The sequence below is a fragment of the Typopeltis vanoorti genome, chromosome 14 (assembly GCF_054136105.1).
Source record: "Typopeltis vanoorti isolate ZY-2024b chromosome 14, IOZ_Tvanoo_1.0, whole genome shotgun sequence".
NCBI classification, from domain to species: domain Eukaryota; kingdom Metazoa; phylum Arthropoda; class Arachnida; order Uropygi; family Thelyphonidae; genus Typopeltis; species Typopeltis vanoorti.
Window position 1 is genome coordinate 7,305,253 of NC_143562.1, and position 144,179 is coordinate 7,449,431.

General features: G+C 37.3%; 1 protein-coding gene across 1 annotated transcript; it reads left to right on the forward strand.

Annotated features, from left to right (window-relative positions):
* Positions 1–16,204: 16,204 nt before the first annotated feature.
* LOC150099150 (uncharacterized) lies at positions 16,205–103,462 on the forward strand. The gene is given in 5 exon segments (XM_090404270.1): positions 16,205–16,259; positions 52,210–52,868; positions 52,870–53,201; positions 82,232–82,368; positions 102,276–103,462. Coding segments are annotated over 4 exon segments (2,019 nt in total). The 5' UTR covers positions 16,205–16,259; positions 52,210–52,325; the 3' UTR covers positions 103,283–103,462.
* The last annotated feature ends 40,717 nt before the right edge of the window (positions 103,463–144,179 follow it).

Consider the following 144,179-nt stretch of genomic DNA (forward strand, 5'->3'; position numbering starts at 1 on the left):
TAATAATAATAATAATAATAATAATAATAATAGTAATAATTTTTTTTATTTTTTATCTTATTTTATTTATTTTTTTATTATTTTTTGTATAATAATATAATAATAATAATTTAATAATAATAATAATAATCCCATAATGCCTTTATTCTCTCCAAACGAAAGAGAAGCCAATTCAACGTGAACTAACTTTGAAGAATAACAGGTATCTTACTCCCATCCTTAGGCAATTACAGTTGAGCTAACCCAAGAATATTAGTTTTCGGCTGATATCCTGAGATGACAACTCACACGTTTCCATCATTAGAAGCCGCTTACCCATACCAGAGATTGACTAACTCGGGAACCTTTCGGAGAAGGATTAATAAAAATTCCATCTAATCGAATTAGAATCGAACGTAGAAGAGATTTCCTTCATGGGTCCTCGCATTATGGAAGCATACGCCATTACCACAGGGTTAAACAGGTTTATGTATATAATTACACACAGACATAAACAAGGAGTGGAATCCACTCTGGATGAAGGTTTATGTACGAGGTTCGTATGTGGTTTGGTAAATGATAAATTTCTTTACTCATCTTGAGAATAGTTTAAAAAACGTTCTGCGTTAAATTCTCCAACAGGGTATGTGAATTTCAAGCCTTAACTTATCCATGTAAAACTAATGTATTACACTCTAATAGTAAAGTATTGTTAGTGTAAAGAAACTTTCTCTATTGTGCTGTGTTATGCAATATGAGCAAAATAGCATATTCGGCTTACACGACAGAAGAAATATGAAAGAGAGCATGCTATAGAGAACCGGCTGAAGAGAATGATGAGATAATAGAGGTAGAGCCAACTGAACTGATAACATATAAGGAGAACTATCATTTCCCCTTCCTTTGCATACATACCATGTACTAAAAACAGGGGGCGGGGATGAATTACTGGCTATTGAAGTTCAAATAGTGGATAATAGGCTACTATTGCACATAATGCATAACTGTTTTAGGCAAAATAAAATAGCACATATTTTAATCTTTCATAGCACGAGGATTTGAGGATTGGTTAATAAACACTGGTTTTGTCATGTGATCACCTGATGCATTACTACAAAACAGTAGAGTAATTCTATCTTTGGAAACTTTGAATCCAGGAGCTGATCTTTCATTTTTCGAAATATAGGTGCGTTTCTGCACTTTTTTCCAATATAACCCGAATTCATCCGCATTGAACACCTGATCCGCACTATAAATATTTATAAACTTTGAGAGTTTTTTGTTTAATAAGATTTCCATCCATAGGAATTTTCTTTTGAGGTGCAATCTTCTACCGAAATCATTAGAGATTTCTCCATTTTTCCATTAGAATATCGCGTACACGAGCAACGCGCTTTGCACTTATCGTTGACCCAGCAATAAACACTTTCTCGGATTTTATGTTCATTTTGTTTGATTGTTCCGTTGGAATTGTTGATTTATTTAAATTCAAAGTCCCTGCAAAAACTTCTGGTTTTTCTCTATTTTTCAACCGATCCAAGAGTTTGAATATTTTTCTTCGAGAGAAATAAATTTTGTTCTCAATGTTTGTTTTTCCATTTCGTTGCAGTTTGTGGCCATTACTAGAAAAATACTTTTTTACACAAAAAAGCAGGCATTACATATTGTATGTAACTCACATACAATATGTATGTGAGTTACATACAATATGTAATGCCTGCTTTTTTGTGTAAATAAAGAAAATAAAGTGCTCAGCTTGAGATGAACACACTTATGATTTTTAATGCACTTTCCTGGCAGAAACGAGGACAATTTTCAACAATAAACGTTTTATACGGTAAACAATTAAGGTCAGGGGCACGCCAAAGGTATTTGCCGCTAGGGTGAAAACTTTTATCGGTCGCCCCTAATACTGCATTGTGTAATCCTAATTAGATATTAGCTACATAAAATGTCGCCCTATCAATGTTGCCGCCCGGGTGTAACTTGCACTCTCGGGTTGGCCCGGCCTTGATTGAGGTACATGCGTGCTAAAGGGTATTTCCCCTACCAATTTATATATATTTTAAATGGATTATATTGTTAAAGAAACATATTAAATATGAGATATTAAACTCAGTTCTTTATTCTGTTTGGATGATGTGTCCTTGATGTGTCCTCTTGAATAAATCTTTTGTGAGTCTTAAAGGGGTTTTGGTAGAACTATATAACTGGTCTGACAAACTGTGATATAAAATTGAGTATTTAAATTAGTAAAAAGTATAAAGAGTTTGAGAAGGGGAAAATAAAACATCAATGCATCCGTATTCTCCACAGTTCACTATGGAGAATTTACTATTCTCCATGGTGAACCTATAAAATCACAATACACGTTTAATGGCATATTTCAATAAGGATGATTTCATAATAAACATGGAAGGTGAGGATCCCTCGAGGAAAAAAATAAAAATCCGCTAACGCTTTTTTATCCCCGTATAGGGAGTAGGCGAGGCGGTTATAGCCCTATTTAACTTTTTGGAGACTGAATGGGCAGTTCAATCTCCACTGGTATACCCAATCAGAGATAGCTGGCCCAAGACTATCACTATTTAAGCGTCACAGTGAAGATAATGGCTCAATAAGTGCCATCATCTAGTGTTCCCTAACCCTAACACAATATATTTAATGTCTGAAATAGTGTGGGCTCTACGGTTGATTTTCTTGAGTTTAAGGGACGAAACACTCCAGTTTCCGGGAGAAAAATCCCGCTTTCCTGTGCCAGAGATCGACTAACTCAGGAAGCGGTCGAAAAGGCTTAGAAAAATTTCCTTTAGTTGCCGACTGGACTCGAAATGAATTCTTCCTTCGTGCGGCCAAGCGCAGTGGTATGCAAACGCCACGTCCACTGAGCTACACAGGCTGAATACATTTATACGGAATAAGAGAAAAATCGGCGAAAACAGAAAACTACCAGTACAAAAGACTGTATAAATCGTTACTTTATTTTTATTATTATGCAGTATCTCCATGGAGTCCAGAGACTCATCGTAGGCAACTCAACCTAACTGCTATACATCAATCCTATCATATACCTCCCCTTAAAATCATTCATTATCAGGGCTCTCACAATTAATACTGGCAAGTGATTTCACACTACATGCAAAAAGTCCTGCCCGCACATCTCTGCTGACCACACTCGAACAAATTATATCGATGGCCCATAGTAGTTCTCCATTTCTCATATATCGAAAATTGTTCTTTGCATCAATTTTGTAAAAAACTCCTTCAATTTAATATCTTAAACATTTCTCGCCTATCAACTGAACTTTGTAACTCACAAACCACCTTCAACCTGCCTTCACTGGTAACATTCCACAGACCTGTCACCAGCGTAGTTACTTATTTCTCAATCTTCTCTACCACCTTTGTCCCCAAGCAACTCACGTTGACCAAATCTGTGCACAGTAGTCAATATGTAGCAGAATCATAGCCGCATAAAGAGGGATAATAACTTCCCTATCTTTACTTGGTAACGTGTAATTTAACATCCAAATAATCTTTTCAGTCATTTTACCAACGTTTTAATATTATTATTATTATTATTACATAACACCTGCAGAGAGTCCAAAGACTCATCGAGGGAAGGTACCTACTCTAGAACTCTCCGTCTCCACCAATCCATCCACCGCAACTACCTTCATCATCTACACCAATGCCATCTACCGCAGACCACAACCACCAATAGTATTTTCACAAACAAACATCCATGCCATAGTCGTGATTCAAACTCGCAGCTATTCGGCTGGAGAGCGAATACGCTAACCACTCGGCCAACCTGGCCGGCAATATGTCTTCTAAACTTCATTTCACTCTCTGTCATTATCCCACAAGTCCCTAGTTTCATCAATTTCCTGCAATCCAGTACCACCAATATGATACACTGTATGCCATCTTTTCAACTCGAAGTATATAACCTTACATTTTTCAACACGAAAGTGACAATCATTAGCCTTTGTCCATAACGCCAATTTATTTAAATTATCCTGCAACTACATCTGGATATGTACATCACCTTCATCTACTATTGATCTCCCTAACTTAATTTTACATCATCAGCAAATAACTGCATATCCCCTGTTCAATCTTTCCCAACTTCACTGATATACAAATTAAAGAGCAGCGACTTTAATACAGAACGCTGAGGTACTCCACTGGTCACCTTCATTTCTCCTAGATTCCACTCCATCATATACTACTCTCTGGTGTCAGTCACCCTCTATTCATGCTAGTGGCTTCATATCCATTCCTATTTGCTTCAACGTTTGTGATAGATTTCCATGTATTCTGTCAAACGCCTTTGCAAAGTCCATAATTATCACGGTGCAACCATTACCTTTATCCAATTCTGCTGTCATTTTATTACAAAATGTGAATAAATTACTAAGATAGGAGCAAATTTTTACAAAACCATGCTGCCCACTATACAGTTTCGCATAATACCCACTCAATGTTGGATTTTACATTTAACCAACTTTTCGAATACCTTAACAACCACTCATGGTATATTAATTGGTCTGTAGTTTGCTACCCCTGTCTTTGAGCCACCTTTATGCAATGGAACCTCTTTCCACTCCCATGAACCTTGCTAGAGCTGAGATTTAGATGGACCAACTTCATCAGAAGCAATGCCAATTCCCTTGAACATTCATACAGTACATGAGCCGACATGCTATCCAGTCCTACTTCTATGTTCACTCATATTCTTCAATATACTGAACACCTCTTCATTTACCTCAATTTTGAAATGTCTCTGTCACATCAGCAACTTCAGTCTCCATTTGCAAAATGATCACCTAGCAAATCAACTTTTTTTTTCTCTGTCACGTTCGTCTTTAAACCATAACCATTGTTTAAAGTCATCCTTCCATAGTGATTTTCCCTCTTACTTACCACATAACGAAAATACTCTTGTGTTTACTTTCGTCTGCTTAGTAAATTCTCACTGGTAATCTGATTTCCCCTTTCTTACTATTCAACCTTGTTGCTTGAACTTTGTGCTGTTTATGAGTATGCTGATCACCTTTTTTATGTTTCCTTCACGATGTGTTTTGCAGCTCTTGCTTTATATCCCTACTCATCCAATTAATTCCAACTTGGTTTATCTTCCTGGGTATGCAGACTGATATTGTTACTCCCAAGCAATTTCTGACCACTTGCCATGCACTACTGAAATTCTTTCCTTGTAGCTTCTCAAGCTGGCACTGTTCCAAGACGATCCTGAGTCTTTCATAATCACTAGCCTTATAGTTAAACATAAAGCATTTCTTGACTTAGAACCAGAGACGGCTCAAAGGAAAACTGAAAAAATGAAACTTTGTTTGTGTTTATAAACAATAACAATGCTCACAACATTATATAAATGCAATACAAAGTTTTAAAAGTCGTAACATAAAACAGCTTATGTTTCGACATTGATTGAATTGTTAATAATTGGAATTTTTCGATTAACATTTTAGATAACGTAACAAATGCACTGCGATCTAAAGCAGTGTCGGAATATCACGTTCGGCCAGTTGCAGCTAGACTCGCCGATATATCGTTTGTAGTTTTCACTGCACGTAACAAGTGAATCCGATACTGCCCTCCGACCAGTGCCGCTAAAGATAAATAATATGCTTGCGCGTTCTTTCTTGCGCGATATTTCTGTGAGATACGAAACTTTTATTATTGGTGCATGTTCTTGGTGAGGGTGATATATTTTTGGTAAATCTTATTTTATTCTGTTAAAATACATCTGTGGGATTGAATGGTATACCAGCTCGAGTCTTAGGTGAAGCAACAAAGGAATTGTCAGTTCCCTTGACCATATTGTTTAATTTAAGTCTCAGCTCTGGGTTGTCCCGAGGGGAAAATAGTTCTATTGCATAAAGGAGGTTCCAAGACTGCTGTTGCAAATTATCGATCAGCAGCATATCAGGAATCGTTGTCAAGATATTGGGGATATTAGTCAAGAGCAAAATACAGGAATGGATAGATGAAAATGGGATACTGTATGGAGGACAGCATAGCTTTGTGAAAGGTAGATCATGCCTCAGTTTTATGATCACGTTTTATGATACAGTAACGTTGAACTGGATAAGGGTAATGGGTTTACAGTGATATTGCTGGACTTTGCTAAGGCCTTTGACAGGATACTACATGGAATTCTAATCAGTAAACTGCAGCACATGGGAATGGATATAGGGTTGGTGAGATGGATAGGTGGGTTGTTGATGGAAAGATATCAGAGAGTAGTTTATTCAGGAGTGTAGTCCAAAACAGGCCTGTTACTAGTGAGGAGCCACAGGGTTTTAATGGTTCTTGGACCATTGCTATTTAATTTGTTCATTAATGATATAGGCAAGGATCTGAGAGGAACTGTTCATTTGTTTGCTGATGATGCTAAATTGGGTAGAGCAATAGTGATTACACATGATGTCATAATTGATTTGGTTAGATTGGCAGTCTGTGCTAATGAGAATTGGTGTCACTTTAATGTGGCAAAGTGTAAGGTTATGCATTTTGGAGTGAAAAGATTAGCAGCAGTATATCACATTGGTGGAATTGTACTCCAAGAGGTTGACAAAGCCAGGGATTTGGATGTGTTGGTGGATAGGGAGTTAAAGTTTAGGGGGCACATAGCAAAAGTGGCTAAATCAGCTCATCAAATCACTTGGTTACTGAAGAATACTTTGAGGAGCAAAGACAAGCAAGTTATTGTTCCTCTGTATCAAGCATTGATAAGACCCCAACTAGACTACTGTGCCCAGATCTGGGCCCCTGCGTTTCTTCTTAATGGGATGGTGGTAAAACGGATCCATAGGCGAGTGATGGAGATGATAGCTGGTCTAGGGAATGAACCTTATGAGAACAGATTGAAGATCTGTGGGTTTCAGAAATTGGTTGACAGGCGGAAAAGGAGTGATATGATTGAGACATTTAAATTACTGAAAGGTTTTTTACAAGATTAATTAAGAGGAAATTTTTCAGAATAGGTCTGGTGATTGGAGAACTAGGGGCCATCCATGGAAACTGGAAAAGTGTGTGGTTAGCAAGGGTGTTAGAACTAGGTTTTTTACTTGGAGAGTGGTGAATGAGTGCAATAAGCTGCCATAGTTTGTTTCGTGTGCGATGACTGTAAATGAATTCAAAGTAACGTATGATAGATACTGTGCGAATGCCAAATAGCTGTTCTTGATATGACGTTTAGGGCCTCTCTCGATGAGTCTAAGGACTCCTTGGAGTTGCCCATAATAATAATAATAAAATCAAAAATCAAATAAATCAGCTAGTGCCTTTTATTCCCTTATAGGAGTTAGTCGATCTCTGGCACAGGCAAGCGGGTTTTTCCTCCCGGAAACTCGGGTTTTTCGTCCCGTAAACTCAAGAAAATCGACCGTAGTACCCACATTATTTCAGACAGTGACATATCTTGTTACGGTTAGGTACCAAGAGATGGCAGCACTTGTTAGCCAGCATCTTCATCGGTGGCTGCTGTAATTAGTGATAGTGACATGGGACAGCTATCTCTGATTGGCTACTGGTGGAGATTGAACTGCCCACTCAGTCTCCAAAAGCTAGATAGGGTATAAAGGCCTCGCCTTCTCCCTATTAGGGAATAAAAGGCGTAAAAGGCGTTAGGGAGTAGGCGAGGGCTTTATACACTATCTAGCTTTTGGAGACTGAGTGGGCAGTTCAAACTTCACTGCTAGCCAATCAGAGATAGCTGGCCCATGTCTGTCACTAATTACAGCAGCCACCGATGAAGATGCTGGCTAACAAGTGCTGCCATCTCTTGGTACCTAACCGTAACAAGATATGTTACTGTCTGAAATAATGTGGGTACTACAGTCGGTTTTCTTGAGTTTACTATTTGAAAATCCGAGTTTCCAGGAGGGAAAAACCCACTTGTCAGTGCCAGAGATCTGCTAACTCGGGAACGGGTCGAAGAAAGGCTTAGAAAAAGTTCCTCCAGTTGGTGACTAGACTTGAACTTAAGTCTAACTTCCAGCGACCAAGCGCAGAGGATGGAAGAGCCACTTCCACTAAGCTACACATAATTATTTATTTATTATAGATAAAATGCTGAATTAATGCGAGCATCACTGCTGAAAATATGAAAAGAATTACATTTTCTCAATTATCGTTACATGAAAAATTATCGTTACACGAAACAAATGCACTGTGATCTTAAGCGGTGTCAGAATTATTGCGTTCGATCAATTGTAGCTAGACTCGTCGATATTCGTTTGCACTTGCCACTGTTCGGACCAAGTGAATCCGACACTGCTCGTTGAGCAGTGTCGCTACAAATCAAATGTATGCTTGTGTGCGTTATTTCTGTAAGATACGAAACTTTTATTATTTGTGTGTTATCCTTTAGCAACTGTATAAATCCCACTTTAATCTGTCACCCAAATTAAAGTCTCCCATAATAATTGTTCTGCTTACACTCTTGCTAATCTCCCAATATATGGCATCCTCATCTTCCTATGTATCCCCTGGTGTATAGTAGCATCCAACAGTATATTTTGTCCTATTAGCCTCTATCTCACACCAGACAGTCTGAAATGAACCATCTCCCTCTGACCTAAAATCATACTGGCTGAGGCGGGTGAAATAGTGAGTCCAAATTGCACTTCTCATCCGTGTTATTCAATAGGTGTTACAGAATCGTATCCAGATTTAGCTGGACATTTATAGGCATGGCTGGCTGGGGTGGGTTACCTTTTTATTTTGCACCAGTAATACCCCACCTCCTGTCCTATTCCCATTCCCCTATCCTCTCTGAAAATGCAATATCATTTACATTCTATCCCTGTAAATATCATTTTTCTGTCAAGCAGGTCTCACTAATTCTTATAATTTTGGGGTAAGTACAGCTGACTAATTCCAGAAATTCTTCTCCCTTATTCTTGTTACTTTTTGCTTTTGTGTGCATTTCAACACCCCTTTGTACCCACATTGAGCTTATGTAATGTCATTTCCAACTCATTCGAATCGAAAACATGTGAAATTGCATTCAGCATTGAATAATCATTTCTGTACAAATGCTCATATATCACAGGGGTGTCTAGGCATGCTTGATTGCTTCCTCTTCAGCATCCATAGTTTTCTGTTTCTGTACTCCCAAATTTCACTAAACAACATTTTCTCCAAACATATAATTGCAAAACTATTTAAATATAATCCGTCATGCATGTGTATATTGGTTAGAGATAAAATGGGTGTTCAAAGACAGAATAGAGAAATGCTCTAGGGAAAATTAGAGGAGAAGAGAGAGATGACATTAATAACAGACCCATATTGAAGAATGTGAATGCAAAACTAATTTAAGATTATATGGTCATTTAAATGCGATTGAAAGATGTGAAAAAAAAACGTTTAGAACTAAATGAAAGAAAAGAATGTGGGGGGAAAGTGATGTACTTAGGGACTTTAAAAGATAGGTCATATAAAGAGTGATGAAATCACCGATTTGAAAAATAATACATCAATTTCGAACAGAGTTGTTAATGAAAAACTACTCATGAAACAATTAGCCATGGCTTAATGCTGAAACATCCCATATTATGATGATGATTCACAAAATTATACGATTGCACTGACTGTGAGTTTAGTAGGTATATTAGAGTTGTGCTTGTACAGCTATATGCTGATATAGTTGTTCCTGTCTGGCATTATTTCTGGAACTATAATACAGTATTAGACCACCAGACGAGAAATAGTGTTCGGTTCTATTTTAGTCACTGGCTAAGAAGTTTTTTCCATTTTTTATTTTGGTTCCCCTTTGTTTTGGTCGATAGCCTGTGTAGCTCACTGAATGTGCCATTTGCATACCACAGCGCTTGACTGCACGAAGGAAGACTTTGTTTCGAATCTAGTCGTCGACTAGAGGAAATTTTTCTTAGCCTTTTTTTCGACCGGTTCCCGAGTTAGTCGATGTCTGGCACAGGCTAGTGGGTTTTTCTCCCGGAAACTCGGGTTTTTCTCCCTGTAAACTCAAGAAAATCGACCGAAGAACCCACATTTTTTCAGACATTAAATATGTTGTGTTAGGGTTAGGGACCACGAGATGGCGATACTTGTTGAGCCGTCTCTCTTCACTGCATGCTGCTTAATTAATGATAATAGCCTTGGGCCAACTATCTCTGATTGGCTGCCAGTGGCGATTGAACTGCCTACTCAGTCTCCAAAAGTTAAATAGGGCTAAACGGTTTCGCTTACTCCCTATATACAGGAATAAAAAAGCGTTAGCTGATTTTTTTTTTTTTATTTTGTTTTGTCGATCTCTAATACAAGTGAGTAAGATTTTTCCACTGGAAATGCAGAGGTTTAACGAGAGTTGAAAAACAGACAGTAGAATTCACACTATTTAGAACAAATACTAGTGTTAGGTTTAAAATCAAGAGGTGCCAACATTTCTCTGCCACACTCCCTTTCCTGAATACCTTGAAAATCACAGATAGACATGAACACGGAAATTGGATATAGCTAAGGATGGAGGTTTCCTGAATACTCATTTCGAAAACGTTAATCAGGACTAAAATAGCCTGTATACTCTCTTTGCGGGTATAAAATGCAGGCAGATAAATTTTTAAGAACTTTGTAATTGAAATGTTAAGGAAAATAAATAAGCAAATAATAGAAAGGGGGATGGTAAATCCCTTTATGTTTTTATAGCCGGGTACGACTCAGAGACCTCAAAAAAGGTTGAAACCGGTCTGGGTAGTGACCTCTTCTCATAATGTAAAACAATATATATACATCTCTTAGGAGCTGGGTTTTACATTATGAGAGAATATTAAAGTTAGTGAAGGAGCTTACTCCACCTTTGCATGGAGTTGCCCTGGTGTTGTACTACCCAAGTGATCATTTACACTTGGGCTCACCGATAGTTTTTTCGGCATGAAACTCTATGGATTTCGATCCGACTTTCGTACCAGGCTATAAAAACATAAAGGGATTTACCATCCCCTTTCTATTAACATATTCGCCGGTAAAATAGCTTTTCGGTTTATTAAATTAGTAAATAAGCAGAAAATTTACTCTTGATGCCAAACGCGATACTGAATCATAGTGGTCATTCCCTATTCTACAATAGACCTTAAATATTCGCTATTTTTTATATATGTGAGTAATTCAGTCGGTTTCAACGATTCCGTTTGGTTGAAAAAACCTGGATTCGAATCTCATCGAGAATGGGAAGAACCTTTACGGGAGCATTTCTTTTGAAAGTGAATCAAGCGCTTTCATAGGTTTTTTTCATTCGGATTTTTAATTTTTAAAAGTAAACAAACCAGCGAAAAGAATATGCGTAATATATAAATGTAGGACACTATGGAAATAAGGAAAAATCGCTATATTCTGTCGGATCTGGTTTCGAAAGCCAGATCTGCATGATTTAGTGTGCCTATTTTATAAATGAATCTTCTGGATGAATAATGTTCACGCTGAATAAACAAACGATATAAACATCTAACCCTTTTTTCCCCTAAGGGGATAGATGGAGGGCCTTTTAATTTTAAATAGATTTGTCTGGCAGAAAGCCTTGATGATTTACTCTCTCTACACCAACATTTTTTGAAGTGAACAGAGTATGGAAGACAACTTTCCTTCATCTCGTAACCCTGAACCTTAACCTGTATATATTATTGTGTGGAACAGTATGAGTATTCCCCTGTATGTTAGATATCATTTAAAATAATTTTGTATCTTGTGCCATTAGCTGCAGTGGTGTAGCTAGAGCCTTTGCCGCCAGGGTCGATCCCTGAGTTTGCCTCCCCTCTGAATATACATCGAAAATACTACAAAAAGTGAAAATAACGTATAGGGAAATAAATTAAAACACTGTTTATTTTTGAAGTAAAACTTTAATTTCAACATTCTAAATTGTTATTTTTCTTGCTTTTCTGTTAGCAAAATCGTCGACGACTTGGCGAAGTCCATTTCATAATAATGTAGGTAATTCTTAATCAATTTTATTTAGAAAAACTCCTCTCACAACTAGCAACATTTACAAGAAATGTGAGGAAAATTTGGAGGAGTATTGCAATATTTGGAACTCGGTTCTCGAGACTGTATTTTAGAATTAACTACAAAAGTTCCAAAAGGTTCAAAGTGCCGCCCGAGGCGGATCGTCCCCAGTGCTCCTTCCTAGCTACGCCTCTGATTACCTGTATATTGCAGAATTCGTATACAGTATTACAGTATTATAGTAACATTACAATATACAGTATAAGAATCTAAGTACTATAATAAATGAATAAGATCTCCTCATCTGCTCTAATTCCATGAGACAAAAGGTCCTCTGTGTGTGTGTGTGTGTGTGTGTGTGTGTGTGTGTGTGTGTGTGTGTGTGTGTGTGTGTGTGTGTGTGTGTGTGTGTGTGTGTGTGTGTGTGTGTGTGTGTGTGTGTGTGTGCGTGTGCGTGCGTGCGTGCGTGCGTGTGTGTGCGTGCGTGCGGCGTGCTATAGAAGTGTTTTTTTTTTCTTCATGTATGCCTATCGCATCTTTCCTTAAATTCATGAAGCACGCATTGTAACCGATAAGTGATGCTTACATCGCATTGTTTAAATGGCCACATTTACTCCAGTTTTCAGGATGGAAAGTGTTTGAAGGGAATAGGAACCCATCTCCTTAAGCAGGAAAGAGCGCAAGTATGGCAATGGGTCTCTGTATTTATATGATCTACTCAATACATGATGACTTAGTCTTTCACTTTTATCCAGTAAGATGTGAAATCACAGGTCCATCTAATTTGTGGTCAACATCCCTAATACAAATATTGAGCTATTGAACCTCCTTTTCACTTTCCCCAGGAGTGTAGTTTGGAGCCATTGTTGTTTAATTTGTTTGTGAATGACATTGAAAAGGCTCGAATGTTGATATACAGTTGTTTGCAGATAATGCAAAGTTGGGTAGACCTATGTACAGTAGAATGGATGTCGTAGCCTTGAAAGAGGAATTGAATAGACTGGATGAATGGGTACGTGAGTAGGGTTACCAGTTAAAGGTTTTAAAATTTGATAGACAAAGATGGAATGCTGACTATGAGATTGGTGGGAGATATCTTGGAAGAGATGAAAGATCTTGTGGTGGGTGGTGAATAGGCTTCTAGGATGAAGGATAAAGAGGTACTGAAGAGGTTTAGGAGACGGTTGACTGTTTCTGGTTTCTGGAGTATGAGGAAAGCTTGATAGAACACCAATTGCAGAGCCTAGGGGATAGAAGGAGGAGGGAAGACATGATCGAGACATATGTATTCTTAAGGGATAATTACCTGATTACTGTGAAAGAGATTTTTCATAGAATGACTGGAGACAGAAGGAGAACAAGATGCCATCTCTGGAAGGTGTATAAGGAGGAGAGAGCACAGGTTTCAGAAGTAGATTTTTTGAGTAGAGAGTGGTGAGTGATTGGAATGCATTGCCTGTTGAGTGCTTATAGTGAATGTGCATGCCACGATATTTGGGTGTAAGAATGTCCCCCCCCCCCCCACTGCGATGAGTCTCTTGAGTCCATGCAGGTCTGATGATGATGATAATCATTTTTCCGGTCAGAAAGTGTGTACGCAGTAATCACGAATTTATTATTATGGGAATATTATATGAAAGAGATGGAAAACTGACAATGTCTAACGACCAAGTAGAAGAAATAAATTGAGATCCATTCAGGCTTTTCATCTATAAGATTTTAAAAAATACATTAAATAAATCTTCCATCACCTGTTATTCCCCTAATAGAGTAGTCAACGTAAGTGTTTTTCACAAGTGTTATATATATTTTATTTGTATATTATATGTACACACACTACCCCACTTTTTCTTTTCTTCATTCTTTACTATATTTGAGGAAATAATATTGTTGACCCTTATTTTCTTCAATAGTGATTTTGGCAGTTAAAGAAATCGCTTGAACGAAGTGGAGATATTAGTGAGCTAGATGAGTCGTTTCTTGCTGCTGCTGCTAGTAACAGAAATAGACTTACACGATGGGATGATAAGAGATATAAATGAATAAAATAATAACAGCATTCTCAGAAAATGCGAATTTAATATGGCTGATCTGCGTCCTGGAAAATGAGTTAATTGATAAGTTTTAATATGGGAATACCATGAGCAGACATATATATACAAAATTAATAACGGAAAAACTCACGTCGGATCACCTCGTACATTAGATCCTACCGGGAGTCAATTGATGAGACTTAATTCTCTTATAGATAATGTATCTACATGGGATGAAGATGAAACGAAAAAACTTAAAACCTTCTTTGGTCGTCCACCTAGATTGTATGGTCTTCCGTTGAGGCCAGTTGTAGATTGTATAGGTTGTCCCACTTACAAAATTTCAAGCTTTTTTTTTTTATCAAATTTGCTCACTTCTTCAACTAGAACTGATACTTATATAAAAATATATTGGATTTCAAAAATAAAATTTCAGATCTTCATTTGGACGCTTGGGATATGATGATCAGTTTAGATGCTGTTACTTTATTTACAAATGTTCCTTTATCTGAAAGCATTGAATTACTGCAACAGGAATTTCCTTCAGACATTTACAATGTCTGAAGGAATTTCTTCCACATCTTAATTAATTCAGAAAAATAACCAGAATGATTTTGTAAAACGTTCTGGTTATTTTTCCTTTAAAATGAGCTGTATCAGCAAATTGAAGAAACAGCAATGGGTAATCCTCTTTCTCCTGTATCACCAACTTCTTTATGGAACATTTTGAACAACGTATCTTTGACAACATTTCTCCTAGACCTACTCATTAGTTCAGATATGTCGATGACATTTTTGCTATATAGAATGGCTCTTCTGATGAACTTCAACAGTTTCTCATTAATAGAAATACAATTTTATTAATACAGACCAGTATTTTACAATAAACATTTATTAAAACCTACCAGTTTCGCCAGTGTTTTACAATAAACATTTTAATAAATGTTTATTGTAAAATACTGGTCTGTATTAATAGAATTGTATTTCTATTATAAAAACGACCAAAAATGTATACTTTAAATAGTTTCTCATTAAGTTAAACGCACTTCATCCAAGGATCCAGTTTACCCTAGAAGTAGAATCAAATAAACAGTGAGCCTTTTTCAGATCTTTTAATTCTTCACCAACCAGATGGTAACGTACATTTCTCAGTCTATAGAAAGAAGACTGATACTGGCCATCATATCTATGCTGAATCTCATCACCATCCCATTAAAAAGGCTCTAACTATTAAAACACTAGTTCATTGGGCCCACTCCTTTTGTTCTTCAGACGATCTATTACAGAAAGAACTGCGACGTATTATTTCTTCTTTTCTATCTAATGGATATAAGAATTCCTTCATCAAAAGAGCTTTGAGTAGTTTTAATATGTCTTCCTCTTCAAATATAGAAAAAATAACGTGCATTACTATCCCTTATGTACAAGGCATTAGCGAACGTGTAGCAAAAGTTTTAAAACCACTGAATATCTTTGTTGTCTTTTGCCCGTTTAGAAAAATCTCCACCTTTCTCACTTCTCCTAAGGACAGACTTCCACATCTTAATTAACCAGGTGCCTACCAGATTCCATGCTCTTGTGGATTATCTTATTTCGGACAAACAGGAAGATCTGCCTCTATTCGGCTAGAAGAACACCAATCGTATATTGAATACTTTAATCCTGAAAGTCTGGGCTTACAGAACATGCCATCATCACTAGACATACAGCTCATTGGAAGAAGACAAGAGTCCTTCACAAACGTCGGTTCCTCATGGAACGCCTTTATAAAGAAACATGTGAAACTTTACTTCACTCTCCTAACTTAAACAGATCCGAATGTTTACGTCTATCCCAGTGTTTCTCAACGTGGGGTCTACGCCCCACAGGGTGCAATTTGAATATTTTGAGGGACAATTAGAAAATGTACATGTACATATTTATACATATTTATATTATACTTTTTCAGAACTTGGTTGACTATTATGCTAGGGGGGGAATCAAAATCTTTGAGACGTTGAGGTGAGGCATGATCCAAAAAACGTTGAGAAACACTGGTCTATCCCCTCTATGGGAAATAATACTTTATACATCAGCTAATCTTTCCTAACTTTTTTTTTTTTTTTTAGTTAGGAAATTTATTGACCTTTTTAGTTATCTTATATTAGCTACTTAGGAGGCGCTTTTCGAAATTGCCTGTTATTGTAGCTTAACATGTACAGATGATGCTTGTGATACTCAGGCGAAAATCATAGTAATAAATAATATTTTTACGTGAGTTTTTCCGTTATTAATTTTCTATTTATTTGCTATAATTTATATTTTGTGATATGCTCTACTATAGCGATGGTTGACTGTATACCAAGATTCCGAATAATAAATCAAGTAGGGGTTAAATGGATGAATAACACTATTAAGTTTGAGCTGCAAAAAAAGAAACAATTGTGGAGGGAATTTAAGGAGAAAGGTGACCAGCAGGCGCAGGAACAGTATAAAGCTCAGGCCAGGATGGTAATAAGGGTGGTAAGAAAAGCGAAAGCGGATTACGAAAGAAAATTGGCCATGCAGGCTAAAGAGAATCCCAAACAGTTTTTTCAATATGTTGCAAGTAAAAGGAAAAATGTTCATGGTAGAACGATCTTAAAAAACGCTGAGGGTAGGGAGGGCACCGAATCAGTCGATATATGGAATTACTGAGCGAACACTTTGCAAGAGTATATCATCCAGGTGGTGACATTGCAGGAATGGAAGAACCAACAGCTTATACTGGAATTGTGATGAAAGAAGTAGAGGTAACTAGTCTATTACAGAACCTCAATGTCAATACATCTGTGGGATTGGATGGTATACCAGCTCGTGTCGTACGTGAAGCGGCTAAAGAATTGTCAGTGCCCTTGACCATTTTGTTTAATTTGAGCCTTGGGTTGGGGTCAGTACCAATTGGGTGGAAAGAGGGGAAAATAGTTCCGCTACATAAAGGTGGTTCCAAGGCTACCGTTGAAAATTACTGGCCAATCAGCATAACAGGAATCATTATAACGGTCTAGGAGAAAATAGTCAAGAGGAAAATACAAGATTGGATAGAAGAAAATGGGATACTGTATCGGGGACCATGGTTTTGTGAAGGGTAGGTCATGCCTCAGTAACTTACTCACGTATTATAACACAGTGACGGCTGAACTGGATAAGGGTAATGGGTTTACGGTGATTCTACTGGACCTTGCCAAGGCCTTTGACAGGATTCCACATGGAATTCTAATCAGTAAATTGCAGCATATGGGGATGGATATAGGGTTGGTGAGATGGATAGGAGGGTGGTTGACAGAGAGATATCCGAGAGTGGTTTATTCAGGAGTAGAATCCACAAGACGGCCTGTGACTAGTGGTGTGCCACAAGGATCTGTTCTTGGACCACTGCGGTTTAATTTGTTCATTAATGATATAGGAAAGGATCTGAGAGGAACAGGTCATTTGTTTGCGGATGATGCAAAGTTGGGTAGGACAATAGTGAATGCAGATGACATCAAAATTTTGCAAGATGATTTGATGGATTGGAGGTCTGGGCTAAGGTGAATGGATGTCAATTTAATGTGGCAAAATGCAAGGTTATGCATTTTGGGGTGAAAAGATTAGCAGCAGATTACTACATTGGTGGAACTGTACTCCAGGAAATTTATGAGGCAGAGATTTTGGAGTGTTGGTGGATAAGGAGTTGAAGTTTAGGGGGCACATTGCAAAAGTGGCCAAATCAGCTCATCAAATCACTTGGTTGCTGAAGAATACGTTGACAAGCAGAGACAAGCAGGTTATTGATCCTCTGTATCGAGCCTTGATAAGACCTCATCTCGACTACTGTGCCCAGATTTGGTCACCTAGGTTTCTTCTTGATGGGGAGGAGGTGGAGAGGATCCAGAGGTGAGTGACCAAGATGATAGCAGGTCTGTGGAATGAACCTTATGAGAACAGGTTGAGGATTTGTGGGTTGCAAAAATTGGTTGATAGGCGGAGGAGGAGACATTCAAATTACTGAAGGGTTTCTATAAAATTAATTCAGAAGATATTTTTGAGAACAGGGCTGGTTGTGGGACGACTAGGGGACATCCATGGAAACTGGGCAACAGTGTGGTTAGTGAAGGTGTTAGAGTTGGGTTCTTTACTTGTAGAGTGGTGAATGAGTGGAATGGGCTCCCACACTCTGTGGTGGATGCTGTGACAGTGAATGAGTTTAAGGCGAGGTATGATAGATACTGTATGAATGTAGAATAGCTGTGATGAATATGATTTGGGGCCTCCCTCGATGAGTCTAATGACTCCCTGGAGTTGCCCATAATAATAATAATAATATGCTGTTTTTTCAAAGATAATCAATATTTACTTTCATCCGATGACATGCGAAAGCCGTAACCGTCTTCATTCGCTAAGCATATATGCGATCCCACAATTTTTTTCTCTGAAGCGGTGTAGTATTCAATAGCAGTGCTACTCAGCATTCATTGAACTTCTACCTGGTTAATTCTTGTTGTTTCAGAGACATATGTACATTTATCGGCGCAGCTCGTTACTAGTTTTTAGTGTGCTATCATCAGGGATTATTATTATTATTTCGGTCAACTCCAAAGAGTCGACAGACTCATCGAGGGAGGCCCTAACATCGTGTCAAGAACAACTATTCGACATTCACACAGTATCTGTCATACCTCGCCTTCAAATCGTTCACGGCCATAGCACCCACAACAGATTCTGGCAGCTTATTCCACTCATTTACCACTCTCCAAGTAAAAAAGCTAGCTCTAACACCCTTGTTAACCACATTCTTGCCCAGCTTCCATGTATGGCCCCTAGTCCTCCCACCACCAGTCCTATTCTCAAAAATATCTTCTGGATTGATCTTATAGAAATCCTTCAGTAATTTGAATGTCTCAATCATATCACTCCTTTTCTGCCTATCAATCAATTTTTGCAACACACAAATCTTCAATCTGTTCTCATAAGGTTCATTCCACAGACCTGCCACCATCTTGGTCACTCGTCTCTGGATCCTCTCCACATCCTCCCCATCAAGTAGAAACCCTGGCACCCATATCTGGGCACAGTAGTCCAGATGGGGTTTCATCAGAGCTGAATATAGAGGAACAATAACTTGTCTCTGCTGGTTAAAGTATTTTTCAGTAACCAAGTGATTTGATGAGCTGATTTAGCCACTTTTGCAATTTGCCCCCTAAACTTCAACTCTCTATCCACCAACATCCTAAATCCCTGGCCTCATCAATCTCCTGGAGCACTGTTCCACCAATGTGATATACTGCTGCTAATCTTTTCACTCCAAAATGCATAACCTTACACTTTGCCACATTAAATTGACATCCATTTTCCCTAGCCCAGTCCTCCAAACTATCCAAATATTCCTGCAAAATTTTGACATCCTGTGCACTCACAATTGCTCTACCTACCCAACTTTGCATCATCAGCAAACAAGTGAACACTTCCTCTGAAATCCCTTCCTATATCGTTAATGAACAAATTGAAAAGTAGTGGTCCAAGAACAGAGCCCTGCGGCACACCACTAGTCACAAGCCGTCTTTTGGACTCCACTCCTGAATAAACCACTCTCTGGTATCTCTCCATCAACCACCCTCCTATCCATCTCACCAATCCTATATCCATCCCCATCTGCTCCAGTTTACTGATTAGAGGTCCATATGGCATCCTGTCAAAGGCCTTGGCAAGGTCCAGTAGAATCGCTGTAAACCCATTACCCTTATCCAGTTCAGCCGTCACTATGTTATAAAACGTGAGCAAGTTACTGAGGCATGATCTACCCTTCACAAAACCATGTTGTCCCCCCATACAGTATCTCATTTTCATCTATCCAATGCTGTATTCTTCTCTTGACTAGTTTCTCAAAGCCCTTGACAATGATTCCTGATGTGCTAATCAGTCATTAATTTACAGCAGTAGTCTTCGAACCTTCTTTATGCAGTGGATCTATTTTCCCCTCTTTCCATCCCTTTGGGACTAACCCAGATCCGAGACTCAGATTAAACAAAATGGTCAGGGGTACTGACAATTCTTTAGCGACTTCACGTACGACATGAGCTGGTGTACCATTCAATCCCACAGATGTATTGACATTGAGGTTTTGCAATAGACTACTCACCTCCACCTCATTCACCACAATTCCCATATAATCTATTGCAGAAATGAAGATTAATATAATCATTCATTTCTACAGTGTCACCACTTGAATGATATACTCTTGCAAAGTGCTCGCTCAGTAATTCAACTATATCAACTGATTCGGTTATCTCCCTACCATTGGCATTCTTTAAAATTATTCTACCATATACATTTTTTCTTTTATTTGCAACATATCGAAAAAACTGTTTACAATTGTCTTTAGCCTGCATGGCCAATGTTCTTTCTTAATCCTTTTTTGCTTTTCTTACCACACTCATTACTCTTCTGGCCTGGGCTTTATACTGTTCATGTGCCTGTCGATCACCTTTCTCCTTAAATTCCCTCTATAGTTGTTTCTTTTTTTTTGCAACTCAAGCTTAATAGTGTCATTCATCCATTTAACTCCTACTTGATTTATTATTCAGACTCTAGGTATACAGTCAGCCATTGCTTCAGGCAAACACTTCTTAACTGCTTCCCATGCATTGTCAACTTCTAGCCCTTGCAGTTGTACATGCCATGGCACTGTACCAATCAATCTCCTAAGCTTGTCATACTTACCAGCCCGATAATTCCACATGTACCCTGCCTTAATTGTAAATTCCACACCTTTAGCCACCTCCCAAGTCAAGACCCCATGATCACTCTCACCAATTGGTGGCAACATGGTCATATTCGTTACAGCCAAATTCTCAGATGCAGTTACCAGGTCAAGCACTCTCTGACGCCTAGTATTTTCCATTACATGCTGTCACAGATAGTTATCCCATAATAACCGCATAAAATCCAATTCCTTCCTCCCATGTGTCCTCTCCTCCTTCCAATCAATGTTACCATAGTTGAAATCTCCCATAATAATTACCCTCCTTCCACTCATTTCTTCTATTTGCTTATGCATACTATCTCCACCATCTATTCCATCACCTGGTCTATAGCAGCACCCAACTATGTATTTTGTTCTGCTAGTTTCAATCTCACACCAAATAGCCTAAAATATGCTCTTTTCTCTTTCCTGCAGTTCCACTTTTATTCTACTTGGCTGTTGCTCATCTGCTATCATCAATAACATACCTCCCCCCATTTTATTCTCCCTGTCTCTCCTGAACACACCATACCCCTCACATTCAATCCCACTAGCTGTGTCATCTTCTGTCAGCCATGTTTCACTAATCCCAATAACCTGTGGTCTAGAAGTGCCAACCAAGGCCAAAAATTCTTCCCTCTTGTTCCTAATACTTCTGGCATTTGTATACATGAATTTCAGAAGCCGATTTGTCCCATCCCTATTTTGATGCCTTATACTAACTATCCCATTCTGATTCGTGGTCTTTCCTACTCGCTTGGGCATATTACACACATTCACACACTCAACTGTCTCCCTAAAATCTGCATATCTCTTCCCCCCCCCCTTTAATAACTCTAGTTTCCCTGGTTCTGTACATTCACTTCCACTACATTCGACAGCACCTTTTCAAGTCTCCGTACACCAAATCCATTCAAATGTAAACCATCCATTTTATATAACTCCTTTTGCCCATCAAACTCATTCCACACATCCACAAATTCCACACCACTCGTGAAACATAATTCACGCATAAAGTCATTGGCAATTATGGCTCTCCTTCAATACTCTTTACTGTCATACCACGGAAACAGACTCACCATCCTAACTCTCTCACTCTTTTCTTTTGCTGCCTCAAGCAATTCCTTCACATCCTCACTCAGCCTTTTTGTTTCCTTTCAAATCATATGTGCCCACAACCACTATTAATTCCTTCACCCGCTGTTTTTATATTCTAATTGACTCGATGCCTGGTGGTCTGTTTAAATACTTACTGGTAGTCAGCCATATAAACACCATACTAATCATTGCTATTATGTGTGTGTGCAGAAAAGTTCTGTCTCAAATGATTTTTTTGAGACAGAACTTTTCAAAAATTTTTTAAAATTTGTGTGTACGCACACACGGCGCTCCAGAAATCAACACGTCACACTCAAATGAATTTTCAGCCTAGTTTTAAATACATTAAAAATATTTAAATTGAGGGGATATTTAATCCTACATTATTTCAAAGCCAAATAAGAAACTCTGAGATAGAAATCAAAGAGTTTTATGCCGAATATAGCAAGTAAAATCACCGAAGTGAAGCCTTTTGACTCTTTATTTCATTAATTACATTATAAATATATTATTTTCTTTGTGTAATTTACACATTTTTTTTTTTTATATATTTTAAAACAACTCACTCACTGTCAAATTATTTGATCAGGTGCAGTTGCCAATGAATTTTTCAAAGAAACTTTATTTCCAACCAGAAGATAGCAACCTTCTATAATTAACAAGGAATCAACTTATTAAATGAAGAATGTGCTAATAAAAATAAAAGTAATAAAAAGAAATAAAGCATATAAAGAATTTACTGCAAGAACAGCTAGGACTCAAGACAAAAATATAAACAGCTGAGATGAGAAGCAGATAAAATCTATTATGGAAGAAAAGACATGCCTTTAATGAAGTGATGTACACAATAGATCAAAGGGCAATCTTAGACAAGGTTATAATTCATTTAAGCAAATTTAAAGAGGAAAGAAGCTGGGATTAGATATATGCAGAGATGGACAAGGAAACATGTTAACAAACAAAGTAAAAAACGGATGGAGAGAATATTTCCATGAATTGCTGAATAAAAAATGTTAGCTCTGCAACACAAAATCATTTTCTTGAATGGTAGTTGGAGAAGGTGATTCTGTAGAGCTACCATCAAGGCAAGAGCTTAATGATATATTCATTCAGGGACGAAAAATCCCCAGGAATAGACCAAATCCCTGTAGAGTTACTAAAAACAGCAGGAAAGAAAGTAGAAGACAAAATATTTGAATTTATTTTAACTATATTGAAGAAAGGAAAATGCCAGAGCAGTGGAGAAAGAGCCTGATCTGTGTGATACATAAGAAGAATTATAAAACAGTTTGTGGAAATTACAGAGGTAGTTTTCCTTCATCAAAAGATGTAGGAAAACTACATCTTTTGATGAAGTTTTGATGAAACTTTGAGTAGCTTCTGTTATGTACAGCATATAAAATATTTATATCTATTTTGAAGAACAGATTAGTTTAACCCATTTATGGAAAAGATAACTGTTTACTACCAAGGAGGTTTCAGAAAAGGCAAATCCACAATTGATCAGATACATCTAGTTAAATATAATACAGAGAAATTTTGGGAATTTGATATAAATATTCATCAGATTTTTGTTGATTTCCAACAAGGGTTTCATTGAGAGAGGAAAATTATGATTTTATGATACACTTTGGAATAGCAGATAAGCTAGTAAGACTTACAAAGTTAATAATGGAAAATTCAGGAGCACAAGTTAAAATACAAAATGATTTCACACAACCCTTTTCAGTAACTCAAGGATTAAAACAAGGTGATGGTCTAGCTTCAGTACTTTTTAACTTAGTTTTGGAATATTATTTGATTGTTGCCAGTATATACTAAAACCACTGATAAACAAATCAATGCAAATTGTAGCTTATGTATGAATGATATTAACATCATGTCAAGAACTAAATATAAAGCAAAAGGAGCATATTTGGAACTAGAAAAATCAGCATAAGAGATATGAGTAAAATTAATTAACACAAACCAAAATAATGATTAATACCAAGCAGAATCAGTTAATTGATACAAATATGAAAATTGGAAACCTTGAAATTCAAAAAAGTGGAACAATTTAAGTGTTTAGAAGTCATGATCACTAACCATCCAAATGAGATGGTGGAAGTGCAGAATTGATCGTGCCTCAATTGAATAGAGAAAGAGAGAGAGAATCAGGCAAGGTGTGTATCTATTATCTCATGTATACTCGGTTTAAAAGATATTCATTGGAAGACTGAAGTAAAATATATATAGATAGAGATAGAGGGTGAATAGAATCAAATACTTGGTGGGATGTTATTATAGACCTGGTAATGTGGATGGTGGTGATAGTCAAATGTAGTCAAATAAGCCAAGCAAATAAGAAAAGGGTGATCATTATGGATGATTTTAATTATGGCAATATAGACTGGAATGAAGAGATAGCAACCGGAAGTAAAGAAAATGAGTTTCTTGAGTTTTTGAGGGATAACTACCTCAGACAGTATGTAACAGAGGGCACACGAGGATTAAGGGTCTTGGATTTGGTCATCTCATCGGAGGATGTAATTATAAATGAGGTGTCAAATCATCCACCAATTGGTGAAATTGACCATGAGGTGATTACCTGGGTGGTTGCCAGCAGTGCAAGGACCCCTGTGAAAAAAGGGTATATGTGGAACTACAAGGGGGGGGGGATTATGAAGAGCTCAGGAGACAGCTTGCAGGTGTAGCATGGAATGAGGAGTTAGCTGGAAAAGAGATCAATGCAGCTTGGGGGATTTTCAAAAACTATTTAGTAGATGCAATGTCTAAATGTGTACCATGGGTGAGAAGGTTAAATAAGGTAGGTGTGAGATGGATGAATAAAGAGATTAAGCATGCGATACAGAGAAAAAGGGCATTGTGGAGGCAGCATAAGAGAAGTGGAAGTAACCAATTTCATGAGGTCTACAAAGACCAGGCAAGGAGGGTGACTTGGTTGGTGAGAGTAGCTAAAGAGAGATATGAACAGCAGTTAGCTAATGAAGCCAAAAAGAATCCTAGGGAGTTCTTTCGATATGTAGCCAGCAAAAGAAAGAATGATTATGGAAGGATGACATTGATTGGAGGAAATGGTATAAAAAAGCTGGTGCAGAATGTGTGGTGGAGATACTTAATGAGCAGTTCATAAAGATCTTTCAATCTTGTCAATGTGACTTCATGGAGAGATTAAGAGCAGTTGATGATAGGGAGGAGAGACTGACTATAAGTGAGCAAGAGGTGTTTGGGGAGTTGAGTAAACTAGATGTAAATAAGGCTGTGTGACTTGATAATATATCACTGCGTATTCTGAAGGAATGTGCCAGAGAGTTGACACCTGCCTTGACATATTTTTTTAATACGAATCTTGCACTTGGTCAAGTTCCTAAGGAGTGGAAGGAGGGCAAGATTGTGCCACTTCATAAAGGAGGTGATCGAACTCAAGCATCAAACTATAGGCCTATCTCTGTGTCAGGTGTTGTGGTTAAGTTGTTGGAGAAGCTTGTGAGAACTAGGATCCAGAGTTGGGTTGACAACAATGGTATAATCTTTGATGGACAGCATGGATTTGCTAAAGGGAGGTCATGTTTTAGTAATCTACTTACTTATTACAATAAAGTGACTGCTTCCTTGGACAGAGGAAAAGGATACACAGTAACATACTTCGATTTCGCAAAGGCTTTTGATAGAGTACCTCATGATAGGTTGACAGTCAAACTAGAGCAGATGGGGTTGGATATTAGATTGGTGCATTGGATTGGAGACTGGCTATCTGATAGGTATCAACAAGTTGTGTATGGGGGAGTGATATCCAAGAAAAGGAAAGTCACTAGTGGAGTGCCTCAGGGGTCTGTTTTAGGTCCATTTCTGTTTAACTTGTATGTTAATGGTATAGGTGAAGATTTTGATTGAAATATTCAGTTGTTTGCAGATGCAAAGTTGGGACGAACCATAAAGAGTAGTGAAGATGTTGTGGCCTTACAGGAAGACTTGAATAGATTGAGTGATTGGGCCTGGAAATGGGGATGCGAGTTTAATGTTGCAAAATGTAAGGTTTTAAAATTTGGAAAACAAAGATGGGATGTAGAATTTATGCTTGGTGAGAATATATTGTTGGAGGTAGAGGAAATAAGAGATCTGGGGGTGATAGTGGATAAGGATCTAAAATTTAGGGAACACATCACCAAAATTGTGAAGTCAACACAAAGGCTTCTGGGAATGATGCAGAGGACACTGACGTGTAGAAGTAGGGAGATTCTTGTTCCATTGTATAAGGCTTTGATTAGGCCACACATGGACTATTGTGCCCAGGTTTGGTCACCTGGTTTTCAGAAGGATGAAGAGATGTTGGAAAGGGTCCAAAGGCGACTGACTAAGGTAGTTTCTGGTCTCTGGAATGTCGGGTATGAGGAAAGATTGAAAAGATGTAATTTGCAGAGTCTAGTGGAGAGAAGGAAGAAGGGAGATATGATAGAGACCTACAAGTTGGTAAGGGGTTGTTATAGGATCAATGGTGGAAAAGTTCTACAGAGAATAGTGGGAGATCAGGGGAGAAACAGAGGTCATCCCTGGAAACTGTATAAGGAGGGTGTGAGTAGGGGAATGTGAGAGGCAGGTTTTTTTCGTGCAGAGTTGTGAGTGATTGGAATGCCTTGCCTGAGAGTGTGGTGTCTGCAAGGAGTTTGAATGTGTTTAAGACACGGTATGATGAGATAAAAGGACCTCCTAGATGAGTCTTTGACTCCATGAGGTCTTGTTTAATAATAAGATAAATTGATAGTTTGTCCAGTTGTTACCTGTGGATGCAAAACCTGGATATTTACGTCAAGCTGAATTCAATTTCAGCTTTTGAAAGGAAAATCCTTAGAAAAATATTTGGCCCAGTGAATAATAATTGTCTCTGGAGTATCAGAAAAATATCTGACTTCATGGAGGTCAGAATAATATAAACCCACAATCAAGTTCAAAAAGTTGCAGTGGGCAGGGTATGTTTTTCATATGGAAAATGATAGTATTTCTAAAAAGCCAATAAGTAGTAAAATACTTGGTATTAAAGTAAAAAGACCAAAAGAAAAACTTGGACAGATATTTATTCAAGACAGCAACATCATATTACAATGTACAAATTGGAGAAGTAAAGTTTTGGACAGTCAGGATTGGAAAAAACTAATACAGGAGATCAGTTCGATTTTGGCTATAGAGCCATAATAAGAACTTATTAAATTAATTTAGTAAAATATCAAAATGACATGTCAGTTAATGCTGATGTTAATAAACAAGAATTAGTTAAGGAGAAGTAAAGTTTTGGACAGTCAGGATTGGAATAAACTAATACAGGAGATCAGCTCGATTTTGGCTTATAGAGCCATAATAAGAACTTATTAAATTAATTTAGCAAAGTATCAAAATGACATGTCAGTTAATGTTGATGTTAATAAACAAGAATTAGTTAAGGAAATCACAGACTCCAGCAGAGTGAGTATTCTTCTAAATACTCATACTGATATTTCAAATGAGATACATAGATAAAAATCGGAAACAGAGGCATTTATTATTGCAATCCCTCTGCAAAGCTCAACAGCTGCAAGGTACTTTGATACGTTAGAGAACAAAATGAATAAGTTATTCTCTTGTAATTGATTAATAGGCATTGGAACAGATGAGGAGGTAACATGTTGGGAAAAAATTAATGCACTAGTAGAAAAATTGAAGAGAGATGTGCCAGATCTTATATCAGCACATTATATTGCTCATAATTTGATTGGTTCTTTTCAGTTGTATTAAAGATGTTCCTTTTGTTGCTGAAATTGAAACGCTAGTAAAAAAAAATTTAATCTTTAATCAGAATTAAAAAAAACTAAAAGAATTGGGAAAAGTAGCAGCAATGCTACAAACAAGCCTGATGTTCAGTTATATACCCGCATTCAATAAAATGGGTGTCTAATAAATTTAGGAGGAAATAGGTAATGTAAAAAGGGATGATGCTGCAACATCCAAAGGCTTGTTAAAGAAAATTAACACATACAATGCATGTAAACAACTGTTCAAATGTTGAACAAAAAAAATCTAATAGATGAAAGAACAATGTTTTGATAAACATATTTAATTAAATTGAATCCAAAATTGTTAAAGCTGTCTCAAATTTACTGGACCTGAAGATTTCGAAAATGTTGAGAAAGAGAAAATTTTGGGATTCCTTTCCTTTGGGTAAATTTTGGCAAATGTTTTGATGATAATGAAGAAACAGCTTTGGAAAATTTGGTGAAGAGTAGTAACGAGTTCAAAGTTGTGGGGAAGCATTTAAACATACAAGACCTTTCTTAAAGAACAATGAATAATAACAGATATTTATTTCTCTCTAAACTGCTTGAAATTGTAGTCATTATACCAGCAAGTGCATTGCCATATGAAGGCTGTTTCAGTCAAATGAATCTAATAAAAGTGAAGTTGAGGTCATCCGTGAATCTAACCCTGGAATGATTTATTGATCATACATATGAATGGCTGCTCGCTTCAGGACTTTATTCAAGAAAAGACATGCTGGAGGTCATATGAAGCCTTTATGTAAATAGACAGTGTTTCTGGCATAGATTTCAAACCCATGTTTAAAGAAAAGGATATTTCTGTATAATTATGTGTAATGTGTACTAAGAATTAAATAATGTATTCAGTTATTTTGTCATCATAACATTTCGTTTTTAAAACATGAGTTATAACAATTTATATATATATATATATATATACAGTAAAACCCCCGAAGTTACGTGGTAGGTGGGACCAACAAAAAGCACTTAAGTCGAATTCACATAACTCGGGGTATAATTTTGCATGTAATTTATATATACAAACATACAATTGGGACCAAAGGTTTACAAATACGCCTATATTTTTTAAGAACTATAATCATAATTGTAGTTTTTCGTAGATAAAAAAAAGAAAGTTATTTCGATGTCGATGGTTTCATAAAATCTAATAGATTCGTCTGACAGCATAATGTCTTTTTCTTGTCATGCAAAATTTCTTCATAACAAGCTAATGATTTTTTTATTCCTTGCCTTGTGGCTACAATTTGTTCCTCGTTAGAATCTATGTCCTCCAAAATCTGTAAACCTTTCTTTTATGATTGTTCTTACTGTGGATTCCTGTAGATCGAAATTCTTTGCTAGCTCACAAATTTTCATTCCACCTTCAAAATCCTTAATAATGTTGAGTTTTGTTTCCAAAGTCAATGTTTTTCTTTTCTTGCTAGTTGTAGAAGAATCGAACTTGCTTCTTTTGGATGATATTATTATTTTTTATGTGATAAAATTTTTATCAAGAACATAACATTAAACAATCGCAAGGTTTGTAGACTATAAAAATCGTGTATGAATGGAGACTGCACGAAACACTTCAGTGCTTGTTCACAGCATGTGCGACACTGGTGAATGCGGTTGGCACCTGAAAGATACGACTAGTGGTGAAGCGGAACGGGAATACGTACATATAACAAACCACATAACTCCGGATTCGCATAAGTCGTGGGTGACTGTATATATATATATATATATATATATATATATATATACAAAGTACACTGATGTCTTGTTAACTACATTTTTTTTTTGTTACTAGTAGATTTAAGTTATTTACTCTCCTCCAGCCCTACCAAGCTAGAAGAGAAGCAGAGATATTTGCTATAAGTAGCAGTGTAAAACATCTCCTAATCAGGGTTCCCCTGACAATCCTCTCGACACACCCAACACCCTAGAACTTTTCTTAACAAGTTCTACTTTCAGATAATCTGTTGAGATTACTTTTTCTTATGGTAATTCAGATCACAATCTCATCCAAGTTTCATCTCTTGTGGCTCATCCTCCTCTCAGCCATTCACATTCTTACATTGCAGCGCTGCCGAGTGGGAAAATCTCTGTGTCTTTTTATTCCTCCTTTCCATGGCCTGACTACTGTTTTCATTCTTCAGATCCAGATTCTTGTTGTGATTTAATGATAGAAATGTAGGAATGGTAGTTTTCATTCTTCGCGTTGTTAAAAATTTGCACCCTATATCCATTACCAAAAAAATTATGCCAGTGCGAGCCAAGAGGAGTAAACTGCTTATTTGAAGTGACTTGAATCAAGAACCCCAGCTTCACTCACAGCCTTACACTGAAGATCAAAATGCTTGCAAATGCATCATTTAAAAAAAAAAAAAAAAAAAAAGATTTTGATAGGTCCCAGTTTAGAAAACTCACTACCTGTGCTAATGGGAGTTGTTATCTTGTCCCTTGTAGAAGCAGTTAGGTGTAACGTTTGTCCATTTTCCACCTCTTTCTCATCCCAATGGTGGTATTGCAATATCACCAAAGATGAGGATGAACTCCTGGATAATTCTTCTCATGTCTTCTACATGGAAGACATCAGAAGAATCAAGAACCACCTGGATACCATAAAGGCTTTTGTTCCAGATTGTGTTTAAGAGTTGCGATCCTGAACTAACACATGTTCTTTATCATCTATATACTGCTTTAAAAGAAGTCAACAGACGCGCCATGTGCAAGGTGCATCATATCATGTAATGAGTCACATGTTTGTAGTCAGTATAAATTGGAAAAATATGATGCTCCCAAGTCAGTGCAACTGTGTCCAGGTGAAATGGCCACAAGAAGGAAACAGAAGGAGGCATTATGATAGGATGCCATGTCGCAGGCCTATCTGTTTGGCAAATTGTTGACAACAAATTGTGCCATCCCAGGTCAATCAGTAATACCATACTGAGATGGAAGAACAGAGTTAATTTTAAGTGCTATCCACAGTGAATGACCCACCACAATCACTTGCTATGAAGAATAATATTTAAAACAACCAGCAATCGTGGGTTCACACATTGAATGTGGAGTTCAGGGTATTGATTGGAACATGAATCTTCACTAAACACTCGGAACTCAGGCTCACAACACGGGTTTCCATGGTAGGACCAAAATATGCAAGCAGCACATTACCTGAACCAATATGCAGTGTAGTCTTCAGTGGTGTAAAGCACATGTACAGTGGGATCTTGAAGCTTGGAAAGAAGCTGTGTTATAGAGCAACGATCACACCACACCCTCTACTGAGCAGATGGTTGGGTTTTGGTGTGGCCCCAGACCTCTGTTTGTGGTGCAACGAACACTGAAATCTCAGAGGTATCTGAATTGTTCTGGACAATGCAATGCTTTGTACTTTGTGGCATTTCTACAGAACTGGCCATTATCTCTTTGAGGATACACTCTATCATAAGGCTGCTGCTGTAACTGCATGGTTTGCGGATATCAACGTTACCACACTTGACTGGCTTCCACAGATCAGAGCCCTGATCTCAACCCTACTGAACATATGTGGAATGAACTGGATTATTGGGTGAGGTCAAGGGATGTCTGCCTTACTACAATCCAGGACCTTATTACATACCTACATGAAGAATGGTCCAAAATTCCCACTGATTGTTATTGTACACTTGTGGAAAGTATGCCCCATAGGATTGCTGTAGTCATTGCAATGAAAAGCGATTCTGCATCTTGTTAAGATGGGCACATGGCTGTATGTTTCTCACACCTCTGGTGTCCATTGACTTCTTTCCAAGTAGTGTACATTATATCATACTCAGCTGGCATCCATCCTACAGCATGGAAGCAAGCCCACATATAGCCAATTCCTAAAAACAAAAAAGTAATGCATGTACCATCCAACTATAGACCTGTTGCTCGCATCTCAGTATTGTCCAAAGTAATTAGAGAAGGTCATCAACAGTCAATGAATGTCACCAATCAAAATCCACCTCAAATCTCCAGGCCTATGTTAACCACAACTGGGCACATGCCATGGAAAAGTTTGGAGAAATGTGCTATTGCACTTGAAATTTCAAAGGCATTTGATAGGGTTTGGCATTGAAAATTTCTCAGCAAATGACTATCCAATGATCTGCTTCTCTGTAATTGGATTGCCAGTTATCCCTCTCGTTCTTCACTACTTGTTCCGATGTTCCTTAGGGTGCTGTTATTTCACCAATCCTTTTCCTTATATCAGTGATCTTCTCTAACTGACCACAATTCCTATTCACAGCTTTGTTGATCATAGTGCTCTCCACTCGTCCTACTCATGTGCTAAACCTGGCAATGCTCGAACATCCTGAGCTTGAAGATCATCTCTTATATAAGTACACCAAACATACAGATCTTCCTACCATCCTGCAATGGTACAACAGTAATCTTATCTAATCTTAATTGTTTTTAAAACACAGTTTTTTTCTGTTCATTTATTCTCCACTTACTCTTAGTCTTTCCTGTTATAATCACATCACTTCAACTTCCAGAAAACTTCCTGTAACTGACCGCTGGCATACTTTTCGCTCAAGATATTACTTCTCATCTGTCCAGTTGCTTGTTCTATATAAATTTCAAATCTGCCCAACCTTGGATTACTGCTCTCTTGCATTTGGGGTGGTGCACTTAAGACTTCTCAAAAAATTCTTAATGCAGTCCAGAAATCAGCATTTAACTTGATTGATACCCCTCACTCACAGACTCTTGTCAGCTAGTGTATTGTAGATTATCAATTTCTGCATTGTCTCTTCTGCAGATATTTCCATAGTTCAGCAGAATTAGTGTCTATTATGCTCCCACTTGTGCTAAACCTATAGGAATACAAGCAGGATATGCTTAACAACACCCTTTTACAGCTGAACTGCAGCCTCACCAAACCTGTTACTTCCCGGTCGTTTTTCATTCCATCTGTGTCAGTTCTGTGGAATAACCTTCTCCATGAAGCATTTCACAAGGACTACAACCTCCAGTTCTTTATTATTATTACGGGTATATCCATGGAGTCAGCAGACTCATCGCGGGAGGTCCAAACTAGCAAAACAATATCTGTCGTATCTCTTCTTGAATTCATTTACAGACGAAGAGCTCACAACTAAGTCAGGCAATGAATTTCAATCATTCACCACCCTCCAGGCAAAAAACCTTGTTCTGACACCTTTGTTAACCACACTCTTCTTTAATTTCCAGAGATGACCTCTTGTTCTTCCATCACTATCACACAGTTGAAACATTTCCCCCGCATCAATCCTATAAAAACCTTTCAGTAATTTAAATGTGTCTATCATATTCCCTCTTCTTCACGTATCAACCAATCTCTGCAATCCACAAGCTCTCAATCTATCAATGTAGGGAGCATTTTTTACATCACTCACCAACTTGGTCACTCTTCTCTGAACCCTCTCCACAGCCTCCTCATCTCCAAGGAATCCAGGTGACCAAACCTGAGCACAGTAATCCAAATGTGGAAGTATCAACGCTTTATAAAGGGGAATAAAAACCTCTTTATCTATGGATGTCAGTGTGTTCCTCAACAACCAAGTAATCCTATGTGCAATCTTGGACACCCTTAGTAATGTGTCCTCTGAACTTCATCTCCCTATCTACCAACACCCCTAAGTCCCTATCCTCATCAATCTCTTGGAGTACCTTTCCATCAATGTAGTACACAGCTGGTAATCTTTTAATCCCAAAATGCATGACTTTACACTTTTCCACATTGAACTGACATCCATTATCTTTTGTCCATTTTACCAGCTTATTTAAATCATCCTGCAAACTTTCGACATCAGCTTGATTTTTTATTGCGCTACCCAACTTTGCATCATCAGCAAACTGAATATCTCCCTTTAAGCCATTTCCTATATCATTTGTATACAAATTAAACAACCATGGCCCAAGCACAGAGCCCTGAGGCACACCACTGATCACCTGCCTCATTCTGGACTCGGCTCCTCCATACACCACCTTATGGTATCTCTCCCTGAGCCATTCTCCTATCCATATCACCAAATTAGTATCCATTCCCATCTGCTCCAATTTGCATAACAGTGTTCTATGGGGTATCCTGTCAAAAGCTTTAGCAAAATCCAGAAGTACCACTGTGTAGCCAGTTCCTTTGTCCAACTCAGATGTCATTCTATTATGAAAAGTTAATAGATTGCTAAGGCAGGATCTACCTGATATTCTTCAAGAAGAATATCAGTAGATTACTTTCCTCTTGACCCCAGCCCACAGACTGTTTTGCTGTAGGCCTTATGGCCTATCATGTATAGGAATGATATTTAAAAAAAAAAAAAATTATACATTTGATGTGAAGGATTTACTTGGTTATATGACATAATTAAAATAAATCTAATTATTAGAAGCTAAGAGATACCAAAATAGAAAAAAACACTGTTTATTATTTCAGCACACAACTTGTTTCATCTTTTTAGTAGACTTCATCAGATGCATAACAGGAAAAGAGAAATTTAAAAAAAAAAATATATATATATATGTATATAAATACACACACACACACATTACGAGGGAGTAACAGCTGTAAATTAACTGGTAAATGTATTGCTAACATTTAAAGGCATCGATGCCATGATATTGTTGGGCACATAGGCATGATCTCATGATCCTAAGCTGGATAGCTGAAGAACAAAATGTTAGTTATGTTTATAGCTGTTACTGTATGTATATTCTTGTAATGTATGTTTTTTGTATTTCTCTTTTCATGTTATGCACCTGATGAAGTCTTCTAAGAAGATGAAACTAGTTGTGCCCTCAAATAATAGTATTTTTCTATTTTGGTATCTTTCGGCTTCTAGTCATTAAATTTATTGAATTTTGAGAGAGGGAAAGAGAGAGAGAGATGATGAGGAAAACCCCATGAGAATAGGTAAAAGGAAAAATCATGTGAAATATAAGTCATTAAACAGGTTTTATTGGATTGACGTGACTTTTCAATACATGGCAGGAAGTGAGAGAACAAGAGTGACCTGTAGGAATTATGTGAGATTGTAGTTAGCAAGTGTGTTGGAAGTAGCTTTTCTTTTTGCTTGGAGGGTGGTGAATGAGTGTAATGGGTTGCTGGAGGTAGCTATGAGTGCTTCATTTGTGAATGGGTTCAAAAAGATGTATGATAATATTGTGTGAATAATGGTTAGTTCAGGCCTCCTGCAATGTGTCAGGCACATGGTAAGAGATTAAAAAAACTAAACATTATTTTCTCAGGCTGAGAAAATAATGTTTCTGCAAAAGTCGAATAGAGAACATGTTATCAATATCATAACCCTGCATTAGTAAGGTGGGGTGTCACAGACCCCAAAAATTTTAAATTGACTATAACTGTGACACCCCACCTTACTAATGCTGGGCTAAACAGCTGTTAGGCTTAAGAGCAGCTAGGGCATTTTTTTCTGAAATACTCCATGTAGAAATTAGCAATAGAGAAAGATGATGAAAGAGGAAGCCATCAGCTGTACCTTTTGTATATTTCATTCTTCCAATGTGAAGTGTAACTTTCATGGTGATAAAAGTTTTATGATCCCGATTAGGAGGAGGAGGATATTTTAATTAATATTTCTTCTCTTCCGTCTAAGACGGGTTGAGTCTTCTCTTGAGCAGGATCTTCCAGTCTTCTCTATTCCTTGCTGTTCAAAAAAATTCCTTATATGTTCTGCATCCAGAGATGTTCTTTATTAATTTCAGCTAGGTAATTCTTGGTCTTCTTTTTTCAGTTGGAAAAGTATTGATTAGGACATTAGGAAGTCTGTCTGCGTCCATGCGTACAGTGTGTCCAAACCATCTCAGTTGTTGTTTTCTAATTTTTTCTATTATTGTTTTTTTATACAATAGTTCTTGTCTGACTGTGATGTTTGTTTTCTTTTCTATCCAACTTGTTCTATTTATTTTTCTTAAGCATTTCATTTCGAATGCCAGCAGTTTTTTCTCCTCTCTTTTTTTAACTGTCCACGCTTCTGCTCCATAGATGACTGTTGGTATAATTATTGCTTCATATAATTTAATTTTGGCTTGCTTAGATATCTTGTTTGTTTTCCAGATTTTCGGTAATTTTCCAATGGTAGTCCATCCTATCGCTATTCTGTGTTTGATTGTTTTGAGTTCATCTATTGTTTCTGTTAGTTTTGATCCAAGGTATATGAAGTTGTCTACTTGTTCTATTTGTTCTCCGTTTAGGGTGGCTGAGATGGTGGTTCTGTTCATCCCCCTATTTTCATCACTTTTGTCTTTTGTATATTTATTGTCATGTCATATGTTTTACAGGTTTCGTTTAGCTTGTTGATCAACTTTTGTAGTTCATTTGGGGTTCTTGCAAGAAGGACAAGATCATCTGCATATTTGATATTATTTATGTTTAAACCATTGACTCCAGGCTCATTGTCTATTATTATTATTATTATTATTATTATTGTTCCGGGAAACTCCAAGGAGTCGACAGACTCATCAAGGGAGGCCCTAACATCATGTCAAGAACAACTATTCAACATTCACACAGTATCTATCATACCTTGCCTTGAACTCATTCACGGTCGTAGCACCCACAACAGACTCTGAAAGCTTATTCCACTTATTTACCACTCTCCAAGTAAAGAACCTAGCTCTAACACCCTTGTCAACCACGCTCTTGCCCAGCTTCCATGCATGGCCCCTAGTCCTCCCACCACCAGTCATATTTTCAAAAATATCTTCTGGATCAATCTTATAAAAACCCTTCAGTAATTTGAATGTCTCAATCATATCACCCCTCCTTCGCCTATCGTCCAATTTCTGCAACCCACAAATCTTCAACCTATTCTCATAAGGTTCATTCCACAGACCTGCTATCATCTTGGTCACTCGTCTCTGGACCCTCTCCACTTCCTCCCCATCACGTAGAAACCCTGGTGCCCATAACTGGGCACAGAAGTCCAGATGGGGTTCTTATCAAGGCTCGATACAGAGGAACAACAACTTGTTCGTCTCTGCATGTTAAAGTATTTTTCAGAAGCCAAGTGATTTGGTGAGCTGTTCTAGTTACTTTTGCAATGTGCCCCCTAAACTTCAACTCCCTATCCACCAACACTCCCAAATCCCTGGCCTCATCAATCTCCTGGAGTATGGTTCCACCAATGCGATATACTGCTGCTATTCTTTTCACCCCAAAGTGCATAACCTTACACTTTGCCACATTAAATTGACATCCATTTTTCCTAGCCCAGTCCTCCAAACTATCCAAATCATCCTGTAAAATTTTGACATCCTGTGCACTCACAATTGCTCTACCCAACTTTGCATCATCAGCAAACAAGTGAACACTTCCTCTCAGATCCTTTCCAATATCATTGATGAACAAATTGAAAAGCAGTGGTCCAAGAACAGAGCCCTGTGGCACTCCACTAGTCACAAGACGTCTTTTAGACTCCACTCCTGAATAAACCACTCTTTGATATCTCTCCTTCAACCACCCTCCTGTCCATCTCACCAACCCTATATCTATACCCATCTGCTCCAGTTTACTGATTAGGGTTCCATGTGGTATCCTATCAAAGGCCTTGGCAAGGTCCAGTAGTATCACTGTAAACTCATTACCCCTATCCAGTTCAGCCGTCACTGTGTTATAAACGTGAGCAAGTTACTGAGGCATGATCTACCCTTCACAAAACCATGTTGTCCCCCATACAATATCCCATTTTCATCTATCCAATCCTGTATTCTTTTCTTGACTAATTTCTCTAAGACCTTGACAATGATTCCTGATATGCTAATCGGTCGGTAATTTACAACAGCAGTCTTGGAACCACCTTTATGCAGTGGAACTATTTTCCCCTCTTTCCACCCGCTTGGGACTAACCCAGACCCGAGACTCAAATTAAACAAAATGGTCAAGGGTACTGACAATTCTTTAGCTGCTTCTCGTATAACACGAGCTGGTATACCATCCAAACCCACAGATGTATTGACATTGAGGTTATGCAATAGACTACTCACCTCCACTTCATTAACCACAATTCCCGTATAATCTACTGGTTTATTCGTTTCTGCAATGTCACCACCCGGATGATATACTCTTGCAAAGTGCTCACTCAGTAACTCAACTATCTCAACTGATTCACTTACCTCCCTACCATCGGCATTCTTTAAAATCAATCTGCCATGTACATTTTTCATTTTACTTGCTTGCTATCTAAAAAACTGTTTAGGATTCTCTTTAGCCTACATGGCCAATGTTCTTTCATAATCCGTTTTTGCTTTTCTTACAACACTCGTCACCCTTCTGGCCTGCGCTTTATACCGTTCATGTGCCTGCCGGTCACCCTTCTCCTTAAATTCCCTCCATAGTTGTTTCTTTTTTTGCAGCTCAAGCTTAATGGTGTTATTCATCCATTTAACCCCTACTTGATTTATCATTCGGACTCTTGGTATACAGTCAGCCATTGCTTCATGCAAGCACTTCTTAACTACCTCCCATGCACTATCAACTTCTAGTCCTTGCAGTTGTACATGCCATGGCACTGAACCAATCAAACTCCTAAGCTTGTCATACTTTCCAGCCCGATAATTCCACATGTACCCTCTCTTAATTGAAAATTCTACACCTTTAGCCACCTCCCAAGTTAAGACCCTATGATCACTCTCACCGATTGGTGGCAATGTGGTCATATTTGTTACAGCCAAATCCTAAGATGTAATTACTAGTTCAAGCACTCTCTGACCCCTAGTATTTTCGATTACATGCTGTCGCAGATAGTTATCCCTTAATAACTGCATAAAATCCAGTTCCTTCCGTGTGTCCTCTCCTCACTCCAATCAATGCGACCATAGTTGAAATCTCCCATAATAATCACCCTCCTTCCACCCATTTCTTCTGTTTGCTTGTGCATAATGTCACCACCATCTTTTCCATCACCTGGAAAAGATGGTGGTGACATTATGCACAAGTGACATTATGGAAAAGATGGTCCTCTATAGCAGCACCCAATTGTATATTTAGTTCTGCTAGCCACAATCTCACACCAAATGGCCTCAAATGTGCTCTTTTCTCTATCCTGCAATTCAACTTCTATTCTCCTTGGCTGGAGCTCATCAGCTATCATCAACAATACTCCTCCCCCCATTTTATTCTCTCTGTCATTCCTGAACACACTATACCCATCACATTCAATCCCACTAGTTATATCATCTACAGTCAGCCATGTTTCACTAATACCTATAACCTGTGGTCTGGAAGTGCCAACCATGGCCAAAAACTCTTCCTTCTTGTTCCTAATACTCCTAGTATTAGTGTACATGAATTTAAGACCCCCATTAGCCCCAACCCTACCTTGATGCCTTATATTAACTATCCCACTCAGATTTGTTGTCCTTATTTGCTCTGGCATATTATATTCATTCTTACATTCAACTGCCTCCATAAGGACTGTATATCTACCCCCCCCCCTTAACAAATCTAGTTTCCCTGAATTTGCACATCCACTACATTCAGCAACAGTTTCTCAAGTCTTCTTACACCGTAACCATTCAAATGCAAGCCATCCATCTTATATAGATCCTTTCGCCCATCAAACTCACTCCACACATCCACAAATTCCACACCACTCGTCATACATAACCCACGCATAAAGTCATTCGCAATTATGGCCCTCCTTTTAAACATTTCACTGTCATACCGTGGTAAAAGACTAATCATTCTAACTCTCTCACTCTTTTCTTTTGCTACCTCAAACAATTCATTCAGGTCTACTATCGTTTCCATTTTATCTCCTTTCAAATCATTCGTACCTGCCACAACAATCATTTCTTTCACCCTTTCCTTTTGCTCTCTAATAGACTCAGTTACGTCCTTTATGGTCGCACCAGGTTGGTACGATTTTGTCAAATCCTCTACTAACACACCTCGTACTAACGAGTCTCCATACAGCACTCTATCCTTTATTTTGTTCATGTTCACATTCATACGTCTATTTTTCCTGTCATACCTTTTATTATTGGTTGGTTCATTCAGTCTACTTTTGTTCATGCACTCTAGCTGCTGTTTTGCTCTTTCTATCGCACTATTCAACAACGCGATCTCACTCAATGCATCTATCTCATCTTTTTTATTCTCTGAGAAACCATTTATACTATCATTCACACTTTCTACATTCACACTCTCACAATTTTCATGTACAACCTTGCTGTTTCTTGTCATATCCCTATTTCCTTCATTCTGAAGGTTGACAAAAATATCACACTCACGATCCGAAATACACTTCAATTCCTCATTCTCCCTACATTTTCTACACACATTCAATCCTTTATTATCATCTAACCACACTCCGACCCCACTCCGCAAAGCGTACATTTCACAGCTAGTACACTGACTCATTTCTTTTATACTACCGTTCTTTGATAAGGATGGCGAACCATCATTACTGGCCGCCATTTTCCTTCGCACAGGTGCCATACTTATTTGCAACGTGTTTTGTCAAATTGTACGTTATAACACACCAAAAACAGACGCACTAAAATACGCAAGGCAAACAAAACAAAACTACACAATATTAAGTAATTTGTATCGATAACTGAAAATGATACTTATCTTATCTGGAGCTTGCACGAACACTACACATTACGAATTCATCTAGCGGCGACTTCCCGACATAGATTATGTTATAAAACACTTTAGTACACTAACCACGCTAATAAAGCTCCAATAATATACCAAAATTACACACTTAAGTCCATTAAATTGAATCCAAAACATCAATAAATCAACAAAAATCACAAATCTCTCAGGAGCTCTCCGATAGCACGTCCGTTCACCAGCTAGCCTCGACACCCATTTGACAATTTGACGTTTTTGAGTGCCTTCTTTACAACTTCGTCTAGATATATGTTGAATAGGCATGGGGATAATGGGCATCCTTGCATTACTCCTTTTTGGATCTCTATGGGTTCTGTTGTGAGTGTGTCCTTTTTAATTATTGCATTTGTCTTAGAGTAATATTTTATCAGAAACTGTATTATATATTTGTCTATTGCTTTTTCTACTAGAATTTTAAGAAAGAAACATCGACTTTAAACAAGCTTTCGATAATATCAACTCTGTTGATATTATCGAAAGCTTGTTTAAAGTCCACAAAACAACAATATAGTTCTTTATGCTCTTCCCTGCTGAGCTCTGCTAGTTGGTGCAATGTGAAAATTTGGTCTATTGTTGAATAGTTTCCTCAGAAACCAGCTTGTTCTATGCCTATCATTTCTTCATAGGTGTTTTTTAATCTATTTTGTATAATTCTTATGAATATTTTATAGGAGTGAGGGAGTAAATTGATTGGTCTGTAATTTCTGCATTCTCTTTTGTCTCCTTTCTTGTATATTGGGATGATCTTTCTAGTTCTCCAGTCATCTGGGATCTCTCCTGTTTGTAGTATTTTATTGAATAGGGCTTTAAATATTCTATTGATATATGACCACAGTTCAGTAGGGATAGTATCAATGCCTGGTGCTTTATTGTTTTTCATCTGTTTTATTGCGTATCTAACTTCTTCTTGTAAAATTTTTGGGTGATCATTATTTTCTTCTATTGTTGGTATTGTAGTTTTGTTTCCTTGGTGGAAGATAGTCTTAAAATGGTTTGACTAGATTTTTCTTATATATTCAATATTCCCGGTTTCAGTCATCTTGTTGTTTATCATTGTTACTGCTTTTGCTCAGAATTCCTTTGTAATTTCTCTTACAGTATCATGGAAGACTTTTAGGTTGTTTTGTTGGTATGCTATTGTCATATCATAATATTGTCAGGAAGAGAAATATCTGGTGTTCCAGAATGTCAGGCAGTGATGTAAAACTTGTTCAGAATATTTGCAGTGTCTTATCTAATGTTACAGTTCCAACAAAATGCTTTATCTTCTCAAATGCCAGTCCACTCAGTATACAGATTAATAATGCTATTATTACTCCCCATATTCAGGGCACCTCTGAAAAATTAGCGAAAATTTTAAAGAAATACAATCTCCATACAGTTTCCACATTCTTCAACCTTGCTACACTTATCTCTCATTCTAAAGAACAGCTCTTTTCCCTTGCAGTTCTTTGTACTGCAAGTTCGTCTGTTATAGACTGGAAGATCTGTCAATATCCATCTGGAAGAACACAAAAAAATAATTTTACTTCCACATCTGTGGGCAATTACATTTTGTAGACCATGCCATGGACACTGTTCACAGATCAAATGGAAATAATCAAAATATTCTTCATCATATCAAGTATAATGACTTATTTTGGAATTTGCAGCAACTTTTAAAAATCAAGCTAATAAACATTGATGTATGAAATTCACTGATATATGGAAAACTAATTTTAATGACTAGGCTCCAAGTGTAATTATTTGCATTTCCTTTGTGTTGTCTGTCAATATTATATTGTTGTTGTTGTTAGTTAACCTTGAGGGGGGGGTATACAGTTAAGTGTATATCATTACTAATCTCATATCAGCAATTTGCCTCTATAGTAGTTTGTTACTTGTCAACATCCCTAACTTCCACAATTGTGGAAGTTAGGCAAAGTGGTTCCTTTGCATAAGGGTGGCTCTAAAACTGCAGTATTGAATTACAGACCAATCACCATCTCAGGAGTAGTGGTAAAAGTATTGGAAAAGTTGGTTAAAGACAAAATTCAAGAATGGGTGGATCAGGATATGATACTCTATAGAGGCCAACATGGTTTTGTTAAAGGTAGATCCTGCCTTAGCAATCTATTAACTATCCATAATAGAATAACATCAGAGTTGGACAAAGGAACTGGCTACACAGTGGTACTTCTGGATTTTGCTAAGGCTTTTGACAGGATACCCCATAGAACACTGTTACGCAAATTGGAGCAGATGGGAATGGATATTAAATTGGTGATATGGATAGGAGAATGGCTCAGGGAGAGATACCATAAGGTGGTGTATGGAGGAGCCGAGTCCAGAATGAGGCAGGTGACCAGTGGTGTGCCTCAGGGCTCTGTGCTTGGGCCAATGTTGTTTAATTTGTATATAAATGATATAGGAAACGGCTTAAAGGGAGATATTCAGTTGTTTGCTGATGATGCAAAGTTGTGTAGTGCAATAAAAAATCAAGCTGATGTTGAAAGTTTGCAGGAGGATTTAAATAAGCTGGTAAAATGGGCAAAAGAAAATGGATGTCAGTTCAATGTGGAAAAGTGTAAAGTCCTGCATTTTGGGATTAAAAGATTACCAGCTGTGTACTACATAGATGGAAAGGTACTCCAAGAGATTGATGAGGCTAGGGACTTAGGGGTATTGGTAGATAAGGAGATGAAGTTCAGAGGACACATTGCTAAGGTGTCCAAGATTGCACATAGGATTACTTGGTTGTTGAGGAACACACTGACATCCAGAGATAAAGAGGTTATTATTCCCCTTTATAAAGCATTGATACTTCCACATTTGGATTACTGTGCTCAGGTCTGGTCACCTGGATTCCTTGGAGATGAGGAGGCTGTGGAGAGGGTTCAGAGAAGAGTGACCAAGTTGGTGAGTGATATAAAAAATGCTCCCTACATTGATAGATTGAGAGCTTGTGGATTGCAGAGATTGGTTGATAGGCGAAGAAGAGGGGATATGATAGAAACATTCAAATTACTAAAAGGTTTTTATAGGATTGATGCAGGGGAAATGTTTCAGCTGTGTGATAGTGATGGAAGAACAAGAGGTCATCTCTGGAAATTAAAGAAGAGTGTGGTTAACAAAGGTGTCAGAACAAGGTTTTTTGCCTGGAGGGTGGTGAATGAGTGGAATTCATTGCCTGACTTTGTTGTGAGCTCTTCATCTGTAAATGAATTCAAGAAGAGATATGACAGATATTGTTTTGCTAGTTTGGGTCTCCCGCGATGAGTCTACTGACTCCATGGAGATACCCGTAATAATAATAATAATCCCACAGTATTGTCATCTTCCTAGATCTCGGTCTTTCTGTAGATATTTTTCCTGCCATGTTGGTATCAGGTACTTCTTTTTCTGTCTTTCCTTTCCCATTCTGTTCAAGTGACCATACAACCATAAGATGGTTGCCTCCATAGCGTAATTGGACGAACAGCGGAATTGTGGCCTTCGATTGGAAAAGACCTGGGTTCGATTCTCGTTGTTAAGACGGGAATCTTTATAGGGCTTTTTCAATTGAAGGTGAGTTAGTCGATCTTATACGGAGGTAGCAGGGTTTTTTTCTCCTGGAAACTCGTGTTTTTCATCCTGTGTACAGACAACTTGGCCTTCAGAACACACTCAATTTACAGACAAAAAATACTGTTCTTGGCGATGATGGGCAGTAGATGGCATTGATGATGGTAGTGTGGTATTAGGAGAATTAAATAGTAGAGGAGAGGATGAGCTGTATTCAGCGAAGTAGAGTAGAGTGTGTTCCTGTGATGAGTCCTTGGACTCTATGAAGATGTCATCTAATAATAATAATAATAATAAGATTAGCAATCATAATATGTTCTACTCACCCATCACTCCCTATGAAATATCTGCTCCTCACTCACTTCTTTCTTGCCCCTTTACACTGCTTCCAAGTAGGGTCACTTGTTTTTCCCTTCTTCCCCTTCACTTTTTTTATAATTGCTGGATTAATCTGGTAAAATCCACTCAAATGTCTCTATATGACCTATTTTCCTCCACCAAACTGCAATCTACATCCCTTTTCCTGAATCTCTCTCTCTCTCTCTCTCTGCATAACTAACATTGCATCCTGGCTGGCCGAGCGGTTAGCTATTCCACGCTCCAGTCAAGACGCTGTGGGTTCATATCCTGCCGTGGGCATGGATGTTGACATCCGTGCCCATGGATGATGATGGTCGGCAGTAGATGACATTAGTGTAGTTGTGATCAATTGGTGGATTGTGAGTGGTGGAAGCAGAGCTGTAGAGTAGATTCCCTCCCTCGATGAGTCTCATGACTTCCTAGAGGTGACAAATAATAACAATAATAATAATTACAGTCTTGATGCTACTTTTGTCATTTGTCTCTGAATCCTCTGTAGTGCTTCCACATCACAGTGAAAACTAGGTAATGTGAGCTTAATGTTCCATGTGTGTGTGTGGTCTGACAGCTACCTTATATGGTGGCACCACAACCTCCTCATCCCTACTTGTCAATGTTCTGTGATTCATTTGGCTCCCTGCCTACCAGATTTATTCTGTTTTCTATTTCCATATTTAATTTACCATCTTCACCAGAAAATTGTTTGTAAATATCTGAAACGTTTTACTTGTTCTGTAGGTTTCCCATTTAGGATGCAGCCAATGCTTTTCATGTTTTAGCCTATTTTCATAGTCCTTGTCTTTTTAATTCTGATTTTCATGCCAAATTTGTTACTGAATTTATTCAGTTTAGTTCAAGAATCTTTAAATCTAGACCACATATTGTTCTGTTTAATGTCATTTAGACCATATAAACATGGTGTTTTTAACAGTTTTCTGTTGGTACCTTATTATGTACTATTTCCTGATTTACAAAACTTAAATACCAATCCTTATTATATTGCTGTGATTTCTGCCCATGAATGGTTGTAAACCAGTAGTACAAGGGTTGTTTGGAAAGTTTGGTAAAAAAATAAATTAAACACATTTTTTTGGAAAAAATCACCTTTATTTCTCAACATAGTCTCCATCGAGGTCTACATATTTGGTCCAGCGAATTTCCAATTTATTTATCCCATCTAAAAGGTAGGACTTGTCAAATTGTGCAAAATAGTTATTGACAGCCTTGATGATATCCTCGTTCAAAGAAAATTTTTTCCCACTAAGCCAAATTTTTAAGTTTGGGAAAAAGAAGTAGTCACCGGGGCCAAATACGGTGGATATGGAACCAATTTGAATCAATTCATGCAATTTTTCCATTGCCATGCTCGTGTGGGATGGTGCATTGTCTTGTCACCATCACCTTCCCAGCTGACAAAACAGTCTTTGCTTTTTTCAGTGCTCTTTCACCAGGCATTGCCCATTGTTTTTGATGCTACTTGGAGTCAGGTGTGTAGTGGTGGATCCAAGTTTTGTCTACAGTCATAAATCAACACAAAATATCCTGGAAATTGCAATAAAACATCACCAAACACTGTACTGAAATGTCTTTTCACATGCGTTTTTGATCGACAGTCAACAATTGCAGCACTCATTTCACACGCACTGCTTTTAATGTGTGCAATTTTTTGTGCGGGATATTATACAACCATTCAGTCGAGATGCCTACAATATCGGCAATCTCATGCACTTTTACTTGGCAGGCTTCTCTAACGATACCATGGATTTTGTCAATCATTTCCTTCTTAGTGGCTGCATTCGGGCATCCAGAGCGTGCTTCATCTTCAATGGACTTATGATCACGTTTAAACTCATTTATCCAAAAATAAATAGTCCTGTTGTAGAGACCCCATGAATTGCATCTAACTCGGCTTTGATCTGCACGGTCATCCACTTCGTCAAATAAAAGTTTTTAGAATTGCACGAAATTCGATTTTCTCCATTTTTATGAAAAATGCAAACACTGTGGCTAAATGCATCACATGTGGCTAAACGTTTGCCAGGGGTCATGAAAAAGATGATACGTGCTGACACTGGTATGAACGAACGAATTGTGTCACCGTCTATTGGAATATACCAAACTTTTCAAACAACCCTCATATGTTCACACTGTGAGTGCCCTAATGAATTTTGTTTGTTTATTCTATATTTTTGGTTAAATTTATATATATTTATGTATTTTTTATTCATTTTTTACATGGTCTAGATCAGTGGTCGCCAAAGTCGTCGAAATTGACCCCCAGGGGTCAATATAACATTGTTAGGGGTCGATTTTCTATCGATTGGGATTCGATAGAAAAATATAAGACATCACTGAACGGATAATATTTAATTCGGTTAACTTGGATTACCTCCATCCTGAACAACAACGCAATTGTAAGATTCAGCAAGGTCATGAAAATAGTTATGGAGGCCAATCATGTAGGCCAAAATGACGTATTTATAGTTCGCCCACCGATTTGAGGTCCCTCGACACTTCTGCGCATCTCAGAAAAAGAAGAATCCATTCCGATAATAGGGTAATCAGTCCGTATAGTGGGATGAGTTGTTTATTATTACCGGTCAGAAAATTAACTTTTATGATTATTGTAGTTAACTGTGTTGCTTGTATAACAGTTGGAAAATTTTACCTATAAAGCACATGATTTCGCGTGTTGGCGACCAATTCGGATGTCCTTCATTTCTTTCTCCCCTTCAGCATGAATCGACTATTCTTGGAAAGACGCGAAGCAGGGACCTGGAAACGGTGGCCGAACTATACCAATAAACTGATGTCGGTGGTTCCAGCCAGGCAGCGTGGCGAGAGAGAGATAGCAACATGTGTGTGGTTGCTTATTTACTTATACTTGCACGTATTCGATCCCATTTCTCATTTTTGAGCATCGACATACAAGTGAGCGTTAATGTTCTAAAATTTATCAACATACATATTATAATTCAATCGTTATTCATTCACGAACTAAACTTCTCTATGTTGAAGAGTTGAGCAGGGCTGTAGTTTTGTACATCCTATATATACCTATAGGAAGATTGTATTATTGTTATTTTGTTATCTAAATTAAATTTTATATTTTATATATTATTTCTCTCTCCTATCAAATATGTAATGTTAAGAAAGACGTCGAAAACAAAACATATCCCTTTGACGTTAAGCCAGTATAATAGTATATACTATATTACACATACAAGAAACACTGTAACTATAAAATAAACATTCTAAAAACTCACATAAGCATCTTTTCTGCTTGTCCTATTATAATTACGTAATGGTAAAATAGAGGGGGTGATAAAAAGTGAAGAAACTCTTGAAGGGGTCGACAGTCAAAGAAGTTTGGCAACCCCTGGTCTAGATGCTGTAAAGTGAACATCTGTTCCTTACAATGCTTGTACTCAGCTAATTCTTTCACAGATGCCTCTTCTACTGTTTTTTAGCCTCTTCTCAAATATGCTTCATGAATCTTACCCAGTGTTAAGTCTTGAATGAAGAGATTTCAATGTGAAATATCTCATTCAGGATTTCACAAGCATCAAAACACTGAGAGAAATACTTGTATATAAGTAGAGATGTTAATTTCTTTAAAATTTTAAATGAACGCTCTTAATATTGGACTATTCTATGTAAGAAAATATTACCTGTTCTTATAAATTTAACAATGGAAGAAGATTTGATGAGAATTATGTTAGTATGTAAAAGTGAGTTCAAAGTTCGCAAACGAGATACTCGGATTAGTAACATGCCCCATGACAGTCATGTAGCGAGGAGTAAGTTGCGTGCAGGAGTTTCCCAGGAGACACGAGGAGAAGGACCGGAACCGTGTGCAAAGGAGTAGTGCCGAGCAGAAAGGTATGATATAAAAAGCTTGACACCACTAGCTTGCTGGCTCTCATAGGCTTTTTGGCTTTTTTTCTTCTCTCTCAACTTTGGCACACGTCACTCGAAGGGCCAAGCTTGAGTAATTCCCTGAGATGAGTACGTGAGAGCGGCCAACAGAATGGTGTCTAGTCACAGTTACGTGGCCGAGTAGCGAGCCAAGTGCAGGTATTTCATCAGTAAAGCGGGAGAATCAATGCAAGATGATCGTCATGATAGACCACGTGGACCAACTTAAGCAGAGCTGTTCTCGTATACATCGGAGAGGATAATTCATGATTGTGAGTTAAAGGCTGGCCCTTCGAATAAACAGCTGTGAAGAAGAAGAGGGAATGATCTGGAAAGAATTGTAAGGATCGAGAGATAGGCCCAATGAAGTCCGAAGGTCCCAGTAATGTACGAATCTTTTAGTTTCCTTTGTGTGTATAAAAGAACTTTGTGTGTAATAATGTGCAAAATTATTCATTAGTGGGACCTATATAAGATATGAAACAGGACCTTAGAGCTTAGCCTCATACCAGAATGTTTTATCTCTGAGAGTGAATTCTGATATAGTGTGGTATTAATTTGTATGTAGTATCTTATAGCTTAGTAATGCTTGAAGTTTGATAAGTTACGCTTTGATAGAAATTGTAGATCCGATTGTTGGAGATCAGTGAATTGATTCATATTTAATATTGTCTCGTGGTAGAATATTCAACTAGGAATACTGAAGTTATGTATAGTTAAGTCTGTTAACTTAGAAGAAAGATTTACTTTAGTTATATGAAGTCTTGTAAATTTGTATTATGATAGTTTAATGAATAAACCCTTTTTCTTTCACCTAACAAATTGCCTGATAAATGAATCCATTGCACCACTCATCAAGTAGAACCTGAGCAGAACTAGTTAATTGGGGAAGACCACGACTGCAATGAGAATTTAAAATAAGGGATTTAGTTAACTTGGTAACTGTTATTATATAGATTGTATAACCGTGTGTCGCTGTGAGAGTTCACTACTTGATTAAGAAGCTTTTTCTAATCTAAGTGTTCTGGATGACGCATCATTAACAAAGAAATTTTCCAGGACCCAATGAGGAGATAGCTCCAGATTTTCAAATAAAGGAATTGGCTCAATCCAGGGGAAGTTTCTTTATTTATCGAATCGAATTCGCACATGAAAGCAATCTAAGTGACAGCCACAGAATTGATAGGTAGTTTGAGTATCGATAGGACATATAAAGAGGAATCAAAAAGAATCCCCTACCTAAATAATGACATCTTAGATCATAACAAAAAAAAAACAGGAAACAACATATATAACACCAGAACACTACTCAATAGGGAAATACTTCAAATTCTTACTTGTTTTATTTCCCTTTTTTATACATGTGTATTAATGAGAGCTTTGCTCCATTTATCCAGAATTTAATTTTCTGACAATATCTTCTGCTTACTTTTCCACATTTCAAATTTCTGATGGCTTTTTCTACTTAAAATATTGGTGTGTAGTCTTGACTCTATTCCTCTCAAATTTTTAGCACTGTTCTGTTACTACTTGTTGAAACAAGTAGTAACATAAGTCTTTTAAAGTAATTACTCCAACATAGATACTGAAGATAAAGACATCTGAAATGTCTTTATCTTCAGTATCTATGTTTGTCTTTATCATCTCTGATTCCTTTTAGACTCCTCAATTTATAATATCCTCTTATAATAGCTTTTTTAATATCCTCCAGATATTTTCCCATCTCCTTGATGCTTATCTTGTATATGCTTACTTTGACTTGTTTATAGCTACTTGTATTCATTGCTTCACTTTGTTGGATTTTACTCTGTATCCTATCACAGGACTTGCTAACTTGCTTTCGAGTTGATATGCTTTCTTTTCTAGGACTGCCTTTATAATTTCTTGGTTTCACCACAGAGTTCTGATTTTTCTATCCTTGCATACAACTTTACCACTCTTATTGGCTGAATCAATGGTTTCATCAGTTTTCCACCTAATCTCCAAGGTTTGATTCTTGATTTCAAAATTTCATTTTTTCTTGAATAATATTTGTATATTTGCCTGCAATACAACTGCTGCTGAATTGATCTGTTTAAATATTTTGTGCATATTTTTTTCCTTTTCAATATGAAAAGAAAATTTTCACAGACAGCCAATTTAACCGGTCTTTGGCATGGAGTGTATGGTTTTTCTTTCCAGTTTATCTGTTTTTTTTTCGTCCTGCAAGCAGGTGAACCAGCCTTGAGAACCCAGCACTTCTACAGACATAGGATACACCTGAAAGCATAGGGCTAACCACTTTATCCTCGTGTATGGTTGCGGTTAAATGAATACAAAATCTTCAACACTGCAAGGTAAAAGAGGGAAAAGGAAGAAGATATGAAATTTGTTTTTATCATTCTTAAAACTAAATGGTGATCGCTTCCCATCTCAAATCCTCTAAACAGTAAGTCTCACTGACTATTATTTCTTCTGTCTTCTTGTACATCTTTGTTTCAACATGCCATTAAGAATAATTAGTTGCTGTCCTGAAAGAAATCTAGTAGGTACTTTTAGCTTTGTATATTTTCTCAAAATATTCCCCCCAAAAAATTTATTTTTTTCTGGTATTCATTTTGTATTCTACTGTTTGGATCTCTAATAAGGATCTCATTGCCTTCCCTAATGACTGAAATATCCCTGGTTCTGTCTTCAAACTTTCTATGAGACTACCATAGGCACAAATAAATCTTATTGTCCAATTTCCCCATTTTGTTGATATACATCATTGCTTGTAATTGCTTACTATTCTGTGTTGGTGTTTAGTGATGAATGCTATAACCACTCGTCTCCCTAATCAGTGTTGCCTGAATGTAACCTCTTGTAGTTGTTATTTAGAATAATTTCGCCTGTTTTTTTTCCTCTTCTTTGTTTTGATAATACCAGTTATAGCTGTGGTGTTTCTCTAATTTTCCTGCCAGTTATTTTTTGTTGATGCTTATGTTGATAGTGCCTGATATTTCAGGTCTGATATCGATATTTAATGAACTCCCTAATTTAATATACTCTAAATTATCATAAGTTATCAAAATGACATCTCAGTGGTTGCTTAACAAAATATTTGTAAAAAAGTCCCACCAAAAGGTCACCCAACACCTCATTTTACTGGTTCCTTATTTCTGCTCTAATTCTTTGAACTCATAAGCTATATTAAAAGCTGTTCCAGATAATGACAATACTTTGCTCTCTCTTCATTGATAATGAATGATCTGCGTTTATTGAACTGTCTGACAATTTCTTTTGTAATGCTGGTTCTGAATAATATGTACTTATTTTAGTATAATACAAATTACGATAGTACCAATCTTTTCATTTTTAATTATAGTACCATCTGATTGGTACTATCATGATTTGCTATCGATATTCAAAATGTTTTGTAAAAAAAAACAAAAAAACAACAACAGATAATATTGCACTGTTTGTATTCAATGGATATGATTAACTGCGAGTTCTTTCTTTGCTTCACAAATTAACACATCACATGTAATATAATCTGTTGTCTACTAAGTACACATATGATCTGATATAATTTTTCATATATGTATATGTATATATATATGTTAAAGATACCAAGCTATTTTAAACCTGGTTTAATCCATTTCCCAAGTAAGCAAACAGACAAAGTCAAGTTTGCGCCTGCAAGTAGTGCAAGTCTCAGTGACCCCACATGTACTGCAAGTCTAGATGACACGCAAGTAGTGCAAGACTTGCACTACCAGTCTCGGTGACCCCACATGTACTGCAAGTCTAGGTGACACGCAAGTAGTGCAAGTCTTGCACTACTTGCGTGTCACCTAGACTTGCAGTACATGTGGGGTCACCGAGACTTGCACTACTTGCAGGCACAAACTTGACTTTGTCTGTTTGCTTACTTGGGAAATGGATTAAACCAGGTTTAAAATAGCTTGGTATCTTTAACGTATATTATACCCAAGGTAAAAAACTTTCTACATATATATATATATATATATATATATATATATATATATACACACACATACACACACACATTTAAACTTCAGTAATTTTCAGTAGTTTATATAAATTTATTTTTAGAATATTAAATTGTTTTTATTTTTTTTATGCTAGATTCAAATTCATTGATACAGCAAGGTGGATTTATTCTATTCGACAGTAATCTAGTTTCATCTATACTACCCAATGATTTTTTTTGTGTGATTTTCTACATAAAGTGGATAAATAATATGGAGATATCTTTAGTAAGTGACATACTTAACCAAGCTGGCGACACAGAATTCACATGTGAAACGTTTAGAATTGAGGATTTTGAATTACAAAAGGAAGATATCTTAGTTCTGCCTAATAAGAAAACTTTTCCATGTAGCATTTGCGGTATATCATTTGCACAGTATAATCATCTTAAGGAACACATGAAAGTTCATACTAATGAAAGACCGTTTATGTGCGATACATGTGGTAAATTATTTTCACAGGCTCATCATCTGAAAGAACATATTAAAGTCCACACTAATGAGAAGCCTTTTACATGTGAGACTTGTGAGAAATCTTTTTCACAATTGGGAAATCTTAAACAACACACAAGAATCCACGGTACTGAGAGAGCTTTTATTTGTGAAGCATGTGGTAAATCATTTGTTGATCACCGTTGCTTTGAGGAGCACTTAAGAATTCATACCGATGGAAAACAATTTACTTGTGAAGCATGTGGTAAGTCGCTCTCAAATCTTTCAAATCTGAAACAACACATGAGGATTCATACTAATGAAGTCTTTTTCATGTGAAATGTGTGGCAAATCATTTGCACATGTCTCTCATCTTAAAGTGCACATCAGAATTCATACCAATGAGAAACCTTTTCACTGTGAACTATGTGGTAGATCATTTTCACAATCTTCTCATCTAAAAGAACACACAAGGACTCACACTAATGAGAGACCTTTTAACTGTGAAACATGTGGTAAATCATTTTCACAGTCTCATCATCTGAAAGAACATACGAGAATTCACACTAATGAAAAACCTTTTATGTGTGAAACGTGTGGTAAATCATTTTCACATTTTCATCGTTTAAAAGCACATGCAAGCATTCACTCAAAAGAGTCTTAATGCAAAACTCTCTCAGTATTAATTTACTCTCTTTCAATCCCAGTTGACACCTCTCTGAGTTGCTGATGTCTCCTGACTGATTTTGTAATTAATCAGTCTATTACTTTTTTTTTTTAAACTTAATATTATGTCAAGATTTGATTTGTGTTACTGTTTGATATGAATAAAGTGAATCTTTATTGGAAATCGAGTTTTACTGATAATGAGGGAAATTTGATATGTTTAGCTATCACCAATCAACGTTTTGCGATCTATTTTCACAATAGTAACTTATAGGAACTGAAAAGAATATTTTGTTATATCAAAAAAAAGGTTTGTTATAAGAATTTGCTAAAAAAGTTTATTTTTACAAGTATTTTGTTAGTAACTTCTTTGTACTTTGAGAAACAGTATTATAGAACCACTTGCAGAGTTCTCTGTACAATTTGCTGTATTACAAATTAGTTATTATGAATGTCTGTACTTTCTCTTAGTAATCATTTTGTAATTCTGAGAAATGTTTCACCTCACATTCTTTACCTCTTTAATAATAGTTAAATTCTTGGCCCTGGTGATTTAAGGTTATTACTAATTTTCAAATAACTTTCAGAGCCTTTTGACAGTGACATTATGACATTGTAAAGGTTGAAAATTGTTGTAAAAGACCACAATAAATAATAATATATAAAAGTTTTCTCAGTTCCCCATTACTCTTCTAGTTTCATATGCTATCAGATACACTTCTAAGGAGTATTTTATACAAAAAAAGCAGAAAATAGTCCCAGATTTAATTGGACCAAACTTGGTGTATGATGATACTTTTTTTTGTTGTTAGGTATGTGTAGTATTTCTGAAGCTTCTTTGAATTTATTTCCTGACTTAACAGTTATGGTTAAAGTATTTCTGTTTGTCAAAGTGCAGGATGGTTCATTGCTTGTATGATATACCAAACTGGATTTTTCTTTTCTACGTCTTTAAAATGATCTGACATATGGATCTCTCTCTCGAACATTCCATTTAACTGACACTGTACATATGCCATGTTTCTTGTAGATCCATGTTTATGGATCTACAAGAAACATGGGAAGAGGAGGTTTAGTGGATCTTCAAGGGATGTACTAATCTTGAGAGGTTATAGAGAGGAATGAAAGCCACTTTTTCTGTCATGATATTGAAGTAGCTGAGTAATTTTATCTGTTCCAATGCAGATGTAAGGAAAAGTGACAGCCCCATTATAGTCTTGTTTATTTGTTGATATACAAGGGCCATCCCTGGAAGTTGTGAAAGTAAACTGTGAGCAAGAGGGTGAGGATTGTTTTCTTTGCATGGAGGGTGGTTGAACCATGGAATGTTCAACTCCACACACACACATACCATCCATCCACCCATCTCACTGAGAGGGTGCTTGTGCCTCATTTTCTCTAGAAAATGTTCAGGAGTATACTGCAATGTAGCCATTTCATGATGGCAACCTAAACTAGATGTACAGTGGACAGCAGTAATTAATTGATTTATTTTCTACTAATTGACAGAATATGCTGTATTTGAACCATTAATAGTAGATATGGAAACTTGGAAAATTGAGAAAGAAGTATTACAATATTTTTTTCTTATTTTACGTGATTACCTTGATGGACCCGTGTTTCACTCAATATTTCTCCATGAGTGCAAGTCACAAAGATGCCTCCAATGATCTCAATCTTGAGCCTCTCTCTTCCATGTTATACCCATAGATTTCACTAGTGGATCTTCCCATCTTGTAGGTGGTCTTCCTGGTTTTCTCTTTATTCTTGGTTGCCAGTTGAGTATTCTATATGTCCATCTGTTATCCCTGAGTCTGGCTATGTAACTTGCCCATCTCATCTTGCTTTCATATACTGCAGTTACCACATCTTTTATGCCTGATCTCTTTCTTAGTTCCGTGTTTCTAACATGTTCCATTCTGCTGATGTTACAAATCCTGCATTCTATTGCACGCTGAGTTATTCTGGGAGTCTCTTCTTCTTTTCTTGTCATGTTCCATGTTTCTGATCCATATGTGAGTGATGGTAGAATATCACTATTAAATAGTTTTGCCTTCGGAGAGATGTCAGGATTTGGATCAGTAAGTGTTTCTTTTAGTCTGTTGAATGATAGCCATGCAGCTTTCTTTTTGCTAGTTCTTCAGATAAATCGTTATTCATTTTTATTGTTTGTCCTAAGTACTTGTATGAGTCAACTTGTTCTATAGGGATGTTATCAATATCAATGTTTTTGATCCATTTTGTTTTTTCTAGATTCATTTCTAAGCCTATCTTACTGCTGTTTGTGTATACTTTTTCACCCATTTCTTCTAGGTCTTTTGGGTTGTGGGATATCAGTACTAGATCATCGGCAAACATAAGAATTTGTAGCTTTTCACCATCTATGCTTATTCCTCTATTTATGTCTTATTTTTTTCATTCTAAAGTGCTGGTAAATAGATTTGGGGAGATCACATCGCCTTGGCAGACCCATCTCTTTATATCTATATTTATAGGTTGATCAAATAGGGTTATTTGTGTGGTCTGATTTTTGTTAATTTCTTTTAACATGTGAATATAAGTAGGATCCACATTTATTTCCAGTAAGGCACTGATAACTGCATTGTGTTCTATGGTATCAAATGCTTTTTTAAAATCAATAAAGAGGAAACATAGAGAGATTCGGTATTCTCTGCATTTTTCTGTTAGTTGTGAAATGACCTGGATGTGATCTATTGTGGAGAAGCCTCTTCTGAATCCTGCCTGCTCTCTGCTGGAGTTGTCTTCTAGAGTGTTTTGGATTCTGTTCAGTATTACTCTGTTCATGATCTTGTATATGTGAGAGAGTAGACAGATTGGACAATAGTTTTTTTATGTCTTCCTTGTTCCCTTTTTTGAAAAGGAGTATGGTTTTTGAGGTTTTCCATTCCTCTGGAATCTTTCTTTCTTTGAAGTACCACGTGAACCTGGCAGCCAAGGCTTTGAAAATAATTGGTCCACTTTGTTGGATTCCTTCAGCCTTAACATGATCAAGTCCTGAGGCTTTTCCTTGCCTCATTTTCTTAAGGGCATGTTCTGTTTCTTCTGGAAGTATATTGCTTGGTTTTGGAATGATAGGTTCTGAAACTTGGCACTTAGTTGCGTAGAGATCATTATAAAAATTCCGCACAATTTCTTCTATCCTTTTTCTATTAGTATGTTTTTCTCCATTTTGATCCTGTAAAGCAGATGGAATTAACTGTTTAAAATTTAAGTCTTTCTCTATTTTTTTCAGGCTGGTTTTTGCCTGCACTGCTTCTCTTAATTTTTTTATCCTGAAAGCTTTGTAGTCTTCTAGAATTCTTTTCCTTAGTAACTTACAGATAATTTTGTATTCTAGAAAATTTTTTTCAGATTTCTTCAGTTCTTTTCTCTTTTTCAGTAGTTCTAGAGTTTGAGGTGAGAGTCGTTCTCCTTTTTTTTTTTTTTTGTTTCACAGGAATTTCTGATTTTTTTCTTGCACTCGTTGAATTTATTAATAAAATCAATGAAGTCATTTATGTAACAGTTTTTAATAGTCCGTTCGGTCTCTTCTATGTACTTCCTGAACTTATGGTAGTCTATTTGTTTGGGTTGTCTTTTATAGTTTGATGTGGCCCTGATATGTTGTTCTTTTTTGTGGTCTATTCTTATAATGGCTCTGAGGAGTCTGTGGTCAGAATCTATGTTGAAGTATGTTTCGCCTATTGTACCAGTATTTTTACCAGTCTTTTACAGTCTGTTAAAATGTAGTCAATTTCATTTTTTTGTGTCTCCATTCGGTGATTGCCAAGTCTTCTTAGGCATTTGTTGAAAAAAGTGTTCATGATAAAGAGTTGTTCAGCTGCAGCAAATTCAGCTAATCTCTCTCCTCTTCTATTTCTTTCTCTTAGGCCATGTGGTCCTATAAACTTTTCATCTTCTTTTCCACATCCTATTTTGGCATTAAAGTCACCACCAACGAATGTGTATGTTGACTTATAATTTAATGCCTGTTCAAGATTCATGTAAAAATGTTCTATTTCTTGATTATCAGCTACATATGTTGAAGCATAGCAGGATATTAATTTTATTGTTATATTGTTCTCTATTCCAATTACGAGTACACCTATTCTTTCAGATATGATGTTACAAGAAAGGATCGACTTGGTGAGCTTAGATTTAACAATGAAACCCACTCCGCCTTGTTTGCCATTGTTTGAGGATGCTCCGAGGAGTATCTGTGAGCCATTGTACCATCTTGCTGTCAGTTCTTTCAATCTTTTTGTTTCATTCACTAGCAGGATATCCAAGTTGATATTAGTTAGTTCTTTGATTAATAAATCTATTCTGTAGTCTTGCCAAAGTTCGAGTATTGAGGGTACCGATTGCCATTTTCATAGATTTAAGAGGCGGCCTGTTTTCTATGTTGGGGTGCAAAGTCTAACTCTACCTCCCCGTGGTGCACCCTGGGGTGTTGGGAATCCTAACCTGGACCCAACATCACTAACAGAGCTCTGGCAAACACTTCAGAACTCTGGTCAGGAGAAGTGTATATGCGACCACAGCAAAGATGCCACTACAACAACAGAAACGGCACCGAGTCCTGCACGGCCCACACCCACCTTTCTACAGCGGTGGTAAGGCACCGAGTGTGGCCACGGGTGCTAAGAATCTCGCTGATGAAAACAGGCCGCCTCTTATTTTCCTAAATAATATAATTTATTTATAATCATTCTAAAAACATGACCTAAATGTTTTGTTTGGTATTTCATCATGAGAAACTGATAACTGAGAAATCCTGTTTATTGTTTACAGTCAAGTCATCATTACTGATAAAATGCATTTTTTTCATCTCATAGATTGATTAAAAAATACAAAAAAACACTACGATAGTTAATGTATTTGCTTAGCATTGGTAATTACACAAGTTAAATATTAGTCATGACATTAACAAAAGTTTATGAATTGATCTTGGCCAGGAACACACAACTATTGTGTGTGTATTTATATACACGGTATGGCACAAAAATAATAGTACTGAACTTCTACATCCTCTTCAGTACACTTACTAAGAGATATGCCGTTCGACTGCATGCACATTAATAGAAGAGCATATGCACAGTCCATGCCGTTACATTTAGCTTATGTTGATGTGGGAAGAAAAGATGTTTACTGTTGAGTATTATTTTTGTTCACATGGAGTTGGTAGAGCAAATGGTGCAAGCCTACGACATGTTTGTGAGCAATTTGTTCATCGTTTCCGTAAGCATGCCCCAAGCAGTAGTGTCATCATTGCCTTAATTGAGAGGTTCCAATGAACCAGAAGTGTTCTGCCTCAATGCAAAGAACATTCAGGTAGACTATGAACTATTAACACAAATGAGAATCATAGGTGTGTACTGGATTAAGTGTAACAGTCTCTGAAACGCAGTCAATGCCTTCAAACTTTGATGAACTAAGGGATAAAATTACATGATATGTCCAGCAGATCTCCCAATCCTTGTTCTCCAAGATGACAGAGAAATTTGTATGCGCTACAAAACCTGTCTTGAAAGAACAAGGTATCCATTTCGAGCACATAATCTACCGTCATTAATGCTTGATTCGATCAAGATTTCACCTGTAGTTGTGGATGTACATATCATGTCTAAACATATATTTCTTTATTAATAAACCCATTTAGTCTATAACATGTATCATTGTACTTATTCAGTAGATTTTTTTTTTTTGAGCCATACATACAGGTAGATTGGGCACAACTTTTTGCACAACTTGTGCAAAAACAGACAGAAATAATCTTAGTGACGTAGTGTGAATGGCAGATTAAATATTATTATAGATAAATAGTTGTGTGGTGTAGAGTGCCCTCTGGTGGCATTAAATTTACCAAAAAAGATGACTAGTTTCAACGATAAGGAGTCAAAGAGGTCAGAATGATTTTCCGAACTGGGAGAAGAATAAAGACAGCAGATGAAAAACAATGTGGCGAAGAAATCTTAAGCCACAGAAGGTCAGAAAAGATGTGATTCTAGATCAGATATCTTATGTCAAGAAATATAAGTCATATCAGATCACATAAGGGCACAAGCACATCACTTGTGGCAAGAATCATACAGGGTGTAATTTGAGCAGTTCATGCGGATCAGGAATGGAACATCAGATTTGGATGTCCGAATGTTGGTGAAGTGGATATGGAAGGTTTTTTTTAATAAGATTTTTTTTTTTTTTGACAGGGGTGGGAAGGTATTTTTTGTTTAATCACTGACACTATAATTTTAAGTTAACTTTCATTTCAGTGTTTTAAAGGTGAAGAGAAAAGGAGAATTGGAAACATGTAGACATGGAGAAAATAATCTTGGGATATGTTGCCCATGCAGAGAACATCCAGCCGCCAATCATAACATGGCATTGATAGTGCACCCCCACATGCTATTATATAACTCCAGGCATGGCATTATACTGAAATTATGCACCAGGTTATCATGAAGCCTCCTAAAAAGCATTACAATCTGATTTGGTCCTCTATGCTAACTTGTGGTCAAGCTTGCTTACTCTCAAAGATGAGGTGGTCCTGGATCTCTGTACTATGTCATGCTCTTGATGGATATACTCACACTGCATGTTGAAGTTTGGGAGTGACAGAAACCTGATCCTTGCTCTAGAAAGCGAGCATGCCAAAGGCCACTCGAGGCTCTAGTAAGCAAGATGGCAATATTTCACTGGAGATGACTGCCATATCCTACAAGGAAGGCATCCCTTTGCAATGAGAATACTTACTGCCACCATAGCCCCTTTAGTGGAAACAGGCCATGCCTCGAGAAGGCAGGGTTGACACTGACTTGACAAGGCTATATTGCATATTACCAACCTGACGCCAGCCACACACACACACACAGAGAACAAACAGAGTTCTGTGTGGGTGGGTGGGTGGGTGGGTGGGTGGGTGGATGGATGGATGGATGGAGAGGCCATTGAGTGTTTTTTGATGGACATCATGAAAACTTTTTTGTGGAGAGGGACACAACAGTTGTAATTCTTACATATCAGAATTATACATTTTTTTATAAAGATACCTAAAAAGGTGTAAATATAATAGTAAATTTGGAAGAGGAGGATAAGACTTGCCTCCTTAGACTACAATCATAATCCACAAAAGCTCTGGCAGAAAACAACATTCAGTAGATCGTGGACACTCTTTCCCATTGTAAATATAGGAAATATGTTATAAATTTATAAAAAATTATATATTAAAAACTTTTCTATATTGGTGTCCTAAACACGTCAGTCCACACTTCATGCACACTAAATAGATGATATTCAAGGCAAAAGCAGCAACTAATGACAAATTACAACATTCAGTTGGATTGGTTGACAAAATAACCAATCACAGCCACTAATTTATTGGTGCCATTGTCTCAGTGCACACCCTGCCTTGCCTTCTGGATGATTTAAAATGACTAGAACTCTAAAAATTTGACCTGCTGCATCATCTCTACACCTGTTCAAAATTTCTATTTTAGGAATCATGTGAAGCCAGAAAACCATTAAGGGAGTAAATGCAAAATTCTAATATTGGTGATATTGCTATTTTGTAGGTATGCACTGCACACCTAGCACACCCTGACATATGTGTGGGTCTCTGACCTCACAAACAGCAATATGTACAAATTTTAGGTCTATCCACCATCACTCTAATATACAATACTTCATCTGCTCCACCTGATCTAAGATATTCCAATCAATCTAATACTGTGCTTCCCAAATTTTAAAATCTTACATTTTCCCACTTTGAACTAGTGCTCCATTCACTTAATCTACTGAAGTCCACACTTGCAAGTATCAAATTATTGCTCTGTTGTATCAAAATTATGCTCTAGGATTTCTTACGGTCTTATTTGCTAATAAAATGAGACCCAAAGATTGAGCAGACAAGAGAAGCAAAAAGAATACCCTAGATAATCAAATGAGGCCTGCAGTATGAACAGTTGCACTGTTGCCACCCGGATCTATGTTTATCTTTCAAATTATTTTTCTCTTCAGTTGCCATCATAGAATCTACTGCTTGGGTGTGTTTTCTGGTTATATTATTATGTGACACCTCCAGGGAGTCCAAAGACTCATCGAGGGAGAATGTGCCAACAGCAATTATTCACTTCACATGCTCTTTGCACCAGGCCGTGTTATTCGTTGTTCGACTTGTGTGCCGCTTCTCTTCCATGGAAACCTGATAAATGGAGTTCCTTTTGTACAGTATTAGTGCTCATCATGGTGCTACTGGCGCTCTGGAACTCAAAACAGATGGTCTGTGTCGATTGTAACTTGTTTTTGCATGCCTCCGCCGTTTTAGCACTCTCTTGTCCCTGTCAGTCATTTTCGGCAGCCGCTCTGGATGTTTTCCTTCACTCGTGATGCCAGAACGTTTCCACCTGTTGATCACATCGTCAAGCGTTGATTTTGGATGCTCCAGTTGAGTGCAATGGCACGTATGGATAGCTAATGACACCTCTCTCGAAATCACTGAGATCAAGTCATGTTGCCATACTACCTGTATTCACCTGCTACGATGAAATAATGCTTCCTACTATATAACTGTTTTTATGTTATTAACAAACCTGGAATGTTCCGTAACTTCAAATAGCAGGGATGTCTGGACAATTATTGGTGGATAGTGTATATGTTCTTGTTCTACTCCTCCCCTCTAGCTAATTGCTGAATCGTTTCCCCTGCATCAATTCTACAAACCTTTTAAGTAAATTGAATAATTCATATCTCCTCTATTTTGCCTATCAAACAATTCCTACAGTCCAGACACCATCAATTTATCCTAATAGGAAATATTTCATAGGCAGGCAACCATCTTGATTGCCTGTCACTGAATTGTTTACACCTCTTCTTCATCCCCAAGAGACCACACCTGAACACAGTAACCCAGATGTGGACGTATCAAGCCCTTATAAAGAAGAATAACATCTTTGTTAGTGCGTTCAACTTCTTCAATAGCCAAGTAATCTCAGGAGCTCCCTTCCCTTCACATAGTAGGGCTAGTTGCCTGTTACGGGACCATCCTTAGCCCCGTAACAGGCCACAGGCGCGTAACACGTAATCAGTACCAGCGCTAGGGGCTTTTCCGCCCGCATGCAATTTCTATCTAAGCGCCCCTGTAACGATACGGGCGTGTGTGGTTCTACGATAATAAAAATTTAAATTATTTGAAATTTCTTAAATAAATTTTGACAGAATAGTCGCACGTTAGTTCGCTAAATGTAACGAACCGGGAGTGTTGACTAGGCAGGATAATCGTTGTAAACCCGAATATTCAAAAAATTCTCAAAAGTTAAAGCAAATTTTGATAAAGCCATTTCACTTTAATCGTTGAATATAATGATACAGGGATTATAGCCTACTCACCGACGGATTCGCTAACAAAATTAAAATGAATTTTAATTAAAGTTAAAATTTATTTGAACGAAAGTTTAAATTTCTTAGTAGCTTGTAAAATTTTTTTAATAATTTTTATAAGGAACTATCTTTTAGGAAAATAAAAGAAACTCAAGATAGATGAGAAAATAAGAAAATAATTCAGAAATAATTAGAACATTTAATATAAGTATTCAAAAAATAAAATCTTTACAGAATAACAGGAAATAAATTAATTTACATAAATATACTTAGAATTTTTTAATTAAAATTTTAGGGTTCTTGATTTCATATTCACAAAAATAGAAATAATGGTCCTAATGTCTAATTCCACACATATAATTTTCAATAGCTATTAACGCCAAACTAACAAGCTTTTTTTGTAACATACTTGTTCTTAAGTAGGTTTTAATCAATTTCAACTTGAAAAAGGAACGTTCACCGTTCGCTACACTAACAGGTAAGGTTAATAGTATTCTTAAAGCAATTGAAAATTAGGGAAAGATAAATTATTGGACACAATAAAATTAAAAATATCGAAAGGGTTTTGAATATTTAAATTAACCTTCCGAAAAATATTCCGGAAAGCACATAACTTGTCATATAGTTCTATTGAATTTACGTCTTTATTGTCGCCGTCCTTCAAGAAAATCTCTAAATCGTCACAATTTTTTCGTAAGTCTTCGTTATTAATTTGTAGTAATCTATACAATAAATTGAAATTATCATAATATGTTTTTAGTTGTTCAATACGTTCTGTTAACGAACACATTGCAACGTCTAGAAGTGTATAAAACACATTCACTCTAAATTTATCTTCTGGCGATTGTGGCGTTTCGTCATGATGCTCATAGTCAAATTGTCGTGTCTTCTTTCGTCTTCGAACTTCCGTACCGGTATTAAATTCTTTTTATCCATGCAGTGCGATTTAAACCACACTCTTTATTGCATGGTTTTATTATGAGTAAACAGTGGAGTGCTGTTAACTAAATAACTCAATTTAATAAGGCTGTCGAAGGAACATTCTTACGACTCCATCCACCTCTTCTCTCACTTCTTTTGCCGTTTTTAGAACTTCTTTAATTTAAAATTTGTATCTGATCGATACTCTTGTAAGAATATTTTCAAGTTTTCGATAGATCCTAAAGCAAGTGTAATGTTCATATTTTTGTCTTGAAGCATTTTACTCACAGGCTTTATTCTGTTAAGTAAATCACGCCAAATTATAAGAGAGCAAATAAATGTATAGTCCTTTATTTTAGCACATAATGTTTGTGCTTCATGCTAAGTTTCTTTATTAAAATGTTCATTATTTAAAATTTCAAAAAGTGCATCGTAAATTTCTCCTAACTGATATCATATAGGGCGGATTGCATTAATTTTACTTTCCCATGTTGGGAAAGTAAAATTAATGCAATGGGAAAGCGTTTCTGATGGCTGTTTCAATGTTAATTTTTTTCGAACTTTAAAAGGATTGCCCAATGTTTGTAAGAGAATAAAAAGAAATTGTATATTTCTTGAATAATTGCAAAGAAACTGATTGTATCTGCATTCACTTTGGCTGCATCGTTAATGATTAATTTAGAGTGAGCAGCACATGGCACGTAAAAAGCTCGAGGATTTTTGTTCAAAAGCAAATTTTGGAGCCCATGTTTTTTCCCTTTCATATTTGTCCCATTGTCATACCCTTGACCTCGCATGTCTTCAATGGGAATGATCCATTTTTCCAGATCCATTATTGTTGTACATAAACTACGTCCTGTGGAATCTGATGCATCTGCAAAACTTAAAAAGTTTTCCCTGATCTTCTCAATTCCATTGTCACAGGAAACAAAGCGAATAATAATAGTCATTTGTTCTGTTTTACTTGCATCAGGTGTGCAGTCTAAAATTATGGAATAATATTTAGATTTTCGAATTGATCATAAAATTGTATCCCTGATTGCATTATTTAAAGTTTTCAATATTTCATTTTGACTGTCTTTACTCAAATAGTGTACCCCCTTGTTTCGTTGTAGGGCCCTCTCAACATGATTTTCCATAATAGGATCAAACTTCGCAAACAGTTCGACTAATTTTAAACAATTGCCGTTATTCCTTTCATATAATTTATCAGATGATCCAGAAAAAGCTAAATTTTGGCCACCAAGGAATTTTATAATTTCAATCAAGCGTTCTAAAACACTCGTCCATTGTTTCTTTTCCATTTCATACATGCTTTGAGTCTGGCAAACAATAGTAGTTTTGTTTTTTAAATTTTTATCAAGTTCCTTCCATTTTAAGAAATTTTTCATGTGAGTTAAACTAGTCTCATGCCTATGCAAAGTTGTACTTACATTTCTCCAATCATTATAACCTTCTACAAGACTACTTGATTCAGTAGGTGTGGAAAGTTTGCAATAAAAGCAGAAAACAGAATTTAAAGTTTCGGAAGATAAATGAGCCATGTTCTTGGCACGAGCTCCCCGTTTTCCATTTTTCTATTATAATACGTGTCGCCAAATTTACGACCATATGTATCTCTGGGATATATTATATTTTTCTTTTGAACAGGCCCCATTTTCAATTAAAACAACTCGTAATTTTTCCTCAATATTTCTCCGTTCACCTGGATCTTCTAAATTTACAGAGACTAACAATGTGTTAGTTTCGTGGTCAACTACAACTAAATCTTCTCCTAACTGTTTCTCACTTAAATCCTGCATCTTGTTATCTTGTTCAATAGTTGCAATTGTACTTTCATGAAACCGGATGATGTATGAACTCTGATTTCTGATCTATCGAGTTGGTTACAATCTGCATCAGAATATTTTAATATTTTAACAAATTATTAAGAGCCCAAATTTGTTTCTTAATATCGGCGTCTTTCGCAGAATGACGCTTACGATTTTGTGCATCGGATAACTTTTTATTTTTTGATTCCATTTCTATTTTATACCCCCACAAGAAATTATTACACAACACGACACAGAGACGAAACAATAACCCACACTGCGCTACTGTCAGTAGCCTACTGAGATGCGTTCTGTTATAAATATACTGTTGCTATCCTGTCATTACTGCGACATTGCAAACTTTTATTATTATTTAACTTTGTATACTTGTAATTTCTATTAAGTACGTGTGATGTCTTTTTTCTTTACTTTATTCTCCGTTATTCTAATGTAGCTGTGCGCCTTTCTCTCTCTCAGAATCTCTTTTGTTTATATTATTACGTGCTATGTTTACAAGAAAGTCAAATAACATTTATTTACATCACTATGAAATGTACACGAATTTAAACATTAGAGAGATTGCTTTCTCTATACTTCTATAAAAACTCTTGAGCAAAATTTAGAACCTTTTTCCTTCAACTTTAAATACTTTAACACAAAAAGTTATCTACTCTCAGTTTACAAATTTTACTTATTAAACTCCAAGTTTACTCGCAAAGAGGTTTCCTAAATTTCTCTGTTAAGTTATCTTTACAAATTTGATATCAACTTCTAACATGCCAATTGATTCTTTTAAGGACACTCCTTAACCTTATTAAACATATATCTTAAAAGTCTTTCTAATACAACTATAAGAGGTTACAAAGGCTCTGTATCTCACAATCAGTCAAAAGTCTTTCACTGAAAGTTCTATGGCAATTCGTCTCAGATCTTCATCTGGAATTTTGGCTTCGGCTATATCTCATCGGCAGCGTAGCGGGACTCGTACAGATCCGGAAAAATGTTATTCTCTCCTTGGGCTCGCCGAAAATGCCTGGACGCCTGCCGTCTCAAATAGCTTGAATTGCCTCCTCTAAGAAACTGAAAATGCCGCCTCCAAAAAGAAATAAAACTGCCATCAACTGTCAATCAGTATCCCTTTCTGGACTGAAAACTTTTCTCTTCTACGGCGTTTGGGACTTCTCGTTTCAGCAATTTGAAAGCCCTGTCTGTGGCCTAGAAGTCGTTTCTCTCTAGCGACTTCTCGAACCGAGAAGCTTTCTGAAAGCGAAAAACTCCTTTCTCAACCAACGTCTGGATCTGGGTTGCTCTCTGATGATATCTGGAACTGAGCAGCTCTGTCTCTCTTTGGCAACGTCTGGGACTGGGCAGCTTTAGCAATGTCTGGAACTGTGCAGTCTCTCCTCTCTCTGTGGACGTCTTTGGAACTGGGCCCCCTCCTCTACTTCTGCAGCAATCTCTGGATCCGGACAGCCCCTTCTGTTTGCTTCAGTTCCTTTTAATTATGCCTCTTCTGAGACCTCGCATGAAGTTTGGCAACCCCCAAAGATTCGGTATGATTCTTTCATCTTAAGTTTCAAGTTCGGCACGCTTTTTGTTCTCCTCCGCTCTTTTAATTGTAAGTTGCCAGCCATCAGAAAGTTATTTAAACCTTTCTGACTGACTTAGCAGATGTTTAAACTTAGAGCCTGCAAGCCTTTCTCATACAAACAAATTTTAATAACAATCTTTCTAATGCCGCCATGTAGATCTATTACATGCAGCTTCGTCGATAAAAACATTGCCTTTGTTTTTAATACTCTAACATATTCTTATTAAAGCAGTATATACAGTTAACTTCCAGAGTGTTGTTTACAATAACATCTAAAACAAACTATACAGAGACAAAGAAAGTTTATTTTTACAATATTCACATGGGACTTAACCTAAGTAAACAATCGAATGTAATGTGCTTTGGAATGTTTAAGCTACAATCGAGTTTTTACAGTACCATATGACTGGTTACATAGCAACAAATGTTTTGTACGAAAATTCGTTTCTGCGCATAAAAACCGTTCACTGTTTCACTTTAGATTCTGCAGGGAAGCATTTAGCCTGCTCTCGCTGCAAAAATGTAAACGGCCGGCAATATACAATTTTTTAAAAATTTTTATTCGGTGTATCCGGCCTTATTTATTTTAATATTGATCATTTAAGAATTTTTTGTTTTAATGATAAAAATTTTGTTTCTTAAAAATGAATTTATGATGTGTGTCCCGGCGGCAGCGTCCCTTCGTAGCGGGGCCAGCATGCACCACATGCTCTGCATGCCCGCTTCCGCCGGCCCTGCATGTACCATCCCTAAATTCATAGTTTCATCTGTTTTCTGGAGTACAGTTCCATTAATGTGGTACACTTGCATTATATTTGGATTTATATTTACGCTTGTAATATATTTATCCGAAAATGCATAACTTTACATTTCTTGACATTAAACTGACACCTATTAACTTTGGCTCATATGGCAGCCCAGTGGTGCACCTAGGGGGTGGACAGAGGGCCCTGGTCCCCTCCAAAGAGGAAGAAAAAAAAACTAGAAAATTTTCTAAAAATCTTTTCCTAATTAAAATTTTTTTTTTTTTAAATTTATGTTGTGTCGTGTCTTCTATTTCTATACTGCTTATGAATTAGCGATCATTGCAGATGATATGTCGTATGCGATGCGTAGTGTGTATTTTCAAATCGTCTACTCAACTCTTCCGCCCCCCCCCCCAAGATTAAATCCTGAGTGCGCTAATGTGACAGCCTATTTAAACCATCCTGCAAGCTTTTCACATCGCCTTAATCACCACCATACGCTAATTAATTTTACATCATCAGCAAACTATTGAATATTTCCTTTCAGGGTGTTTCCTATATCCTTTGTGTACAAATTAATCATTAGTGGTCCTTGCACCGAACCTTCTAGCACATCATCTTCAGTCACCAGCTTTCGTCTGGATTCTGCTACTCTGTATAACACTTTTTGATATCTGTCCAGTAGTGGGTTTCTTATCCACATAGTTAGTGCTATATCCATCCCCCATTTATTCTAATTTGCCTAACAGAATTTAAATGCCTTTGTCAAAATCCAGCAAAAACATCATGTAGCCATTTCACTTATCCAAATCCAGTTTCACTCCATTATAAAATTTAGTAAATTAGTAAGGCATAACATACACTTCAGAAAACCTTGTTGACTCTCTTAGAGTATCATATTCCAATACACTCATTCTTGATTTCTCTTTTTGACCAATTTTTCCAGTATTTGACCACTATTCCATAGATACTGATTGGTCTATAATTTGCTACTGCAGTCTTAGAACCTCTTAGAGTCTTAGAAAGTGCAAAATACTTTCCTTATATAAGGGAAGTATTTTGCCTTCTTTCCCCTCCCTTGGAACCAGAGATGAGGCAAGTTAAAGAATCTAGTTAGAGATATTATTGTTATTATTATTTGACACTTCCAGGGAGTCCTAAGACTCATCGAGGGAGAGTGTGCCAACAGCATCGAACGATTGAACCCGTCCTTGTCAGTTCCCTTGCACATTCCCGCAAAACATGAACTAATGTCCCATCTAATCCCAAAGCTGTATTCACATTGAGATTCTGAAATGTCCTAAGACCCTGCAAGTCATCCACCTCTTTCCCACATGGGCCTCTGTCACAGCATTAACCTCACTAGGATGATATACCCTTGCTGAGTTGTCACTCAGGAACTCAACTATTTTATCTGCTTCTGTATCCATGTGATCATCATCACTCATAAAGTTAATCTTCCATAGTCATTCTTCCTCTTACTTTCCACATAACGAAAGAACTATTTGTGATTTCCTTTGTCTTGCTTGTCTAGTTTCTTCTCATAATCTGATTTTGCCTTCCTTACCATGCTGGTAGAGCCTCCATAGCCCAGTCAGTATAGACGAAGCCCTTTGGTCGGAAAGACCTGGGTTCGAAAACCCAAGTTTCCTGGTTTTTCGTCCCCCAGAACAGGTAAACCGGCCCCGTGAAAACACATGGATTACAGTATTGAATACGCCCCAGCCATATGCCGGTTTTGAGCCCAGATAAAACTGGGGGTTGGGAAAAGCAATGGTGAACTACCTTGTAAAAATCTCACCAGGAATACTTTGTGGGCAATGCCTACAAAGTCACCTACGATCGGACACGACTGAAAGGGAAAATCAATCAGTCACCATGCTGGTCACACTTCTTGCCTGACCCTTGACATTTTGATAAGTTTTCACTGCACTGATAGCTGTTTTCGAACTGACTGGTTCTCCTCAGAGACCAGGCAGAAACCTTAAGAGAGCAAAAACTGTCGTTCAGTACTAAGGAACTCCAAGTGTCGGAGAGGTGTATTTCTCTTAAGCGAACTCTTGGTCTTTCAAAGCCGAATGCACAATTCGGATTTGAAATAATGCTGGATTTAATATCCGCTTAATTTATATAATTTTACATCGCGAAATGAAGCCTTTTGGCTCTTTATTTTAGTAAATACTTTACGTACCGACGAGAGTCGGTATGCCACTAATATTTTCACAGACAGTCACAAACATCCACCGACGGCGTGATTTGAACCCACAGCCTTTTGGATGGAGAGTTGATTTGCTAACCATTCGGCTTACCAGGAATACTCAAGAGCCCTCTGATTATAATGCTGTATATTGTATGTACAATATGTTACATCTTTATGCCGCTGTATATCACAAGTTGTGCATCAAATGGAGTTTACTTGACTGCATATGGAATCGAATCCCTTCTGAAATAGGCAGTCTCATTTTCACATTGATGGGCTATCAGATTTAAATTCTTTTTATTTTTATTTTTGAGGAGGGATAGAATTTTTGCATAACAGTGTTTTTGAACTTTTCTCGATGATCACAAAAGTAATGTCATAGTACAAATATTTCAAGTAATTAAAACACTCATTTTTAAAATATTTATTACTGGAATGGATGTGTTTTCACATATAATGAAGATATTCTAGCAAAGCATTTTGTACTTGCTTGTAAATTACTTTTTTTATAATTGAAAGCTGATTTAAATACAACATTTAAAGTCATTAATTCTAAAATCAGAAATGTCTTGTTTTTGCTTTCTTCCTGTATTCATTTTTATTAAATAAGCAGGTTTTTTTTTTTGTTTGTTTTATTTATCCAAGAAAATTCAAAGTCCTCTTATACAGCAATTTACATTATTGTTTAGCATCAAATAAATTATCGGTTGCTCCTAACGGATTCCAAAATATCAATTACATAATGAATATTCTGGAAGTAGAAAATCCATTCACATGGAACTTCACTTCCCAGTAATCACATACTAAGCTCTGTACGTATACAGACACTTAGAACGGATGTATCCAAACATACAAATCTATCTGATATATAATTATATCCCAATCATAATAATCTCAGAAGTACGTTAAGGACTGACTTTAGTTTATAAATTCTTAATGTTCTTGTTTAAAGTTGAAGTTTATAAGCTAGGTTACATTAAGTAAGAAAAGTTTAACTGCAGACTTGCTTTCTTATTAGAAATGCAATTGTGGTCTGCTATTAAACTTTTCTTGTCTGAAGATCAAAATTTTTTGAAAATTCTCTCAGCAGCATTTCTATTTTGTTGGTGACGTATATTGATTATTTATTGTTATACGGTCAACTTCTACTCTCTTTATTTGCAGTTCATTAGCTGTCATCAACAATACCACTGCTCCATTTTTTTCTTTTCTATCTTGCTAGAAAATACTATACCCTTCACATTCTATTCACTAACTACATCATCTCACTAATAACAGCTTTAGGACAGGATGAACTAACTGATGCCCAAAACTCTCCACCCTTGTTCTATATGCTCCTAGCATTAATTATTATTAATATTATTATTACGTGACACCTCCATGGAGTCCAAGGACTCATCGTGGGAGGACATTCTACTCTACTGCCCTAAACACATCTCATCCTCTCCACTGCGATTTAATTCTCCTACTACCACACCACTATCGTCAATGCCATCTACTGCCCATCATTGCCAACAACAGTATTTTTTGTCTGTAAATTGCCTGTGTTCTGAAGGCCGATTTGTCTATATGCAGGGTAAAAAACCTGAGTTTCCAGCGGAAAAACCTGCTTCCACAATATGAGATCGGCTAACTTATCTTCAATTGAAAAAGCCATATAAGAAATCCTCTCGTAATGACGAGAATCGAACCCAGGTCTTTTCCAATCGAAGGGCGCAATGTTCTACTGTTCTTCCAATTGCGCTAAGGAGGCAACTAGTGTACATAAAGTGTAATAGCCACCCAAACCCACTGTTGTTCTTATGATTTATACTAACTATCCCATTCCGGTTTGTTATTTAGGCATTTTTTGAACATTCTTACACTCAACTGCCTCAACCTGTGCAACAGCATTCCCACTAAAAGCTCTAGTTTCCCTGATTTTGCACATCCGATCTCGTTTCATTCAACAATACTTTTGTAGGGTCTGAACATTAAATCCATTCAAATGCAAACCCTCTACCTTGTATTAGTTCTTTCATCCATCAAACTCACTCCACACATTAACAAACTCCACATCATTTCTTCCTGTATATACATTGAATCATTCACTATTGCCCTCCCTCAACTCTACTCTGTCATACCATGGCCACAGTCCTACTCTCTTAACTTTTATTCGTTTCTTTTGCTACTTTCAATAATTTATACTGAAACCAATAGATTATTCTCTGTCATACCATGGCCACAGTCCTACTCTCTTAACTTTTACTCGTTTCTTTTGCTACTTTCAATAATTTATACTGAAACCAATAGATTATTTTCTTCTAAGAAGGTTTGGCTTCATTGCTCATAACACAATTTCTATGGTGGTATGTACTTAGTATGCAAAAGAAATCTAAAACAGGCAAATACAACACAAAATGATTCATCCCTACCTGGCATGAACATATTACTTATTAGCAAAAGTCTCAGCATCAGTCAGGTCACAAGAGAATGGAAAGATTAAAGGATAATTCTGTTATCACTCAGGCTTCAAGAGTGAGATATCAAATTACAGACCAGTTAGTATCGCTGGGATGGTGGTTTAAGTTTTGGATAAGTTTAGAATCAAACTTTAGAAATGATAGGATAAGAATGAGGTTCTCTACAGTCGAGCAGCATAGCTTTCTTCAGGGAATCCTTACCTTACTGATTTACTTACTTTTAATGATAAAGTAATTTTAGTTGAATAAGGGAAATGAATACACCATCAGATCTGATAGGCAAACTGGTTTCTCATAGGGGTCCGATAGCTAAAGAAACCGATAACTACATACATATCTATAGTGGAGTACCAGAGAGCAAGAGCAAGACAACATCGATAACTATAAATACTGGAAAAAGAATATTACAACTCACATTGAAACTTAATAGGGGATATCTCACAGTTCTCAGATTATACGGTCCAGAGGAGGAGAGAGAAGAAGAAAGTCTGGGCGTCTATAACCAACTCCAAAATATCACAGAGAAAATAAACAAAATTTATTACAGCTGGGTGGTTTAAATGTCACATAGGCCAGTAATTCTTAACCAGTAGACTGCGTCCCCTAGGGCGCCCCGAAAAATTTATAGAACGTTTCTAGTTATTAAAATTTTGAAATCTCGTAAAATAATTATTTTTTGCTCTTTATTTTACTTTGTTTCAAACCTGGATCGTTTTGTATTAGTAATCTAAATTATGCTGTTTAATGCACTAGTTTCTTTTGTGGGTGGCGCCACAAGTCGGCTTTTCGCTGCTGGCAACACTCATAGTCGTGACATCTGTCTACTGGACGTGTGAACATCTTATAAAAGTGATTCTTTGAAATTTTAAGCAATACTAGTACGAATGCACAGAACTTACGTTAAGTGCGACATGAATGCAATTACTTTACGAAACAATCAGTGCTGTAATACTGATTTGTTATTTCTTAAAATTTACCCCCTTATAAAATGAGCAAGCAAAGGACATCATTTAATTTCCTAAATATAAATATAGTAAACTTTTTACAGTAATATTTAAGTAAAGTTGATTTCTGTTTTCTGATTTTTTTTTTTTTTTTTTTGTCATTATAATCAGAAAGTAAAACCACTATTTTGAACACGTTTAACTTCTTGTTCTTCCTAACATGGATTTTAGGCCAAATGGCCTCTTCCGGTCTCATGTCATTTCTTTCTTGGTCTTCCGATTCTTCTTTTTCCACTTATTTTGTTATATAATATTTTTGGTTGTCCATTTTACTTCTAATTGGGTTTTCTCTTTTGAATGCCATTATTATTTCTTAAAAATCAGCTAACGCCTTTTTATTCCCGTATACGGGAGTAGGCGAGGCCATTTAGCCCTATCTAACTTTTGGAGACTGAGTGGGCAGTTCAATCTCCACTGGTACCCAATCAGAGACAGATGGCCCAAAGCTATCACTAATTAAGCGGTACGCAGTGAAGAGAGACGGCTCAAATGTGCCGCCATCTCGTGGTCCCTAACCCTAACACAATATATTTAATGTCTGAAATAATGTGGGTTCTGCGGTCGATTTTCTTGAGTTTACAGGACGAAAAACCCGAGTTTCCGGGAGGAAAAACCTGCTTGCCCGTGCCAGAGATCGACTAACTCGGGAACCGGTCGAAAAAAGGCTTAGAAAAATTTCCTCTAGTCGCCGACTAGACTCGAAATGAAGTCTTCCTTCGTGCGGCTAAGCGCGATGGTGTGCAAACGCCACATCCACTGAGCTACACACTGCCCACTCAGTCTCCAAAAGTTAGATAGGGCTAAATGGCCTCGCCTACTCCCGTATACGGGAATAAAAAGGCATTAGCTGATTTTTTTTTATTATTTCTTTTTCTTTAGATATTGTCATATGGTATTGTTTTGAGACATCATTTAATGATTTTAATGATCTTTGTAAATCATCTTCTGATGTAGCTAATACTATTTGATCATTTGCAAATAGTAGTGTATCTATCTTCATTTGCGGGGTCATTTGTATACCAAATGTGTTATGCTGTTTCCAGATTTTTAATATTTCATTTATATATATATTGAAAAGCAGAGGTGAGAGGGTACATCCTTGTCGTACTCCTCTTGATATATCTTTCCATTCCGAGATGTGTTCTAATTTAACTGCTATTTTATTTCCTGTATATATATATTTCTTGAATGAACTGTAAAAGTTGGTTTGGTATGTTTAAATCGGTTAATATTTTAAACAATTTTTGCCTACTAATTTTGTCAAATGCTTTTTCATAATCAATAAAGGCCACGTGTGTTTCTTTTTGAAATTCTCTTTTCTATTAATAATTTTAGAGTAAAAATTGTATCTATGCAGGATTGGCCTTTTCGAAAACCATTTTGTTCTTCTAGTAGTTTGTCCTCTACAATAATGCTTAGCTTCTCTTTTGATATTCCTGCATATATTTGATATCCTGTATTCAGCTGACTAATCCCCCTATAGTTATTGCAATCTTCTGTATTTCCTTTCTTATAGATTAGGATAACCAGTGCTTTTTTCCAAGAGTTAGGAATTTTACCAGACACCCAAACCATATTAAAAAATTTCAGAAGTCTTTCATTAAATTTTTCACCTGCACTTTTGTATAATTCTATATTTATATTGTCTTCTCCTGGTGTTTTCCTATTTTTCATCTTCTTTATTGTATTTTTCAGTTCTAATATTGTGATATTTACTATTAGGTCATTTTTTGTTTTATAAAATTTTATTTCATTGTTCTTATCTGTCCAGAAATTTTGGAAATAGGTCACCCATTTTTCTAAATCTATTGTTTGTATTTTTATCTTTTCTTTTCTTTCTTTATTCATGTACTTTATTACTTTACAGGTTTTGGGTTGTGGGTTAAATAAACCCTTTTCTAATTCTGTTACGAAATTGTTCCATCTCTCTCTCTCTCTCTCTCTCTCTGTTGTTTCCTTACTTCTGGAAGTTTAACTTTTATTATTATTATTATGTTACTACTAGGGGCAGCGACTACTAAGAGGTTAAGAACCACTGGCATAGGTAATATGAAAATTTAAAATCATGTCGGAACGTTTGGGGAATTATTAAAAAATAGAAACGGCCAAAGATGAATCGATTTCTCTACCTACAATAATCTAAGAATAATGAATACAAAGTTCAAATACAAAGACATTCATAAATTCACATGGTCAGCAAGAGGATCAAAATCTATTATAGACTATACTATAGCAAATAATAAAATAGGTAGATCCATTCTTGATGTTACTCTTCCGATATTTTGAAATTGGATCAGATCATTATTTACCTGTGACATCAATACGGTTCTCCCCAAGATGGATAAAATCTAACATCCATTAGACAATCAAGAACTTAGGTTCAAAATCAGCTCATTATCTGACTCCAATAAATGAAAACTATATCAGGAAAAATAAAATAAATGAAAAATTACAGTAGCTACCCTCAGATGAATCTATGAATGAAGAGTGGAATCAACTCTGCAATATTTTAAAAGATTCAGCCAGAGAAATCTTGGGAATGAACATACAATAGAAAAGAAAAAAAGTTTTAACTGGGACCCAGAAATCAGGAAAATCAGATGAAATAAGGAAGGCCTATAAAAATAGTTAAGCACAAACAAAATAGAGGACGAAATTGAGTATAAACACAAAAGAGCAGTAGCAAAAAAGAAACGTAAAAGACAGAGTTCAATGGACCAATTTGGCTACCAATTTAGAAAACAATGTTGATAAACCTCAAACACAAACTGGATTTATTCTATTCTATTCCCTCAACCATACGGCTATATGCTACCATAGTAGGGAAATGATTATGAGCAAGATGGTTTCCCATTGCCTTCGTGCCATTGTATATCCTATGACTAGCCTGTGTGTTCACGGGGCCGGTTTGCTTGCTTGCGGGATGAAAAACCCCCAGATAAACTGGGGAGAAAACCCGTCCACGTCCAAGAGTGGCTAACTTGGCTATGGCTGTGGGAGATCCTTAAGCCCCTCACGTCGTAGACGGGAATCGAACTTAGGACACTCCTTCTCCAGGCATATGGTTGCAAAGTGCATAGTCACTAGGCTAACCTAAATAGATATTATAACCTAAAGACATAAATTTATAAGACAAATGATTAATAACCTTAGAGAATCGATTGAGATCAATGCTATACCTTTGGAGAACTGGCTTAAATACTATAAAGAATTATGGACATTTGACGAAAATCCACTCTCAGAACCATTATCTGCATATCATTCAAAAGACTCCTTTACCCTCGAAGATTTGGAGTCAATGCTTAAACAATGAAAGAAACATAGAAGCCCAGGAGAAGATGGTAAATATGGAATTTTTCAAATGTTCTGGAGACAACTTCAGATACAAACTACTAGAATTCACGAATATGATACTAAGTGGCCAATCAGCAGAAAACTGGAAAAATGCTATGATTGTCTCCATCTTCAGAAAAGGCAATATTAATGAGTGTCAAAACTGTTGAAGCATAAGTCTTTTAAACACCGGATATAAAATATATTCAATTCTCTTAAAGACTAAGTTAACCAATATTTTTGGAGAGGAACAAAACGGTTACCTTAAAGACAAATTCTACATTGATGCCTTTTTCACTCTCAAGCTCCTGATAGAAAAAAAAAAGAGAATTCAATCTGGAGACCTATATATTATTAGAGACCCGATTACAAAAAAGGCTTTTGATAAAATCAATCGTAATGAGCTACTAGAAATTTTAAGAGATGACAACCTAACTAGTTAATTAAAGCAAATTTCAATATATATAACAATCTTCTTATTCGTGTGGGATTCCCCTTTCCTCAACCGTCCCTTAGGACAAGTTGAGCCCTCTTAATGGAGTAAGTATGTATTTTATGACTGTAAATCCGTGTGTGTGTGTGTGTGTGTGTGTGTGTGTGTGTGTGTGTGTGTGTGTGTGTGTGTGTGGTGTAGCTAGAGGGAGCGGAGGGGGAGTTCCGCCCTGGGTGGCACTTCGAACCTTTTTGAACTTTTGCAGTTAATTCTAAAATACAGTCTCGAGAAATTCAGTTCCAAATATTGTAATACAACTGCGAATTTTCCTCACAATTGCTGTAAGTGTTGCTAGTTTTATAAGAGAAGTTTTCCTAAATAAAATTGATTAAGAATTACCTATATTAGTATGAAATAGATTCCGCCAATGTCATCGATGATTTTGCTAACAGAAAAGCAAGAAATATAACATTTTATAATGTTGAAATTAAAGTTTTACTTCAAAAATAAACATACTGTTTTAATTTATTTCCCCATACGTCGTTTTGAAGACCTGTGTAGCTCAGTAGAAGTGGCGCTTGCGTCCTCTGCGCTTTGTCGCTCGAAGTTTGACTTGAGTTCAAGTATAGTCACCGACTGGAGGAACTTTTTGTAAGCCTTTCTTCGATCGGTTCCCGAGTTAGTCGATCTCTGGCACAGGCAAGCTGGTTTTTCCTCCCGGAAACTCAAGAAAATCGACCATAGTACTTACATTATTTCAGACAGTGGACACTAACCCTAACAAGACAGTATCTTGTTAGGGTTAGGTACCAAGAGAGGGCAGCACTTGTTTGTCAGACTCTTCATTGGTGGCTGTTATAATTAGTGATAGACATATGCCTATCGCATCTTTCCTTAAATTCATGAAGCACGCATTATAGCCGATATGTGATGCTTACATCACATTGCTTAAATGGCCACATTTACTCCAGTTTTCAGGATGAAAAGTGTTTGCAGGGAATAAGAACCCATCTCCTTAAGCAGGAAAGAGTGCATGGCAATTGGTCTCTGTATTTATATGATCTACTCGATACATGATGGCGTAGTCTTCCTTTATCCAGTAAGATGTGGAATCACAGGTCCATCTAATTTGTGGTCAACAGCCCTAATACATATATTAAGTTATTGAACCTCCTTTTCACTTTCCCCAGGTGTGTGGTTTGGAGCCATTGTTGTTTAATTTGTATGTGAATGACATTGAAAAGGCTCGAATATTGATATACAGTTGTTTGCAGATAATGCAAAGTTGGGTAGATCTATGTAGAGTAGAATGGATGTCGTAGCTTGAAAGAGGAATTGAATGGACTGGGTGAACGGGTAAGTGAGTAGGGTTACCAGTTATAGGTTTTAAAATTTGGGAGACAAAGATGGGATGCTGACTATAAGATTGGTGGGAGATATCCTGGAAGAGATGAAAGATCTTTGGGTGGATGGTGGATAGGGTTCTAGGATGAAGGATGAAGAGGTATCGAAGAGGGTTCGGAGACGGTTGACTAAGTCGGTTTCTGGTTTCTGGATGGGGTATGAGGAAAGATTGATAGAACAAATTGCAGAGCCTAACGGATAGAGGAGGAGAGAAGACATGATCGAGACATATATATTCGTCAGCGATAATCACCTGATTACTGTGAAAGAGATTTTTCATAGAATGGCTGGAGACAGAAGGAGAACAAGATGTCATCTCTGGAAGCTGTATACGGAAGGGAGAGCACAGGTTTAAGAAGTAGATTTTTTGAGTATAGAGCGGTGGGTGATTGGAATGCATTGCCTGTTGAGTGCTTATACAGTGAATGTGCTTGTCACGATATGTGGATGTGAGAAATCCCCCTCCCCCTGCGATGAGTCTCTTGAGTCCATGCAGGTCTGATTGATGATCATAATAATAATTTTTCCGGTCAGAAAGTGTGTGCAGGGCCTCACCAACCCGAGGGTGCAAAGAGTGCATCCCACCTGGGCAACAACATTGATAGGGCTGCAAGAAACAAATATGAAATATTTGTTTTATGTAGCTAATATCTAATTTGGATTATACAATGCAGTATAATCATTAATAGTAATAATATTCATTTCTTGGTATATCCTACGTCGTAAAATTTAACTAATATAATATTAAGGGGTGGCCGATAAAAGTTTGCACAAGGGTAACAAATACCCTTGGCTTGTTCCTGAGTGTGTGTTTACGCAGTAATCACAAATTTATTATTATAGGAATGTTATATGAATGAGATGGAAAATTGACAATGTCTAACTACCAAGTAGAAGTAAAAAAATTGATTTACTTTCAGGCTTTTCATCTATAAGTTTTTTAAAAAAAAAAAAATGCAATAAATAAATCTGCCATCACCTGTTATTCCCCTAATAGAGTAGTCAACGTAAGTGTTTTTCACAAGTGTTATATATATTTTATTTATATGTTATATGTACACAAACTAGCCCACTTTTTTTTCTTCATTCTTTACTATATTTGAGGAAATAATATTGTTGACCATTATTTCCTTCAATAGTGATTTTGGCTGTTAAGAAATCTCTTGAACGAAGTGGAGATATTAGTGAGCTAGATGAGTCGTTTCTTGCTGCTGCTAGTAACGGAAATAGACTTAAACGATGGGATGATAAGAGAAATAAATGAATAAAGTAATAACAGCATTCTCAAGAAAATGCGAATTCAGTATGTCTGATCTGCGTCCTGGAAAGTGAGTTAAATGATGTTTTTTTTCGATATGCTCTACTATAACAAGTATATGCTGTTTATTCAAAGATAATCAATATTTACTTTCATCCGATGACATTGCTTTCATGCCAAAGCCGCAACCGTCTTCATTCGCTAAACATATATGCAATCCCACAATTTCTTTCTCTCTAGCGGTGTAGTATTCGATAGCATTCATTGAACTTCTACGTGGTTAATTCTTGTTGTTTCAGAGACATATGTACATTTATCGGCGCAGCTCGGTACTGGTTTTTAGCGTGCTCTTATCAGGGTTGCCTGGTGGTCTGTTTAAATACCCACTGGTAGTCCGCCATATGTTACAATTAATTGCTATTATGTGTGTGTGCAGAAAAGTTCTGTCTGAAATGATTTTTTGAGACAGAACGTTTCAAAAATTTTTAAAAAATCGAAATCTCGAAATCCAATCGTCACACTGGAAGGAATTTTCCGCCTGGTTTTAAATACATAAAAAATATATTATTTTATTTGTGTAATTTACACATTTTTATTATTATTATTTTAAAACATCTCACTCACTATCACATTATTTGATCAGGAGCGGTTGCCAACGAATTTTTTGAAGAAGCTTTATTTCCAACCAGGAGATAGCAACCTTCTATAATTAACAAGGAATCAACTTATTAAATGAAGAATGTGCTAATAAAAATAAATGTAATAAAGCATATAAAGAATTTACTTCAAGAACAGCTAGGACTCAAGACAAAAATATAAACAGCTGAGATAAGAAGCAGATAAAATCTATTAAGGAAAAAAAAGACATGCCCTTAATGAAGTGATGTACACAATAGATCAAAGGCAATCTTAGACAAGGTTATAATTCATTTAAGCAAATTAAAAGAGGACAAAAGCTGGGATTAGATATATGCAGAGATGGACAAGGAAACATGTTAACAAACAAAGTAAAAAACATGGCGAAAATATTTCCATGAATTGCTGAATAAAAAATGTTAGCTCTGCAACACAAAATTATCTTCTTGAATGGTAGTTGGAAAAGGCGATTCTGTAGAGCTACCGTCAAAGGCAAGTGCCTATTGATATAATATATTCATTCAGGAACAAGAAATCACCAGGAATAGACAAAATCCCTGCAGAGTTGCTAAAAGCAGCAGGAAAGAAAGTAGAAGACAAAATATTTGAATTTATTTTAACTATATTGAAGAAAGAGAAAATGCCAGAGCAGTGGAGAAAGAGCCTGATCTGTCTGATACATAAGAAGAATTATAAAACGGTTTGTGAAAATTACAGAGGTATTTTTCTGTTATGTACAGCATAACAGAAAAATATATAAAATATTTATCTCTATTTTGAAGAACAGATTAAACCCATTTATGAAAAAGATAACTGTGGACTACCAAGGGGGTTTCAGGAAAGGCAAATCCACAATTGATCAGATACATATAATTCTAATTATTATTATTATTATTATTATGGGTATATCCATGGAGTCCGTAGACTCATCGCGGCAGACCCAAATTATCAAAACAATATCTATGATATCTCTCCTTGAATACATTTACAGACAAAGAGCTCAAAACTAAGTCAGGCAATGAATTTCACTCATTCACCGACCTCCAGGCAAAAAACCTTGTTCTCACACTCTTCTTTAATTTCCAGGGATGACCTCTTGTTCTTCCATCACTATCACACACTTGAAACATTTCCCCTGCATCAATCCTATAAAAACCTTTCAGTAATTTAAATGTTTCTATCATATTCCCTCTTCTTCGCCTATCAACCAATCTCTGCAATCCACAAGCTCTCAATCTATCAATGTAGGGAGCATTTTTTACATCACTCACCAACTTGGTCACTCTTCTCTGAACCCTCTCCACAGCCTCCTCATCTCCAAGGAATCCAGGTGACCAGACCTGAGTACAGTAATTCAAATGTGGAAGTATCAAATGCTTTATAAAGGGAAATAATTACCTCTTTATCTCTGGATGTTAGTATGTTCTGCAATAACCAAGTAATCCTATGTGCAATCTTGGACACCTTAGCAATGTGTCCCCTTAACTTCATATTTCTATCCACCAACACCCCTAAGTCCCTAGCTTCATTAATCTCTTGGTGTACCGTTCCATCAATGTAGTTAAAAAAATGAAATATTGGTAAAAGTAGCAGCAATGTTGCAAACAAGCCTGATGTTCAGTTATACATCTGCATTCAATAAGATGGGTGTCTAATAAATTTAGGAGGAAATAGGCAGTGGAAAAGGGGATGATGCTGCAACATCCAAAGGCTTGTTAAAGAAAATGAACACATACAATGCATGTGGAGAACTGTTCAAATGTTGAACAAAAAAAATCTAATACATGAAGGAACAATGTATTTGATAAAAATATTTAATTAAATTGAATCCAAAATTGTTAAAGCTATCTCAAATTTACTGGACCTGAAGATCTGGAAAATGTGGAGAAAGAGGAAAATTTTGGGTTTCCTTTCCCTTGGGTAAATATTTTGGCAAATGTTTTGATGATAATGAAAACAGTTTTGACAAATTTGGTGAAGGGTAGTAACGAGTTCAAAGTTGTGGGGAAGCATTTAAACATACAAGACCTTTTTGATATCTATTTCTCTCTAAACTGTTTGAAATTGTCATTATACCAGCAAGTGCATTGCCAGTCAAATGAATCTAGTAAAAGTGAAGTTGAGGTCATCAATGAATCCCTAACCCTAGAATGATTTATTGATCATATATATATATATATATATATATATTAAATAATGTATTCCTGTAGTTTGTCATCATAACATTTAGTTTTTAAAACATGAGTTAAAGTACACTGATGCCTTGCAAGTAATTTTTTTTTTTTTGTTACGAGTAACTTTAAGTTATTTTTTGGAGCTGCATGTGTGTACACACAGACACTTACCTTTTTTTTGAGACACTATATATCCAGTATTTGTGACTATCATTTTTGAATGTAAATACTGCTCATATTGAAGACAAGGGCATTCAAACATTTAGAAACAACTTAGTTGTGTTTACTTTGTAGCTCATTGGAAGTGGTGGTTCATTCCTCAGCACTAATTCTAACTGGCTCTCTTTTTCATATTCTACTGACCAAGCTAGAAGAGAAGCAGAGATATTTGCTATAAGTAGCAGTGTAAAATATCTCCTAATCAGGGTTCCCCTAACAATCCTCTCTACACACCCAACACCCTAGATCTTTTCTGAACAAGTCCTGCTTCCAGATAATCTGTTGAGGTTTCTTGTGGTAATTCAGATCACAATCTCAGCAGTGTAAAACATCTCCTAATCAGGGTTCCCCTAACAATCCTCTCCACACACCCAACACCCTAGATCTTTTCTGAACAAGTTCTGCTTCCAGATAATCTGTTGAGGTTTCTTGTGGTAATTCAGATCACAATCTCATCCAAGTTTCATCTCTTGTGGATCATCCTTCTCTCAGCCATTCACAGTCTCGCATTACAGCACTGCCAAGTGGGAAGATATCCGTGTCTTTTTATTCCTCCTTTCCATGGCCTGACTACCGTTTTCATTCTTCAGATCCAGATTCTTGTTGTGATTTAGTGATAGAAATGTGGGAATGGAAGTTTTCATTCTTCACATCGTTAAAAATTTTCACCCTATATCCAAGCTATGATTACCAAAAAAGTATGCCAGTGCGAGCCAAGAGGAGAAAACTGCTTATTTGAAGTGGCTTGAATCAAGAACCCCAGCTTCACTCACAGCCTACACTGAAGATCAAAATGCTTGCAAATGCATCATTTTTTTTTTTTTTTTAAAGATTTTGATAGGTCTCACTTAGAAAACTCACTACCTGTGCTAATGGGAGTTGTTATCTTGTCCTTTGTCAAAGCAGTTGGGTGTAATGTTTGTCCATTTTCCACTGCTTTCTCATCCTTATGATGGTATTGCAATATCACCAAAGATAAGGATGAACTTCTGGATAATTCTTCTTATCAGAAGACATCAGAAGAATCAAGAACAACCTAGATACCATAAAGGCTTTTGGTCCAGATTATGCTTAAGAGGTGTGATCGAACTAACACATGTACTTTATCATGTATACACTGCTTGGAAAGAAGTCAACAGACACCCCATAGACAAGGTGCATCGTATCATGTAATGAGTCACATGTTTGTAGTCAGTATAAATTGGAAAAATATGATGCCCCAAGTCAGTGCAACTGTGTCTGGGTGAAATGGCTACAAGAAAGGAACTGAAGGAAGCATTATGATAGGATGCCATGTCGCAGGCCTATCTGTTTGGCAAATTGTTGACAACAAATTGGGCCATCCCAGGTCAACAATCAGTAATACCATACTGAGATGGAAGCACAGAATTAACTATAAGTGCTATTCACAGTGAATGACCCACCACAATCACCTGATTTGACCATAGGGTGCTATGAAGAATAATATCTAAAACCGGCATTTGTGGGTTGACACATTGAATGTGGAGTTCAGGGCATTGACTGGAACATGAATCTTCACTAAACACTCAGAACTGAGGCTCACAACATGGGTTTCCATGGTAGGACTGCAATATGCAAGCCCCACATTACCTGAACCAATATGCAGTGTAGTCTTCAGTGCTGTAAAGCACATGTACAGTGGGATCTGGAAGCTTGGAAAGAAGCTGTGTTATAGAGCAGTGATCTCACTACACCCTCTACTGAGCAGATGGGTGGGTTTAGGTGTGTCCTTGCACCTCTGTTTGTGGTGCAATGAACACTGAAATTTTAGAAGTATCTCGACAGTCTGGACAATGCAATGCTTCCTACTTTGTGGCATTTCTACAGAACTGGCCATTTTCTCTTTCAGCATGTACTGTATCATAAGGCTGCTGCTGTAACTGAATGGTTTGTGGATATGAACGTTACCTTGACTGGCTTCCATAGATCAGAGCCCTGATCTCGACCTTATTGAACATCTGTGGAATGAACTGGATTATTGGGTGAGGTCAAGGGATATCTGCCTTACAACAATCCAGGACCTCATTACATACCTACTTGAAGAATGGTCCAAAATTCCCATTAATTGTTATTGTACACTTGTAGAAAGTATACAGTCATTGCAATGAAAAGAGGTTCTGCATCTTGTTAAGATCAGCACATGGCTGTTTGTTTCTCAAGCTCTGGTATCCACTGACTTCTTTCCAAACAGTGTACATTATATGATACTCAGTAGGTATAGCTGTTTGTTTCTCACACTCTGGTGTCCATGATGAATTTAGTTTAATCTTTTATCCAAGTGTGTGCAAACAAAGTTTGCGCCTGAAAGTATCTTCAGGACTGGGGTAAAGTGGTACAACACCAGGTGACTCCTTGCAAAGGTGGAGCAAGTTACCAACACTACTATCTCAGTATCTCCCACAATGCCAAACACATCTCCTTGCGGATTTGTATAATATTATGCATTAAGGGAATGGCCACTACCCAGACTAGTTTCGACCTTTATTGAGGTCTCTTCAGTGGGAGCCAGGCCGAAGTGGAGATACCAAGGCAGAAGCATTAGCGAGGTCATCTCCTCCTATAGGAGCTGCCAAACGGTGTGCAACCTTTTTATTAAATTACTCTGGATTTAGAGAAAGATGTTGAAAGTTTATTTTTCACTTAGTCAGACTATGATAAATTTAGTTTAATCCTTTATCCAAGTGTGTGCAAACAAAGTTTGCACCTGAAAGTATCTTCAGGACTGGGGGTAAAGTGGTACAACACCGGGCGACTCCTTGCAAAGGTGGAGCAAGCTTCCAACACTGCTATCTCGGTAGGTGTCACTACTATCTCAGATAAAGGATTAAACTAAATTTATCTTAGTATGACCAAGTGAAAAATAAACTTTCAACATCTTTCTCTAAATCCAGAGTAATTTAATAAAAAGGTGGCACACCGTGTGGCAGCTCCTATAGGAGGAGATGACCTCGCTAATGCTTCTGCCTTGTTATATCCACTTGGGCCTGGCTCCCACTGAAGAGACCTCAATAAAGGTCGAAACTAGTCTGGGTAGTGGCCCTTCCCTTACTCTCCTGCTCTTCCACGTCACTCCCCTCTCGATCTGATTCATTCTCTCTATTCACTTCTCTACCTTCCAGCAGCAGTCTCTCCAAGCGACTCACACCATAACCACTCAAATGCAGTCCATCACTCCCATACAGCTCACTTCTTCCCTCAAACTCATTCCACACATTAACAAACTGTACTCCCATCTCCTCACACATTTCATTTCAGCCAGAATATCATTCATAGTCCTTGCTCTCCGCCTCATTTCACCACAGTCATACCTAGGAAACACACTGACTACCCTTCCTGTCACACTATTCTCTTTTATCTTTCCAAGCAGCCTCCTGATATTCATTCTGACATGCTCTTTGTTCTCTCTCAAATCATTTGTACCAATTAATACTATTAACTCTTTTGCTCGCTCTCACCTCATATCCAATGCCTCAATCACTCTAGTCATTTTACCGCCTGGAAAACATATCTTGTGCATTTTATCCTCTAGCACACCTTTAATAATGGAGTCGCCATACAGCGCCACTCACTCATCTTTCGTTAACTCTTTCATGCCATCATGATTTATTTTAATAGTTTTGACCTGAATTCTCTTAATTTCATTCTGCATCCATTTCATTTCTTGCCTCATCCAATCCAATTCACTTTCCGAATCTCGCGACACATTCTCTCTATCATTAAATCTTTCTAACTCTCGACCCCCTCTTCTCACTTTCCCTCTCATTCATCCTTCTTTGTTTCTGTACTTTTGGTCCAACATACGTCCAACTTTCACTATCATTTTTTTCACTTTCACTCTCATTTATCTTTCTTTGTTTCTGTACTTTCGGACTAACATGCGTCCAACTTTCGCTATCATTCTTCTCACTTTTACGCTCATTCATCTTTCTTTGTTTCAGTACTTTCAGTCCAACTTTCGCCATCATTCATTCTTTTTTCGCTATCATTTATTCGTTAGATTTTTTTCACTTGTGATTTCACTTGCGTCACTCCATTTCTAGTTTCATTCGTTCTCTCAATTTCATTTCTTTCCACCACTCTCACCCCTTTTAACATCCATTACGGTTTTCAAATCGCTCTTTTGTTTTTTTTCCTGATTTTTTAACATTTTTTCACATCTTACTCTTTCAAACATGCACTCGCGACACAATCGTTACTAACACTTTCTGTCATCAATTTCATATTTGTTCATCAGTTCCTCATTCAGGTCACACTTCGCACACACCCCTTCTTCCATCTGCGCTAAACATCCACAAATCATTTATGTAATCGAAGGAATATATATAACAGACCTCACACTTAACAAAACGACTGAAATCTAAATTAAAATCATGGAATGACAATGCCGCCGCCGCCATTTTTTTTCTCCCTGCAGGTTACTAGGTCTAATAATAACGATTTCGTAATTAAGTTTAGGCAAGAAAAATCCCCCACACTAATAATACCGGTAGCACACAACGTTTACAGCTGCTTACTCAAACAATTACGCATATATACTTAATTATTCCTAGAATAACTTATCTCAATCAGGAGCTCTTCTTATACATGTCCACTGCGCTTGGCTCACTAGTGCCACTATTGTTGTTATGATTGTATGGTCATTTGAACAGAATAGGAAAGGAAAGACAGAAAAAGAAGTACATGATACCAACATGGCAGGAAAAAAATATCTACAGAAAGACCAAGATCTAGGCAGATGACAATACTGTATGATGCTGACAAGTAACAAACTACTATGGAGGCAAATTGCTGATATGAGATTAGTAATGATATATACTTAACTGTATATCTTCCCCCACTTTGATGTTAACTAACTAACAACACATTAATATTGACAGACAACACAAAGGAAATGCAAATAATTACACTTAGAGCCTAGTCATTGAAATTAGTTTTCCATATTTCAGTGAATTTCATACATCAATGTTTATTAGCTTGATTTTTAAAAGTTGCTGCAAATTCCAAAATAAGTCATTATACTTGATATGGTGAAGAATAGTACAGTAGTTTATTTCCATTTGATCTGTGAACAGTGTCCATGGCATGGTCTACAAAATGTAATTGTCCACAGCTGTGGAAATAAAATTATATTTTGTGTTCTTCCAGATGGATATTGACACATCTTCCAGTCTATAACAGAATAACTTGCAGTACAGGGAACTTTGTGCATACGTGGAACTGCAAGGGAAAAGAGCTGTCCATTAGGATGAGAGATAAATATAGCAAAGTTGAAGAATGTGGAAGCTGTATAGAGATTGTATTTCTTTAAAATTTTTGCTATTTTTTTTCAGAGGTGCCCTAAATATGGAGACTAGTAATAGCATTATCAATCTTTTATATTGAGTGGACTGTGCATTTGAGAAGATAAAGCATCTTGTTGGAACTGTAACACTAGATAAGGTACTGCAAATATTCTGAACAACAAGTTTTACATCACTGTCTGACATCCTGGAACACCAGATATTTCTTTTTATCTGGGGTGTAGTGAGGTTTTTTAGTGGGGTGTAGCAACACCCCACTAAAAAATATCCTGTCTTGCGCACCTCCACCTCACACCATATGCTTTCAAAATCATTAGTGTCACAGCCTTCCAAAGCCTCCACTCTTAGAGGACATAGGTCATCACTTATCATAAGCAGTACTCCACCACCACCACGCTTTCCCTTCCTATCCTGCCGAAAAACGTCTATTCCTGTTATTATATCCTCTTCTGTCAACCACGTCTCTGTGATCCCAATAATCTTTAGCCAGGCTGATGCTATCATTGCCACCAATTCCTCTCCCTTCCTATCTGGGGTGTAGTGGGGTTTATATCCTCTTCTGTCAACCACGTCTCTGTGATCCCAATAATCTTTAGCCAGGCTGATGCTATCATTGCCACCAATTCCTCTCCCTTCCTATCTGGGGTGTAGTGGGGTTTATATCCTCTTCTGTCAACCACGTCTCTGTGATCCCAATAATCTTTAGCCAGGCTGATGCTATCATTGCCACCAATTCCTCTCCCTTGTTCCAAATACTCCTGGCATTTGTATAAAGCATAAAAATGCCATTGTTTCTATACCCAGCATTATCCCCTCTAGATTCCACTGGGCTCAGCGTTACCTGTCGTTCCCCTTCTCCAAGTACCCATTCCCACAAGAGGCCATCCCTACTACCATCCACACTGGGACACACTGACTCGTTCAGAACAGCAATCTCTCCAAATGCCTACGTCCTTCCTCATTCAAATACAGGCGGTTTCTCGCATACAATTCCTCTCTGCTCTCAAACACACTCCAAGCATCCACATATTCGAATCCTCTCTTCTGACACATTCTCACTATTATGCCATTCAACATCATCGCTCTTCTGCTCAGCTTGACATTATCATACCTAGGCACACATACTATCTTTCCTCTCTGTGTCTTCTTTCGTACAGCCTCAAGCAAGAATCTCATATCTCTCGCTGCCCTACTTACACCACTACTCAAGTCATTTGTTCCCACCGTCACAATCATCTCATCTACCCTTTCACCTGGCATCCATGATGCCTTAAAAAGCAATACAATTGCAAATTAATTTACAGCTGTTACTCCTCCCTTGTAACGTGTGTGTGTGTCTGTATGTATATATATATATATATATATATATATATATATATATATATTTTTTTTTTGTGTGTGTGTGCTCAAATAATAAACAGTATTTTTTTCTATTTTGGTATCTCTTAGCTTCTAATAATGAGATTTATTTAATTATGTCATATAACCAAGTAAATCCTTCTCATCAAATATATAATTTTTTTTTTTTAAATATCATTCCTACACATGATAGGCCACAAGACCTACAGCAAAAAACAGTCTGTGTGTTGGGGTCAAGAGGAAAGTAATACAAGATATTCTTCTTGAAGAACTGGAGGTTGTAGTCCTTGGGAAATGCTTCATGGAGAAGGTTATTCCACAGAACTGACACAGATGGAATGAAAAACGACCGGGAGTAACAGGTTCGGTGAGACTGCAGTTCAGCTGTAAAACAGTGTTGTTAAGCATGTCCTGCTTGTATTCCTATAGGTTTAGCACAAGTGGGAGCATAATGGACACTAATTCTGCTGAACTATGGAAATATCTGCAGAAGAGACAATGCAGAAATTGATAATCTACAATACACTAGCTGACAAGAGTCTGTGAGTGAGGGGAATCAATCAAGTTAAATGCTGTTTTCTGGACTGCATTAAGAATTTTTTGAGAAGTCTTAAGTGCACCATCCCAAATGCAAGAGCAGAATCCAAGGTTGGGCAGATTCAAAATTTGTACAGAATTAGCAACTCGGAAGATGAGAAGTAATGTCTTGAGTGAAAAGTATGCCAGCAGTCAGTTAGAGGAAGTTTTCTGGAAGTTGAAGATAATACTGAAGTGATGTGATTATGGCAGGAAAGACCAAGAGTAAGTGGACAATAAACAGAAAAAAACTGTGTTTTGGAAACAATGAAGATTAGATTATTGTATCATTGCAGGATAGTAGGAAGATCTGTATGTTTAGAGTACTTATATAACAGATGATCTTCAAGCTTGGGATGTTTGAGCATTGCAAGGTTTAGCACATGAGTAGGACGAGTGGAGAGCACTATGATCAACAAAGCTGTGAATAGGAGTTATGGTCAGTTAGAGAAGATCACTGATATAAGGAAAAGGATTGGTGAAATAATAGCACCCTCAGGAACGTCAGAACAAGTAGGGAACAACCAGAGGGAAAACTGGCAATGAACAGAAATGAATGAATTTGTAATTGTAATCCAATTACAAAGAAGCAGATCATTGGATATCATTTGCTGAAAAGCCTTCAATGCCAAACCCTATCAAATGCCTTTGAAATTTCAAGTGCAATAGCACATTTCTTCAAACCTTTTCATGGCATGTGCCCAGCTGTGGTTGACATATGCCTGTAGATTTGAGGTGAATATTAATTGGTGACATTCATTTTGGTGGTTGTTGATTAGCTGACAGTTCTTCAAGTACAGGGGCATGCCAGTAGTGTCCGGCGCTTGTGTGCAAAACTTTAGTTAGTGCCCCTATACCCCTCCCCCCAATAAAAAAACACTTTATAAAAACGTTATTTTTAATATTTGATGCCAATAAAGTGAGTATTTCGTTTTGAATTTTAACTCCTAAATAGGAGGGCATATATTTAAAGTCAGGATCATTAGCTACATGTCGTGTGTGTTCTGATATAAAAGTATCAAACTTTTCTAACATCTCAATGCATTTTAAAAAATTGCCATTGTTTCGATCGTGAAGCTTATTACTTTTACCACGAAGAGCAAGATTTTGTTTACCTAAAAACTGTACTACAAAAATTATTCTTTTTATAACTTCATACCAATGTTTCCTTTCATTATCTAAAACTGTTTGTTGTAAATGATCAATGCAAGTTTTATTTTTTAAGGATGTGATTAAATCTGTCCATTTTTTGTAATTGTTCAAATGATTAAAATTTTTCTCATGATGATGATTCAGGTACATTGCAAGATGTTGCCTATATTCTTGCAAGTAGTTTAGCTTATAAAGAATATAAGCTAAACTACTTGTTAGAACTAGGATCAGAATAAAATATGATCTTAAGGAATAATAATAAATATGTGATTATAAATGATTTGTTTAAGACAAATCTATAAAATATAATTAAAATTTAAACAAAAATTAATTTATTTTGATATAATTAATGAATAATATTTTTTTAAAGTATTTCCTCCTCACCCGAAATCTTTGTTAACTACTAAACTACTTGTTAGAACTAGGATCAGAATAAAATATGATCTTAAGGAATAATAATAAATATGTGATTATAAATAATTTGTTTAAGACAAATCTATAAAATATAATTAAAATTTAAACAAAAATTAATTTATTTTGATATAATTAATGAATAATATTTTTTTAAAGTATTTCCTCCTCACCTGAAATCTTTGGCACCTTTACTATCCGGGCACCTGTGTGCATTGCACATATTGCTAGCGCATTCCTGTTCATGTATCAAAGAAGTTAGTTGATAACCTTCTCTAATTACTTTGGACAATACTGAGATGAGAGCAACAGGTCTATAACTGGATGGTACATGCATTACGTTTTTTTTTTTTTTTTAGGAATTGGCTATATGTGGGCTTGCTTCCATGCTGTAGAATGGATGCCAACTGAGTATCATATAATGTACAATGTTTGGAAAGAAGGCAGTGGACACCAGAGTTGAAAGTTTATTTTTCACTTGATCAGACTATGATAAATTTAGCATGGAGAGATCACATCAAGTGAGTGGTATCAGTGGAACTAGCTGTAGATCCAGAAATGAGCTGTTGTGTTTGTATACAAATGCTAGAAGTATAACAAACAAGGCGGATGAAATGGTTGCACTAATTGCGTCTATTCACCCAAAGATTGATGGAATAAGTGAGACATGGTTAGCTGAGGACGACAGCCTGACAGGAATAGAGATGGAAGGGTATGATATGTTTCGTCAGGATAGAAGGGGTAAAAAGGGAGGGGGAGTGCTATTGATGATAGAGAAAGAGTTATGTCCATTCAAGGTAGAGATGCAAGAGGGAAATAGGGCCAGTGGTTTTGAGGCAGTATGGTGTGAGATACAGGTGAATAGAATCAAATACTTGGCGGGATGTTGTTATAGACCTGGTAATGTGGATGGTGGTGATAGTGAAATGTATAGTCAAATAAGAAAATGTTGATCATTATGGGTGATTGTAATTATGGCAATATAGACTGGAATGAAGAGATAGCAACTGGAAGTAAAGAAAATGAGTTTCTTGAGTTTTTGAGGGATAACTACCTCAGACAGTAACAGAGGGCACATGAGGATTAAGGGTCTTGGATTTGGTCATCTCATCAGAGGATGTAATTATAAATGAGGTGTCAAATCATCCACCAATTGGTGAAAGTGACCATGAGGTGATTACCTGGGTGGTTGCCAGCAATGCAAGGACCCCTGTGAGAAAAGGGTATATGTGTACCTACAAGGGGGGGGGGGGTGATTATGAAGAGCTCAGGAGACAGTTTGCGGGTGTAGCATGGAATGAGGAGTTAGCTGGAAAAGAGATCAGTGCAGCTTGGGGGATTTTCAAAAACTATCTAGTAGATGCAATGTCTAAATGTATTCCAAGGGTGAGAAAAGGTTAAATAAGGTAGGTATGAGATGGATGAATAAAGAGATTAAGCATGCAATACAGAGAAAAAGGGCATTGTGGAGGCAGCAAAAGAGAAGTAGAAGTAACCAATTTCATGAGGTCTACAAAGACAGGCAAGGAGGGTGACTTGGTTGGTGAGAGTAGCTAAAGAGAGATATGAACAGCAGTTAGCTAATGAAGCCAAAAAGAATCCTAGGGAGTTCTTTCGATATGTAGCCAGAAAAGAAAGAATCATTATGGAAGGATGACATTGATCGGAGGAAATGGTATAAAGACAGCTGTTGCAGAATGTGTGGTGGAGATACTTAATGAGCGGTTCATAAAGATCTTTCAATCTTGCGAATGTGACTTCATGGAGAGATTGAGAGCAGTTGATGATGGGGAGGAGAGACTGACTGTGAGTAAGCAAGAGGTGTTTGGGAAGTTGAGTAAACTAGATGTAAATAAGGCTGTGGGACTTGATGATATATCACCGCGTGTTTTGAGGGAATGTGCCAGAGAGTTGACACCTTCCTTGACATATTTTTTTAATATGAGTCTTGCACTTGGTCAAGTTCCTAAAGAGTGGAAGGAGGGCAAGATTGTGCCACTTCATAAAGGAGGTGATCGAACTCATGCATCAAACTATAGGCCTATCTCTGTGTCAGGTGTTGTGGTTAAGTTGTTGGAGAAGCTTGTGAGAACTAGGATCCAGAGTTGGGTTGACAACAATGGTATAATCTTTGATGGACAGCATGGATTTGCTAAAGGGAGGTTATGTTTTAGTAATCTACTTAGTTATTACGATAAAGTGACTGCTTCCTTGGCCAGAGGCTGTCAACTTATCACTCATGATAAGTTGACAGCCAAACTAGAGCAGATGGGGTTGGATATTAGATTGGTGCATTGGATTGGAGACTGGCTATATGATAGGTATCAACAAGTTGTGTATGGGGTGCGATATCTGGGAAAAGGAAAGTCACTAGTGGAGTGCCTCAGGGGTCTGTTTTAGGGCCATTACTATTTAACTTGTATATTAATGATATTGGCGAAGATTTGGATGGAGATATTCAGTTGTTTGCAGATGATGCAAAGTTGGGACGAACCATAAAGAGTAGCGAAGATGTTGTGGCCTTGCAAGAAGACTTGAATAAATTGAGTGATTGTGCAAGCAAATGGGGATGTGAGTTCAATGTTGCAAAATGTAAGGTTTTAAAATTTGGAAAACAAAGATGGGATGCAGAATTTATGCTTGGCGAGAATATATTGTTGGAGGTAGAGGAAATAAGAGATCTGGGGGTGATAGTGGATAAGGATCTAAAATTTAGGGAACACATCGCCAAAATTGTGAAGACAACATAAAGACTTCTGGGAATGATGCAGAGGACACTGATGTGTAGAAGTAGGGAGATTCTTGTTCCATTGTATAAGGTTTGATTAGGCCACACATGGACTATTGTGCCCAGATTTGGTCACCAGGTTTTCAGAAGGATGAAGAGATGTTGGAGAGGGTTCAAAGGCGACTGACTAAGGTAGTTTCTGACCTCTGGAATGTTGAGTATGAGGAAAGATTGAGAAGATGTAATTTGCAGAGTCTGGTGGAGAGAAGGAAGAAGAGGGGAGATATGATAGAGACCTACAAGTTGGTAAGGGCTTGTTATAAGATTACTGGTGGAGAAGTTCTACAGAATGGGAGATCAGGGGAGAACCAGAGGTCATCCCTGGAAACTGTATAAAGAGGGTGTGAGTAGGGGAGTGAGAGGCAGGTTTTTTTCGTGCAGAGTTGTGAATGATTGGAATGCCTTGCCTGAGAGTGTGGTGTCTGCAAGGAGTTTGAGTGTGTTTAAGACATGGTATGATGAGATGTGTGTGTGTGATAAAATGACCTCCCAGATGAGTCTTTGACTTCATGAGGTCTTGGGTAATAATAATAATAATAATGAGATGGATGCCTCCATAGCATAATTGGAAGAACAGCAGAACATTGTGCCCTTTGATTGGGAAAGACCTGGGTTCGATTCTCGTTGTTATGATGGGAATCCTTATAGGGCTTTTTCAATTGAAGGTGAGTTAGTCTATCTCATACAGAGGTTGCAGGGTTTCCCCCCTCCCGGAAACTCGTGTTGTTCATCCTGCTCACAAACAACTTGGCCTTCAGAACACACACAGTTCTTGGCGATGATTGGCAGTAGATGGTAGTGTGGTATTAAGAGAATTAAATAGTAAAGGAGAGGATGAGATGTATTCAGCGAAGTAGAGTAGAGTGTCCTCCTGTGACAAGGCCTTGGACTCCATGAAGGTATCACATAATAATAAGAATAAGATTAGCATTCATAATGTGTTCTACTCACCCATCACTCCCTATGAATATCTGCTCCTCACTCAATTTTTCCCTGCCCCTTCACACAACTTTCAGGTAGGATCTCTTGTTTTTCCTTTCTTCCCCTTTACTTATTTTATAATTGCTGGATTAATCTGGTAAATCCACTGAAATGTCTCTATATCATCTATTTTCCTCCACAAAACTGCAATCTACATTCTTTTCTTGAATCTCTCTCTCTCTCTCTGCATAACAAACATTACAGTCTTGATGCTACTTTTGTCATTCGTCTCTGGATCCTCTGTAGTGTTTCCACGTTGTAGTGAAAACTAGGTAGCCTAATGTGAGCTTAATGTTCCATGTGTGTGGTCTGACAGATACCTTATATGGTGGTACCACAACCTCCTCATCCCTACTTGTCAGTGTTCTGTGATTCATTTGGCTCCCCACCTACCAGCTTTATTCTGTTTTCTATTTCCATATTTAATTTATCATCTTCACCAGAAAATTGTTTGTAAATAGCTGAAACATTCTATTCGTTCTGTAGGTTTCTCATTTAGGGATGGATGCAGCCAATGCTTTCATGTTTTGGTCTATTTCCATAGTCCTTGTCTTTTTAATTCTGATTTTCATGTGAAATTTGTTACTGAATTTATTCAGTTTAATTCAAGAATCTTTAAATTTAGACCACATATTGTTCTGTTTAATGTCATTTAGACCATATAAATGTGGTGTTTTTTAACAGTTTTCTGTTGGTACCTTGTTATGTACTATTTCCAGATTTACAAAATTTAAATGCCAATCATTATTATATTACTTGATTTCTCAACATTTCTTTTATGTGACTTTTGCCATGAATAGTTGTAAACCAGTAATTCAAGGGTTGTTTGAAAGGTTTGGTAAAAAAAAAATAAGTTAAACACATTCTTTCTTAAAAAAATCACCCTTATTTGTCAACTTAGTCTCCATTGAGGTCTACATATTTGGTCCAGCGATTTTCCAATTAATTTATCCCATCTAAAAAGTAGGGTTTGTGAAATTGTGCAAAATAGTCATTCACAGCCTTGATGATATCCTCGTTCGAAGAAAATTTTTTCCCTCCAAGCAAAATTTTTAAGTTTGAGAACAAGATGTAGTCACCAGGGTCAAGTCCGGTGAATACTGTGGATGTGGAACCAATTCGAACCTCAGTTCGTGGGATGATGCATTGTCTTGATGAAAGAGCACTTTTTTGTGCACCAATCTTGGCCATTTTTTCTTCAGTTCTGCTTTTAAATGGTCCAACAAGGATGCATAATAGACTCCTGTTATTGTCTTACTCTTTTTCCAAATAATCTATCATGATAATTTCTTGGGAATCTCAAAAAAAAAACAGTGGCCATCACCTTCCCAGCTGACAAAACAGTCTTTGCTTTTTTCAGTGCTCTTTCACCAGGCATTGTCCACTGTTTTGATGCTGCTTGGAGTCAGGTGTGTAGTGGTGGATCCAAGTTTTGTCTACAGTCATAAATCAACACAAAAAATCCTGGAAATTGCAATTAAACATCACCGAACACTGCATTGAAATGTCTTTTCGCATGCATTTTTGATCGACAGTCAACAATCACGGCACCCATCACACACACACACACACAGCTTTTTTGATATGCAATTTTTTGTGCAGGATATTATACATCCATTCAGTCGAGATGTCTACAATCTCAGCAATCTCATGCACTTTCACTTGGCGGTCTTCTATAATGATACCATGGATTTTGTCAATAATTTCCTTTGTTGTGACCTTAGTCGGGGGTCTGGAGCATACTTATCTTCAATGGACTTACAACCATGTTTAAACTCATTTAACCAAAAATAAATAGTCTTTAATGCTGGTGTAGAGGCCCCATGAACTGCATCTAACTTGGTTTTATCTGCATGGCCGTCCACTTTGTCAAATAAAAGTGTTTTATCACTGCACGAAATTCGATTTTCTCCATTTTTATGAAAAATGCGAACGCTGTCATTTTAAATGTTTGCCAAATGCAAACTATGCATCACATGTGGCTAAACATTTGCCAGGGGTCATGAAAAAGATGATACGTGCTGACATTGGTATGAACGAATGAATTGTGTCACCGTCTATTGTAATTTATCAAACTTTTCAAATAACCCTCGCATGTTCTTACTGTGAATACACTAAGGATTTTTGTTGGTTTGTTTTTGCCTATATTTTTGGTTTAATTTATATATATTTATGTATTTTTTATTCATTTTTTACATGGTCTAGATGCTGTAAAGTGAACATCTGTTCCTTACAATGCTTGTACTCAGCTAGTTCTTTCACAGATGCCTCTTCTACTTTTTTCTTAGCTCTTCTCAAATATGCTTCATGAATCTTACCCAGAACACTACTCAATAGAGAAATACTTCAAATTCTTACTTGTTTTATTTCCCCTTTTTTATACATTGGTATTAATGAGAGCTTTACTCCATTCATTCAGAATTTACTCTTCTGACCATACTTTCTGCTTACTTTGCCACATTTGCTTTTCCACGTTTCAGATTTCTGATGGCTTTTTCTACCTGAAATATTGGCATATAGTCCTGACTCTATTCCTCTCGAATTTTTATCACTGTTCTGTTCTGTTACTACTTGTTTCACATGTCTTTTAAAGTAATTACTCCAAAGACATCTAAAATGTCTTTATCTTCAGTTTCTATGTTTGTCTTTATCATCTCCGATTCCTTAGAGACTCTTTCCTCAATTTATAAGCTTTTTTAATATCTTCTAGAATATTTTTCCAACTCCTTGATGTTTATCTTGTATATGCTTAACTTTGACTTGTTTATAGCTACTTGTATTCATTACTTCACTTTCTTGGATTTTACTCTGTATCCTATCACATGACGTGCTAACTTGCTTTCGTGTAATTTTTGATATGCTTTCTTTTCTAGGACTGCCTTTATAATTTCTTGGTTTCACCACAGAGTTCTGATTCTTCTATCCTTGCATACAACTTTACCACTCTTACTGGCTGAATCAATGATTTCATCAGTTTGCCACCCAGTCTCCAAGGTTTAATTCTTGATTTCAAAATTTAATTTTTTCTTGAATAATTTTTGTATATTTGTCTGCAATACAGCAGCTGCTGAACATTGATCTGTTTAAATATTTTATGCATATTTTTTTCTTTTCAATATGAAAAGAAAATTTTCTCAGACAGCCAATTTAACCAGTCTTGGGCATGGACTGCATGGTTTTTCTTCCCAGTTTATTACTATTACTATTATTACTATTAATCCTGCAAGCAGGCAAACCGACCTGGAGGAACTCAGCACTTCTACAGACATAGGATACACCTGGAGGCATAGGGCTAACCACCTTATCCTTGTGTACAGTTGGGGTTAAATGAATACAAAATCTTTGACATTGCAAGTTAAAAGAGGGAAAAGGAAGTAGCTATGAAATTTGTTTTTATTATTATTATTATTATTACAGGCAACTCCAGGCAGTCATTAGACTCATCGAGGGAGGTCCCAAATCATATTCATCACAACTATTCGACATTCATACAGTATCTATCATACCTCACCTTAAACTCATTCACTGTCACAGCATCCACCACAGACTCTGGGAGTGCATTCCACTCATTCACCACTCTAAAAGTAAAGAACAGAGATCTAACACCTTTACTAACCACACTTTTGCCCAGTTTCCATGGATGTCCCCTAGTCCTCCCACAACCAGCCCTGTTCTCAAAAATATCTTCTGAATTAATTTTATAGAAACCCTTCAGTAATTTGAATGTCTCAATCATATCTCCCCTCCTCTGCCTATCAACCAATTTTTGCAACCCACAAATCCTCAACCTGTTCTCATAAGGTTCATTCCACAGACCTGCTATCAACTTGGCCATTCGCCTTTGGACCATCTCAACGTCCTCCCCATCAAGAAGAAACCTAGGTGACCAAATCTGGGCACAGTAGTCGAGATGGGGGTCTTATCAAGGCTTGATACAGAGGAACAATAACCTGCTTGTCTCTGCTTGTGAACGTATTCTTCAGCAACCAAGTTATTTGATGAGCTGATTTGGCCACTTTTGCAATGTGCCCCCTAAATTTCAATTCCTTATCCACCAACACTCCTAAATCTCGTGCCTCATCAATTTCCTGGAGTACAGTTCCACCAATGTAGTAATCTGCTGCTAATCTTTTCACCCCAAAATGTATAACCTTACACTTTGCCACATTAAATTGACATCCATTTTCCCTAGCTCAGTCCTCCAAACTATCCAAATCATCCTGCAAAATTTTGACATCCTGTGCACTCACAATTGCTCTACCTACCCATCTTTGCATTATCAGCAAACAAGTGAACACTTCCTCTCAGATCCTTTCCTATATCATTAATGAACAAATTAAACAGCAGTGGTCCAAGAACAGATCCTTGTGGCACACCACTAGTCACAGGCCATCTTGTGGACTCTACTTCTGAATAAACCACTCTCTGATATCTCTCCATCAACCACACTCCTATCCATCTCACCAACTCTATATCCATCCCTATATGCTGCAATTTACTGATTAGAATTCCATGTGGTATCCTGTCAAAGGCCTTAGCAAGGTCCAGTAGAATCACTGTAAATCCATTACCCTTATCCAGTTCAGCCGTCACTGTGTTATAATACGTGAGCAAGTTACTGAGGCATGGCCTACCCTTCACAAAACCATGCTGTCCCCATACAGTATGCCATTTTCATCTATCCAATCTTGTATTTTTCTCTTGACTATTTTCTTCAAGACCTTGATAATGATTTTTGTTATGCTGATTGGCCGGTAATTTTCAACAGCAGCCTTGGAACCACCTTTATGCAGCGGAACTATTTTCCCCTCTTTCCAACCCCTTGGGACTGACCCAGATCCGAGGCTCAAATTAAACAAAATGGTGAAGGGCACTGACAATTCTTTAGCCGCTTCACATACGACACGAGCTGGTATACCATCCAATCCCACAGATGTATTGACATTGAGGTTCTGTGAGACTAGTTACCTCTACTTCATTCCTCACAATTCCAGTATGAGCTGTTGGTTCTTCCATTCCTGCAATGTCACCACCTGGATGATATACGCTTGCAAAGTGCTCGCTCAGTAATTCCACTATATTCGACTGATTCGGTCATTAAGAATGATTTTATCATTCTTAAAACTAAATGGTGATCCCTTCCCATCTCAAATCCCCTAAACAATAAGAAGTCTCACTGACTGTTATTTCTCCTGTCTTCTTGTACATCTTTGTTTGAGCGTGCTATTAAGAATAATTTGTCGCTGTCCTGAAAGAAATCTAGTAGGTACTTTTAGCTTTGCATATTTTCTCAAAATATTTCCCTTAAAAAATTTATTTTTTTCTGGTATTCATTTTCTATTCTGCTGTTTGGATCTCTAATAATGATCTCATTGCCTTCCCTAATGACTGAAATATTATTATTGTTATTTGACACCTCCAGGGAGTCCAAGGAGGGCAACAGGTCTACAACGCCTTCTCCACCTTCAATCACAACTGACCACAACTACACTAACGCCATCTATTGCCTATCACCACTGGTATTTCCACAGACAATCACAAAAATCCATGCCCATGGCAGGATTCAAACCTGCAGCCCTTTTGCTGGAGAGCAGATACGCTATCCACTCGGTCAACCAGGCCATATCCTGTCTTCAAACTTTCTATGGGACTACCATAGGCACAAATAACTCTTATTGTCCAATTTCCCCATTTTGTTGATATACATCATTGCTTGTAATTGCTTACTATTCTGTGTTGGTGTTTAGTGATGAATGCTATAGCCACTCCTCTCCCTGATCAGTATTGTCTGAATGTAACCTCTAGTAGTTGTTATTTAGAATAATTTCACCTGTTTTTTCCCTCTTCTTGGTTTTGGTAATACCAGTTATAGCTGTGGTGTTTCTCTAATTCTCCTGTCAGTTACTTATTTTTTGTTGACACTTATGTTGATAGTGCCTGATATTTCAGTTCTGATATCGATATATAATGAGCTCCCTAATTTAATATATTCTAAATTATCATGTTATCAAAATGACATCTCAGTTGTTCTTATTAACACAAATATTTGGGAAAAAGTCCCACTAAAGGTCACCCAACACCTCATTTTACTGGTTCCTTATTTCTGCTCTAATTCTTTGAACTCATAAGCTATATTAAAAGCTGTTTCAGATAAGGACCATACTTTGCTCTCTCTTGATTGATAATGAATGATCTCTGTTTATTGAGTTATCTGACAATTTCTTTTGTAATGCTGGTTCTGAATGATATGCACCTATCTTAGTATAATACAAATTACGATACTACCAATCTTTTCATTTTTAATTATAGTACCATCTGATTGGTATTATCATAATTTTCTATCGATATTTGAAATATTTGGTAAAGAAAACAATAGATAATATTATTATTATTACATCACACCTCCAGGGAGTCCAAAGACTCATCGAGGGAGGGCATCTACTCTACAACTCTTCACGTCACTACTCCATCAACCTTTATCACCTAACACCAATGCCAGCTACTGCCGACTACCACCACTAGTATTTTCACAGACAATCACAAACATCCATGCCCACGGCGGGATTCGAACCAGCACCCTTTGGCTGGCGGGTGGATACTCGAACCACTCGCCAACCAGGCCGGCAAATTATTGCACTGTTGCACTATTTATATATTGCAATACACAAATATTGCACTATTTGTATTCAATGGATATGATTAACTGTGACAGTTCTTTCTTTGCTTCACAAATTATCACATCTAATATAATATGTTGTCTACTGAGTATATGTATGATCTGATATAATTTTGTTAGTTCATATATATATATATATATATTATACACACATTTAAAGTTCAGTAATTTTCAATAGTTTATATACATTTATTTATAGAATATTAAGTTGTTTTTATTTTTTTATGCTAGATTCAAATTCATTGATACAGCAAGGTGGATTTATTCTATTCGACAGTAATCTAGTTTCATCTATACTACCCAAGAATTTGTTTTGTATGATTTTCTACATGAAGTGGATAAATAATATGGATATATCTTTAGTGAGTGACATACTTAACCAAACTGGCGACACAGAATTCGCATGTGAAACGTTTAGAAAGTCATTTGAGGATTTTGAATTACAAAAGGAAGATATCTTAGTTCTGCCTAATAAGAAACCTTTTCCATGTAGCATTTGTGCTAAATCATTTGCACAGTATAATCATCTTAAGGAACACACGAAAGTTCATACTAATGAAAGACCGTTCATGTGTGATACATGTGGTAAATTATTTTCACAGGCTCATCATCTGAAAGAACATATTAAAGTCCACACTAACGAGAAGCCTTTTACGTGTGAAACTTGTGAGAAATCTTTTTCACAATTGGGAAATCTTAAACGACACACAAGAATCCACAGTACTGAGAGAGCTTTTATTTGTGAAGCATGTGGTAAATCATTTGTTGATCACCATTGTCTTAAGGAACACTTAAGAATTCATACCAATGGAAAACAATTTACTTGTGAAGCCTGTGGTAAATCACTTTCAAATCTTTCAAATCTGAAACAACACATAAGGATTCATACTAATGAAAAGCCTTTTTCATGTGAAATGTGTGGCAAATCATTTGCACAAGTCTCTCATCTTAAAGTGCACATCAGAATTCATACTAATGAGAAACCTTTTCATTGTGAACTATGTGGTAGATCATTTTCACAATCTTCTCGTCTAAAAGAACACACAAGGACTCACACTAATGAGAGACCTTTTAACTGTGAAACATGTGGTAAATCATTTTCACAGTCTCATCATCTGAAAGAACATACAAGAATTCACACTAATGAAAAACCTTTTATGTGTGAAACGTGTGGTAAATCATTTTCACATTTTCATCGTTTAAAAGCACATGCAAACATTCACTCAAAAGAGGCTTAATGCAAACCTCTCTCAGAATTAATTTACTCTCTTTCAATCCCAGTTGACACCTCTGTGAGTTGCTGATGTCTTCTGGAATTTTGTAATTAGTCAGCCTATTACTTTTTTTTTTTTTTTACTTGATATTATGTCAAGACTTGGCTTGAGTCATTATTTGATATGAATAAAGTGAATCTTTATTGGAAATTGAGTTTTACTGATAATGAGGGAAATCTGATATATTTAGCTATCACCAATCAACATTTTGTGATCTATTTTCACAATAGTAAACTTATAGGAACTGAAAAGAATATTTTGTTATAGCAAAAAAAGGTTTGTTATAAGAATTTGCTAAAAATTATTATTTTTACAAGTATTTTGTTAATAACTTCTTTGTACTTTGAGAAACAGTATTATAGACTACTTGCAGAGTTCTGTATACCATTTGCTATACTACAAATTGACTATTATGAATGTCTGTACTTTCTCTTAGTAATCATTTTGTAATTCTGAGAAATGCTTCACCTCACATTCTTTACCTCTTTAATAATTGTTTAATTAAATTCTTGGCCTTGGTTATTTGAGGTAATATTCCATACTCACTTTCAAATAACTTTCAGAGCCTTTTGACATAGTTATATTTTATATCAAGTTTATGACATTGTAAAGTTTGAAGATTTTTGTGAAAGACCACACAACAAATACTAATATATCAAATTTTTATCAATTCCTCATTACTCATTTAGTTTCATATGAAATTGGATACACTTCTAAGGGGGGGGGGGCAAGTGGTCCCCTCCCTGGGTGTGCTAGAAAAATTTCCAAAAACCTTCTCCAAATTAAAGTTTATTTTTTTAAAAAATTTATGTTGTGTCGCGTCTTCTATTTCTATACTACTTATGAATTAGTGGTCACATATGATGGGAATACCCTATAGCTCTCAGGAATCCTGGCTGCTGTGAACGCAAGGTGAATGAAGTAGTGCTTGGACATTACTTCGTTTGCCTGAGCCAAGCCAGAGGAGATCACTGGTATCATATATTAGCGATCACTGCAGATGCTCAGTCATAGCTTGTATGCAATCCGTAGTGTGTATTCCCAAATCATCTACTCAATTCCCCCCCCCCCTCCAAGATTAAATCTTGAGTGCGCCACTGTCACAAATAATAATGATAATGGTATTGTCCTATTGTTCATAAGTTGTAAGAAGCTTATATGAGAGTTTAGACCGTTAAAGTAATTCTTGAATTCTTTTGGTTTCACTGAACCTGCCAATATGATGAATATATTGGGAACTTAGTGCTGACAAATGTTAGATTTTTGACTGTAATATTCTAAGACTTTCTTTTCAAAAGACTCCATAAATAAATTAGCTAGAACTGGAGATTGAAAGGTCGGGGGATAGCAAATTATTGTGTTTGTTCCAGTTAAACTGGAAGAAAGTGTTTTTTATGCATTGTTTAAACAGTACAGAGGTGTCTGATGGGAAGAAATTATGAAGTAGTTCCAAAATATCTTCTCTTGGAACATTAATGAACAGATTTGTTACATTTACGCCTCATAGAATGTCCAAAGAAAAGTAATGTAGTGAACTGCAAGGATTTTAGAACAATAAGGTGGAAGGATTTCTTGGAGAAGATCAATTTGGTTTCAGGAAGGGTATGGGAAAAAGAGATGCGATTGGACTGTTAAGAATAGTAAGTGAAAAAAGTCTGGAAGTGAATAAAGAATCTAATATCTGTTATATAGATTTTGAAAAAGCTTTTGACTTTTTAAAATGGGATAAGTTGGTGGAAGTAATGGAAAAGATTGGTATAGATTGGAAAGACAGATGGCTAATTATTTCACTATATATGTATGTATGGGACAAACTGGCATGGTGAGAGACATATATGGTTATTATTATTATTATAGGAAGGACCTCCCAAGACTCATCGTGGGAGGTCCTTCCTAAGAACATAAAGTCTGTCAAGATTCATCGAGGGGAGGTCCCCCTTAAGAAATATAAAGTCTATCATACCACTCCTTAAACTCATTGACCGTTCTCGCTCTCACCACTCCATCAGGCAATGCATTCCACAGTTCAACCACCCTCCACGCAAAGAAACCACTCTTCACCCTCTTGCTCACAGTTTCCTTTCGTAACTTCCAGGGATGATCTCTTGTCATCACTCCTTCCCACTGCTCAACCAAGCGAAAGAACTCCCAAGTGTCAACCCTGTAACCACCTCTCAACAGTTTAAAAGTCTCTATCATGTCGCCTTTCCTTCTTCTATCAACCAAACTCTGCATTCCACACTCTCTCAGCTGATCCTCATAACTAACAATGCACAGTCCCGACACCATCTTTGTTATCTGCCTTTGTACCCTTTCCACAGTTAATTTATCCCCTTTAAATCCTGAGGACCAAATCTGAGAACAGTAGTCTAAGTGTGGTCTGATCAGAGACTTATACAACGGAATGATAACCATTTTATCTCTGCAGTTCAGCATCCTTCTCATTATTCCAGCAATCCTCTGTGTTATCTTCACCACCTTTGCAATATGTCCCCTAAACTTCAGGTTTCTATCAATCATCAACCCCAGATTTCTTGTCTGCTCTACTTCCTCCAGCATAACTCCTCCCATAGAGTATGCAGCATCCCACCAATGTGTCCCAAACCTCAAGACCTTACATTTTGCTGCATTAAAATGACACCCCATTAATTTGCCCATCTATCTAGCTTATTTAAATTCCTCTTGCAGGGCTATGACATCTGCACTATTACTAATAACCCTTCTCAGCTTTGCATCATCCGCAAACAACTGAATATCCCCTTGCAATCCACAGACAATGTCATTGATATAAAGGTTAAACAATATAGGTCCCAGCACTGAGCCCTGTGGAACACCACGTAACCTTCTGACTCTTTGATACTGCTCCACCATGCACAACTCTCTGATAGCTATCAGACAGCCAATCCTGAATCCAGTTGACCAATCTGACATCCAGACACATGTGCTGCAACTGAAATATCAGCTTATCATGTGGCACCCTGTCAAATGCCTTCGCTAAGTCTAAGAAAATTGCAGTATATGCCTTTCCCTCATCTAATGTTCTTGTAACTTTCTTATAAATGCCTAGCATATTGCTAAAACAAGAGCGCCTTTCACAAATCCATGGTGACCCTCACAGATAACATTATCCTCATCTGCCCAATGCTGTATACGGTCCATCACTACTTTCTCCAAGATCTTAGCAACTACTGATGACACACAGACTGGCCTATAATTAGACACTTCCAGTCTGTTACTACCCTTATGCAATGGCACTATCTTACCTTCCTTCCATTCCCTGGGCACCTTTCCCGCAGCAAGACTTTCATTGAAAAGCCAGGTTAATGGCACTGTCAGTTTCCTAGTACATTCTCTCAAAACTCATGGTGAAATACCATCCAGTCCCAAAGCTTTACTGACATCCAGAATACTCAGTATATGAAACACACTCTCCTCCTGTACCTCTAAACCTCGAACCAGTCCTATCCCTCTAGCATTAAAACTGACTCCTCTAGGATGAAATACTCCAATAAAGTGTTCATTGAACAATTCCACTATGTCCTCTGCATCAGGCACTCTATTCCCATTTTTATCCCACAATATCATTCTTCCACAGTCATTTCTCTTCCTACTGGCCACATAGCTAAAAAATTCCCTAGGATTTTCTTTGGATCTTAGGGCCAATCTCCTCTCATATTCCAGTTTTGCTTTCCTTACCACACTAGTCACTCTTCTGGCCTGTGTCTTATATTTTTCATGCATCTTCTCTTCACCTGTCTCCTTATATCTCTTCCATAGCCTCTTTTTCACATGCAATTCCTGTTTAATATTGTTTGTCATCCACTTTACTCCAAATTGTGTCCTCTTCTTCACTCGTGGTATACAACTTACCATTGCTGCTAACAAATATTCTTTCACAATTTCCCATGCACTAATGATATCCCGGCCTTCCAATTCTTCCCTCCATGAAACTTCCCGAAGTTGATGTCTAAGACTATTATAATCACCTGCTTTATAATTCCACATAAGTTCCCGTCTCTTTGATACTCCTGCATGTCTATTCATTTTCCAAGTCAAAACCATATGATCACTCTCTCCAACTGGTGGGAGAGATGTCATCTCAGTTATTATCAACTCTTCTGATGCTACAACCAAATCCAAAACTCTTGAACCTCTTGTTCCCTCTGTTACATGTTGCCTAAGACATTTGTCCCTCAAGAATTCTAGAAATTCCATTCCCCTATTGCTACATGCATCTTTCTCTCTCCAATTTATACTACTGTAGTTAAAATCTCCCATAACAATCAGTCTTCTTGCACTTGCCAAACTTAACTGTCTAAACATCTCCTGGTCTCCATCCTCTGTGCTCCTGGGTCTGTAGCAACACCCCACTAAATATCCTGTCTTGCCTACCTCTACCTCACACCATATGCTCTCAAAATCATTTGTCTCACTTCCTTCCAAAGCCTCCACTCTTAGAGGACATAGGTCATCACTTATCATAAGCAGTACCCAACCACCATGCTTTCTCCTCCTATCCTGACGAAAAATGCTGTACCTAGCGACTTCTATTCCTGTTATTATATCCCCTTCTGTCAACCACGTCTCAGTGATCCCAATAACCTTTGGCCAGGCTGATGCTATCTGCGCCACCAATTCCTCTCCCTTATTCCGGATACTCCTGGCATTAGTATAAAGCATATAAATGGCATTGTTTCTATACCCAGCATTATCCTTTCTAGACTCCACTGGGCTCAGTGTTACATGATGTCTTCTCCCTTCTCCCACGTATCCATTCCCACAAGAGGCTACCCCTGCTATCATCCTCCTTGGGAGACACACCGACTCGTTCAGAACAGCAATCTTTCGAGATTCCTAAGTCCTTCCACATTCAAATGTTACAACAAAAATAAGTATCATTGGACGAGGAGTAAGACAAGGCTGTTCTTTGTCACCAATTTTGTTTAACATGTATTCTGAAGCAATGTTAAAAGAAGCACAGGAGAATTCGGAAGAAGGAATATAGATTGGAGGTAGACAGATATTTGCAATGAGATATGCAAATGACAAGGCATTAGTATCAAATACTGAAACAGGACTACAAAATCTGTTGAACAGATTACTGTAATCCTGTATCAGTTATGGAATGAAAATTAACACCAGAAAAACAAAGGTAATGAAAATAGCAAGGAAAGAGTCAAATATGGATAGCAGAATAAATGGGGAAAAATTGAATCAAGTAAAGACATTTAAATATCTAGTAAGTGTTATTAGCAGTGGAAGGTGTGAAAGTGACATAAAAGCAAGAATAGTGATAGGAAGAGATGGCTTGAATAGGAAATGGAATTTGTTATTCTGCAATTGAGCAGGTTCTTCTCTTGTGGATTTGGAGAAGGATGGAAAAAATCAACAATAGAGACAGGTACACAATCTTGAAAGAGAAGGCTCAGAACAGAAGAGAGTGGAAGTAAAGTTTTTGCTACTAAGAGAAGAACCTTCTCAATTGCAGAATACTCAAGAAGAAGAGATGAAGAATGTCTGAAGATTATATTACTTTATATATGTTATATATACTATATACATTCTATTACTATATATATATATATATATATATATATATTCATTTTTCTAAATTAACTGACTTAAAACCCGAGAATTATAACACAATGACATTTATTTGAAAAAAACGCAACATTTTTCGTCAAGAATGACTTCATCAGGCAATAAGAACATAGAAAGATATTAAAAGACACAAAATTAACATTGACACACTCTAAAGCTATACAATTATAAAGCCATAATATTCGACTGTAAATTACAGTTATTATGAGCTTGAACTACAGTCCGACTTAAAGTTCTATTGTTGTACACCTGTGCATGTGTGGAATCACGCGATCTCCAGTATCTAATAGTAGAGTTGAAAGAGTCAGCCAAATTATAGCTAAGATTGTTATTCATGTGAAAAGGGTCCAAGGTGATTTCTTTTGACTCGACAATGCGGCGCTCTACTTCATCATGGGAGATGTGTAGGTTTGAAGTTGATGGCCAGTTTATTTCATGTTGGTGGCTTTCGTTGTTCGTGTTTATTGAAAACAGGACATGGCTTGACAGAGCAGTTGCTCTGGTTCTCTTATAAGCAATGTCACGCTGGTGCTCTTCGAGACGTAGTAAGATAGATTTCTCTGTCTGCCCATAGTAAGGCTTTCCGCATTCACAAGTGACCTTGTATACACCTGGGAATTATAGAAGGTTGTGAGGTTGTTTATAGTTGTTGAATCGTGATCTTATAAGATCACGCTTTAGGATCAGTGGGTGAATCCCTGGCATCTACAGTAGGCATTAAAGGCACTCTTGTTTTATGTATCTTCATTTTATAATCTCTGTAGACTACTCTTGTAATAAGTGGGTTAGAAATGAGTAATTTTTTGTTTCCTTCAGCCAGTTGTACAAGCTTTTGATGTGGTTGCTAGTCTTATTATGATTTGGTCAAGTTGGGTCATATTCTAGTGCACAGTAAATGGTATCATCCAGTAGGTTATTCATTTTTGTGATATATTCTTTTATTCATTTATAACAACTTTGGCATTCCCTTTGCTTTTTATGACTGCACTGCTTAGTTAAAGTAACTTCCAGAGAGCTATCAGTTCTGTATTGGAAATATTTCTTGATGGCTTTTTTGCTTGAAATAAGAATGTTGTTTGAATGCAGATAAGGTCTGTAGAAGCCTTTAGCAATCCATCCAGTCTTTTTTTGTATTGGCAGTAATATTCATTGTGAAGTTATTGTTGAGTGCTAAAGCAACATTAAATCTCTTTCATAAATATTCATTTTGCACAAGTTGCTTATTCATTAGTTTCACCTTGGTATCTCTTCTGGATCTGACTCCTATTGATGAGACCTCAATAAACATCAAAACCAGTCTATGTAGTGTCCCTTTCCATAATGCATTGCATTGTGGGATACTAAGGGAATTAATGTGAAGTCATCAATTTCCCCATATATATACTAAGGTAATTACAGCAGGCAATATTCTAAGACAAATAATGTGTGAAGTCATTAGCCTCTACAAGTAGTCTAGTCGTGAAAACATGCATAAACTTTGTTTGCTTACACTTCGATAAAGGATTAAGTAAGAATATAATTTCTTGGCATCTTTAATTTAATTTATGACCAAGCAAAAAACTTTCAGCAATTATGGATATCTCAGGCATTAATTTGACAACAAATTTAAACCTTTTTATTTTTTAAGAAACATGTCAGAAGAGAGGTTTGGAATATGTGGATGCTTGGAGAGCATTTGAGGACAGAGAGGAATTGTATGCGAGAGACTGCTTGCATTTGAATGAGGAAGGACGCAGGCATCTGGAGAGATTGCTGTTCTGAACGAATCAGTGTGTCAATGCAGGGAAACTAGAATGCCCAAGGTGGATGGTAGCAGGGGTGGCCTCTTGTGTGAAAGGGTACTTGGGAGAAGGGGGACAACATCAGGTCGCGCTGACTCCAGTGGAGTCTAGAGGGGATAATGATGGGTATAGAAATAGTGGCATTTTTATGCTTTATACAATGCCAGGAGTATCCCGAATAAAGGAGAGGAATCGGTGGCGCTGATAGCATCAGCCTGGCCAAAGATTATTGGGATCACTGAGACATGGTTGACAGAAGAGGATATAGTAACAGGAATAGAAGTAAACAGGGTACAGCATTTTTTTGTCATACTTGTCATACTACTTATGACAAGTCACGACTTATGTCCTTTAAGAGTGGAGGCTTTGGAAGGCAGTGACACTAATGATTTTGAAAGCATATGGTGTGAGGTAGAGATAGGCAAGACGGGATATTTAGTGGGGTGTTGCTGCTTGTCTAATTATAGGCCAATTTGTGTGTCATTGGTAGTTGTTAAGATCTTGGAGAAATTAGGTAAGGTCTGTATACAACATTGGGCAGATGAGGGTAATGTTATCTGTGAGGGTCAACATGGATTTGTGATTGGGCAATCTTGTTTTAGTAATATGCTAGCCTTTTATAATAAAGTTACAAGAGCAGTAGATGAGGGAAAGGCATATACTGCCATTTTCTTGGATTTAGCAAAGGCATTTGACAGTGTGCCACATGATAAGCTGATATTTAAGTTTCAATACATGGGTTTGGATGTCAGGTTGGTCAACTGGATTGCAGATTGGCTGTCCGATAGTATCAGAGAGTTGTGTATTTTGGGGCAGTTTCAAGGAGGCAGAGGGTTACAAGTGGGGTCCCACAGGGCTCAGTACTGGGACCTATATTGTTTAACCTTTATATCAATGACATTGTCAGTGAATAGCAGGGGGAATGATCAGTTGTTTGCAGATGATGTGAAGCTGGGAAGGGTTATTAGTAATAGTGCAGATGGGCGAATGAATGGGGGTTTCGGTTTAATGCAGCAAAATGTAAGGTCTTGAGGTTTGGGACACATCGGTGGGATGCTGCATACTCTATTGGAGGAGATATACTGGAGGAAGTAGGGGAGGCAAGAGATCTGGAATTGATGATTGATAGAAACCTGAAATTCAAGGGACATATTGCAAAGGTTGTGAAGGTAACACAAAGGATTGCTGCAATAATGAGAATGATGCTGACCTGCAGAGATGAAAGAGTTATCATTCCCTGATCAGACCACACTTAGACTATTGTTTTCAGATTTGGTCATCAGGATTTGAAGGGAATAAATTAACTGTGGAAAGGGTACAAAGGTAGATAACAAAGATGGTTTCACGACTGTATAATGATAGTTATGAGGATCGGCTGAGAGAGTGTGGACTGAAGAGTTTGGTGGATAGAAGAAGGAGATGTGATATGATTGAGACTTTTAAACTGTTGAGAGGTGGTTACAGGGTTGACACTGGGGAGTTCTTTCGCTTGGTTGAAAAGCGGGAAGGAGTAATGAAAAGAGGCCATCCCTGGAAGTTACAAAAGGAAACTGTGAGCAAGAGGGTGAGAAGTGGTTTCTTTGCATTGAGGGTGATTGAACCGTGGAATGCATTACCTGATAGTGTGGTGAGGTGAGAATGAGAACGGTCAATGAGTTTAAGGAGCTGTGTGATAGACTCGTGTTTCCTAGGAAGGACCTCCCGTGATGAGTTTTTGACTCCTTGGAGGCCTAAATAATAATAATATAGTTTAAATTTATAAATTTGGATATACACTAAATTCAGATTTTATTTCAGTTTCTCTCTCTCTTTTTTTTTTTTTTTTTAAGGAAGCTTCATTAAACCTACTACACAACAAAATTTTCATAAAGACTAAATCATGGTAATAGTTACAAAAAACACTTTCCTCTAAAATCTACTATGAATTTATGCAAAACATTCTGTTCTGGAATGAAATTTTATCTCACAAGCCAGTTGTTTTGATCATAATTACTATCATCAATATGTGTTCATTGGGCATCCACAGATACCATATGGTCACTCTGATGCTCGGTGATGTTCCACACCAGTCCTCACCATGTAGTTCTGTTGTATGCTTTTCTGGATGCTTCAACTCTCTGAAGATCAGTCCCTCCACACACACAACCATCCATCCATCCAGCCAGCCATCTCATACAGTCTATCCCTTCCTCTTTTCCCAGGAACTTTACCTTCTTATACTGTTCTGAGAAGTCCTCCTTCCATCCTTTCAGTGGGTCCGAAATGTTATAACTTTCTTTTGTCAGTATCCTTAAGCAGCCTTAAAGTTGTACTGATCTTTTCTAACACCCATTCATTTGTACACCTTTCTGTATATGATGTCCTCAACAGCCTTCTGTACCACCTACATTTCAAAAGCAGCTGTCCTTTTCTTACTCCTCTGACTTCTTTAGGTTCCAACTTATGGATGTGAGACTTGGAAGTCTCACATTGATAAGTTGCTGTCAGAAAAACAATGCATACAAAATCCTGAACTTTGTGCCCATGAAGATAGATCCATCCTTCCAGATTTTAGACCAGTCCATGACTGTTGTTTTAGCTATTCCTAATCTTCTGTACAGCAATTCTTCACGTTAACAATGGATGCAGGTACTCAAACTTGCTGACTTCCTCACTTGTTTCTCAAGAGCTTCCTTTTGTAATGGCTATCAATGCACTTAAACTGTTCTTTATAATGGAACATGATAATATGAAAAAAAATATTTTTGTGAATTTCCTTATTATCCATTTCAAAATACTCCACTATGCTTCAAACAGAAAGCTGAGCTGTTTAGTAGTTTGTGGATGATACTAAATTGGGTAGAGTAATGTCAAAGAGCTCCAACGTTGTCTTTGCTATAAGCGGATTTGAATAAGTTGGTTATTTGGAAAAATGAATGGAAATATCAATTCAGTGTTGCTAAATGTGAAGTAAGTCAGGCACTCTGTTTTATCAAATAGGGATTGGGTAGAATAGCCAAAGGATCTGGGTGTTTGGTGGTGAGTATTAAGCCCAGGAGAATTTGCATGAGTTGAAAAACATTACTCAAAAACAAATTGCTGATGTAATGATTTTGTCATAATGAAATATGACCAAGAAAGGGATAGGATGCTTGTGCCTCATTTTCTAGAGAAAATGTTCAGGAGTACCGCAATGTAGCCATTTCATGATGGCAACCTAAAGTAGATGTACAGTGAACAGCAGCAATTGACTTATTTTGTACTTGTTGACAGAATATGCTGAATTTGAACCATTAATAGTAGATATGGAAAGTTGGAAAATTGAGAAAGAAGTATTACAATCTTTTTATTATTATTATTATTATTATTATTCAGGCCTTCATGGAGTCAAAAGACTCATGGTGGGAGGTCCTTTCTAAGAAACAAGTCTATCAAGACTCATCGAGGGAGCCCCCCCCCCCCCCCCAGGAAACACAAAGTCTATCATATCACTCCTTAAACTCATTGACCGTTCTCGATCTCACCACTCCATCAGGCAATGCATTCCATGGTTCAACCACCCTCCATACAAAAAAACCACTCCTCACCCACTTTCTCACAGTTTCCTTTCGTAACTTCCAGGGATGGCCCCTTTTCATGACTCCTTCCCACTGTTCAACCAAGTGATAGAACTCCCCAGTGTCAACCCTGTAACCACCTCTCAACAGATTAAAAGTCTCTATCATGTCGCCTTTCCTTCTTCTATCCACCAAACTCTTCAGTCCACACTCTCTAAGCCGATCCTCATAACTAACATTGCACAGTCCCGACACCATCTTTGTTATCTGCCTTTGTACCCTTTCCACAGTTAATTTATCCCCTTCAAATCCTGGGGACCAGATCTGAGAGCAATAGACTAAGTGTGGTCTGATCAGAGTCTTATACAACTGAATGATAACCATTTTATCTCTGCAGGTCAGTGTTCATCTCATTATTGCACCAATCCTCTGTGTTACCTTCACTACCTTTGCAATATGTCCCCTAAACTTCAGGTTTCTATCAATCATCAACCCCAGATTTCTTGTCTGCTCTACTTCCTCCAGCATAACTCCTCCCATAGAGTATGCAGCATCCCACCAATGTGTCCCAAACCTCAAGACCTTACATTTTGCTGCATTAAAATGACACCCCATTAATTTGCCCATCTATCTAGCTTATTCAAATCCTCTTGCAGGGCTATGACATCTGCACTATTAATAATAACCCTTCTCAGCTTCGCATCATCCGCAAACAACCGAATATCCCTTGCAATCCACGGACAATGTCATTGATATAAAGGTTAAACAATATAGGTCCCAGCACTGAGGCCTGTGGAACACCACTTGTAACCTTCTGCCTCTTTGATACTGCTCCACCATACACAACTCTCTGATACCTATCGGCAGCCAATGCTGAATCCAGTTGACCAATCTGGCATCCAGATCCTTGTGCTGCAACTTGAATATCAGCTTATCATGTGGCACCCTGTCAAATGCCTTTGCTAAGTCTAGAAAAAAAATGGCAGTATATGCCCTTCCCTCATCTAATGCTCTTGTAACTTTATCATAAAAGGCTAGCATATTGCTAAAACAAGAGCACCCCATTCACAAATTCATGTTGACTCTCACAGATAGCAGTACATAATGCTGTATACTGTTCCTTACTACTTTCTCCAAGATCTTACTAACTACTGGTGACACACAAACTGGCATATAATTAGACACTTCCAGTCTGTTACCGCCCTTATGCAGTGGCACTATCTTACCTTCTTTCCATTCCATGGGCACCTTTCCTGCAGCCAGACTTTCATTGAAAAGACAGGTCAAAGGCACTGTCAGTTTCTTAGCGCATTCTCTCAAAACTCGTGTTGAAATATAATCCAGTCCCACTGCTTTACTAACATCCAGCGTACTCAGTATGCTGAACACACTGTCCTTCTGCACCTCTAAACCTCGAACCTGCCCTATCCCTCTATTATTAAAATTGACTCCTCCAGGATGAAATACTCCAATAAAGTGTTCATTGAACAATTCCACTATATTTTTTTGTTAATAAACGCATTTAGTCCATAGTATATATTGTAGTTATTCAGGAGATTTTTTTTTTTTTTGCACCATACTATATTACTATTATTACAGGCAACTGAAGGGAGTCATTAGACTCATCGAGGGAGGCCCCAAATCATATTCATCACAACTATTCGACATTCATACAGTATCTATCATACCTCGCCTTAAACTCATTCACTGTCACAGCATCCCCCACAGACTCAGGGAGCGCATTCCACTCATTCACTACTCTAAAAGTAAAGAACCCAGCTCTAACACCTTTACAAACCACACTTTTTCCCAGTTTCCATGGATGTCCCCTAGTCCTCCCACAACCAGCCCTGTTCTCAAAAATATCTTCTGAATTAATTTTATAGAAACCCTTCAGTAATTTGAATGTCTCAATCATATCTCCCCTCCTCTGCCTATCAACCAATTTTTGCAACCCACAAATCCTCAACCTGTTCTCATACGGTTCATTCCACAGACCTGCTATCATCTTGGTCACTCGCCTCTGGATCCTCTCCACCTCCTCCCCATCAAGAAGAAACCTAGGTGACCAAATCTGAGCACAGTAGTCGAGATGGGGTCTTATCAAGGCTCGATACAGAGGAACAATAACCTGCTTGTCAACGTATTCTTCAGCAACCAAGTGATTTGATGAGCTGATTTGGCCACTTTTGCAATGTGTCCCCTAAATTTCAATTCCTTATCCACCAACACTCCTAAATCTCGTGCCTCATAAATTTCCTGGAGCACGGTTCCACCAATGCAGTAAACTGCCTCCAATCTTTTCACCCCAAAATGTATAACCTTACATTTTGCCACATTAAATTGACATCCATTCTCCCTAGCCCAGACCTCCAATCTATCCAAATCATCCTGCAAAATTTTGACGTCATCTGCATTCACTATTGCCCTACCCAACTTCGCATCATCCGCAAACAAATGAATTGTTCCTCTCAGATCCTTTCCTATATCATTTATGAACAAATTAAACAGCAGTGGTCCAAGAACAGATCCTTGTGGCACACCACTAGTCACAGGCCATCTTGTGGACTCTACTCCTGAGTAAACCACTCTCTGATATCTCTCCGTCAACCACCCTCCTATCCATCTCACCAACCCTATGTCCATTCCCATATGCTGCAAACTGATTAGAATTCCATGTGGTATCCTGTCAAAGGCCTTAGCAAGGTCCAGTAGAATCACTGTAAACCCATTACCCTTATCCAGTTCAGCCATCACTTTGTTATAATACGTGAGCAAGTTACTGAGGCATGACCTACCCTTCACAAAACCATGCTGTCCCTGATACAGTATCCCATTTTTTTCTATCCAATCTTGTATTTTCCTCTTGACTATTTTCTCTAAGACCATGATTCCTGTTATGCTGATTGGCCGGTAATTTTCAACAGCAGCCTTGGAACCACCTTTGTGCAGTGGAACTATTTTCCCCTCTTTCCACCCCCTTGGGACTGACCCAATCCTGAGGCTCAAATTAAACAAAATGGTCAGGGGCACTGACAATTCTTTGGCCGCTTCACGTACAACACGAGCTGGTATACCATCCAATCCTACAGATGTATTGACATTGAGGTTCTGTAATAGATTAGTTACTTCTACTTCATTCATCACAATTCCAGTATAAGCTGTTGGTTCTTCCATTTCTGCAAAGTCACCACCTGGATGATATACTCTTGCAAAGTGCTCGCTCAGTAATTCCACAACATTGACTGATTCGGTTACCTCCCTACCCTCAGCATTTTTTAAGATCATTCTACCATGAGCATTTTTCCTTTTACTTGCAACATATCGAAAAAACTGTTTGGATTTCTCTTTAGCCTGCATGGCCAATTTCCTTTCGTAATCTGCTCTTGCTTTTCTTACCACCCTTGTTACCATCCTGGCCTGAGCTTTATACTGTTCCTGCACCTGATGGTCACCCTTCTCCTTAAATTCCCTCCACAATTCTTTCTTTTTTTGCAGCTCAAGCTTAATAGTGTTATTCATCCATTTAACCCCTACTTGATTTATTATTCGGACTCTTGGTATACAGTCAGCCATTGCTTCATGCTAGCACTTCTTAACTACCTCCCATGCACTATCAATATCCAGCCCTTGCAGTTTTACATGCCATGGCATTGAGCCAAGCACACACCTAAGCTTGTCATACTTACCAGCCTGGTAATTCCACATGTACCCTGTCTTAATTGTAAATTCGACTCCTTTAGCCATCTCCCAAGTCATGACCTTATGGTCACTCTCACCAATTGGTGGCAACATGGTCATGTTCGTTACAGCTACATTCTCAGTTGCAATTACTAGGTCCAGCACTCTCTGCCCCCTGGTATTTTCCAATACATGTTGCCATAGATAGTTGTCCCTTAATAACTGCATAAAATCCAATTCCTTCCTCCCATGTGCCCTCTCCTCTTTCCAGTCAATGTTACCATAATTGAAATCACCCATAATAATTACCCTCCTTCCACTCATTTCTTCTATTTGCTTATGCATACTGTCCCCACTATCCACTCCATCACCCGGTCTATAGCAGCACCCAATTGTATATTTTATTCTGCTAGATTCTATCTCACACCAAACAGCCTCAAATGTGCTTTTTTCCCCATCCTGCAGTTCATCTTCTATACTCCTTGGCTGAAGCTCATCAGCTATCATCAATAACACTCCTCCCTCCTTTTTATTCACCCTGTCACTCCTGAACACGCTATACCCATTGCATTCAATCCCACTAGCTTTATCATCTTCTGTCAGCCATGTTTCACTAATACCGACAACCTGTGGCCTGGAAGTGCCAACCATTGCCAAAAACTCTTCCTTCTTGTTCCTAATACTCCTGGCATTAGTGTACATGAATCGCAGAAGCCCATTTGTCCCATCCCTACTTTGATGCCTTAGACTAACTATCCCATTCTGATTTGTTGTCCGTCGTACTTGCCCGGGCATAATATACTCATTCATACACTTAACTGCCCCCCCCCCTAAAGTCTGCATATCTACTCCCCCCCTTAATAAATCTAGTTTCCCTGAGTCTGTACATCCACTTCCACATCATTCATCAACACTCTTTCAAGTCTCCGTTCACCAACTCCATTCAAATGTAACCCATCCATCTTATATAAGTCCTTTCGCCCATCAAACTCATTCCACACATCCACAAATTCCACACCACTCTCCATGCATAACCCACGCATAAAATCATTGGCAATTATGGCCCTCCTTCTAAACACTTCGCTGTCATACCGTGGTAAGATACTCACCATCCTAACTCTCTCACTCTTCTCTTTTGCTACCTCAAACAACTCCCTCACATCCTCCATCATTTCCATTTTGTCCTCTTTCAAATCATTCGTTCCTGCCACGATTATCATCTCTTTCACCCTCTGTTTTTGCAGTCGAATAGAATCGCTGACGTCCTTTATGTTCGCACCCGGCTGGTACGACTTCGTTAAACTCTCAATTATTACGCCTCTTAATAGTGAATCCCCATACAGCACTCGCTCCTTCATTTTATTGACGTTTACGAACATTCTATTATTTGCCGTCACAGACTTCCGCCGGTTATTTGTCGGTAAGTTCAACACACATTTTTCCATACGCTCCAGTTGTCTTTTGGCTCTGTGTATTGCACCATTCAAACGGGCAATTTCGCTACTCGCATTTATCTCACCATTTTCATTATCGATCAAATCATCCATTCTTTCTGTGTTTCTACCTTCATTTACACTTTCAGCGACGCTCTCACACCTATCTGGCATTACCACGCAATTCTCTAGCACACCGCCATTTTCTACATTCTGACTATCGTTAACGATATCAGTCTCGACACACGAAACACGCTTGAAGTCCTCATTCTCTTTACACTTTCTACACATATATTAATTCCACTATCACTTTCTAACCAGACTCCCACCGCTCTTCGCAAGGCATACATCTCACAGACAGCACATTGCATAAATTCGTTTACATCAAAACTCTTAAACAAACATGGCGACCTGGCCGCCATTTTTTTCTTTATCGGTGCCATGTGTACGCTATCTTTTCTTAAAAATAATAATTAAAATAACAGAAAACACGCAAAAATTGCACAGACACACCAAGAAACAAAAAGCAAACAATACTACTTAAAATTCTAGTAAAACCGGTATATATATAATTACACACATACCTAAATGCATACAGGCAGATTGGGCAGACAATTTGTGCAATAACAGACAGAAATGATCTTAGTGACATAGTGTGGATGGTAGATTAAATATTATTATAGATAGATAGATAGTTGTGTGGTGTAGAATGCCCTCTGGTGTCATTAAATTCACCCAAACAGATGACTAGTTTCAAAGATAAGATATTAGATATTAGATTGCTGCATTGGATTGGAGATTGGCTGTCTGATAGGTATCAACAAATTGTGTATGGGGGAGCGATGTCGAGGAAAAGGAAAGTCCCTAGCAGAATGCCTCAGGGATCTGTTTTAGGGCCATTACTGTTTAACTTGTATGTTAATGATATAGGTGAAGATTTGGATGGAGATATTCAGTTGTTTGCAGATGATGCAAAGTTGGGACGAACTATGAAGAGTAGTGAGGATGTTGTGACCTTGCAGGAAGACTTGAATAAATTGAGTGATTGGGCACAGAAATGGGGATGTGAGTTCAATGTTGCAAAATGTAAGGTTTTAAAATTTGGAAAACAATGATAGAATGTAGAATTTATGCTTGGTGAGGATACATTATTGGACCTGGAAGAAATAAGAGATCTGTGGGTGATAGTGGATAAGGATCTGAAATTTAGGGGACACATCACCAAAATTGTGAAGGCAACACAAAGGCTTCTGGGAATGATGTGGAGGACACTGACGTGTAGAAGTAGGGAGATTCTTGTTCCATTGTATAAGGCTTTGATTAGGCCACTCATGGACTATTGTGCCTAGATTTGATCACCTGGTTTTCAGAAGGATGAAGAGATGTTGGAAAGGGTCCAAAGGAGACTGACTAAGGTAGTTTCTGACCTCTGGAATGTTGAGTATGAGGAAAGATTGAGGAGATGCAATTTGGAGTCTGGTGGACAGGAGGAGGGGAGATATGATAGAGACCTACAAGTTGGTAAGGGGTTGTTATAGGATCAATCGTGGAGAAGTTCTACAGAAAATAGTCGGAGATCAGGGGAAAATCAGAGGTCATCCCTGGAAACTGTATAAAGAAGGTGAGTAGGGGAGTGAGAGGCAAGTTTTTTTCGTGCCGAGTTGTAAATGACTGGAATGCCTTGCCTGAGAGTGCGGTGTCTGCAGGGAGTTTGAATGTGTTCAAAGCACGGTATGATGAGATATGTGTGTGATAAAAGGATGAGTCTTTGACTCTATGAGGTCTTGGGTAATAATAGTAATAAGGAGTCAAAGGGGTCAGGATGATTTTCAGAACTGGAAGAAAAATAAAGACAGTAGATGAAAAACAATAAATGAAGAAATCTTAAGTCACAGAAGGTCAAAAAGGTGTGATTCTAGATCAGATATCTTATGAAAAGAAATATCATAAAAGTCATATCAGATCACATAAAGGCATAGACATATCACTTGGTCAGGAGTCATATGGGATGTAATTTGAACAGTTGATGTAGTCAGAAATGGAACATGGTTTGGATGCCCAAATGTTGGGTGAAGTGGATATAGAAGATTTTTTTGTAATAAAATTTTTTTTAGAGGGAGGAGGTATTTTTTTGTTTAATCACTGACACTATAATTATAAGTTTACTTTCATTTCAGTGTTTCAAAGATGAATGGAAACATGCAGACATTCAGGAGAAAATAATATTGTGCATGTTGCCCTGCAAAGAACATCCAGCCTCCAACCATAACATGGCATTGATAGTACACCCCACATACTATTATACAGTCTCCCTCCAGGCATGGCCTTGCAGTGAAATTATGCACCAGGTTATCAGGTTTGGTCCTGTATGCTAACTGGCGATCTGCCTGCTTACCCTCAAAGTTGAGGTCCTGTATCTGTGTAGTATGTTTGGCATGCTCTTGATGGATATCACTCACACTGCATGTTGAAGTTTGGGAGGGATAGAAACTGGATTCTTGCTCTAGAAAGTGAAGAACATGACAATAGCCACTTGAGGCTCCAGTAAGCATGATGGCAATATTTCACTGGTGATGAATGCCATTTCCTACAAGGAAGGCATCCCTTTGCAATGAGAATACTTGCTGCCACCATAGCCTCTTTAGTGGAAACAAGCCATGCCTTGAAAAGGCAGGGTTGACTTTGACTTGACAAGGAGGCTGTGTATTGCATATCACCAATCCAACACCATCCACACACACACACAGAGAACAAATGCTCTCATTTTTTGAGAGTTTGTTCTTTGTGTGTGTGTGGATGGAGAGTCCATTGAATGTTTTTTGATAGACAGCATGGAAGCTTTTTTTGTGGAGAGGTACACAGCAGTTGTCTTACATATCAGAATTATATACCTAAAAAGGTGTAAATATAATAGTAAATTTGGAACAGGCAGATGAGACTTATCTCCTTCAACTACAATCCACAAAAGCTGGCAGAAAACAGAACATTCAATAGATTGTGGACAATTCACATTGTAAATATGGGGAAAATGTTATAAATTATTTATGGAACATTATATATTAAAAACTTGTCTATATCAGTGTCCTAATCACATCAGTTCATATTTCATGCACAAAAAACAGATGAAACTCAAGACAAAAGCAGCAACTAATGACCAATGACAACATTCAGTTGGATTGGTCCACACAATAACCAATCACATCTACTGATTTCTTGGTGCTATTGCAGTGCACACCCTGCCTCACCTTCTGGGTGGTTTAAAACGACTGGAATGCTAAGAATTTGACCTGTTACACAATCTATAATATCTGTTCAAAGGTTCAATTTTAGGAATCACATGAATCACACAAAAATGTAATATTGATGATATTGTTATTTCGTGGGTGTTCACCACACACCTTGAATATACACCCCTGATGTGTGTGAGTGTGACTGTCCTCACAAACAGTAATATTTACTGCAAATTTGAGGTCTATCTGCCATCACTTCCAGATACAATACTTCATCTGCTCCACCCCATCTAAGATATCCTAATCAATCTAATACTGTGCTTCCCAAATTTTAAAAACTTACATTTTTCCACTTTGAACCAGTGCTCCAGATTGTCCATACTTGCAAGCCTACAATAACCATTTTACTCATGATTCTTTCCATTTAAGTAGAAATTAAATAGCAACTGCCTCAAAACAGATACTCGGCACATACCACTAGTGACTTACCTTCTAGGATATAGTTTCATCATATATAATTTGCTGATACCTATCAGACGACCAATGTTCAATCCATTGTGCACTAATCTACTATCCAATATCTTTCCAATTAAGTATCTGCTTGTCATGTGGCAATCTATCATACTTTTGCAAAACTGAATATGCCACTATGTGCATCTCCTTTATTGAAACATTTGTCACATTGTTGTAATAAATAGATTGCTAAAACATGATCTTCCTTAAGCAAAGCCGTGCTGTACATCAAAAAGAAGGCTGTTTTAAACCCACTTCTGAATCATGTCATCACTAACCTATTAACACCACACAACTCCAAACATGGTTTCTAATTTGAAACCTTGGATTTAAGCTTACCTCCTTTTCCTCTTCCTCAGTGAGAGGGTGCAGCACCATGTCCTTTCAATTCTCTCTGTTGATGGCTGTCCATTTTGTATCTGCATAGCCATGTGATCCTGTCCATGATCTTATATCTTCAAGCCATGTCCTTCGTTTTTTGCCTGTTGATCCTTTTCCCATAATTTTCCTTTCTAAAACTATTAGTATCCTCTGTCCTGCTGAACCTCTCAGCACATGTCCTGCCAATCTCATCTTTCTCTGGATCATTTCCTGTAATAAAGATCTCTGTGTTCTCATTCTCTGTAGGACATATGTATTTGTCACATGTTTTGTCCATGAGATTTTCAGCTGTACTACTATAGCACCGCATTTCAAAGGCCATTATCTGTTGGCTTGAATATCCAAGTCTCACTTCGATATGTGAAAACTGGCCACACCAATGCTCTTATCATTCTTTTCTTTGTCTCAATACCCATAGAACTTCTGAGCAGAACTTTATTTTTCTAGAAGGTATCTTTAGCTATGGCTGTTCTTATTTTTATTTCTTTATCTTGCTTTCCATCTGCAGTAAAGTAGGTGCCTAAATATTTGTATTCTGTTGTATGTTCAGTTTTCATATTGTTTATGAATATTTCTGGCTCGGATCTGTTTTCTTTTGAAATTTTCATCAATTTGGTCTTTTTTGCATTTATATCTAGCCCGCCTGGTTGGCTGAGCAGTTAGCTTATCTGCTCTCCAGCCAAAAGGCTGTGGGTTCAAATCCCGCTGTGGACATGGATGTTTCTGATGGTGCTAGTGGTGGGTGGTGGTGGTGTAGATGATGATGGATGGTAGTTGTGGTTCATTGTAGTTGATGGAGTGGGTGGTGAAGACATAGCTATACAGTAGGTGTCCTTCCTCGATGAGTCTTTGGACTCCCTGGAGGGATCACGTAATAATAATAATAATATCTAATCCAAACTCCTTACCTTCTTCAATTAGTAGCTGCAGTAATATGATTACTTTGTTTCTGTTTTCTGTTGTTAGAATGGTATCAACAGCATATCTAAGATTGTTGTATTTTATACTATTGATACTAATTCCTATTTTTTTTTTTGGTTTTTCAGTCTTTTTCATCGCTGTCTCACTATAGATATTAAATAGATTTGGTGAAAGGATACAACCTTGTCTGACTCTCTCTATTTTCACTACAGAAGCCTCACAGTTAAACAGCTGCATTTTTTTTTTTTTTGGTGTAAATCATTTTTATAATCTTAAATACATGATCTTCTATGTCTAATTTATCTAATATATTGAACATTTTATTACGTTTTACCCAGTCAAAGGCCTTCTGAAAGTCTATGAAGCATATGTAAATGTTCCTATTTCTTTCAAGTGATCTTTCTATTAGTATTTTTAGTTCCAGGATAGCATTAATGGTTCCCATTCCTCTTCTGAAGTTTTTCTGTTGTTCACTCAATTCACCGATTAAAGCTCTTTCAATTTCTGTATTAACAATGGTTAAAATAACTTTAGATGCATGGGATATTAGGCTCACAGTTCTGTAATCCTTGCAATTTTGTGCATTATTTTCTTTGGAATTGGTATGCAGGGCCAGTTTTATCATTAGGTGAACCTAGACAATCACCCAGGGGCACTAAGACTTCGGGACGCCAGATTTTGTTACGTAGTTCGGGGAAAAATTACAACCTTCGCAAAAATTAGTATATATATATAGAAAGTATTTTACCTTGGGTATAATAAATGTTAAAGATACCAAGCTATTTTAAACCTGGTTTTACTCCATTTCCCAACTATGCAAACAGACAAACAAGCCAAGTTTTATTCTTGCACTACCTTGGTCTTGCACTACGTGCAGGGTCAGCTAGACTTGAAACACTTGCAGGCGCAAACTTGACTTGTTTGTCTGTTTGCTTCCTTGGAAAATGGCATAAAACCAGGTTTAAAATAGCTTGGTATCTTTAACATTTATTATACCCAAGGTAAAATACTTTCTACATTTATATCTCCTCCTGAGGTTTTTATTTAATTAGGTTAAAACACCTTATGGTAACTTGTTCTGGTAAAATACTTATAAGTATTTTATAAGTATTACTAAAATCTTGGTATTTCTAGCCTAGTTCCCACTGATGAGGCCTTAATAAACGTTGAAACCGGTGGAGGCTATTATGAATTCGCTCTCTTAAGGTTTTTGTCTTAAGGGAGCAATTTGAGTCTCTGGGGGAAATGTTCTCTGGCAAGGCACGGTGAGGGACTTTGTTGGTGAATGCTTTTCTTCGGAATATGAGCGGTTCTGCTTGGGGTGGTGGTGGTGGTGGGTGGAAGGCCAACACTGAGATGGACGGTCTTTCGCCCACAATTGAGTGGCCTAGGGATTGTCCGAATTTTTAGAGACGGCTTTACTTATTCATAAGGTTGAAACTGGTCTGGGTAGTGGCCCCTTGCCTTTAATACAAAGCATCATACATCTCCTCCAGGAGATGTGCTTTGCATTAATAATATTAATAATAATATTAAGATTAGTGATCAGAGCTTATTCTACTTTTACCATGAGTTGCCTTGGTCTTGCACTACATGCAGGGTCAGCTAGACTTGAAACACTTGCAGGTGCAAACTTGACTTGTTTTCTGTTTGCTTATTTGGGAAATGGAGTAAAACCAGGTTTAAAATAGCTTGGTATCTTTAACACACACACACACACACACACACACACACATATATATATATATAGAGAGAGAGAGAGAGAGAGAGAGATAGAATGCACAGGGACGCCGAAATTTTCTTTGCTGAGAGGCATCAGATACTCTCCGACTGGCCCTGTTGGTATGCAGATGGATCTTGTAAAAACTTCAGGTAATTCTGTTGTTTTATAGATGTCCTGAATGGACTCCACTAAATAGTTGTTATTATTGCCAGTCAAAGCTTTCAGCAGCTCAGCTGGGATATTATCCCCCCAGGGGATTTATCATTAGAAAGATTCTTAATTACATGTTCTCTCTCTTTTCTTGTTGGTAGAGTGTTGTAGGGATCCCATACGTCCCGGTTTGCCCTGGACAGTTCCTGTTTTATTACTTCTGTCCCGGCGTCCTGATATGTTTAGTTCGGGACGCTAAATGACCCGAATTTTTTAGAATATAAAAATAGTAACATTTCTAATAAGAATAACTACAAGTCATAATATTTTTGGGTGTTTTAAAAATGTATGTTTACAAAACAAAAAGCAGAGACATATTTATTTTGTAGTTTGGTGAATTACCAGAATGTTAGAATTTTGGGAAAACGATTTAGTTCCATACATTTCATTCAGCCGGAGAATGAGGGAGATAGCTAGTGGATTGAATGTGATGGGTATAGTGTGTTCAGGAATGACAGAGAGAATAAAATGGGGGGAGGAGTATTGTTGATGATAGCTGATGAGCTACAGCCAAGGAGAATAGAAGTTGAATTGCAGGATAGAGAAAAGAGCACATTTGAGGCCATTTGGTGTGAGATTGTGGCTAGCAGAACTAAATATACAATTGGGTGCTGCTATAGACCAGGTGATGGAAAAGATGGTGGTGACAATATGCACAAGCAAATAGACGAAATGAGTGGAATGAGGGTGATTATTATGGGAGATTTCAACTATGGTTGCATTGATTGGAGTGAGGAGAGGACACACGGGAGGAAGGAATTGGATTTTATGCGGTTATTAAGGGATAACTATCTGCAACAGCATGTAATGTAAAATACTAGGGGTCAGAGAGTGCTTGACCTAGTAATTACATCTGAGGATTTGGCTGTAACAAATATGACCACATTGCCACCAATCGGTGAGAGTGATCATAGGGTCTTGACTTGGGAGGTGGCTAAAGGTGTAGAATTTTCAATTAAGACAGGGTACATGTGGAATTATCGGGCTGGAAAGTATGACAAGCTTAGGAGTTTGATTGGCTCAGTGCCATGGCATGTACAACTGCAAGGACTAGAAGTTGATAGTGCATGGGAGGTAGTTAAGAAGTGCTTGCATGAAGCAATGGCTGACTATACCTAGAGTCCGAATAATAAATCAAGTAGGGGTTAAATGGATGAATAACACCATTAAGCTTGAGCTGCAAAAAAAGAAACAACTATGGGGGGAATTTAAGGAGAAAGGTGACCGGCAGGCACATGAACGGTATAAAGCGCAGGCCAGAAGGGTGACGAGTGTGGTAAGAAAAGCAAAAAAGGATTACGAAAGAACATTGGCCATGCAGGCTACAGAGAATCCTAAACAGTTTTTTAGATATGTAGCAAGTAAAAGGAAAAATGTACATGGCAGAATGATTTTAAAGAATGCCGATGGTAGGGAGGTAACTGAATCAGTTGAGATAGCTGAGTTACTCAGTGAGCACTTTGCAAGAATATATCATCCAGGTGGTGACATTGCAGAAACGAATAAACCAGTAGATTATACGGGAATTGTGAATGAAGTGGAGGTGCGTAGTCTATTGCATAACCTCAATGTCAATACATCTGTGGGATTGGATGGTATACCAGCTCGTGTAGTACGAGAAGCAGCTAAAGAATTGTCAGTACCCTTGACCATTTTGTTTAATTTGAGTCTCAGGTCTGGGTTAGTCCCGAGCGGGTGGAAGGAAGGGAAAATAGTTCCACTGCATAAAGGTAGTTCCAAGACTGCTGTTGTAAATTACCGACCAATTAACATATCAGGAATCATTGTCAAGAGAAATTAGTCAAGAAAAGAATACAGGATTGGATAGATGAAAACGGGATATTATATGGGGGACAACATGGTTTTGTGAAGGGTAGATCATGCCTCAGTAACTTGCTCACGTTTTATAACACAGTGACGGCTGAACTGGATAGGGGTAATGGGTTTACAGTGATACTACTGGACCTTGCCAAGGCGTTGGACAGGATACCACATGGAACCCTAATCAGTAAACTTTAGCAGATGGGGATAGATATAGGGTTGGTAAGATGGATAGGAGGGTGGTTGAAGGAGAGATACCAGAGAGTGGTTTATTCAGGAGTGGAGTCAAAAAGACGTCTTGTAACTAGTGGAGTGACGCAGGGCTCTGTTCTTGAACCGCTGCTTTTCAATTTGTTCATCAATGATATTGGAAAGGATTTGAGAGGAAGTGTTCACTTGTTTGCTGATGATGCAAAGTTGGGTAGAGCAATTGTGAGTGCACAGGATGTCAAAATTTTACAGGATGATTTGGATAGTTTGGAGGACTGGGCTAGGAAAAATGGATGTCAGTTTAATGTGGCAAAGTGTAAGGTTATGCACTTTGGGGTGAAAAGAATAGCAGCAGTATATCGCATTGGTGGAACCATACTCCAGGAGATTGATGAGGCCAGGGATTTGGGAGTACTGATGGATAGGGAGTTGAAGTTTAGGGGGCACATTGCAAAAGTAACTAAAACAGCTCACCAAATCACTTGGCTTATGAAAAATACTTTAACATGCAGAGAGAAGCAAGTTGTTGTTCCTCTGTATCGAGCCTTGATAAGACCCCATCTGGACTTCTGTGCCCAGTTATGGGCAGCAGGGTTTCTTCGTGATGGGGAGGAAGTGGAGAGGGTCCAGAGACGAGTGACCAAGATGATAGCAGGTCTGTGGAATGAATCTTATGATAATAGGTTGAGGATTTGTGGGTTGCAGAAATTGGACGATAGGCGAAGGAGGGGTGATATGATTGAGACATTCAAATTACTGAAGGGTTTTTATAAGATTGATCCAGAAGATATTTTTGAAAATATGACTGGTGGTAGGAGGACTAGGGGGCCATGCATGGAAGCTGGGCAAGAGCGTGGTTGACAAGGGTGTTAGAGCTAGGTTTTTTACTTGGAGAGTAGTGAATGAGTGGAATAAGCTTCCAGAGTCTGTTGTGGGTGCTACGACCGTGAATGAGTTCAAGGCAAGATATGATAGATACTGTGTAAATGTTGAATAGTTGTTCCAGACATGATGTTAGGGCCTCCCTCGATGAGTCTGTCGACCCCTTGGAGTTTCCCGGAACAATAATAATAATAATAATAATAATTCAGCCGGAGAATGAGGGAGACAGTCGTCCAACTGTATGTTTAACTAATCGAAACCACCGCATCTATTTTGTTCGTCTGGTCGGCAGTAAATTTATTTACGCCGACCAGACGCAATATAATTTCAGATATTATGCATCTACACTATACGCATAAGGTTCGTGTTGTTTATATTTTATTGCATTTACATTGTAGTTCCCGTTTTATTGACATTAACATTTTATATCTTTATTCTATGTCTTTATATTTCATATACTTATTAATGTTTGATTTAAGTGTTACGTGTTTAAGTATTGTTATCTGTGTTTAAGTGTTATTAGAATTATATTTATTTGACGTATGTATAAACATTTATGTTATCTACATTAATAAATCAAATTCAAGTTAATATTTAATTTTTTTTATTTTAAAATACATAATATTAACGAATAAAATTTATTTCTCTTAACCCTTAATTCTACAAAATTTATTGTGTCCCGGTTTTTTGTTTTCAAAGAAATGGGATCCCTAGTAGAGTGGTATCTGTTGTTACATTTAAATTAAGGTGTCGTAAATCATCTAACATGTTACCATTATCATCATCATCATAGAGATCTGATAAGTACTCCACCCATCTTCCATTTATTTTTTCCTTATCAATGATCATGTTTCCATCTTTGTCCTTGATGTTATTAGACTGTGTCCGTTTTGTTTTTCCATTAAGTTTTTTCACTTTCAGGAATGCTTATCTGGTTTTGTTCCTATTTTGTAATTCTTCTATCACAGTGCACTGCCTATTTATCCAGTTTTCTTCCAATTTCCTGTATAACGGATTCTTTTATCCAATGTTTTATATCTTAATCTTCTTCGTTTGCTCCTCTTTTCCATGTTCTTCTTTCATCGATAAGGTTGATTACTTGTGTTATCCAAGAAGTAATTTCTCGTTTATTGATGTAGTTTTTAGCAGATGTTATGATAGCTGCTTGTAGTCCATTCCACTGAGAGGGTTCATTTTCGTTTTGCAACTGTGCAAACAGCAGTTCGGAAACATTTTCATTAAATTTAAAAAAAAAAAAAATCAGCTAACGCCTTTTTATTCCCGTGTATACGGGAGTAGGCGAGGCCATTGAGCCCTATCTAACTTTTTGGAGACTGAGTGGGCAGTTCAATCTCCACTGGTACCCAATCAGAGACAGATGGCCCAAGGCTATCACTAATTAAGCGGTACGCAGTGAAGAGAGACGGCTCAAATGTGCCGCCATCTCGTGGTTCCTAACCCTAACACAATATATTTAATGTCTGAAATAATGTGGGTTCTACGGTCGATTTTCTTGAGTTTACAGGACGAAAAACCCGAGTTTCCGGGAGGAAAAACCTGCTTGCCCGTGCCAGAGATCGACTAACTCGGGAACCGGTCGAAAAAAGGCTTAGAAAAATTTCCTCTAGTCGCCGACTAGACTCGAAACCAAGACTTCCTTCGTGCGGCCAAGCGCGGTGGTGTGCAAACGCCACATCCACTGAGCTACACAGGCTCATTCATTAAATTTTGATTTTACTATTGATTTTTTTTTTTTTTTTTTTTTTTTTTTTTTTTGCTCGAAATAAGTGTTAGTTACGATGAGCTGTGCTTCTCAGTGCAGTAACGAGGGCGTGGCGAAAGAGACGCTCGCCACGGGCGCAACTAGGTTTGGTGCGCAAAACGTAAAAAATGTAAAAAATAAAAATGAATAAATAGATATAAAAGTCCGCTATTTTATATCATATTTTTAAATTTCGGCAATACATCGCTTTAAAAACACAGATTCTGCAACTCATTTTGATGGGGTTAATGGTAAGTATTTAACATATTGCATTTAGTAAAATTTAACTTGTTACATTTAAATTTTTCAAAATTTTTGTCATTTTTGGGTTGGGGGGAAGGTTAGACACTTGCCACAGGCCCTTCATACCCTCGTTACTGTACTGGTGCTTGTTACCGAAATCAACCAGTTTTTGTCCTCTCTCTCATTCCAAGTCCAAATGGACCCAAGTGTGTAGTGTTCTCTCTGATCCAACTTATGCTTTCCAGTCACCCATAGCCAGTGGCGCACCAGGGAGGGGGCCAAGGGTACTGTCCCCCCGTAAAAAAGAAAAAGAAAAAAAAACACTAGAAAAATTTCCAAAAATCTTTTCCTAATTAAAATTCTTTTTTATTTTTTTTTATTTATGTTGTGTCTTATATTTCTATACTACTTATGAATTAGCGGTCACATAAAGTGGGAATACCCTATAGCTCACGGGAATCCCGGCTGCTGTGAACGCAAGGCGAACGAAGTAGTGCTCTTGCGGATGGAGCGCTACTTCGTTTGCCCGAGTCGGGCCAGAGGAGATCACGGGTATCATGTATTGGCAATCACTGCAAATGCTCAGTCATAGGTCGTATGCAATGTAGTGTGCATTCTCAAATCGTCTAATCAACTCGGCATCTCCCAAGATTAAATCATGAGTGCGCTACTGCCCATAGCACAAATAACTCGATTTTTCTTGCCTCCAATTTCCTTTATACATCATTCTATTTCATTATACATGTTATCTATTTCTGATTCCTCATTCTGTTCTGTAGGAGCATATATTTGAAAGATCAGCATATCTCTAGGTTTAGACTTCACTAGAATTGCCATTACTCTATCTGATTTTTTGTTGACATGGATAATGTGTTTATTAGTTTTCTTCTCTACAATGAACGCTACACCTCCTTGATATTTCACCACCTATTGTGTATACTCTATGTATCTTGCCATTTGGAAGTTTCAACTCAAAATCTGATGATCCTTTCCAAAAGGTTTCACTTATTCCTAGTATACTAATATTCAATCTCTCCATCTCTCTCTCTCATCACATTAGCCAATTTCCCACATTTATTCAGTTATCTTACATTCCAAGTAGCAATTTCTGTGTTGAGTTTCTTTGTAGCAGTTATGGACTGACGATACCTCAGAGCCTGCTACATCACCCTGAGACTACCATTCCGGGTATATTGAAACTACTCAGGCTTTATTTCTTTTCTTTTTTGTTTCGACATGATGCTTTACATAGCAGCATTTTTTACACAATGGGCCACCAGAACCATCCAACCCCCAATATAAAGGGAGGACCACGGCTGTCGTTGGTTAGTGGATCCCATAGACCTAGCCAGGAGGCCTACAAAGTAGTTCCACTGACCATCCTCATCCCCCATCGAAGGGATGCGCCATGATAGCCCAGCCACCGGATGGCTTCAAATGTGTTATTTCCACTGGCTTCCTATACAGTAATCCCTCAATTAATGCGCCCCCGATTAGTGCGTCATTTTTTTTCTATACCCAAATTCGATTAGTGCGCCTATATGCATCTTAAAAATAAATGTTACAGATTTTAAAAAAATTTCTCTCTGTACATTTTAATGGCTAACTATTTTAAAAAACCACTCACCAATATGAAATAATTTAGTTACCGATTTAAAACATTTCACAAAGTCAATTTTAATGGCTTACTACACTATTTCCATGTACACTGTGTTCCAAATTTATCACCAAATTGTAATTCATCTGCTAATTACAGAGCCTTCTGATGATCATATCTCATCCCTCCTTTGCAACTAAATTTCCCAGCCTTAAATCACGAGTAAAAGAATTAGTGCGCAAAAAAGCGGACGTGTGAAAATGATTCGAAAAGTAATCTCATTTTGGAATAATGAAAAATGAACAAGGCGAGTCAGAGCAAAGATAGGACAAGAACACAAAAATGGGAATGGGCGAATTAACTATAAGAGCAATTTTAAGCAAAGCTGCTGAATACAAAGAGAAAGGTAAGACTGCTTCAAGTTCATCATGCATGCAGACCACTCGAAATCAAAGTATTATAATGATTGAATTAGAGCAACTTCTTTCTACATGAATCGAAGATTGTAACCAAAAACGGATCCTGCTAAATAAATACTGACTTTATTAAATCAAAAGCATCAAGTCTTTTTGCAACCTTGAAAGAAAGTGCCATCAATGATGAAAAGAAGAAGAATTCCGCACTAGTGCTGGGTGGTTTGAGCGCTTCAAAAAAGAGACATGGTCTACATAATGTTTGAATCACAGGTGAAGCTGCAAGTGCAGATAACGAGGTGGCCACAAATTATCCAGAGATTTTGAAAAAAATTGTGGAAGAAGGGAGGTGGGGAGGACTATTGTGACTAACAAATGTTTAATGTCAATGAAACCAGCCTTTTTTGGAAGCAAATGCCGTCCAAGACTTTTCTGGCCAAATCAGAGAAATCTCAGCCTGGTTATAAAGTTTCAAAGTCGAATGACATTTCTGCTGGCAACATGCGAGCCTTTTGCAATCGTATTCTTCCGCATTGTGCAAAACGATTTTAGAGGCTTTTCAAATCAGTTAACTAAATCTCATTCTGAGAAATTGGGTGATTCCACCCTCTAAAATTGAAATACACAGCGGGAAGATCCAGAAGAATATGAAGAAAATTTAATCGCTGACAAGCACAAAGAGATTTCACTGAAACAATTTGAAAATGTTCGTACAATCGAAGTTTTTAAGCAGCAATGCTTAGAGCAGTGGTTCTTAACCGGTGTTCCCTGGAACACTTCCGCTGGTGAAAGATGTCACATGACAAAGTTCTGAGTGTAATTGGCTACTCTGAATAAAAATGTCGAGGGAATTATTACCGTTATAACAGAACAATTAACAATATTGGAAGAAAAGATTCCAAGTTATTTTCCTTCCTTAAATACCCACAATTATGACTTGATACGAAATCCATTTGGCAGTCAATACATCGAGTTGTGAATTTTCGATACAAGAAGAAGAACAATTAGTTACCTTGTCAACGGATCATACTCTAAAAATGAAATTCGCTGAAATAACTCTTGAGGAATTTTGAATTTTTGTCCAAGCCGAATACCCAACATCATATTTGTGTGAACTCGGTTTCTCAATATTAACCAATATAAAAACTGAAAAGCGTGAAAAACCTCCTAATATAGACAAACAGATGAGGGTAGCTATATTAGATCTGATGTAGCAACCCTCTATATTGTCCAAGGAGCATCTTCTGAGAGAAGACGCGCCTTGGACAATGTTGTATGCAGATGACATCTTGCTGTGTGTAGATACAAGAGAAGAAGCGGAAACTAAACTGGAAAGATGGAGAAAAGTTCTGGAAGAGAGAAGTATGAGACTGAGCAGAAGTAAGACAGAGTATATGTGTTGCGCAGTGGGCGGTGGCCAGGAGTCAGACCTGGAGCTGGAAGGAAATGTCATCAGGAAGGTGAGGGACTTTAGATACTTAGGTTCAACAGTGGAAGAAGATGAAGGAGCTGAGAAGGAAGTGGGATGCAGGATACAAGCGGGTTGGAGGAATTGGAGGGAGATGGCTGGAGTGTTATGCGATAAGTGGGTGCCGATCAATCTGAAAGGCAAAATATATAGGACAGTAGTGAGGCCAGCTATGACGAATGCTATAGAAACTGTGGCCCTGAGGAAAAATAACATCAGCAGGATGGAAGTAGCAGATTGAAAAGGCAAGTCCATGCATATTTTTATTGTTAGTTTTATGACCCTAATGCTTTTGGTGCTCCCCAAATTTTTCTTTTAATCAAAAGTGTTCCGAGAGAACCAGTAAAATTTACAGAAGAGGCAATAGGGCCATACTGTCCGTTGTATGAAAAAAAGAAACAAAATGCCCACCAAACTACGTTATCTCAATTCTTTGTTAAGAAGAATAATAAATTGATATTCTGAATGTGTTTTATTGTCTTTCAGCTTCATGGTTTTCCTTTAACTAGACCCTGAGACATACCCTAATTCTTATACCCACTATCTTAACTCTCTGACGCGTTTCTTTTACTCCTTTCAATCATTTATGCTGAAAACAATAGACTATTTTCCTCTAAGAAGGACTGACATTATTGCTCATGACAATTTCTGAGGTGGGTGTGAACCTAGTATGCAAATGAAATCTAAATCAAGCAAATACAACACGAGATAATTCATCCCTATCTGGCATGAATATATTATTAGTACAAGTCTCGGCATCAGTCAGGTAGAGAATGGAAAGATTGAAAGATGATGCTCTTACATCAGAGAGGTTCAAGAGCGAGATATCAAATTATAGACCAGTTATTATCGCTGGAATGGTGGTTAGGTTTTGGATAAGTTTAGAATCAAACTTTAGAAATGGGTGGATAGGAATAAGGTTCACTACAGTCGATCAGCATATCTTTATTCAGAGAAGTCTTACCTGAGTGATTTACCAACTTTTTATGATGAAGAAAGAAAGAAGCCGATTTTGAAAAGAAACCAATAACTACATACATATCTAGGACTACAAGAGGACCAGAGAGTAAGAGTATCAATCATGATTCACAAATCCCTTATAGACAACATCGATAACTATAAATTACCGGCCTGGTTGGCCTACTGTAGAGTGTATCTGCTCTCCAGCCAAAAGGCTGCTGGTTAGAATCCAGCCATGGGCATGAATGTTTGTGATTGTCTGTGAAAATACTAGTGGTGGATAGTGGATGGATTTAGTGTAGATGATGCAGTTTGGTGGATTGAGTGGTGGAGACAGAGAGCTGTAGAATAGGTGCCCTCCCTCGATTAATCTTTAAACTCCTTGGAAGTGTCATGTAATAATAATAAAAAATAAACACTGGAAAGAAGGAATATTACAACTCAGATTGAAACTTAGAGGATATCTCACAGTTCTCGGATTATACACTCCGGAGGAGAGGAGAAAAGAAGAAAGATTTTACTTGTATAACCAACTCCAAAATATAACAGAGAAAATGACATGCTTTTACTGCTGGGTGATTTAAACGCTTGCATAGGCATTATGAAAATTCAAAATCATGTCAGAACTTCTGGAAAATTATTTAAAATTGGAAACGACTAAAGATAAATTGATTTCTCTATCTTCAATAATCTAAGAATAATGAATGCAATGTTCAACAAAGACATTCACATGGTCAGCAAGAGGATAAAAATCTTAAACTGGAACTTTTTTATTGGCTTTATTAGTTGACCAGAGATTTTTGAAACACATATACAAGAATTGTCTACAAGTCTCACCAGCTGTTCTGTCTGGCTTCTTCAGGATATGTGTAACAGTACAAGGAACTAACGTTTGCTAGTAAAAAAGAAGAATGGAGTAACATAGTCAAATAAATTAAACTGACGCGTAACCTCATAAGCATGGAACGTGGTGTATCATTCATTGTTTATTGAGCGCGTAATAAAGTTTTTAGGGAAATGAAATTCGGGTAAGCTGAGCGAATTTATCAGGCTTTTCTAGATGTTTTTCAGAATTATTCCTTGATTTCTGTTTAGATTTTTTCCAGAGCGGAGTACAACCGCGGCTTCTTTGAAGTTTCTACATCGAAAATCCTCTTCTATATAGGGCACGGAGCTTTAATCCCAATCGATGGTGTGGTTAGAGTCTGTTGTTGTTGTTGTTGTTCACGCCCCCTACATGTTCTTTTTTTCGAATTACCAGGCTTCTCGGTGTTTGCCCTATGTAAATTAATCCACAGGAACATGGAATGTTGTATACACTGGTGTATATGGAGAGGGCATGAATGTCCTTCGGTGGTCTTAAAATGTGGCTTATTGTCTTGACAGGTTTGAAAAAAGCTCTGACGTCTGAAAAGGCATTAGCCTTTTAAACACTAGAGACAAAATATATTCAAGTCTTTTAAAAACCAAATTAACCAATAAATTTGGAGAGGAACAAAATGGTTTCCATAAAGATAAATCCTGCAGTGATGCCTTTTTCACTGTATATATATATATATATATATATATATATATATATATATATATATATATATATACAGTCATCCTTCGACTTACGTCAGTGTTCCGTTCCATCCGCAGGACGTAAGGCGATATATTAATTCAATAGAGTTATAGGAATTAGGGACATAACACTAATAGGAATACTATCATCGAAACCTTATTATAAAACATTACTGTGTGTTACTGCCACTACATAACAGGAGAATAATCATCCAGATCTTCCTCCACAATCACATTTTCATTACCTTCCCTGTGTGAAGGACCAGGCTGTTGCTCTTCTGGTGTAGCCTTTGTTTTTATGATGAAAATGCCCAATGTGCTTTGCTTATTCCTCTTCTTCTTTTCATCATAAATTTGTTCATAGCAAGCAAACGCATCATGTACTTTCGTTTCTATTATTAAGTAGCGTTCAACATTGGGGTCCATGTCTTCAGCCATTTTGAGAACATCGCTAAACTGCAAAGAACATTTCTGCAAGATCCTTCACTGTAGGTTGTTTAACTACATCTTTTCTCTTTTCCCTCTTCCTTTATGTCATCATCATTCACTTCGAGATTCAGATTGTTTGCTAGGCTCACTATTACAAACTTCCAAAACGATATACAAACCTTTTGAATGTCTTTTTCCATATACCACTCATACATTGAGAGGTCATTTCGTCCCAAGCCACAGCAATATTTTTAATAGCATGATAAATATTGAATGCGTTTCAGAATTACACGAGAGTCTGCTCATTTCCTTAAGTAGCAGAAATGGCTGGTGAAAAAGTTCTCCATAGATAATAAGACTTAAACCCTGCAAGAACTCCCTGATTCATCGGGTGGATCAATGAAGTAGTGTTGGGAAGGAGAAACATGACCTTGAAGTTGGTGAAGATCACCGCATTAAGAAGTATTAGACGGATGATGACCTGGAGCATTATCTAGAATTAATAAAACTTTAAATTCTACATTTTCTTTCACACAATAACTTTCCATTTCACTCGCATAACAGTTGATTAAGGCATCCTCAAACAATTTTTGAGTCATCCATGACTTCTTATTACTCCGATAATGAACTGGGACTATGCTTCCTAATGTTTTTGAAGATTCGTGGATTCTCACCGTGTCATATCACAAATGGTTTTAGTTTATATCCAGCCACATTACCCCTTAACAGAATCGTAATACGGGAGTTAAGAGCTTGGAAACTAGATGTAGATTTTAGCTTTTTGTGGATGAATGTCCGCTCGGGAATTTTTTTTTTCCGAAACAGGGAGGTCTCATCCATATTAAATCCATATTTGCTGGGGCAAATAATTTTCCTCCGTAATACTTTTATCCAATTTTTCCACAAACTCCTTACCAGCCTTCTAAGCACTTGCAGATTCCCACACATTTTCATATTATGAGCGCAAAATGCTACTTGAATCTCATGAACCGACCGAAAGAAGCGTTGAATTCTTAGTCATAATCGGGCCCTGCTTTCTCCTTCAACACGTTGAAGATACTTAATTCCTTAGCGGTTATGGTCACAGTGCTAAGGGGCAATCGCTTTTGGTTCAGGTCCTCTATGCATGAAGCAAGTAGCTTCTCCATATCACGGATAGAACCTTGTCTTTGCTTCGTCACTCTCGTCGATTTAATGGAAGTAGATCCTTTCCCAGGCCCGACGATTTTATCCTTATTTTTCAAAATGGTCGTCACTGTAGAATGAGAACATCCGCAGTCATGTGCGATTACATTGACAGGGGCTTACCAGCTTCATGTTGCTTTATACTTGCAACTTCGTTTCAAGATCAATTGCTCGCCTCTTTTGCTGTGATTCTTCACTAAGCTTTTTAATTGGGCGTGCAGAGGCGATGTTGCACAAAATATCGCGAAATGTTTAACGATAAATACACAAATTACCCATTTCTCAAACACAAAATCAACAGAGGAATAGTTGAAGACACGCCGACTGCCGAAGGAGGTTGCTGCTGAAAACGCTGTTGCCACTGCATGCTTTACCTTACGCTCGCTTGCGTCTTGTTCGAAAGGATAGCCGAAAATGTTACGGACGTATCTTCGAAAGGACGTAACTCGAACGGACGTAAGTCGAGGGATGACTGTATATGTAACAATCTTCTTGTTGTGTGAGGTTCCCCTTTCCTCAACCGTCCCTTAGGACAGCTTGAGCCCTCCTAATGGAGTAAGTATATATTTTGACTGTAACTCCACGTGTGTGTTCGCAGGACAGTTTGCTTGTTCTGAGGGACGATCATAGCAAGAAATAGACCAAATAAAGGTCCCTCACATCATGGACGGGAATCGAGCCCAGGACTTTCCGACCAAAGAGCTTCGTCTATACCGACTGAGCTATATATAACAATAACTGAATTACAATAAAGATAGCCACACAAAATGCTGAATTCCAGAACATAAATGCAGGCATCCGACAAGGATGTAGCCTATTACCAGTCCTGTTTAATATCTATATTAATAATATTATAAGAGACTGGATGAAAACAGCCAGTTTTGGCATTTAACATAAATGATTGCACCAACTTCCATACAATTTTATTCACCGACGATCAGGTTCTAATTGAAGATAACGAAGATTCACTACAGCAAGCAATCTTTTCATTAAATGAAATAGGAAAAACATACAATATGGAAATTTCCACTTCCAAAACCAAAGTCATGGTATTTAAAGGCCAAGACCCAATTAGAAGCAAAATTTGCACCAACGATGATATTATACAGCAGGTTAATACATTCCAATATTTAGGCTGCCACTTACCTTACGAAAGAGAGAAAGACATGCAACATAAAATAACCAATTATATAGGAATAACAAAAGCTATCAATGAGATATTCAACCAAAATTTAATAAGCAAGAAAACAAGATAAATGATCGATAATTTAATGTAAAGACCTATCCAAGCATATGATTCAGAAGCCAGGACAATAACTCAAGCAGATAGAAAAAGACTGATAAGCTCTGAAATGAGATTCATGTGCAAAACAACTGGATATAATAGACTAGACTTCAAAAGAAATCGTGATATCTTAAAGGAACTTGAGGCGATATCTGTTACGGACTACATCGATCTTTATAGATAAGATGGAGACAACATAAGAAAGAATGAGTGAGTGACAGAAGACCCCCCCCTCTCCCCACAGAGATACAGAGATATCGACCTCAAGGGAGAAGAAATAGAGGATGGACTTTGAAAAGGAAAGAGACCATAATAGGCTACTAACTGGAAAGGAACAAGAAAAAGAGAAGAATACACCATCAGATCTGATAAGAAAATTGGTTTCTTATAGGTATCATAAAGTAATTTATGATAAAGCAGAATGCAAGTGACTAGTGTTATGCCATAGGGCAATGTTGGACATTATTTTAAGAAACAAATTTGTCTTAATTAGTGATTCTTGTCTCTCCTTTAATGCCTTTTATTCCCGAAAGGAAGTAGGCAGGGATCCTCAACGTTTTGACAAAAGAACAGCCAGTCTAGTTGGCTGAGCAGTTAGCATACCTGCTCTTCAACCAACATGCAGTTTCGCCGGTACCCATCAGAGATAGCCTAAGATTATAACTAATCATAAGTATCATCCGATGTGTTGTCATCACCACTTTCATTATGTAGCGCAATTTGAAAATCAACAGACATTGCGCAGATAACAGTCTCTCCAGGGACAGACAGAAGTGGAAAGATTTCATTCGGCCTCATCATCATTCACATAGATGGAAGAGAGAGAGAAGAAGTAGCAGAAAAAGATATTGAGCACTTTGACTGGAAAAGGCTTGAGGTCGATTCCCGTCATTGGAGAGGAATTGTTATATAGGCATTTTCATTTGAACGTGAATTATTCGATCTTATATGATTATATGGGGGCAGAAGAGTTCTCTCTCTCTGAAAATCGGGTTTTTCATCCCGCACAAAGACAGATTAGCTGTGACGACACAGTTCACAAACAAAAATGCTATTCATTTTTGGCGATAGATGGCGCTTTGTCTTTATGGTAGTAGTGTAATTGGAAGATTAAGGTGCACGTGATATTATTATACTCCATTTCTTCAATAAGTTTCTATTATTCAATAAGCTACAAACATTGCTCGAAACTTGCGGGTAAATTGAACATCACTGAGTTGGTATGGGGCTCTTCGGTGCTTCCGAAATGAAACTAACAAGTTAGAATTGGATTTGGCAAAAAATAAATAATATATATATATATATATAATTGCATTGCCAAGAAGGAAAAAAAAACACTTGAATTACATATTCTTGAAGTTGAACTCTGAAAAATGAGGTAATTAGATGTTTTCTTTTGATGTTCTCTAGGTGATATGGAAATTATACTGTCTGTATTGCTTTCATGCTGAATCTGCAGCTCTTTCCTACATCAGGACAAAATTCGTTCGCTGCTTTGTCTATATGCCTGGGTTAGCCATTTGTTTTATAATAGTGTTTCTCGGCCTTCGGTGAAAAATTCGGTTATAATATCCTTAAAACCCCAGTTAACTTAGCCGAAGCATTGAAAATAAGGTCAAGAATTCATAGTTTTTTTGGAATGAAGTTTTTGAAATGAAAAATGCTGTAGAAGAAGAAATGTTTCCTAATTTAACAACATCAGTTAAAGCTGTACTGTGCCTCCCTCATTCATCAGCAGCAACTGAAAGAATATTTTCAGCAGTCACAATAAATAAGAAATCAACTACAAACTCTCTTGATGAATGAACTCCTTTTGACAAAAGAAAAATGTAAACATTCCTCAGCTACAGATTTCACTATTTCTGAAGAGTTAATTAATTAAGCAAAATCTGCTAAAAATAATGAATAAATACTTCCAATGTTTTTCTTGTGAGTGGGAACCATTGTATATATGTAAATAGCATATTAAATAACTGAAAATTTAATGTTGCATTATTTTAAACACTAAAATGAGACTAAAAATTATATGGTGAATTAATACACATGTTAAGTGCTAGAGTTGCAGTGACTTATGTTATGATGATTGACAACTGCAGCTCTTGAACTCATACGACTATAGTGAGGTGAGTTTTGACTTTTTTTTTTTCATTTTCATATTTGTTGTACGTGTGTTAATTTAGCGGTTTTACATTGAGTTCATCTATGATAATATAATAATAACGTAAAATGCCTTAAACAGAGTGAAATTAAAGCAAATAAAAATTAGGACCTTTTTTTTTTTTTCAGATTTAGTACCGTTTTCCTGCATAAGTTGGTACAAAATATTTTTGGTGGCTGATCACCCTGATCTGTCGCGTCTGCACAAATTTCAACGTACCGTTTCATAGACTGCTATATACGAAGAATAAAACAGAAAATAAGCATGAAGATTTTCCACCTAATCCGTGTCAAAAATTTTGTAATGATTTGTTGGTGACACTATTCGCGTTGGGAGTCATTACTTTTTGCTGCCATTAGAAAATAACGTTACTAATGTTCTTAAATCAAACTATAATTGGTCGAGTCACCGCCTGGCAACCATATTCTTTGGCATGTACAGTATAATGTTTTGCTTGATTGACACACACACATACACAGTTTCCCTTGTCTTTTTACACTCAATAACTAAAGTGAGGTCAGTTACTTTAGAGCTGTAAAGCCTAAAGTAACTGACCTTATAGGCATGTTTTGCTGTATCTCCAAGTATTACATTTTTGCATTATACATGGAAATCATCAGGATTTTAAGATTAAGATTCGCAGTCCTCATGTCTATGACGTGTTTTCCTTATTAACCACTCCTTTATAAGTCACTGAAGATTGAAAGAATTTCTTTCACAAATAAAATTTCACATATATTGTGGTTAAGTTGTTGGAGAAGCTTGTGAGAACTAGGATCCAGAGTTGGGTTGATAACAATGGTATTAGCTTTGATGGACAGCATGGATTTGTTTGCTAAAGGGAGGTCATGTTTTAGTAATCTACTTATTACAATAAAGTGACTGCTTCCTTGGACAGAGGAAAAGGATACACAGTAATATACTTCGATTTCGCAAAGGCTTTTGATAGAGTACCTCATGATAGGTTGACAGTCAAACTATAGCAGATGGGGTTGGATATTAGATTGGTGCATTGGATTGGAGACTGGCTATCTGATAGGTATCAACAAGTTGTGTATGGGGGAGTGATATCCAAGAAAAGGAAAGTCACTAGTGGAGTGCCTCAGGGGTCTGTTTTAGGTCCATTGCTGTTTAACTTGTATATTAATGGTATAGGTGAAGATTTTGATTGAGATATTCAGTTGTTTGCAGATGCAAAGTTGGGACGAACCATAAAGAGTAGTGAAGATGTTGTGGCCTTACAGGATGACTTGAATAGATTGAGTGATTGGGCACGGAAATGGGGATGGGAGTTCAATGTTGCAAAATGTAAGGTTTTAAAATTTGGAAAACAAAGATGGGATGTAGAATTTATGCTTGGTGAGAATATATTGTTGGAGGTAGAGGAAATAAGAGATCTGGGGGTGATAGTGGATAAGGATCTAAAATTTATTGGACACATCACCAAAATTGTGAAGTCAACACAAAGGCTTCTGGGAATGATGCGGAGGACACTGACGTGTAGAAGTGGGAAGATTCTTGTTCCGTTGTATAAGGCTTTGATTAGGCCACAAATGGACTATTGTGCCCAGATTTGGTCATCGGGTTTTTAGAAGGATGAAAAGATGTTGGAAAGGATCCAAAGGAGACTGACTAAGGTAGTTTCTGACCTCTGGAATGTTGAGTATGAGGAAAGATTGAGAAGATGTAATTTGCAGTCTGGTGGACAGGAAGAAGAAGAAGAGGGGAGATATGATAGAGACCTACAAGTTGGTAAAGGGTTGTTATAGGATCAATGCTGGAGAAGTTTTACAGAGAATATTGGGAGATCAGGGGAGAACCAGAGGTCATCCCTGGAAACTGTATAAAGAGGGTGTGAGTAGGAGAGTGAGAGGC